The sequence below is a fragment of the Cryptomeria japonica genome, chromosome 3 (assembly GCF_030272615.1).
Source record: "Cryptomeria japonica chromosome 3, Sugi_1.0, whole genome shotgun sequence".
NCBI lineage: Eukaryota > Viridiplantae > Streptophyta > Pinopsida > Cupressales > Cupressaceae > Cryptomeria > Cryptomeria japonica.
The window spans coordinates 410,933,097-411,059,540 of NC_081407.1; the positions used below are offsets into that span (position 1 = coordinate 410,933,097).

At 36.7% G+C, this 126,444-nt stretch overlaps 2 protein-coding genes across 4 annotated transcripts; one reads left to right on the plus strand and one right to left on the minus strand.

Moving 5' to 3' along the window:
• The first annotated feature begins 26,907 nt into the window (after positions 1 to 26,907).
• Positions 26,908 to 29,158, plus strand: LOC131069518 (probable LRR receptor-like serine/threonine-protein kinase RKF3). The gene has a single exon (XM_058004993.2). The coding sequence runs from the start codon at positions 27,013 to 27,015 to the stop codon at positions 28,969 to 28,971; it is 1,959 nt and encodes a 652-aa protein (XP_057860976.1). The 5' UTR covers positions 26,908 to 27,012; the 3' UTR covers positions 28,972 to 29,158.
• Positions 29,159 to 42,934: 13,776 nt separating this feature from the next.
• Positions 42,935 to 121,281, minus strand: LOC131069517 (uncharacterized). 3 transcript variants are annotated; one of them, XM_058004991.2, is made up of 7 exons: positions 120,644 to 121,281; positions 113,421 to 113,520; positions 112,932 to 113,000; positions 90,892 to 91,006; positions 72,706 to 72,788; positions 43,870 to 43,931; positions 42,935 to 43,604 (listed from the first exon to the last, which is right to left on the minus strand). In XM_058004991.2, exons 1-7 carry the CDS (start codon positions 120,862 to 120,864, stop codon positions 43,484 to 43,486), a joined length of 771 nt encoding a protein of 256 aa, XP_057860974.2. In that variant the 5' UTR covers positions 120,865 to 121,281; the 3' UTR covers positions 42,935 to 43,483. The 3 variants fall into 3 exon arrangements, with proteins under 3 accessions (XP_057860974.2, XP_057860973.2, XP_057860975.2); XM_058004990.2 differs by having other exon boundaries at positions 43,870 to 43,946; positions 120,644 to 121,273; XM_058004992.2 differs by lacking the exon at positions 43,870 to 43,931 and having other exon boundaries at positions 43,368 to 43,604.
• Between the last annotated feature and the right edge of the window lie 5,163 nt (positions 121,282 to 126,444).

Sequence of the window (126,444 nt, forward strand, 5' to 3'; positions counted from 1 at the left end):
GATTTTTGGAGCAAATTAGCAATTTTTTTGGATTTTCTTACATTTATGAAAATGTATTGAAATTTTACAAGTTATTTGTTTTTTTTATGATACAAAACAACTCAAAGAAAATCAGATCTTTGAATTTGTCAAAAAACGCATTGTTGAAGGCCCCTATTTCACAAAATCTTTTGGATCTAAAATTTACCTAACTTGTGTGCTTGTAGGAGGGTATTATTGCAAAACTACTAACAAATCTTTGTTGCAAAATTTTGGCAAAGGTTTTTGATCTTTATTTGTGTGCCTTGTTTTAATAGATTACCAAACACTTCAATTGGTGCACTAAAATTGAACCAATGTCTTGTGTGTCTTGGGCAATAGGCTCTTTGTTTTTAATCTCTAGAGGGCCTGTCTCCCCGTGTGGTCATTAGGACTACTAGTGAGGAGAGAATGACCCAAGTGGTAGCGAGGAAAAACCATCCTCTTCCAAACCACTATAAATAACTGTATCCATGGTGAAAGCCATGGGTAACATGTGCTGATTAGTTCATATCAACACTATGTCTCCCCATAAACCCATTTGATCAAATTTATTTGATCAGTTATAGGGCATAACCCCTACCGGCTAGGAGCCTTCTGTATTTACAGAGCTGAAAGTGTCGCATGTTTGGCCACATGAGCAGATGCCCTTACTAGCACCTTTTTGTTTTAGAAAGCCAAAATCCTTCTAGTTGTTGGGGTAGGAGGTCGGACCTCTGGAGCGGCCCACACACATACGGTTCTTAGTAGAGATACAAAGTTCACCACGGGGAGTTTTCATGGGGATTGATGCTTGGCTGCCCCAAAGAAGTGAGTGTCAAGGGTGGAGCCAGTGGGGTCAAGCATCTAAGTATCCGCTCTGAATAGCGTAGCCTCGGGGGAAACCCTATGTGGGATCAACAATTATTGTCTTGGCCAGCCATAAGAATTGTGCTTGTCTTTTTTTGAACATTCAAACATTCAAGACCAAACATTATAAAATTGTGTCTTTTGTGTCTTCAAGTGTGTGCAAGACATTTTTACATCAAACAACACACTTTCTTTTGAGTCATTTTGAGTCTAAACAACTACAAACATAGAGTCCTCATCAACATTGTGTCATCTTGTCATGAAAAATAGTCAAAAATTTCTGATTTGGTCACAACAAACAACTTCACAAATTGGAAAAATTTACAGTCCAATAAATAAGAGCAAACAGTTTCAGAATTCTTGAGCTTCCTAAGTTATTTCTCTAGATTTTCATCTAGCATTCAACCTACCTTTGGGTCTCACAAAGTTCATCATTGCTTTACACCTTGCATTACATTCACATTTGTCTAAACTTGAGTCAAAAGGTCACTTGGTTTTCCTCATCATACTTTGTCAACACACTACATACAACAACATTTTGCTAAGTGGTCCCTCATCAAGGTCTATCACCTTTGGGTCTCATTTGGTCTTACTTAGAGTCAAGGTCAACTTACCTCATCAAGAGAAACTATCATCTCTTTGGAAGCCACACCTACTCTACTACATACATATTTTGTCTTACACTTTGGACATTGCAAGTAAACCTTAGATTCATTTCCATTCCATCCAACTCTTGGTCTTCCATACTTTTTCCATTTTCATCTAGTCTCACACAACTTGGTCAAGACCTAGTTCATGGTTGAAACCCATTCCCAAAAATCTAGGAGAGAAGCTAAAGAGGCTCAAGAGTCCGCAAACATGAGTGCCTATGAGTATGACAACGATGTCTTTTTCAATTATGATCATACCACATTACCTGACATGGATGCTTATAAAGACATTCAAAATGTTGAGAACATGGATAACACAAACAACAATAATACACACAATGACAATATGGACAACTTTTCCATACATTCAGCAGAAGTGGAAGACTCCATTATGGATCCCCGTTTTAATTGATTGGTTGAGGAAATAATAAGGAGAGATAGATGAAATTTCTTACAAGTAATGGCACAAAGTGGAGCCAAGATCCCTCATGATTTTGACATGTCTCAAATAATGGAAAATCAACCTTTGCAACAACCTCACCTCAACATGGATCAAAGGAGGACTAATAGTGGAGGCAATAGAGGACCACATATGGTGCCTAAATCACCATCATCTTTGTTTCAAAAACTTGAGGTCCCACATACACATGGTCAAGCATATGGCACTCACCTTCGCAGACCATTATGGAAATCTTATGCAGAAAAATATACTCAATCACATGCCAATGCTAAGGACCAGCCACCAAAGTAATTGGATATCCAAAGGCATAGTCAAAATTTGGACACAAGGAAACCCCGCATCAAATTTGGCAGCAACACACTAGAAAAAACTCATGACATGCCTGTAGAGTATGGTATACATGGACAAAATAGATATTCCATTCCTCATCATGACTCTATACCAAGTGGTCCATATACGCAACATAATTATAGACCTCCTCCATATGAACATGTGTATGATCAATACCATCCATACATGCAACATGCTCCTCCTGCACCCGGTGGTTCAGGCATGGGATATGGTCTAAGAAGTCGATCTCCACCTAAGAACAATTTGGAGCAGCAAATTAAGGACTTACAAAAGAAAATGGAGGACATAAATACACTGAAGCCAGCTTACACAATGAGAGACATATGTCCCTATCCATTTGACAAAAGCATTCCAATGCCTCCATTTCCTACACACTTTGTGACACCTAAGTTTGATAAGTACAGAGGAAAAGGAGATCCTAAGGCACATGTAAGATAGTTTTTCACAACTTGCATTGAGGTAGCGACAGAAGAGACATATTTGATGAGATTATTTTCACAAAGCTTAGGTGATCAAGCTATGGAATGGTTCTCTCAACTTCCACTTGAAATTAAGTCATGGGGTGACTTAGCAGAGGCATTTATCCAATATTTCTCATACAACATAGAGACAAACATATCAATCACTACTATGTGCAACACGAAACAAAGGGATGGAGAATCTTTTTCATCATTTTTAAAAAGATGGAGAAATCTAGCCAACAAATGCTCTTGTGAAATTCCACAAAAACAAATGGTAGAGACATTCACCCAAAATGTTAACAAAGACATTGGTTATGATCTAAGGAAAGCTTGTTTTTCCACCTTCAAGGACGTCATTGAGAGAGGCTTAGCGACATAAAAGGTCCTAATTGAGCAAGGCATCGTCAAAATATTCAAAGAAAACAAAGAGGACTTTAAAGTAAAAGACAAGCCAAGATTTTGGAATAAAAACAAGAACACAGTCAATGATGGTGTTGTTGATACCAATACAGTACGACCCAAAATCATTTTTTTTGGATCAAGCTCTACAAACAATCAAGTGAATACTCAAACAACTTCCAAACCATGAAGGAAATACACCCCATTGGGAGAACCACTTGAGTCAGCTTTAAAGAAGCTAGTGGCAAACAAAATAATAACAATTCCAAATATGCCTCCATATGAGCCAAAGGTCAAACCAAATTGGTGGAATGATGATGAGTACTATGAATTTCACAAGAGCAAAGGACATAAAACAAGAAATTGTCATCAGCTGAAGAACATTATACAAGACCTTATTGATAGAGGTGACATTGAGATTGAAGGGCATTCATCCAATCAAGAACATGAGATGTTTAAGGAACCATTCCTAAAACATGACAAGGGAAAAACTAAAGCCACAGATGAGCAGACCAACTATACCAGAGCATCCTATAACTATGATTCAACTATCAATCACATTTCGATGGACAATTATGTCTCTACCATTATCATCAAGGACATAACGCTGAAAAATTCTACCCAAAGACCCAAAATTGTCCTAAAAGGAATTGGATCTTCTTCTGAACATACCTCTGAATGTAATGTTACAACTCGTTGAGGTAAATTCACTTTGCAAGGTGCTCCAACTAAAAACATCGCTTCCTCATCAACCAAACTTGAGTATGACCTTGTAGAACAGTTAGGGAAGACACCCACGCTTATCTCAATCCTTGAGCTTTTACGCATATCCCCTACACATAAAGCCATTCTTGACAAAACTTTGAGAGACACTTTTGTCTCCACTGATCTAAATGTGGACTAGTTTCAAGCCATGGTGGGATACCTTTCCGTTCCACATTCTCTCACATTCACTGAAGTTGACGACACCTCCATGAGCCAACCACATAATGCACCTTTACACATTGAATCCTTCCTACACAAACATCGAATAAAATGAGTCCTGGTAGATGGAGAAGCTGGTCTCAATATTTGTACATTGAGCACTATTAAACAATTGTGATATTCTGAAAAGGTTGTAAATTCTACACATGCAATCACCATCAAGGCATATGATAATGAAGAACATTCATCCAAGGGCACAATCACCTTACCTCTTAGAGTTGGGCCAATTACGAAAGATGTGGTTTGTCAGGTCCTAGACCTTGATCTCACATACAACATATTGCTAGGACATCCATGGATTCATGAGATGAGCACAGTCCCATCTACATATCATCGATGTATCAAGTTTCACACAATGGAGTTGAAGTGACCATCAAAGCTGATCCTAAGACATTCATATATTGCAAGAATATGCGACCTAGATCAAAAATAACAATCCCAGTCAATCGACAAGATATTCCTTCATCATCATATGTGGATCTAGAATCATTAAAAGCTTCTACATCCAAACAAATAGAGCTAAAAGAAAAATTCAAGATTAAAGACATGGGATGTGATGAGTATATCTTTCATGTTGATCAACCCCCACTATCTCCTAAGATATTCAGTTGACATGAACAACCTACAAGCAGTATGAAATATCAAGGAATTGGGTGTGAACCACCTAGTGTTGTGGCTACTAAGTCTGAATGCAAATCTCCTCTAGTGGTGCAGGCATCTCTTGATATCAATATTTCTAAGAGTGGGTCCAGCGAATAATCTATTGAGAATATCGCCAACCCTTTTGAGAACTCACATAGCCTTACAATTTCATCCACTCATTCCATTTCCACTTCTCTCCCAGACTTGGATCAACAAGAATTACAAAATCCCTTACTAATTGGGGATCACAAATCAAGCTTTGAAAAGAAAAATCTAAAAGTCAAAAATAAAGAGAAGTCCTTCAGTCCAAATCAAAATCAAAAGCTATTGGACTCTGAAAAAATAAAGGTCAAAGATAAAAATCCTATGAAAGAAAAAGAGCAAGAGATGATCTCTCCTAATATCAAAATAACTGGGGGCAAAAGTTCTAAAATTTCAAGTAAAAAAGAATACTTGTTGATCCTAAGTCTCCATCATGCCATCCTACTTTCACTTCTTTTTGCAATCATAAGCCTTCATTCCTCATCCACTTGTTCCACACATCTATTCACTTTTGGCGATACATCATGGAGCTTTAATGGAGCTTCCTTGAGGGACTTTGTTATTAGGGATGCCCAAACTTCTTTAGGTGACACACATACGGGCCTATGTAGTCTACACGCTAGTAATTCTATCTCAGTTCCTTTGTCAAGGAAGACAGTCACTCAAGTTACACATCATTCAGTCAAGGAATGACACAACTACAACCATAAGGTAAAGCCTCATACATTTGAGGTGGGTGACTTAGTTCTCAAGGAGAATCCTAAAATTCAGCAAGATAGAGAGAAGAAGGGCAAGTTCCGACCAAATTGGCTTGGTCCTTACATCATTACAATAGTCTGTGGATCAGGTGCATATCATCTCTCAACACCAGATGGAGAACCTTTGGAAGATCCAATCAATAGCATGCACCTCCACAGGTTTTACACATAGCTCTTCAAAATATCCTAATTTAAAAATATATAAATTTTTTTTTTTTCAAAAATACAAAAAAAAATCATAAAAATAAAAAATCGTTACTTGGTGAAAACTTGGCAAACAGGCACCTTGTGACACAAAAAAATTGAAGAAATCGACAAAAGTAAAGAGAAATAAATTCGTCCAACGGTGAAAACCACTTCGGTGGCGCCTTGGGCAAGTACCATGGTGAAAATCGGGTCACTGGCGCCATGCATAGAGACATTGATCCTCCCTCCTTCAGGATTCCATTTCATCCTTCACTTTTGCACACACTCACAACCTATCCATCCATAATAAACACCCATTCCCATCATGGCTTGTTATTGATCTACCTAAGATTGGTTAGCCATTCACAATAATCCTTTTCACCCCTTTCCATCCATAATAAATCAGCTCCTATCCATGGCTAAGGAAAATCCTAAGTCTAGTGATGGGTGTGGAACTGAGAGCATCACATGTTCTGAGGAGTACAGTTTCTTCTAGCTTTCTTCAGTCTATTCGCGAACAATCCACAATAAAGCAACATTTGCATCGCAGATCCGCAATAAAGTTCCATCTTCTCCGCAATAAAGTATCAGTTTCATGGATTCAGTTAGTTCAGATGAGACACAGGCAACAACAATGGGCTTCAATAAATCAAATCTTTCAACAGACTCAGACAACATTATGGTTCAGTGCTATCTATCCTTTTGTGAAAGTAAACATTGCGACCACAATCAAATAGACGTATACAAGTGACAAGAGACACTAAACTTGAGGGCTACAGTGGATGTTGGTGTCGAGTCTTGGTTTTCTTTTGATTTTATCTTTTTGGTGACATGTCTTTTAGCTTTTCCGGGATGTCTCTGACTAGACATTCTATCTCCAGGATGTCTTTGACTAGAAAGGCGAGGATGGGGTATCGTCACCTATTTTTCTTTGTTGTCTGTGGATTGTCTCTTAGTAATGCTATGACTTGTCCAAGGATATGAGGACATTGCGAGTCTAGTGTGCACTGGGGCATTCCTTGTTTGTGACTATCTGATCTCCATGCAAATGGGTTCAATGACTTTCTGGGTCGAACATATACCTGGATTGTCATAAATTATTTTGCCATAATAAAGCTCAATGATGATAATAGCACAAGAAGTTCTTTCACTTCCATATCTTCTATCTTTCATCCCCCTTTCTTGATTGACTTCCATTGTCCTTCTTGAGTCCGTATAGCCCACTATCACATGACTAAGTATAATGACGCACCAAAAACATTTGCATTTCATGTAGTTTTCACCTGCATTGCCACATATTAGCATTTAATACATACATATAGATATCACAATTACATCACATCCTGCACAAAACACATGTTAGCACATTCTACAATCTCATCATATTCATCTGTATTTCATACATTCACACTTGCATTTGCATAAACATAAAAAACATAAAAGAACAAAAATATTGCATTTCATCTTATACATATTTGCATCCATATCATAAGCATCACATAGAAGCAACATCACATAGGTACACATGCATATAGTTGCTGCAAGGATGAATCATCTCATATATATATATCAAAATCACAAGCATCACATAGAAGCAACATCACATAGGTACACATGCATATAGCTGTCGCAAGGATGAATCATCTCATATATATATATATATATATATATATATATATATATATATATATATATATATATATATATCTCAAAATCATAAGTGTCATGATATAATGATGTCAAAATCATATGGCTACAATCACCCGAAGGTGTCATCATACAAAATGGTACAAAACTGATACATAGGGAGCCCTCTAAGGCTATGATGAACTCCCTCCCTCGGAGCCGACTGGCCTCGACGAAGTCTGAGCCCTAGAAGGACCCACCCCAGGATCATCTCTCATGTCCCCTCTTTTGGGTGTTGATGGAGGACCCATAACCCCACCGCTAGATGTCTGTCTCCTGTCTCTCCCTCCAAAGGTCGTCGCAGTCCGTGATGGTCTCCGGAAGCTCCTAGCCCATTGAGCTGGTGGTACCACTCCATAGTGTAGGTCTCTCCAGTAGGCTATCTCCTCCCCTACCTACAGAACATAGGCGTATCCAGCCCCTGTGTCCTCTGCTTCCTGCCCCCTTGCCCTTAGTGCTGTCTCAGCCTCTGTATAGTGCTAAATAGCTTGATCCCTCTCCTGCTCAGCATCCCTCAGCTATCTCCTGAGCCTAGCTGTCTCTCTCTCTAGATCTTGGATCTCATTTACCTGTCCCTAGCAGATCTCCCTCAAGGATAGTAATTCATCCTCCTCCTCGCCCCCCTCACCTTGTCCCTGTGGTTGCTCTTGTCCATGTCCTCATCCTTGTATCTGTCTGGGAACCTGTGTTGCTGGCACCTGTAACGACAATCCACCTCTACCCCTCACTACATGCACCTGATCCCTCACTATCCATGCATACATACCTGACCCCCGTGGCATCCATTGTATCCTGTCGAACTGCTTGCATACCCTTTCTATCAACAACGTCTCAATAATATATGATGTCCTCCCTATCAGATACCTACTCTTGAATACATATGGCAACTCCACTACGTCATCCTCCCACTCCTCACAGTTTAAGTAAGGCCTCCATATCACACTGTCTATCTCATCAATAACCTGACGCCAATACTCCAGTCTCCTAATCTGTGGTTGTGACGTAATCATATCATACAAATAAACATAGCTGCACCCATTTCCTCTGCCCCTGAAGTATATCGGACGTGTAACCGACAGATGCTCATTGCCCATACCTGCAACAAGGTCACTCCACATCCCAATCTTGCTGACCCATGATACACAAACTGATGCATCTCATAATACAGGTGTGCCAGCAGACACGATCCCCATGCAAACCTGGTGTTCTCTGTCACCAATGTCTCCAGTGTACTCCCCCATCCCACGGCCAAACATCGTGTCGCCCTATCCGAACAGAGGAATCCACTAATCACTCCTACCAACACTGTTGGTAGCACTAATCCTGTTCGTGTCATGGTATCCCAAGCCACGTGTGCAACCCTCATCTCCAGTCCCGGATCCTGAAACACTCATCTCAGTGCATCCCTGTCTCCGTCTCGATCGTAAGGAACCAACTCCCCATCAATTGGTATCCTCAATATCCTATATACATCCTCTAAGGTGACTGTCATCTCACCCATCGACAAATGAAAAGTACAAGTCTCTGAGTGCCATCTCTTAGATAGTGCAGTCAACAATCCCATGTTCGCCTGAAACTCAAGCACATACAGAATATGTCACAGGCCCATAGCCTCAACTGATGCTCTATCCTCGAGTGTCAGCTCTGGTCGTAAACTTTGAGTCGACAGGAATCTCTCTCGTGACTCTAGCATAGGTAGGTCCTCTTGCAATCAAGCAAATCAATTGTGTCAATCCTAGTGGTACTCCCTATTCATCACAAAGTGCTGCTCTTTTTAGTACTCCCTGTTCATCACAAAGTACTACATTTTGGCATTCCCTGTTCATCACAAAGTGCTTCTCTTTTTAGTACTCCCTGTTCATCACAAAGTACTACATTTCGGCATTCCCTGTTCATCACAAAGTACTACATTTTGACATTCCCTGTTCATCACAAAGTACTACATTTTGGCATTCCATGTTCATCACAAAGTGCTACTCTCTTTTTTAGTACTCCCTATTCATCACAAAGTACTACTTTTTTATCCTAGTAGCATTCCCTGTTCATCACAAAGTGTTGCTTTGATCCTATCCTAGTGCCTCTACTTGAGTGTATCCTCTTGAGTAGTTTCCTGATTGGCAACTTATGTTCTATCACAGAATTGTCAATCCTAGCTCTATCTGCTATTCTAGTCTTCCTTAGAGGACCTGCTTGAGTGTATCCTCTCAGCAGCTTATCCAATCGACAGCGTATGTTCATCACAGAACTACTGATTTGGCCTTGAAGACATAAACAAGCATTCATGACATAAACACGCTTACATACTGCACATACACGCCTGTCCTGCACAGACGCACCTATCCTACCTAGACGTGCCTAGCACCAACGCAGACGCGCCTTAGCATTTTTCCCCGCCGCTTGACATACTTAAAGTGCATTTATTACTTACCTAGCATGCATTTATGACAACATTTAATGCGACAAAGTACAAGGAGGTTTTGCAGTACTCACCAGCTCTCCTGCATCTGCCGGCCTCTGATATCGGCGAACGTGATCGAATCTATGAACCAATGCCATCGTTGTTGACTGCTCTCTGCTCTCTATGCACTCTGATCTCTTGGATGTGTGGATGACAATGAAGATTTTTTCCGTCGTAGTCTATCTTATAGACTACCCTAGCCATAGTCTCCCGAGCCAGTCTTCTTTATCTCGTGACTCTGTCACTCTATCCTATCTGGTCAGTCCATTCTACCCTTTCTTTCTTATCGAGAGATTGTCTATGATCTTTTCAGATATTTCCATCCAATCTCTCGAGGGGGCATATCATTCCCATCTTGGGGCAACTTTGTATCAGTTCATCTTATCTTCTTTGAAACAACACGACAAGCTGTATTGTCTCAAAGAGGGACAAAATGTAGACACCTAAAATTGTCCTGTCTAATTAAAAAATATTTTTATTTATTAATTATTTAAGCCTAATTCTTCTATTAATTAAATAAATTTTATTTATTTATTTAATTCATTTATCCTCTTCTAGCCTTATTTCTCATTTAAATAAATACATTTATTTATTTAAATTATCCTTTTCCTAAATTAAATAAATATTTTATTTATTTAATTGATCCCACTTCTTCTATTAATGAAATAAATCTTTTTTTATTTAATTAATTCATTAGCCTTTTCTACCCATGACACATGTCATTCATCTCTTAATTCCTACACTACCTATCCTCTCATTATTTTCTTATTTCTTCTACCTACCCTCTAATCTTAGCCGACCATTTATCTTTTACACCTCTCAATCTTATCCCTCCATTTCTTATAGTGTCTTCTATATAAGAGGATACTCTCCTTCATTATCGACCCTAATCATTCTAATAAGCTAATCATTCTATTCAACTACTAGCACTTCTAAGCATTCTAGCATTCAAACTTTCATATATGATCAAGCTATCAACCACATTTCGGTTCTTTGTTGAGCTCTTGTGCACACATAAAACATGAGAGCAAATATATCAAGCAAGATCAATGGAGATAGGAAGAATGGAGATACAAACCCTATTGGACATCTGATGGTATAATCTTTGTGATTTCATTTGATTTGCATTGTCATAGGTAATCTTCATATGTTATGGTGGATCTTTGTTGTTGTTAGGCTAGGGTTTTATGGTTGAATCTATTTAGTCTTTCAATGTTGTTGTTTCCACTTTCACCATAAACAGTATACATGTTTGTGACAGTTTTTTACAAGTTATCAAAACATAAAATGATATATGTTTTTACAAGCAATGTAGAACTATAATTCATTGCCCTCATGAATATTTAAAAAAAAAAACGCACATATATATGTAAACACTTAAATTTGGCTAATTAATTTAATCTAAATCCTATTTTTCCAATTAATTAATTTTCCTATCCCTTTCTTCTAATTAATTAATTCCCCAACCTATTTCCTCCTAATTAATTAGTTATCCTTGTTGTCCATCCCTTTTTGATTAATTACTTTAATTAATTAAATATCCCCTTTCCTAGCTCACGAATTAATTCATTCAATTAATTAATTTGGCTCAAATTCTTATTTGAGCACATGGCTCCTAACTTTTTTCCCTAACCTCCTTCCAATCCCGTTCTAACCAACCCTATCCTTCCAACCCACTTCCCTAGCCTAGTCATCCCTCCAACCAACCTTATCCTATCCCTTCTAACCTCCCACACATGTGTAAACATCCTAACTAATTCCTAATTTTGGGAAAAATATCCTATTTTGGGTGGCCTTCACTCTTCCTATTTTTGGGTGGCTTTGCCCAAAATAGACATCTTTCCTCATGGACACATGTCATTCCTTTTCCACCTAATTGAGCCACTTGTCCTTTTTTGAAGTACAAGTGTCTCCTCTTCACCTCCCCTTCCCTTCCTCATCTTGCCTATTTAATCCCTCCATTTTTAGACCAAATCCTCTCTGATCCAGTTTTCATACATCATACTCTTACTCTACTAGAATTATCACTTAACCCATCCTTTATCATTTACATCCATCAATTCATTATCATTATCATTTGTTATCATGGAGCAATATCGAACATTCGAAGCTATGTCATGAGCACACACCCAATTGCGGAATAATCAAATCGAAGCGGGCATTTGGTTTGCATTTGTGTTATTGTTTTCATGCTTGTTTTGATTTTATCATTCTAATCTTGAGGTGTATGATGCATTGTATTTGTTCGGTTAATTAGCTTTCTTTTTAGCCCTTAGTTTAGCACACACATTTTTCATCGCACATATGTATATACATATATACATATACACATACATATACATATGTATATGTATATGTATATGTACACACACACGCACACACACACACACACACACGTGTGTGTGTGTGTGTGTGTGTGTGTGTGTGTGTGTGTGTGTGTGTGTGTGTGTGCATATCTACATATACATATACACATACATGCATACATACATACACAAACATATATGTACACGTACAAGTAAACGTACACATACACATGCGCATGCGCATGCACATACATATACATATACATATACATACATATACTTATATGCATTTGTGTATATTTGAAAATGTACACATGTGCATACATACATATATTAATTATTGACTTATTATCATAAAAGAAGCAATTAGAAATCTGAAACTACTTATTATTGTAGGGGTTTCTTGTAAATTTAAATTTTTTGTCTAATGAAAGCATGAGAATATGATTTAGAATTGTGACTATGTATATACATATAAATTTGAGATTATTTATTATTGCAGTAGATGTTTACAAAATCTAAATTTATTGTTTAATGAGAGCATGAGAATATGATTTAGAATTGTGATTGTGCATATACATATCTATATGCACATATGTGTATATGTACACAAGAAATCACCAAGAGAATGTTATACCTAATTTGATAGATATTTTTACAGAATGGTTTCAAGAGGAAGAAAAGTGGGCCTGCTCTTTACTATACAAAAATATAATGGTATTTGTACACTTAAAATGACTAATATATTTTTGCTTCATTTATTCTTCTAACATTAATTAATAAATAATTTTATTATTTAATTAAGCTGACATCATTTCTTCCTTCATCATTCAATTTAAATTTTTTCCTCCATTTCCACTTTAAATAAATAATTTTTAATTATTTAATTATTTTGAACTAATTATTCATTTCTTCCATATTAATTAAATTTTTTTTTTTATCGGTGATTGCTTTTGACTAGAGCTTGAAGGTCAACACACCAACACACATGGTCAACTAGCAAGTCAATGAGCATCGAGCGATACTTGCCAGCGGAAACACCAAACCATGGGCCATCAACTGCTAAATTGGTCCAAGGATTCTAACCAAAGAGGTCTTTGTATAAACACGGTGTTGCAACAACCATTGCACTATGGGGTCAACCACTATTAATTAAATAATTTTGATTATTTAATTAATTTATTAATTTTTCATCTTTGCACATTACTTAAATAATTTTAAATTATTTAATTAATTCATTTCCACTTATTCTCCTAGTTTATAATAATCAAATAATTATTTTTAACTATTTAATTAGCTAATTGTTCCTCCATAATTAAATAAGTTATTTTAACTTATTTAATTATTCCTTTTCTAGGGTTGGATGTCTACCTTGATTGGTGAGAGCTTCTTGTGGTAGTCACAAGGTCATGAGTTCCAATCTCCCCCAAGCGTGCCATGCTAGTGTCATCAATCACATTAAAAAGTTTACCAAGTGTACTATAGTTTATAGGGGGAGACTACTCGATTCTTGCATTCTAAAAGAAAAAAAAATTCCTTTTCTAAATATATTTCCACTAAAAAATTAATAATATCATTATTTTATTTATTTTTTCATGTGCACATGAATTAAATAATTTATTTATTTAATTCTTTTATTAATTAGTCTCATGCATTTTCCACCTCACCACTTAACTAACATTCACTTTCAGTCTTCTTTTTAATCTAACCAGTCTACTCACAATCACACTCACTTCTTGAACAATCAAACTCACTTCATTAAATCGTGCAATCAATTAATTCATATTTTAATCCTTGAACTCCTCTCATAAATTCTCAATTGTTGATCTTCCAATGTGTCTTTGATACAGCCAAGGAAATGAGATCCAATGAAGGACAACCCCGTCTTTCATGGTGTTTGTGTTATAGGCTACAAGGCAGGGTTATCCTTCATTGGATCCCCCTTCCTTGGCTGCATCAGGTGGTATCAAAGTAGTTTTGAACTGGTTGTTGGAGGAAGAGCAGGTTGCGAACCTTGAGGCAAAGTGAGTCCCATCACTTGATCTGGTTCGACGCTCTGTCAATAGGTACTTGCAACTGCCTCAGGGGTTCGGCGGTTTGACTATAAATTTTGGTTGCCTCTCCTCGGTGATCTACCGGACCAACCTGCAGCCTACCTCAGTTTGATGATTTGTTCAAGTCTCCACCTACTAATTGCCTCAAACTCAAACTCCCAGGTATGGTGATCTTCTTGCAAGCCTTGCACTACCTCACGTTCAACAACTTGAACAAGTCTACAAGCTGCCTCAACTTCTCTTCAACCAATCGGTTCACAACCCTCACTTTCTCCAACAACCGGTTCATAACCAGCTCATCCTGCATCTCTTCCTTTGCTCCAGTGAACTACCTCAGCTTGGCGATCTAACTACAGATTTTGGTTGCCTCTCCTAAGCGATCTACCAGACCAACCTCCAGCCTACCTCCAATCGACGATCTATCCACCCAAAGGAATGCCTCAAGGTTTGCAACCTACTCTTCCTCCAACAACCAGTTCAAAACCCACTTTGATACCACTTGATGTAGCCAAGGAAGGGAGATCCAATGAAGGACATCCTTGCCTTACAGCCTATAACACAAACACCATGAAAGGTACCGGTAACCAATTCACACAACACAAGATATAACCGGTTAAACAGAAAAGAGAAATCTTTATAATTAGTTTAATGAATTACATATGCCCTCAGGCTTTACACATATTGGACTGCAACCCAGGACTAGAAAACAAATCCTTACAACTTAAAACTATGATCCGCAGATCAGCTGCTCAACAATTCGGCCTCTAGTAATAGTCTACATTGTTTTGCACTGATCCAAATCTCAGTCCCTCCGGACTACAGTCCCCCCGGAATCAAAATCTCTCCAAAAACTACATCTTCTCAGGATCTCTTCTTCCTCCAACCTCTGTCTTACAAAATGAATCTCCAAACTTCCCTTTATACCATCCGCAAGCAATAACAACTCGATCAAGTCGGCCAAAGACCAACCGGTTCAAGATGAAACGTGCAAACAATAACACGTCGGCCCAAATTACCAAGAACATCTTCAAAATGCATGAAACTTCACACGGACCTTTGAGAACATCGGTTAAGGCCCAAAACAACATCGCTCAACGATCCGCAAGTTACAGAAACCACCCGCAACCCAATTTATCTTCGCTCCACACACTGCAAGACCAACCGATAAGAACACACCAATACCAAACCAATACTGGAATCGATATCTCACCGGGATCAAATCCAAATGCCATGAATCTCGAATATGATTAAGACAATGATCTCAAGGTGATAAATCCAAATCCACAATGCTAAATTCTCAAACATGAAGAAATTCAATGATTTTCAAGCAACACCACTGCTAATTGCTCCAACCGGTTGAACTACTTCAGTGCTCCTGCATCAGTCTTAATCGATCTCCATCATTGATTGATATCAAGAGTTATTTTATATAGAGAAGAGGGTGCTAAAAAAGGTGATGAGTTAGCTTATAGATGCATTGTTGAGAATGTAATGATTTTAACTTACACAAGACCAAATATTGGTTGTTCAAATTTTTTTTGAGCTATATGTGTGATGCATCCAAAATTCATTTGAAGGAAACCAAGAAAATATCGAGGTAGGTAAAAAGTACCATCACATTTAGTATTCATTATCATGCTTCTAAAAAGTTTAAACTTGGTTTTAGGTAGTTTGCATGATCAAAAGTCAACATTTGACAATTGTATTTCACTTGGTATAGGTTTGGTTACATGGATCTTGAACCAAAGAAGTGACATCAATTGTTCTATCATTTACATAACTAGAATACATTGTTGTCAATTTAGTAGGTGTACAAGCATTATGACTCTAAAAAACATAAAATAAATATGAGAAACAAATTCAACATACGATTCTCTTATCATGACAATACGAGTGCAATAAAACTAGCTAAGAATCTAGTTCATCATAGTAGCTCAAAGCATTTTGATTTGAAATATTTTTTTATTAAAAAATTGGTTCAAAAGAAACAAGTGGAATTAAATTATATAAATAACTTTCAGAATAACTTGTAAATTCATAGTTTACCTATTGTAAATATTTAGTTCTTGAAACTTAGCATCAAGGGGGAATATGCTTGATAAAAAATGTTAGCACTGTTAAATATACTATATATTTTGTGTTATATTTTCTTAATTTTGGTCTAGTTTTGAGTGACTTTAACAATAGTTCAAGTCTATTTTTAGAGACATTTAGTATCTAAATCTTAACAAATAAAAATCTTATACAAATGTAAAGGAAATTATTCCCTAAAATAGAAATAGAACACAAATATTTCCTAGATTAATCCTGTGACTGGAGAGTTGTAGATATAAGCTTTAAAACAATTTTAGCAACATAAAAAATAAAATTTTGAAATAAAACAAGATTAAAAGAAATATAACACCAAAAAATAGTGATACAGATATACCTTAGGAAGATTCTTTTGAAAAAATGTAACCTTCAAAGCATTGAATCAATATATTCTAAGTAACAATGTAATGTCCCCTTTTGGGATTTGCAATAATTTAGTCCTGAAACAATAATTCCAACTTAATATGAGAATTGTAATACATTTATAAATATAATTGTATTAATTTTGAATATATTTATTTCATTTTAACAACTAAATTTTTTTAGGCTAGTTTGGGAAAGTGGCATTTATCTTGATAGATTCTCTTCTTTGAAATATATGTTACTATATTGTAGACATCCCCTTAGATCATCTGATTGACATCTCACAATTAGTAAAGAATGGTGAAAAGAACACAAATAATTTTCCCAAACAAAAATCTTCAATCTTCGACATGTTGTTGACTCCTCTTCGATCATTGTTGATCTTTTGGTAATGCTGATTGTTCAAATCCCAAACAATAATCCGCAACCCATATTCAAAAGACTTTCAAGTGGTTCCCACTCCCTTTAGTGGAGCCTGTTGCTAAAACACAATAATAATCTCCAAATCTCCAAACCTTTTCTTATTGCTGCAAACATTGAATGAGAATTCTTTTATTGTAGGAATATGACTATAACCCTTGGCAAGCTTAATCTAATACTAATAAACCAAATGCTTTCGACCCTCATTCCTTGATAGAGATTGATGCTCTCTTAATCATATTTTGCTATTGATCACCGTGCCATCAATAAAATAAAGTATCCATAGTGATCATATTTATCGTTGTATGCTAATGTTCTTTTTCATTATAGATTGTTGCTTTGGTAGGATTCATATAAGTCATCATCCATTGGGAGCTTGTCATGTCGAATTTCATCCTATCTAATATATATTATTGCCTGTGTTCATATTCATTTATACTCTAGTTTAATGAGAATGGGGGCTTCTTCTTGGAGAATACTTAGTAAAGCTGATTCATGTTTGTCTACATAAATATAAAAGACTTGGTCCTTTCAAGAAAATTAAATAACATAACCTTGCAATACAATATCTCTACCTCTCCCTCACTCTCAATCTGAACCCAAACATCCAATATATTGGAGACAAAAAACTACAAATGGTTTTTGGAAACCATGTACCAACTCTTCAAATATGGCATCCAACTTCTCATGGGATGAATTACAATGCCTATGTCTCACAATGGTTATCTAGATTAATTTTAGATATTCCTCATATATCTATCATAGCAATTATGACTTGTTATAGCCAACCCATCACTTTGGGCATCTTATTTTGGCATTATTCTTCCATTCAAAGATGTTTAATGAGACGTGTCATTATTATTATAAACTTAGTCAAGATTCCAAGTCTACTTTATAACACTCTATAATCATGCTCTTACATGTATCATGGAACTTGTCATAAATAACTCTCAAATCTTAAAATGAATGTTCTAAGTTTATAGTATTAGTCAAGATTCCAAATTCACTTTGTAACTCCCTATAATCACTCTATTACATATGTCATAAAATTTGTCATAAGTAACTCCAACATCTTACAATGTTATAAGATGCTTGACACATCATGATGACACTAGATATTCTTACAACTTTGTACACATATTTGAAAATCATTGACACAGTGTCAAAAGTGCCACCTCAAAGTAGGACAACTAATTTTCCTAATGAACCATCTTTGAAGCAGGTATTTCTAAAAATCCATGAAAATCATCTCCTGGAATATTAGGGGACTTAATAGTCCTCACAAGCATAATTTAGTTAAAAATCTGATTAGAGATAAAAACCTTGATATTTTTTTGATTCAAGAAACTAAGATGGCAAAAGATAAAGTTGAAAGTTTGAATATGTTCAAAAATGGAGGAGTCAGCGAAGGTAGTTCAGAAGGTGCATCGGGAGGAATTGTTACCTTCTGGAACAAAAACAATGTAGAAGGAGAGATGTTGATTCAGGGCAACAATATGGCTTATATAAGATTTAAGCACATTAAGAATAGCACTACTTGGGTCCTAACTAATGTTTATGCTCCCAACACTAAGACTGGTAGAAGTGAGATGTGGAGATATCTTACTGGGTTGAGAAGTAGTTTTGCTGAGGACAGCTGGATAATTATGGGAGATTTCAACACTCCCTTGAAGGAAAATGAGAAAAAGGGAGGGAGTCAAGCTAATCTGGATAGCAGACTGAACCTAATGGACTTCATAAACAATAATGTCATTCATGATCTGGAGTTGCAAGGAGTCAAATACACTTGGACTAATAGAAGAAGTGGTGAGAATTTGATTCAGGTTAGACTTGATAGAGCTCTTCTTTCCTTAGATTGGTTTAATCTTCATAAATGTTCTTTATCTTCTCACATAAGGGCAGGATCAGATCATTACCCTATAACCTTCACGGCTGAAGTAAAGAATAGAAGGAGACATTTCCCTTATAGATTTGAAAAAATGTGGACTAGACACCCGGATCTGGAAAGTAAGATTAAGGACTGGTGGCAACTCAGTATTGAAGGTAATGCCATGTATAAAGTGGTCAAAAAGATGAAGAATGTTAAAGATAATGTTAAGAAGTGGAATAAGGATTGCTTTGGGAACATCTTTACCTCAAAAGCTACAACCCTCTTAGAGCTTAAGGAAATCTAGGATGAGATACAGAACAATGGTTACACTAATATGTCTAGAGATATTGAAGATGCTATTCTTATGAGATATCATGATATAATAGCCAAAGAGGAAACCTACTGGAAACAAAGATCGAGAAATGTCTGGTTAAAGGAGGGGGATAGGAACACTAAATACTTCCATATGTCCACCTTAAGACATAAGACCATAAATAGAATTGTTCAGATTAAAGTGAATGGCAGATGTGTTGTAGATGATGATTCCATGAGCAAGGTTGCTATGGATTTTTTCTCTAATTTACTTGCTAAGGATCAGAATTTGAATATATAGGCCCAAAGGGAACTATTGGACAGTATACCTACCATTTTGGGGGATGATCAGAATGATCATTTGACGGCCATCCCTTCCCATGATATAATTCTGATAGTTGTTAATTCCTTTGAGGGCAACAAGGCCCCAGGTCCAGACGACTTTCCCATGTTCTTCTTCCAAATGTACTGACATGTTATTGGAGAGGATGTTACCAGAGCTGTGAAAGAGTTTTTTGGTGCTAGAAAACTTTTGAAAGAAGTTAATGGTACTTTTATTGCTCTTATACCCAAAAAGATGGGGGCAATTCAATGGATCTTTTCAGACCTATAAGTTTATGCAACTCTCTATATAAGATAATCTCTAAGGTCCTTACCTCTAGAATTCTAAAGTTGCTTCCCTCCATCATCTCACCTTAGCAAAGTGGTTTTGTCTTGGGAAGGAAATTTTTTTATTCTATCATCTCTGTTCATGAAAATATCTACTCTCTAGCTTTTTCTAAAAAAGAAGGGTTTTTTTTTCTAAAGCTTGATCTCTCTAAAGCCTACGATAGAGTGGATTGGGATTTTATGATGGATGTTCTCTTTGCTTTTGGTTTTAGTCCCAGAAGTGTTAGCCTTATCAGACAACTTGTCTCTTCGGCTTCTTTCTCTGTTTTAATGAATGGTTCCCCCTCTCCTTTCTTTAAAGCCTCAAGAGGTCTTAGGCAGGGGGACACTCTATCTCCAGTGATCTTTATCATCATGGCGGAATGTTTGGGGAGATGTATTGGAAAGCCGGTTGAGAAAAGGGAGTTTTGTGGTTCGAATCCTTCTTCGGCAGATCAAATATGGTCTCATCAGCAGTTTGTTGATGATTCTATAATAATGAGAAAAGCCACTTTGAAAGATTTTAGAAGACTAAAAAAGGCTTTGGATAACTATGGAGAGGCTACTTGTCAGCTTATAAACTGGTCTAAAAGCTTTGTTTATTTTATCAATACCCCGGAGAGAAGGAGGATTAAAATTAGTAACATTCTGGGCGGCCAAATTGGTAGTCTGCCTACTTCTTATTTGGGGCTCCCCTTAGGCCAAGATCCTCCGGATACCTTTTGGGGAGCCTTGGTGGATAAATTCCATAAAATGTTGTCTGGATGGAAGGGAGCTCTTCTTAGTCAAGCAGGTAAGGTTCAATTGCTAAAAACCACTCTTCAAAGTATCCCTCTCTATGCCATCAGTCTGTTTAGGATTCCTACTAAGTATGCTGAGGCCATTGAAAAAATTCAGAGATCTTTTTTATGGACAGAGGTTGAGGAGAAGAAGAGAATGAACTTAATTGCTTGGGAGAAGGTCTGTAAGCCTATGAATAAAGGAGGTTTGGGCCTTAGAAGAATAAGAGACATAAATGATTACCTCATGGCCAAGTAGATTTGGAGAGGATATAGAAATCAAGGAGAGTGGAAAAAAATATGGGACAACAAATATAAAAGCCAATGTCCGAATCTTCAAAGTTTTCTCAAAGCGGAGATTATCCCAATTGGATCCAATATTTGGAAAAATGTCTCTAGGACTATAGACTTAATTATCAAAGGTACAAAATGAAAGTTGGGGAAAGGGAATCTTATTTAGTTCTGGGAGGACCCTTGGCTTCTGGAGTCCCCTTTGAATGAAAACCCTGAGTGGATTAGATACCAAAACCAATGCAAGGAAAGATTTAGAACCAAGGTGGAGGATTAGTGGAAAGATGGACAGTGGAAAGACTTATCTCAAGTGGATCAGTCTTTGGGTAGTTTGAATAAAGTCATGAACTCTATGGTGAGGATTGAAGAAGAAGACCATTTAATTTGAAAACTCACAGCTAGTGGTACTTTTACAGTGGCCTCTCTATATCATCAACAATTCAACAACATGGAAAGTCCTTGCTAGGCTAAAGCTTGGGTGAAAGGCCTCACCCCCAAGATCAACATTTTCTTTTGGATAGCTCTTCAAGACAAAATTCTTACTACTGAGAATATCAGAAAAAGAGGTATCAGCATGCCTAATTTCTGCATTCTTTTTAAGCGGAATGAAGAGACTATAAATCATATGCTCTTTTATTGCCCCTTCTCTGCTAATGTTTAGGGAAGTTGTCTGGATCAATTCAATATCAGTTGGAGCTTCCCCAACTCGATTCTGGAGATTTTCAAGTCATGGCATCATCCTTCAAAAAACAAAACCACAACCTTATTATGGAAAATTGCTTTACCTCACATGTGTTGGGGTTTATGGAAAGAGAGAAATGATAGAGTTTTCAGAGAAAAGACTACTAAGGCTAAAATTGTGTTTGAAAAAATAAGAAGAAGTATAGTGGAAAATATGAATATTATAGGTGGTATTGATAATCCTAACACTAAGGAGGATCAATTTATCTATAAAAAGTGGAGATTAAAGGCTCAAGAGAGCATCCAGAGCAATCCTAGAGAGGGAGTGGTATGGATTAGCCCGCCTAGGGGATGGATGAAAATCAATTTTGATGGGGCCTCTAAGGGAAACCCGGGGGTTGTAGGATGTGGAGTGGTCCTAAGGGATGAATGGGGAATATGTAAAATCATAAAATGTATTCCCATAGGAAATTAAACCAATCATGTTGCCGAAGCCATGGCGGCTTATCATGGGATGATCCTTGCTAAGGAAGCCAATTGCACTAAAGTTTGGTGTGAAGGAGACTCCTTAAACATTATCAATTGTTTAAACATGAAATTCCCGCCGTCTTGGTCAATTAGTAATGCTATTAAAGCTACTAGGAAAATCAGCGAAGAGTTTGATATGTGTGTTTTTACACATGTTTATAGGGAGGCCAACTCTTGCGCTAATTGGGAAGCCAACCTGGCTTGCCAATCGGGAGACATCATTACTAGTTATGGTGAAATGGAGATTGCAAGTGAAATGAAATCCTTGCTCAATCAAGACCGAAGCTATACAAGACAATGTGGTACTTTTAATCATTATTTCTAATGACCTTTCCGCCTTTTTCGATGCAGGGCTTGCTTGAAGATAATGAGCTTTTAAATAGGTGTCTTATCATTATTATTTGGAACGGATTCTAGGCGCTCTTACAGAATAACCACAGAAACCAGAGGAGAAGTTATCAAAACGAGAGAAGGCATTGCAAGGAAGGTGCTGGAAAAATGGGAGGCAACAAGAAAAGATTTGAACCTGCTTCTTGCTCTGACTGGAGAGAGAACAAAGAAGTCTGGGATATCCTTTAGCAGGGGGGTCTGAATGTTTTCATGGAATGACTAAGTGGGAAAGACCCCACAATCACTAGCTATTTCATCAAGAACTGGAAAAATGGAAAAATTCTGATTGGATCACAGATGATGAATGTTGACAAAGAGGTTATCGTTGAGGCCACGGGGATGACTACCGAGGGTATGAAATTTTACAGGGACAGAGGAATATTAGATAAAGCAGCAAACAAGTTTCCTGTTATGGATGGAGAGAGGAGAAAGATGATCAAAATTGACAACTCCTACCACTCCCCGAAGAGAATTTGCAGGCCATGGAGGTTTGTTTTATTCGCTTCTATTGAATACATTACCTTAGATGGTAGGTTTACCAGGGCTTACGGGCATCACTTCGTCCTACTCAACCATTTCCGTCATGGAGAAAGGGTTAGCCTTCCCTATTACCTCACCTGTTCTATGGATCATACTATAAAGGAGATCCAGAAGGATCCTAAAGGTGATCATGCCCTCCACCAGGGGCTTATGGTCCTGGTTTATAAAATGCTAAAGGGGAAGTGCATTGAAAAGCCTATTAAAGGCAAAAATGCAAGAGATGAGACTACGGAAAGTAAGGATAGTGGTTTTAACTTTGATTCGGAGACCGAGGGAGAGTCGGAAGAAACTAGCAAAAAAGGGAGGAATAGGGCCAAGAAGAGGAGGATTATTGTGGAATCTAAAATGTCGGATTCTGAAACTGAATCCCTTGAGGAAAAATCTGTTAAAAAGAGGAAAGGGAAAGCCACTGGGAAGAAGGCTCAGAAAAAGAATACTAAAAAGGGTAGCAATTCTGATTTCAATTATGTTCTGGTTGAATTTGAGGAGGAGGCTGAGGAAAACAAGAGGGTTGATAGTCAGGACAAAGAAGGGGATGGTAACCCGGTTAAGGACAATCTAGAGGCTGTGAATACCACAAGTCTGCATAAGGAGGAAAAAGGGGATAAAAGTGACAGTGGTGACAAAGATATTGTTAAGGCCTTCTGTGAGACCATCGCTACTATGGTGAAGGATATTAACAGTTTGAAAACCGATACACAGGCCATTGCAAGAATTACAGTTGGTGACAAGCCCTTGGCGGATCATGTTAAAGAGTTAGTGGCCATTCTGCATAATGCGGAAGCTATTGAATGTATGGGTGGAAAAATCATAGCAACGAAAAAAAAGGTCAATGAGATGGGAGATAGAAAGGAAATGAAAAACAAAATGAAAGATTTTGGCAGCAAAATTAACAGGCTGGAGCTCAACGTCAAGAAGATTGCTAATCAAAATTTCCAAATCCTCAAATCTTTGGTGGACAACATGAACATCCTTATCAACAGGTTCGAGAATAATGCAGAGAAGGATGGTGATAAAGAGCAGTTGAACAAGAAGGGTCATGAAAGGAGGACCAGAGCTAACACAAAGAATAAGGGCGACATCAAAGGTCGTGAGCTGGAGGATCTGAAGACCTTAGCGAACAACATGAAACAAATGGTTGTTCACGCTGAGGAAATTATGAATAGTATTTAGTTTCAGTTGTTGTCCTTGGTTCTATCTCTTTGTTGTCTTTGTGCTTTCCTTTTGCTATCTGTTCCGAGTTTTTAATATAATATTGTGTTAAGTTGATCCCTTTCGGTGGGTTCATTTTGTCTTTTTGAAGTGATCAGACACTTTTTTAGCAGTTCTGTTTTCCTGGCTTGTAAAAGGTTCATGTACCTTTCAAATACCTGCTTTTACTTAATCAAAACTAATTTTTCTAATGAGGACAAAATAATTAATAAATATTTATTATTAAGAGTTACAAGATGTACAACACAACTAATCTTGACATTTTTATCGGAGGGAATACCTTTAAATAATTACTTAGTTTCTATTATAAAAAAATATTTTTTTTATTATTTTTGGGATTGAAAACTTTACATAAACTGCTACATGTTTGTCATCTGCAACAGGTTGATTAAAGATTGTAAATTTTTATAATTTCATAAAATAATATATAGAATTTTGTGGACCAAGCTTTGGGTTGTGTATGGTGTTTCAAGGAAAGAGTGATCCACCAAACAAACATTGACAAATCAAATTTAACACTCTAATAGCTAAATAATTTAGAGACATCAGACTTCCATAGTTTGTAGTGACTTTCTTTCTTATAGCTCTCTCATCCCAATGATGGTTCATGGAGTGCAATCTGAAATGTTGATGCAAATAAAATTGACACAGTTGAATCCAAAAGCACAAAAAGACAATCAGCTAAATAAATGTCTATAATACCATTTATGAATTAAAGCACAAACATTTCCTTTTTATTTAACATATATAAAATACATGAGAGTGTTTTAAATTTAAAATAAAATGAATTAATTTTATAAGCTAGGGGAAGGGTACCAGTGGTGGACATAGTTCCAATAGTGGATAGTTTTTTGTCAACCCAACCCCTCGTTACTAGATTGTAAAGGAGCCCAAAAAATTGATAATGGAATTTTCTTTAATGAATATCACATGTACCAATAGTGGATAACTATGAACAAATGTCCCAATAGTGGTGCACAAGTGGGCTAATTATGGTAAAAAAAGGTCATCTACTGGAGCATTTGTCCACTACTATGGATATTTTGAGTTATCTACTATTGGGGCAAAGGTGATTATGTATCGGGCAACCACTTTAAAATGACATTTTTTTGACATTTGCGGACATAACGAATTCCACAGCGTGCATCGTTACTACCCAAAAGCCAAATGCTTAGTTATAAACAGTTGTCCTATACAAGACAACAACAAAAAAAATCAAAATCTGATATACAATATGAGAATTAAAAATGACCAAAGTTAACTATATCCACTACTGATACGCTTCCCCTATAATACAAGAGATGAAAATCTCCTCACTGTGGACTAAATAATATAATATGCTCACGACATGATCCAGTATGTTAACAAAGACAAAATTTTGATTTAAGAAATAAAGAAATTCATGAGCTGTAAACACGTACTCCAAGCTGATACATTGATCTTGCCGTGAGGAATTTAAACGCGGTGTTGTTGCAGTGGATGGTCAGTAATTTTTCCTGTGGACAACTGTACAATCAGTCGATACGTGCCGTGCATTTGGATCATGGATGTAACGTAGCTCCTACTCTGCGACGTGGGGTCACTGGTTACACTGATTTCTCGGCATGGGGCATACAATCCTCCGTCTTTTCGCATTTTTCTAACTGGAAATGTTGACAAACAAGCTTCATGTTGCTTTCTCTGATGGAAACATCGGCAAAAAGATGCCCATTATTGAGATTGGCTGGCAAATCACTCTGGTTTTATAGAGTAGGTCAACATTAGTTAGAACGTCCAATCTACCGCATCGTGCCAAAGAATTCCAGTACAATTTGATTAGCCAAAAAAAATGGAAATGGAAATGTATTTTTCATATGAAGTAATTTGTTTTTGGTTTTATATATGACTCATGAGATTATTCATCAATATAAGACATATATCCTACCTCTTTCAAGATTTTGTATTTATATTCTCTTTTAAAAAATGGAAAGAAAATAGATATTAAATTATTTAATTTTGGAGATGCTATGGGATGAATAATAATAATAATGTCCATAGTGTCAGCCATCTAACGAGGCGTACATACCTTACCTCCTTGTAGAATTTGAACTTGTCACCTCTCTTTCAAGAGCACAATTTCTCCACCACTAGACCAACTCATAATAGATATGTAGTTCTATAGTCCCATCACCAATGGCATGCCATGTACTTGTTTTTACTTGACATGTTGAGAGCTCCATAGACAAGACATTACTTGTTTTTGCTTAACAAGTTTAGAACTTCATAAATAAGGTGTTACTTGTTTTTGTTTAGTAGGTTTAGATTTCTATAAATAGAACATGTTCAATGAAATTTGTGACATACAAATAAGACATATTTATCTTATCTTTTTTAAAAGTTTTCCATCACTAAGTCAATTGAAAATGAAAATAAAAATGGATTTTTTTTTAATTGAAATATTTATGTTTCAAATATGAGGTATACCTACCGACCTTTCAAGAAATAGAAAGAAAATAGACACTAAACTATGCTATCATATGAATGAATAAGCAGTTCCATCACCAATGCCATGTACTAGGTTTTGCTTAGAACGTTCAGAGCTCCATGGACACGGCATATTCGTTGAAATTTGTGAGACAGAGGGTAGTGCTTTTGAAAATGGTGTCAGGGGGTCTTATACTCCTGCTTTTACTTGGGCTCTCAGCCGCTGCAACAGAGACGGGAACTGAAGTCTGTCCACTGAAACTAAAGGAGCTGAACTTGTTTCCATGGATGTTCAAACGATGCAACGGGCAGGGCGCGATCACGAGCCATTGTTGCGAGGCCATAAAGGATCTCATCAAAATCCTGCTTTTTTCATGGCTCCAGTCCAGCGGCCATTTCCTGCTGCCCGACAACCCCACGGCTGAACTGTGCTTGGCCGCTGTCTTTAATCACTTGTCAGAACAGGGGATCGACAAAGAGGAAGCCATGGGTTGCGGGATCAAAGCAGAGGTCTTGGTCACTACTTCGAATTCCTGCAACGGAATCGACAGCCTGAAGGCATTTGAAATGGTAGTCGACACGAACGCCATGCGGACAAACTGCAACGGGTCGCAGAGTGGAGTATTCAAGTGCAACAAGTGCATACAGTCCATGGCTCTGGCGCTGAACCAGTTGAACAAACAGCACCCGGGGGCCGGCAAATCGGACTGCGCGCTCTTTGTAACGATGTACGTCGGGGGGGCAGTGAACTCCTTTCAGGATTTGGGGCCCGATGCGCTGTATTGCCTGATGGGTGCGATCAATTTGCCGGCAATTGCACCGACGGCGTCCCTGTGGCCGGACACCCGGGGCGTTCAGCCCCGTAAACCCGACTGGTCCGAGACAAAAATAGGCGTACTGGTGGCCGTTCCAGTGGTTGCGACGGTTCTGTTGGGGCTGCTTTTCTACGGGTGTTTGCAGTGGAGTAAAGCGTACAGAGTGGGCATGCGGCGGATAAAGCTATGGCGGCAGCATCAGCTCCTGAGGGAAAGCGTGGACGCCGGAACGGGGCTCGTTGTTTTCGGGCTCGAGCAGATAAAGTCCGCCACCGGGAACTTCTCCTCCTCTAATGTTATCGGTGAAGGAGGGTTCAGCACGATTTACAGAGGCACCCTGCCCGACGGGTCCCAAATTGCCGTGAAGCGGTTCAAGGACTTCACGACCCGAGGCGATGCCGACCTGCGCCACGAAGTCCATGTGATCAGTAGTGTGAAGCACCGAAACTTGTTGCCCCTCAAGGGCTACTGCATTGGCAGCAGCAACGACCACGATGGTGGGTCACATGCCCAACTTCTGGTCTACGATTTCATGGCCAACGGTAGCCTGGCGGACTACCTTTTCCGGAACAAGCGTTGCTTGAGCTGGCCCGAGAGGCACAAAATAGCTGTGGGGATTGCGAGAGGTCTGGCCTATTTGCACGAGGATGCCAAGCCGGCTATTCTTCATAGGGATGTTAAGACGGCCAATGTTTTGCTTGACAAGGACCTGAACGCGCTCGTTGCTGATTTTGGATTGGCCAAGTTTAAGCCCGATGACCACGATGACAAGACGCACTACACCACGCGGGCCGTGGGCACCCTGGGCTACGTTGCCCCCGAATATGCGCTCTATGGGCACTTGACTGACAAGAGCGACGTTTTTAGTTTTGGGATTGTGGTGCTGGAGCTCATGAGTGGTCGAAGGGCTCTGGCGAATGTGAAGGCGGAGCACATTCATATTTCTGACTGGGCTTGTGATCTGGTGAATAAGGGCTTGTCGGAGGAGGTGATCGACAAGGGGATTTGGGGCTCTGGGCCGAGAGAGAGCATGGAGAGGGCCCTTTTGCTCGCGCTCCAGTGTGCGCATCCAAAAGTGTCTTGCAGGCCTTCCATTTCGCAGGCCCAGACTATTTTGGAAGAGATTGATCGCCCGCATTGTGTTGCGGGCGATAGTACGGAACAGCTCAAGTGGCTCCTCTCTCCTGATATTGAAGGGAGAGTTTCTTATGGAAATGCCACGCTTGGGGACATTTCCATGGATTCTTACTGCGAGGGAAGATAGAAGAGGATGAGGATTGTGTTATTTTATGATTGGATGTGTGATTTAGATGAGTCATTTGTGTATAATTCATAAAATTAATTTGAAATTGGTTTTGGATTAGACTATGTAATTTACTTAATACTGTTTCAAAACACGTTCCATGATCCATCATAATGAACATTTTTTTCCAAATTAGTTATGTTGTTCATTTTATGTCTTTACTTATTGCTAGAGAATTATTCTTTGTTTCTCACAAAAATTGGTGCATGTAAACACAACAACATAAGAAATTAAGTGCAATCATTCTTATTACTCAAAGTTCATTCTATTTTCTGATGGCACTCAATCACTTTAATAATGGATCATAGAGTGTGATCCAGAAAGTTAAAACTACTAAACAATCTTTTTCAGAAATAACTCTTTCAAATTTTAAAGATTGTAGAAACTTCACGTCTTTAAGCATTGCAAGTGTTCTAGTGACAATGTAATTCAATATTCATCTTAAATGTCCATATCATAACATTTTTACCTATCATCTAATCTTAACTGAGATCAAAATCTATAGTTTTTAGTTGACTTGATAGTGCTTCCTCAAGATTATTGTTTTCTCGTGTATTCTTTTCCTTCTAATTAATATATGCATTTTCCTAACAAAAAAAAAATCTTTAATAAATATTTTTTTTATTAAAAATTAAAATAATAAATAGTTAACAGTTGATTCCCTTATGTATAATATTCACATATATAGGTAGTTTGCTAAGTCTTTCTAGCATGTTGATAAGGCCCGACTTAATAAGTTCAATAGACTTTAAACTAGATGAAGTAAAGTCAAATTTGGTGATGGTTAATATGTACTATGGTTGAAGTAACATAGATTGCATAAATAATTAATTTTACTATAAATATTTGAGAACCAAGCCATAGGAGGCAATGTAGAAATGTTGCTCACGGTAAAACATTTTTCATGGGAAAATGCAATTGTGATCCATATTTCATTTATTTATTCAATCTATTTAAAATTCTAGTAGTTGCACCTTTTGCGAATTAAATTGCAATCACTTTTCGACAATTTCAGAGTTTGCTACAAAGGCAAACAGGATTCCACTTTAGCAGAAAGTAGGCGATGGGTTGGTAGAGAGATCACGTAACTGGTGGCAAGGTTGGTAGAATAACAAAGGGTTTAGAGGAAAGTAGGATGTCATGAAAGGGACAAAAAAAATGACGAGTTGTCAAGAACCAAAGGGGAAAATGTTGTGTGGCAAAAAGATACCCACCAGAATGGGAACATCTCATCCTCAGCCAAAGGAACTGCTAGGGCTACATTTGGCGAGAATGCATATGGGACATATAGAGTGTAGGGGAGAGGAGAAGGAAAACGATTAAGGAAAGGAGTTAACCCTAATCCACCAACACACCTTAATGCACAACATTGGAATGTTAGGCAGGCAAGAAAAGGCGAAGACATCAACAAAGGAGAATGGTTTGCACCACCTGGAAACACGAGCAAGACAATGGTCATCTCATCAAAAACCCTAAAACCAATATGGGATCACTTCAAAAGTTGTGTCTTCTTTGTGAAATGGATAGGCATGAGAAACCCGATGGAGAAGATTATGAACTGGTGGGTGGAGCAATTCAATGGTCGGGTAAGTGCCAGAGCCCTTCTTGTAGGTTACTGTATACACTGAAAATTGGTTTGGAGATAGTTAATTAATTGAAGTCTTTTATTTCTCTATTATATAAATGAATTTAATAATTTATTTATATAGTTCATTATTTCTAATTCCTCCCATCTTAATTAATTTCTTCTATTTTCCTAATTAAATAGATAAGTTTAATCAATTTGTTTTTTTATTATTCATCACCATTAAATTTGAATTTTTCAAATTTGAACACATTTTGTCCTACCCTTTAACCACCTTCTAGCCTAACCCATCCAACCTAACCATGGGTTTAATTAACCCTATCCCCTCCAACTTCCTCATTCTAACCTCCTTTGGAGTATCTATTCTCCCTTGAGGACATATGGCATCTTTGCCACCTGTCTTTTATTTCCTTGACACTTGCCTTCTTGTTGACAATTGTTGGAGATTCCTTGACACTTGTCCCTCTAGGGATGACAAGTGTCCTATCTTTCAACCTCCTCTAACTTTCTCATTTTTGACCGTTGATCTCTCCAGACCAACTCTTGACTGTTAAATCCTACCACCTCAGCTTTGGCTTTGGAAAATCTATAAATACCTCTCCTCTCAGCCATGAGAGGGCCCTTAGCATTTTTCTTAGCAATCTTAGCATCATTAGTAGCAATCTTAAAAGCATTCTAATAGTTTTAGCATCATAATATAACATATCAATAATATCATTGCATTTTGATAATGACACTCATTGCATTTTTAGCATAGCTACAATGATAATTTAGAATTGCACATCGTCATCTAGATCATAGAATTGCATCATTTCACTCTCGTTTCTCAAGTAGTCATCTAGTAATCATGCAATCGAGAGCCAACCCCTAGACCCGCAAGGTCCTTGAGAATAGAGAACAATGGGACGATTTGAGGGAGTTCTAATTTGTTTATTTGTTTTACTCTCTAATGTAATGCTTCATTGAATGTTGTGTTTAATACTTATTAAATAGATTGATACACATAATTTTGCACACATTTATTTTGGTGCCCATCATGGGGCCTAACCCCAAATTGTTGATATCTTTCTCATAGGTTTTTCTTAACAAGTGCATCCAGAGACCCAGTCTAGCATTTTGGTGACAAATTTTGGCGCATATTGACTGCATATTAGCACATTCATCCCTTGTTCTAGCATATTCGTCACCCAAAACAACACATCCATATCAAATTGCAGCACTTCTATAGGATTTGATTCTATCCCTTATTCTATCTTACTTCTTTAGTGCTTTACTTTAATAGAATAACATGTTGGTTTCACAGAAAAGTGTATTAATTGCACAGAATAACACGCTAATTTCACAAAATAGCATTTTCCTTCTACAAAATAGCACATTGGTCATTCAAAATAGCGCATAGATGTCATATTTTAGCGCATTGGTATCATAGGCTAGCGCATAGATGATTTGTTTTGGTGCTTTCATTCCTGATTGCAAAAATTTGATTTTCAAAGACTAATTTTCACCCTTATGTTTAACAAGTGCTTTTTACGCTGCCAAAGACTAAAATTGAAAAACATTATTGAGTCGAAGACCTCTAATTGAGACTAGTAATATTGTTTGTAGACGCTAGAGTATTGCATTTCTTTGTTAATTTAGGCACATAGTCTAATTAGAGGATCAATAAACACCATGTCTTATGTGTCTAAGATGATAGGTGAGTATGCTCTCCCCTTCAATGGGTGATCAGAAAACCTGACTCATTGAATCTTTCATTTCAAGTAGTGCAATAACTTTAGCGGGCCTGCCCTCCTGAGTAGCCCATAAGGTTGGGTGAGAGGGGAATGACCCAAGTGGTAATGACTAACACCAAGTTCATCTAACCCACTCTAAAATAAAAAAGTGATTTCAATGAAAATTAAAGTCAACAACAATGATTGGGAATAGATCTCCTAACATACCTTCGGGTATATCAAACCTTGGTTCTCAAGGCTGGGAGACCTCTTAATTGAATTTATACCTTGACGCATTGAATGGATGCCCTTACCTGTACCATTACTTTACAAGCCACCTTTTTAAGCCTTGGTGCGATAATCTCAGTGCAAGGGGATAGCTGGTTTTCCCCCCAAGACACTCACCATATGTATTTCCTTGAGATGAAATAGAACTTTCCGGCTTTGTATAGGCTATTTATAGCTTTCTGAAAAAAGGGTGGTCCAGTTATCCTTCCAGTCCTTGAGGCCCCTACCTATCCTCTCTTACAAAGCCCAGATTGTTAAACACTCCTTAAGGTGTTGGGCATTCAAGGTTAATAAATACCAAGATGTGGGTTGAATTATCACATTGTATCCACTCCTTAGGTTAGAACTGCTTCAAGTGTTTGTTATGTGCTCAACCCACAGAAACTTGGGCTTTATTTGAGCCTCGAACATACACTTTGTGTTTAGAATTTAGGACAAAACAATTGTTTGGACATTGGCTGTTGTGTTTTAAAATCACAAATCAGAATATCGCACATTAAAACACATAAGGATTCAACTTGTAGAAAACCTCAAACTGTAAAACAATTTCAAACTAGACATCATACTACATATTAGTGTATCACAGACACAGAGTAGCGTATCCCTTGGAAACAATAGTGTATTTGGCCGAGAACAATTTAGCACATTAAGACCACAAATTAGCGCTTTGATACAACAAAGAAGTGTATATGAAACACAGATTAACGCATTGGTATCCAGTGTAGCGCATAGCAGAGCATAGGTTAACACAAAGTAGAGTAACATATTAAAAACCTAGATTAGTGTATCAATATCACATATTAGCATACTAATAGGACAACGTAGCACATACATAGTGCATATTAGTGCATTAAGTGAACAAATTAGCGCTTTGATACCCTATTCTAGCACATCTGTGTATTTTCACCACAGACAGAGAGTAAATTGCAACTTTTTATAGAAAATTAAACATAGTTTTAGACACTCTTTTTAGAGTGCTTCTCGGGTCATTACCATCAGACCAATTCAAAACTAGACAAAACAGGGTTTTACAAGTACATACATTTTAACAAAGTTTATGATCCAACATCCCTAGTTTCTTTATCAGAATTTATCATCCTTCATCGCGAAACTAAACTTTAGAATATATTGACCTTGTCTTGTTACTAGGATAAGATCTTTCCTATTGGACTTGGTCAAATTACATCAAAACTTGCACTCTGACACTGATCAAAAGCTTTAAAATCTTAATTACTTGTATGATGGTTTTGATTAGGAATCGGGAAAAGAAACTGAGACAAGAAGAAGAACTTCCTTTTATATCACGCAATCAAGATGATGATGAAGAAGAAATAGCGGAAGAAACAATTAAGGAAGCACAACAACATCCCAGATTTGGAAAATTCATGGAAAAGGTGTTAGAGTCTGATAAGGAGAATTATTTTTTGATGTTGTGAATCTGGGTGTGAAATTGCCTCAAGACTTTGATGTAACACACTTAAAACAAATTGAAGAGACAAGTGAAGCTCAAAACAACACAACTCAAACCACTAAAACTCGAACATCTGGTGACAAAAACAAAGACGGTAGAAACAGTGAAACAAGAAATAATATGGACAATCCCCTCTTGGCACTCACACATCAAATACAAAACCTCCAACAACAAATCCAAGATATGCAAAGAGGGACAACCAAAAGGTATTCACTGGAGGATATTTGTCCATACCCATTCGATAGGAGTTTGAATATGATACCCTTTCCACCTAACTGAAATTCTGAAATACGACAAGTATAGTGGGAAAACTGACCCTCAATATCATGTAAGGGAATTTTGCACCATGAGCATGGAGTTTGCACATAACGAGACATATCTAATGCAGTTATTCCTAAGGAGTTTAAGTGGATAGGCTATGGAGTGATTTTCAAAACTACCACCGGGGATTAGATCATTTGAAGAACTTGTGAATAAATTTATCTCTCAATACTCATATAACATTCAACATGAGATCACCATGCTGGATTTGTGCAACATAAAACAGAAAAATGGAGAACCCTTCATGAAATTTTTGCAAAGATGGAAGCGATTTTTTGCTAGATACTCTCGCCGTGTACTTGATAACAAAAAGATTGGCATTTTCATTGAAAATTTGAATGGTGAAATGAGTTATAGACTCAAACTGCAATGTCAGTTCGAAAAAATGATTAAAAATGGAGTCAAGATTGAAGATGCTTTGGTTAAAAGAGGAGCATTAAAATTTTATAAAGAAGGAACCAATTCTTCCAACAACAACAATAACAATGATAAACCAAAGTTTTGGACCAGAAACAGAAACATCGTCAATGGTGGATGCTAACAACTTAACACCAAAGAAGCCCATCTTTAATCTATCAAGTCGTACATCAGTGGTTAACCAAGATAGCAATAAACCTAAACCGTCTTTTCCTAATTTTTGCAGAAAATTTACTTCCATTGGTGAACCACTAGAATTGGCCTTAAAAACACTCCTTGCAAATAAATTGATCACATTACCAGAAGTAAGAGATTTTGAACCTAAAATTAAACTAGCATGGTGGAATGATAACCATTATTGTGATTATCATCGAAGTAAAGGACATCAAATGAATGATTGTCAAAGATTGAAACATGTCATTCAAGACTTGATAGACAATGCGGTAATAATGGTAGATAGACATAAGATAAACGATCGCACACTGCATTTAAAAATCCACTCCCAAATTATGAGAAGGGTGAAGCATCAACAACACAAGATGGCAAAGGAAAAGAAAAAGTCAACTATGCTCATGCCTATGACAATGTGGTTAATGTTATTGTTGTTAAAGAGTAATCACAACTAGAACCATCACATGCCATCACTAGGAGTAAAGCTAAGGTAACCTTGTCGAGTCCAACAATTAACACATCATCCACTTCTAAGCAATATAATATAGTGGATCAATTGCAAAAGACCCCTGCACAAATATCAATACTAGAGCTTTTAAAACTTTCACCAACACAAAGAGATTTTGAAAATAACTCTAGTAGATACCACAATCTCCAAAGATTTGGATGTTGATCAATTCCAAGCCATGGTGGGATACCTAATAGCACCTCATTGCTTATCCTTCACATATAATGATGACATGTCCTTGCAACATCCTCATAATGATCCTCTACACATTAAAGCCCTTATCCATAAAACATGTTAAACGTGTCCTAATAGATGGAGGAGTTGGATTGAATATTTTTCTCATTAAGTCTAGTTCATGCTTTAGGCTTTTCTACAGAAACAGTTAATCTTAGGAAAAAGATCACCATAAAAACATATGACGAAGAGGAGCACTCTTCCAAAGGAATAGTGGTGTTACCCATTAGAGTAGGATCCATACAGAAAGATACATTTGGTCAAGTTTTGGACTTGAATTTATCTTATAATATACTTCTAGGCAAACCATGGATTCATGATATGTAGGCAGTTCCATCAACTTACCATCAATGTGTAAAGTTCCCATACAATAGACGAGAAATCACCATTTCAACAGATTCTAATCCATTTCAATATTGTAGCACTCTAAAACTAGTCCAGGAGGTCATTGTTCCACATAACAGAGAGGCATCTTCTTCTAATTCATCACCTAAGAGGAGTTCATACCAGTCAACTTTGGCATGATTTGAGAAAAAGCTACAATTGAACAACAAAGGAATAGGAGAATATTCTCTAAAAGATTTACCAACTCTCCTAGGTCTTATGGAAAACCATCAACTTCAAAGCAACAACTAGTGTCAAAACCACTCGTAATATTTGATGGAGCATTTGTCAAAGCAGGAACCATATTTGAAGAAACTGAAGACAAAGACATTTTACAGTGGCTATATAAAGATGACGAGTCTCAACAAGAAATCAATAATGTTAGCATACCAACGGAAAGATATGAAAAAAGATTTCACATCTTGCATAAAATGGGGTATAAGGGCAAGGGTCATGTAGGCAAAAGGAAAGAAGGTATTCTTGAACCCATACAACCTCCATCTCAACATGCTAAAGACAAGTCAGGATTAGGTTTTGGACAAGATACTCTTGTTCATGAACAGGAAGGAGCAGCTCGCAAGCAACAAGAAAAAGAAACAATTCACAAACAACGAGAAGATGAAGCAGCAAGAGGAGGAAAACGATAGAAGATAGGAAGACCTTGCCATAAAAAGAGAAGAAGCGACACATAATCTTTATGGACAAATCCTTAGATTACAAGCTTCTAGTGAGATTGAATCTAGTGAATGGGAGTGGGACTCATATCATTCTAAAGAATCCTCAGAAGGATCTTGCTATGCAAAAGATGTGGATATCGATATAGTTCACTCGTATGAAGGACAAACATCATAATACAAACCACTTGAATTAGAGTCACAATCTATCGATTCTAACTCTATCGAGGACAATTAGATATGGATCGAGATAGGTCCTCCCAAGGAGAGTGACATCGTGAACTTGGATATGACCACTGAAAACTTGGACAATTTCATCATGACTCTTAACGTCTGTGAGACTAACCAGTCAGCCGATCCTTTACCTTTGGTGCATCCGAAACTTTTTGATTGGGAAAAAATGGACCCATTGAGCCAAATAGTTTCCCGAATGAGCATGTCATAGCCCTATATCTCAATGTTGTAGAACCTACAACACCCAAAACGTCTTCCACTAGTGAGTTCGATAACGCTTCTTCAAGTCAGGGGGTGCCAAATCTCTCAATCACAAAAGTGAAATAAGTAAATCAATTAGAAGACTTAATGTTGAAAATTATTTAATGACAACATTAGATCGAGGAAAAGTAAAAAGAAAGGACGTATCCGCTAGTGAAAACCTCTTTGAGGCGCTAGAGGATGGGAGATTTGACACTCTTCCCGAATATTATCAAAAGAGGTCTTCTATATTGATTGAGCCAATTGAAGCAGTTAACATTGGTACCTTAGGCAATCCCAAGATTCTACATCTAGCAGCATCACTGTTAGAGCAGGAGAGGCAGGATTATAGTGAAATTTTCAAAAGAAGGCAAATAAAATTCGCCTGGTCATATGCGGACATGTCAGGGTTAGATCCAGATCTCATAATACGTCACTTAAATGTCAGTCTAGGAGCCAAACTAGTAAAACAAAAACTAAGAAAGATGCATCCTCACATAGCTCTCCTTGTCAAAGCAAAATTGAAGAAATTACTAGATGCGAGGTTCATAAGACCAATCACAATGGGTGTCAAACATTGTGCCTATTTCCAAGCCAAATTAGAGCATTAGGGTATGTATAGATTTCAAAGATCTAAATATAATGTGTCCAAAGGATGACTTTCCCTTACCAAGCATAGACATCATTGCAAACTTAACAACAAGACACAAAATGTTTTCTCTAATGGATGAATTTTCAGACTATAATCAAATCAAAATAGCACCTGAAGATCAGGAGAAGACAACTTTCACATGCCCGTGGGGTACTTTCTATTGGAACGTCATGCCTTTTGGACTGAAAAACACAAGTGCTACATACCAAAGAGCAATGATGACTATTTTCCATGATATGATGCATACATACCTAGAAGATTATGTAGATGACATATTAGCAAAATTATATACAAGAGAAGAAAATCTAGAGATTCTAGATAAAATCCTTCAAAGGTTAGCAAAATACAAGTTGCGGTTAACCAAAGAAATGTGCTTTTGGAGTTACATCAAGTAAACTTCTGGGATACATCATTTTAGCTCTAGGAATAAAAGTAGATCCGGTGAAGGTGAAGGCAATTATGGAAATGGAATCACCTAAGAATATCGGCCAGCTACGTGCTCATCAAGGAAGAATGCAGTCCATCAAAAGGTTCATTGCTCATTTGGCTGACAGGTGCCACCCATTCACTCATCTACTACATCAAAACGTTCCATTCAGGTGGGACAACAAGTGTGAACAAGGCTTCGACAAAATAAAAAAATATCTAACGAATCCTCCTATATTGATGTCACCAATAGAAGGCAAGCCATTGTTGCTCTACATATCAGCCACAGATGTATCATTGGGAGCTCTTCTAGCACAACAAGATCCCGAGGGATGAGAGTGAGCTATATATTATATCAGCAGAACCCTAGTTGGTTATGAGCTCAACTACACACCTATTGAGAAAACTTGTCTAGCTATGGTGTTTGCATCTCGAAAACTACGACATTATATGCTAACTCATTCAATCAAGTTGGTAGCTAAAATAGATCCATTGAAATATCTCCTTAGTAAAGCAACATTAATGGGCAGATTAGCAAAGTGGGTCATGATCCTGAGTGCATTTGACATTGAGTATGTTGACAGAAAGGATATTAAAGGTCAAGTGATTGCAGATCAACTGGCAAAAGCACCCTTGCATGAGATAATCCATTACACATTGAGTTTCCAGATGCAGATGTTCTTGCAGTCACCAAGAAAACCTAAGAATTATATTTTGATGGCTTTTATACACATTGTGTGTGCGAGCTCTTATGTCTACACATTGGCATTTTTTCCATGTTGTCATGTTATACTATGTTTGGTTGATCATGGTTTGCAATACCTATTTGTCATCTATATGATATGATAATTATTCACATTGTTTGGAATATGTGTGAGCTATATTTCCCTTTTTTTTGTGATTTTGTGCTTGTGTCCAAGTGACTATCCCCTAGAATAGTGGGGAGGAACTATGGGTATCACATGGTTGACTGACACTTAACCACTATCAAGCACTACTTGATCTATTTCAGTGGCATAGGATCACTTATAAAATGAAAATAACTTCATAGCTTTATTGATTATTTGTTGTAATACGATTGTAAAATGTATATTTTAGGATCTTTGAGTCCTCACATGTAATTGTATTATTATATTGGAGCCTTCTAATTTAATGGATTATAAACTGCCCACATAATTGGTAATGGTATTAACACTACTTTTATCATGTATCAACATTGGTGTTGAATGCACATTTCATTTCATATGCTTTTCTTCATTATTACTAACTAATAAAATAAACTTAGAGCACCTTTGTATTTGGGCTTAAAATGAATATAAGGTTTGCTAAATATTCAATTATTATATCAATAGAATGTTTGTTAGATTAATATTCCTAGTCTTAAGTTGTCTTATGAGGACCTACCATAGGGTGGTGTCATCATATTGTCCCAGTTCTCCTTGTGAAGAGAGGTAAGTGGGGTGTCTTAGGAACATTCCCCTACAACCCTCGCCTCCATGGATTCTCTTTGAAGTCTTTTGTAGGTCCCACAATCTTTGGGAAGCACCTATTTCATTTGCTTGTGTTCTAGAGATTAGTTGTGATCATCCACCTTGTTCTCCTAGTCATGTGTCTCAAAGTACAGGGCCTAGAAACAATCATTCGTTTAGCATCTAGTTAGTACTACAACACTCTAGTTAGTACAACAACATGACAAAGGACTATTAAGCAAAAATATGTCTATGTGCAATTTTTGGACTCCAACACAAAAGTAGGATTTTAACACCAAATTGGAGCACCATAGTAATGGAATAGTCCTTTCTAAGTGCTATCATCTTGTTTGGGTGCTAGCATCCCTTCTAGGCATTGTATTCCTTTGGCATGCTGTAGTCCTTCATTTCGTCAAATGGCATGCATTTCCTAAGGAAACTTTGTTTATAAAAGTTGTTCTCCTTGTACCTGTGAATCTTCCCATGTCATCATTTCATCGGAAGTGTCTTTATCAAAAATTTGTCATCTTCAACATTGCGAAGCATGCCTTGCACAAAATGACTCCTTATCATCCTAGTTGGAGATTTTGTAACCTCCTAGTGGTGCAACCTATTGTAAAGGTTTTTCCCTTGTGTTTGGGCACCTTTGATTGGGAAATCTTCAACTTTTACATTGGTAAGTGTGTTTTGAGTGCAGGAAACTCATGATCAATTCATCTAGTCGAGATGTTATATCTCCTAGTGGTTTTGCCTGTTGCCTAGGTTTCTCTTAGTGTTGTGTTTTGTCGTGTATTATGGAGTGGATTCAAGTTAGACGATTCCCTCATTCTACCCTTGTGTTGTGTTTGCAAGAGAACATGGTTGTGAAGTAAAACCCAATCATTGTCATGGCATAGTTTTCCTTTTTTGTAGGTTCATTGTGATGGCTCTAGCACATGATTGTAAGTCTTCCACTTGCACTACCTAACTTGGAGCTAATGATCTATCAAATGTTTATCAAATGTTGTGGATGTATATGTTGTGCATGACATGAAACCTTGCCACTGCCCTTGTCATGTCATGTGTCACTGTGCATGACACAACTCTTTCTGTGCATACTTGTGTATAATGCCACATGCCAATCTCATTCTTATTTGCTAAGAATCATTAATGTTTTGTTGTTTCATAAAAGTTGTTCACTTGGCTTATTATAGGGTTAGTTAGCCACTTCTCACAAGCCTTGTGGGAGAAGTTGAGTACATTACTAGATCAATCCATAGCATTCCATCTATAGACAAATGACTGTATGGTCTACAATTGCACACAATTACACACTTAGGGTGAATAAGCCATGCATCCAGTATGTCTACAACAATTCTATGCACAATTTGATGTGATACCCTTCTTTTGTCAAAACAATCTTCATTGCCAAGCCTTACTACCGATATATTGTCCATTATAACCTATTCATTTTTACATTGAATAGATGCAACACATATTTGCTAAAGTCTTCCAAACATGTATCCATGAACTTTTTGTTTTCCTTCGCATATTGTATAATTTTATCTTTTGTTAAGATAGGAATGCATCAATAACCTCTTAAGGTATGGTTCATAAACTTTCAAAAGTTTTTTGAAAATATGAAGATTGCATTATAACAATTAAAACCAAGGAAACAAATTGACTCCAAGAATAGATAAGTTATAGGGTTGTGTATCAAGACCTTATTCACCATATTACTTCTTTACAATCTAAAACAAAGTACATGTTAGGTAGATGAGATGAAATGCAACTATTAACTATTTTAAGTTATGTTAACTAAGGATGACATATTGCACTAGTACAAGTTGAAGTTCAAAAGGAAGAATGGATGATTCCAAATATGCACTAGAATTAAGGATAATATCGAAGCAAAAATTTGAAGTCGAGGCTCAAAAGGAAGTTTATTTGAGCGGTAAGGTTGAGAGAAATTGAGAAAAAATGATATTGATGAAAACTAAAAAGATCATTACCATATCCAAAGGAGTTTAAACACAACACCTCAAATGTTCATAATACAACTTTCATTACATTATGACATGCAAAAATGTTAATAACTTAGAGTGGTACATAACACAATAAGCATCATGGACCATTGCTTTGTTAAGCACACAACATATTTGGTTTTTGTCTATATAGAAAATTGCTTTGACTCACCAGTACTGATTTGAATGTGGCACATGGGGGTCACTATCATGAGAAATTTAAATGTTATAAGCCTACAAAGGAACTATCGTAGAACCTTTTTTAACACTAAAGTGGTAAAATTGTCCTACTAGTCAACATTATAGTAGCCATAGCAAAGAGTTCCATCAAAAACAAATTTCGTAGAACTTGGTAGAAGTTGTAGTGGTGTCATCGTTATAGAACTGGTCATGACAAGAGTTGATACATCCACAGTTTCGGGCATGTGGTCGGTGTAATCCTTACGCACAGCATTGGCATAGATGCGCTAGCCTATTGTCCTGAACTGTTTCAAAATAACTCCTAGCAATGAACTGGTTCAATTCAAAAAATTAAACATGTTTTCAAATTTTAATTGATTTAAGTGATTGCGATGTTGATGTCAATTAAGTAATATTGCTTAATATGTTCACAACACTCTTATTGCCTTTGAAAGAAGATTTGGGGAGTTCCTCTTATTGATTACAAATGTAAAGCACAAATGTTTTGTTTATGCTCCAGAATTTTAGTGGGAAGCATTTCATTCTTCATTGTTTGAGTTATATTGCAAAACATCTGTTTATTGTAGTCGCCACTGCTTCTTATTAATAATGATATTGAAAACCTAGTTTACTGCCCCTCTTTGTTTTCCCAATAGGAAATGATAGGTTATTTTATATGCACCAATCCAGTTTCATTTGAGAAGCTTTGTAGATTGGTGATTTTCCATACCATTTCTACTAATCCCAATTTTTTGTAGCCTTGTTTTATTCAAATGGTTTGTGTCTCTGCTTTGGTAGTTTAGTGTTAAATGTTACAATTCAAACAAACCCTTAGTGCCGAATGAAACTACTTGTTCGATTCTCTAAATTCTATCCACAAAAGGTGAGAAAACAAAAAATTAGAGCACTGCATTTTCATGCTAACTAATAAAATGAGACCACTACCCACACATCAGTCTATGAATTATAACTCTTGTAAAAATCCAAATCTCTCTCAACAATAAGGAGGACACAACTAGCATGCCAGTTGTCGATTTTCTACTCCTTTAAATTAAAGGAAATAAACATGTAAATATTTCATTGTGAACAATGAAGTATGCATACTTTACATATGGAAATTTGGACGAGCAAGTGAATGTTTCAGGTGGAAGGAAAAATTTACAGAAGGAATATATGCTATACCCACAAGTTCATAATTTGACGACATTCATGAATGTCAAAACTATCCAGTAGACAGCAGAAGTTGCTGAGGTACTTTTTTTTTGTTTGTGCTCTAGATTTAATACAAGTTAAGCTCAATACCAATTTGACCACTAAAATAAAATATAAATAAATGAAAGCATGTCAGAGTGAATGAATGGTCCTTGTTCCGAGTGGTGTACATTGCATCTTCCAGAAAGAAAGAAGTTATCCTCTTCGTCTGGAATGTCTACTGAGCATGAATCTTCCACTCAAAAGTAACCTAATTCTAGGAAAATTGAAGAGTACTTTTCATTTTCCCCATTTATGACTGCAATGAAGTAGACACTTGGGGCAGCTTTAGAAGAATTGTGTCTGCAAGCTCCTCATTTATCTTTACTGGAAGGGGTGGCATTTGACTCATTATGCCAGGCATATCATTCATCCTGCAGCTCCTCAAAATTAATGAAAGGTGAGTTGATAAAACACTAAAAGAAGTTGGTTTTGTAAATTTGGCATCTTCACATTCATAACAAGATACACATGGTGAACTGAAAGCACATGAAAAATAACTTCTGCATAGGCATATCAAGTGTTTGGTTTAGTATCCCATATTTAAATGATTTAAATGCAAAAAAAAATTAAAAAATGACTTCATGTAAAGAGCTCTTTCAGCAGGACAAAATATAACTGCAATGGGTTGATTCTTACTCGTTTAAAATGGTAGCAATATTGCTGCGTGCCCGACAAAAGAGATCAATGTTCTCTTGTATCTGTTGAGGCAAAATCTGGGTAACAAATTAAGAAACACTCTATCATCCTTTAACACATTTAGCAAAACTCTTAAGAGGTTCCAATCCTATATAATTTCCCAAAGTTAATCCATAGAATACATTCAGATGGTTCCTAAAATACCCCATGAATCACCATATATTAAAGAAAAAAAATCTTCCGATATTAACTCACATATGATGAAAGCTAATAAAATCTCACTAACAAAAAAAAGCTGAAATAGAGACAACATAAATTACAATAGAATTTATTCAAGACAAAAAATCATAACTAAAAAATTCATGTTCGGTGTCCAGAAGGCATTAACAAGATTAATATCTCAAGATAATTTGTGAGAATTACAAAGCTTTCACGCTTTAGCATGTTACAATTTTTGACAAGATATGGGAGGAAAATATTGTGCTTCATCATTCATGAGAACAAGCTGCAAGTTGCAAAACAACATCCTAAATCTATGATGTCTTTATCTTGTGCATTTAGACAGAAGTGAATATGGATAACACAATTCACAGACTAGAACAAGGAAAACGAACATTCAGTGGCAAATAATAAGCAAAACAAATTTCATTCACCAAAATAATTGAAATATGAAGAGAATATTATAGTATGTTATTCAAAACAAAGATCGTTATGGAAAGATCACTTTCAATGTTCACAAAGGTAATTTGTGGGAATTACAAAGCTTTCAATTATCAAGTCTCATGTTACCACTTATCAAATTACATGGCGCCCACATGTGTGAGCAGTCTGCTTACAAAATGTTGTATGTTTTTTCATAGCATGCTTCTTACAAGTGCCGCCACTTGTCCTTATGATCTCTCTTGTTATTGTTATTCATAATTTTCATGCAACTTCCACATATAGCCTTATTAAGGTTAGAATTAAACATACACAAGTTTTCACCAAGATTATCAAAGAAAAAGGGCAACCAATTTTCTCCTCCTTAACCAATGTTCTCTTCCTTAATAGCTATTCAAGATTCTTCAACAAATTAAGATTCATATTATATTACATTGCAATCTGAATTTAATTTGTTATTCCAACAGGATACTCTATATGATTTACGATCTACATACCTTGGTGATTATTGCGAAATTTGTTGGTTTAGTTAAACTGTGCTGACTGCTTATTGACGGGTTGTGGTTGTTTCTGAGTTGTAATACAGCAATTACTCACCTGTTGTTCAGTGTTAAAATATCACTCATATTCACTGTCAGTTCTTTATCACTTGAATCAATTGAAAGTCACTATTAAACCCAGTCACCTACCATTATTTTCAGTCAGCAAACCTATCGCGGACTTTCCGATCCTACAACCAATTTGTAGTTCTTATAAATTGCATCTCAACCTTCGCTACCTGCCTTCTTGGCTCTCTATGGACTTTCTGAGCTTGCATGTAACTTTGCAATTCTTGCAAATTGCAATGTAACCTCCTTCCCCACCTCCTTTGTTCTTTGTACACTTTTGGATCTAGCATACAATTTTGCAGTTCTATCAAATTGCATCAGGAGCCCAGCTTCCGGCCTCCTTTGTTCTTTGCAAAACTTCAAATTCACCATGCAACTTTGCAAGTCTTGCAAGTTGCATCCTAAGTTCTAATTCCTGCCTCCTTCATTCTTTGTAGAGCTTCACAGTCTCAATGCAACTTTGCTAGTCTTGCAAGTTAAATCTTGAGTTTCAGTTCTCACATCCTTCATTCCTCGTGGAACTACTGTTATCTTTTCATGCATATGCAAGAAAGTTTTAAATTTCTCTTGTAGAGCTCTTAAAGGTCTAGTTGCAGCTAGCTTTGACTTGAAATTTAGTGGCAAATTTTGGAGTTCATAGTGCATTGGGTATGGTTGTTAGGACTTGAGTTTATTCCTTCATTTCTCTTTATCTATCATATCTTGAAGACTTCACTAAACACCCCCCCTTGGCCTAGCAAAGCCTAACACAAGAGTTACCCATCCTTAATACTTAGCCAATTATTGTCCCTGCCCAGTCATAAGCTACAAGCTTTCGACCTTAAGTTGACATCCCTAGCAATTAGGTACAATTTGTCTTTAGGGATTTCTGGTTTCACAACTTTGAGAGCCAATAAGTGACATAATTGTTAAGAACTAAGAACCTGAATGTTTAATTTAAGACCCTACGGTTCAAGTTATTTGAAGTTGTAAATAGGGTAACTAGTCATTTTCCGTTGTGGTCATTTGCCTTGTGTGTAGTGTTGGCCTTTTGTCAACTTGCACTAAAAATTGCTGCTGTTGCCAAGGAGATCATTGTCAGTATTCTAAACATTTCCTAATATTTGAAATTAAGCGTGAATCAAGTAGTTTTTTCAATTGTATCATTTTATTGTGTATAGTAGACAACCTGTCAAGTAACACACCCACAAATGGCATCATTCCTAGAGAAGTATTAATCAGGAGTTCACTATGCAGTTTTGTTGCTCATCCAGTTGTGTCACTTTGTTGATTCCTACAAGATTTTCTTTCTCTTCTTTAGTGAAGAGTGGTGGCTCTATCATCTGAGCTTGGTGGGACAAAAAGGATCAATACCTATATACGTCTGATGATTTTGCCATATGCATAGAGGTAGGTCATATGATAGACATGATCAAGAGCTTGGTATGCCTAGTCCACATACAAGAACCCCATGCTTCCCCTCATACCTGACCAGCATGATATTGATTCCCATGATGTCAATCAACCAAATCAATCAAATCAAGGGAATAACTTGCTTGACTACCTTTGAGAAAGAACCCAAGCCTTCAAGCAGAGATCCAAATGAATGAACCTCTGACCTAGTTAGATCAATTTTCTCAGCAGTTAAATGAAAACAAAGATTAGTATTTTATAATCAACCAGGGCATCCACATTAGTAGCATAACCAGTAAGTCAGTAATCCCCATAATGTGAGAACTCCAGTTAAGAGACAAGCTCAAAGGCTCCGACCAATAAGGCACCACTTGGATTAGATAGATATAGAGTCTAGACATCTAGACTTCTTTGAAATCCTAAACTATCCTAATCAAATTCCTAATCCAATTAGAGGAAAAAATCCTAGTTTGAAGGGAACAATGCAATCTCAAGGGAGGAACACCTCAAGCAGTTTATTACTGTCATTGATGGCTATGAGATTGACCATGAGGATGGCATAATGAACCTATTTGTGTAGTCCCAGTGTAAGAGAGTGGTATAGAAGTATATCTGATAGCAACATAGGCTCATGGGAAAAAATTTATGATGGTCTTTAGGCTGCAATATGGAGATAGGATAGACCCAAAATTTTCCATGCATGAGATGACAACCATAAGATAAGGGATCAGCGAGACAATGGTGGATTTCAATAAGTTCATTATGACTAATGAGGAAGGTGACAATTACTTAAGGCACAATGAGCCTGTGTCTAGTGTTGTACCTTTGTGCTTTTGAAGCAAATTTGGAGTATTGCCTAAGGATCAAAAATCCTTGAACTCTATGGGAGGCCTATGCTATAGTATCAACAATGAAAGCAACATGAGGATTTTCGCTAAGCACATCAAAAGAGCTGATGTTAAGATTTCCCAACCAAATAAAGGTGCCCTGAACAAACCTCTTTTAGTTAATGAGAAGCTTGATAGGCTTGTGGGTGTAATGAAAAATATCTCTTACATGGTTGCAAGAAATGAGAAAGGGCTACCTCCAAATAATGTTGCCACTCATTACAATGAAGATCAAAGATTGTATAACAGGCCATATAACAAAGATTGGTCTAAAATGCCAAGGTAGAATGATAGATAAGTATCTCCTCATCGAGGGAATCAAAACATAAAGACAATGAAACCCCCGACCCTTTAAGGAAAGATCATGTGAACCTTCTAGAAGATCCACTATGGTGTGAGGTATGCTATTTGCCCCTTCATCCCATACACTATGGTGTGAGGTATGCTAAATATCATGAAGACCATGATATAGATTATGACACATTTGAATATGACCACATGGATGGAGAAATAGTGTATGCATCTCACTCTAATGATCAATTTTTTAAATATGATCAACAAAATACTTCAAGCTGATATAAATTGCCAACTCATGATCTACTCATGATCTAAAGCATCTCAAAGAAAACATGCAGTAGAGGTACACAAGGGCAAGGCCTTCAAATAAAGACATTAAGGCTCTTACTGATGTAGATGTCATGCAAACAAAAAGTTGATATCTTCTACGCAATAGGCATGTTGTTACTAGGAATGAGGTTGTTACTCTTGCCAAACCAAATGTATCTACCCTACAAGAAAATAGAGGGAAAAAAAAGAAAAACTTGAGGTTAGGAAAAGTGGTCCAGCAGAAATGGTGGTTGAGAAGAAAAGTATCATGTCATAGTCGAGGAGCCTGTTGATGTGTTTTTTACGCACATGCGAACACAGAATAAAATACCCAAGGGTACCTTATCCTCTCTTGAGTAAACACTCTGAATGCTGAAGATATCGCGAAAAGGATCAATCAAGGTGACTTCAAGGTTCTTCGTTGTAGGATCTCTACGTGTGGATAAGCTCTCTGTGGTATGATGTGATTTGCTAGAATCACAAGGGGACTTACACTTGCTGACTGAATGTCTGATTTGCTGGAATCACAAGTCTTACTAACTTTGATTTGAAAAAAAGGAAAAAATATGAGGGCAAGGAAAGGATCTAATCCTAATACTAAGAATGTAAGAGCAATGAATGATCTCTGATGAAATTCTAACTAAGTCTTGTTTTGACGTCCCAGGACCATCTCCACAAGGTTAGTGCGATCTTCGAAGGAAAGCTTTATGATGTTCAAATCATCACTGCAGGCATAGACACCATCAGGCTGATGCATATCAATGAAGAAGCAACAATTGAAGTTAAGCTTAAGCTGAATGATTCCAGTTGACTACACAAGGCAAGTCTGCAATCAACAAACTACTAGTAGTATGGATGTACGAATTTCACCATCAATCAAACACATTTCTTCCACTCATCTAATAACATGAAATCAAATATGAGAAGTATAGAGACCATGCAAATTGTTGAATCGACCCATAAATTTCACCATTTCTTCAATGAAGTTTTACAAGCATTTTACAACAACATCTTGGCAACAATCTTTGCCTTCTCTCTCTACTCTACTCTAATTGCTAGACTAATTCGCTATTCTAACTACTGACTCTAATCACTCTTCTTTCTAACTGCTTTCTATCTGCCTTTACAAATGAAGAGTCGGGGCTTATATAGTGCCCTTGATACAATTCGATGGCTGAGATCAATGGCCAAGATTCAACAATGAAAACCCTAATTAGGGTTGGTTACAGCCATTACATAAAATTTAATGCTCGACCAATGAAATAATTGTATTAATTGGACACATGTCTTCTCTGGAAAAATCGACCAATGGATAGCTTGGGTAGGTACATCGGAGTTAGGTACATTGAATCTGGACATGTGGAGGTGGACCAATCCGACTGGAGAAGTGATGACTGGGATGCCACCTCGTCCGACACTTGCAACTTGGTAGATATTCAACTTGATGTTGCTGAGAAGCTCGCTTTAATTAACTCTTCTGAAACTATCTGCTTCTTCAACGAACCCTTTGCTCTGACTTCTTGTGTCCTTGATTTGCAGGATGATGATGTACCTCGCCTTGGAATGCTGGATTGGAGAAGTCATTTCTGATGATGCTTGATCTTCTTGGAGGAGACCGTCCTTGATCTGGCTTGACTGGAGGAGGTTGCCCTTAATACTTGCTTGATCTTCCAACTCCAGGATCTCCATTTGATGCCTACACAAAATATTAAAGTTAGTCTTTTGAGCATCAAACCTTAAAGCATGAAATTTAAGACCTTTCAAAGGTAAAACTTAAGATATTAATTTGAAAAAAAGTCATGATAAATCAAGAATTACACATTTTCAAATTAATAATGAATGGAATTTGGATCTTCAAGACTTAGACTTTACAAAATTGCAATGGGATCACAATAAGTCTTGAATGAGATCTTCAAAAAAGTAATTCTTCATACCTTCCCTTGAGTACTTAAGTACAAAACCTTGAAAAATGAAGGAAGAAGACCGGATTTTGTTGGGCAAGATTTATAGCCATCCCTTGGATGAAGTACGCCTCCTTTAGCCTTCAAAAGAGCTTCACCTTCCACTAGCTTCTCCAAAATCTGGAAATTCGCCTTCAAATACCTTCAAAAAATCTGGAAATTATCCTCCAATCTAGCAAGAAATTCGCCTCTCCAATAGCCTTCAAGATGAATTTTGCCCTCCTTAGTCTCCACACTTAGTAGAAATTCACTCCACTCTAGCTAGATTTCGCACCTTCAATTAGCTCTCCAAATTCGCACTTGAAAGGATGATTGAATGATTTGAATTGTGAAACAACACCTCCAATATATAGAGCGCTCACCCCTTTGCTCCCTCTAGGCCGACTTGGCAAAAAGAGGTTAAAAATAAATAAATTTCCAAAAAAAAAGGGGGGCCGACTTGGCAAATAAAAGGTGAAATAATAAATAAAACTTCAAAAGGAGTAGGCCGACTTGTCAAATAAAGGCAAAATAATGCCTTGTGCGCTCAACTTTTAATTTTTTTTTTCAAAATTAATTTTAGATGCCTCCAAGGGAATTTTTTTATTAATTTCAAGGCTTAAAAATTAATTTATTAAATTCAAAATGCCTTAATTTAATGTGAATTTGATTCAAAATCTCCAAAGGGCTCAAAATTAGCAAATTTGGTGAATTCGTTAAGAATTTCAACGCTCAAGCAATGTAGAAAATGAAGGATATCACAAATTTCGCCCTGGGCCCTTGGTGAAGGCCAGAAGCAATTTTTCAATTTTTTCTCAAGATTAGCATTTTTCAACGTCCAAAACCTCTTCAAGACATTCCAACTAGGTCCTCTCATTGACTCGCAAACTTGGTTTTATCAAATTTTGAGGAAAAAGTATGATTTTGAAGTTTCTCGCCCTGGACCCTTAGCAAAGGTCAGAAGCGATTTTTTATTTTGTGACTAAAATCCTCCATTTTCAAAGGCAACATAATATTCATCAAGTTTCTTGGGGTCCTTTTGCCTTATCTCATCCTTGCCTTAGCACAATTTTGAAGAAAAGTTGTAATTTTTTGCAAAAATCGCTCTGGGCCTTCAGTGAGGGTCAAGAGCGCTTTTGCAAATTTAAGCTATTTTCTCTCACCTTTCCCTTTGAAATCACCTTGATAAGGAAGAACTTTCCTTTTTCATGCTATGAATAAATCTTTAAGCCCAACAAGTGATAAAATAATGTGTCTTTCAAGAAAATCGCTTTGGACCTTCAGTGAGGGTCAGGAGCGCTTTTTTTGCTTCTTGGTATATTTCTTTATTCTTTAGATTCCCAATCGCTTCTAAGGTATAAAACATCATCTCTTCCTCCTATCCAAGTTAGGTTTTGTCTCAAAATTTCAAACAAAGAGGAGAATCTTGAAAAATCGCCATGGGCCTTCAGTAAGGGTCAGGAGCGCCTTTTGTTTTTTGGGTTGATTTCCTCCTTTGTTGACCACTCAAATTATATTCAACAGATAGAACATGCTTTCCTTGATCTCTTCCAATCATAAAATCACTTTGATCCTACAAGAACAGTGCAAATTTGAAAATCAAGCTCCGGACCTTCAATGAGGGTCAGGAGTGCTTTTTGCCATCATGATCAAATTGTTTCACTTTTCATCTCGAAATTTCTTGGCTAAGGAAGATGTTATCTTGTTTCATGCTATGAATGAATTCTCATGTCCAAAAAAGGATAAAATAGTGTGTCCACAAGAAATTCACCCTGGGCCCTCAGAGATGGTCAGGAGCAATTTTGATTTGTTGCCCAAAATTCATCATCTTTAATGCCTTCCAACCTTCAATTTGCATCAAGTGATGTCTAATCTTCTCTCCGAGAGACCCTACACAAAACAAGTTAGCCAAAATTAGTGCTAAAATAAACTTAAATAAGATTTTCGCCCTGGACCCTCAGAGAGAGTCAGGAGCGAAATTTACAATCTAGGCTAAATTGTTCAATCTTTTAGTTTCAAACTACTTCACAGGGCGAGGTAAGATCATTTTCAAAGCCACGAACAAGATTTCAAATTCAAGCGAGTTGGCAAACGAAATCTACAATGAATTTCGCTCTGGACCCTCAGCAAGGGTCAGGAGCAAAATTTCTAATCTTGGCCAAAATTCTTCATTTACTCATTTTTCATCCAAACAAGTGTTTTGTCCTCAAAGATGCCTTGCAAGTCAAAATTTGGTAGAATAAGGCCAGGAATGAGTCCTAGGTTGATTTTCGCCTTGGACCCTCTAGAAGGGTTAGGGGCGAGATTCGCTTTGGACCTCCTGAGAGGGTCAGGAGCGAAATTTGACTTTTTGAACTCTCTATCAGGAAAATTTTATGGAATATAACATTTAAGTATAAGTCACATTCTTATACTTTAAGTTATAATCCATATATACTTTCAGGATGTTTGAGAGTGGTTTCAGACCTCCAGGAGCTATACTGCAAAATCTTTTTTTTGGAGGTTTTTTCAGTTTCCAGACTTAGTCAAATTTCAGGATCAGGACATTCTAGACTTAGCCAAATTTCAGAATCAGGACATCACTCAAGCAGGACCTGCTATCCAGGTGATCCCCTTGGCGACACTCAAAATGCAAAGGCCAACTGACAAAACCCTAGAAAACCTAAAAACAAACCCTAGAAAGCAAAAAAGCAGGGGTCCCCATTCGCAATGGGGCGATTTGTGAAATGGTCACAACGGAGCCCAAAGGTAGCATGTCCCAAAAACAAAGAGGGATGATATGCGAATAATTTGCACTGTGTCATTGAGGTCCCTAAAGCCAAGATGCAAATGTAAAAACAAGTGAAAACAAGAAGGCACCACAGCGAAGAAAACATACCATCCATGGGGGTGGTAATGTTACTAATACAAGAATGTGAGCACTTGCAGCAGTATCCTACTATTCATTCCCAACACTAATACTATAACCATAGCTCAATCCACCCCTTTGCCTACCTATGTTCTCATGCCATGAATCAGCTTAGAAATTCTATGCCTCGAAGTGAGCTACTTCAGATTCCTAAGCATAAAGAGAGAGCCTTGTCCTACTTGACTGCCCCATCTATGTTTGATCTGCCTATTAAGCCCCTAGTTGATACTAATGCTCGTACAAATGTCCAAGGTGCTCCTAAGGTTTATCTTAGCACATCACTTGGTGTAGACCTAGTTTACACCTCATTGCTGACAAGGGGATAACTGGTACATAATTATATGTTGGATTTCAGGGATTTCAAATAATGTCATGCCACTTGAAGTTATGAATGAAGAGGGCTTGAAGGTTTCTTGGTCCTGTGGCAAATGCTATGGAATTGACTCCTTGGAACTTCTTAGGATACAAAGGATGACAAGTTCGGCATTAATATCAATGATGGACAACTTCTTAGGGTATAACCTACTAGAATATCTAATTCTATGTTAGTCACCTATTTTTAGTTCCTTGGTTAATGGTCATTTACTTTTTTTATGTAATTAGCTTTCACACTTAATTTAGCGTTTAGCTCTTTAGTTTTTTACTTTAACGTTATGTTCTAATTATAGAACATTGTCTTGTAACCTCTATATATATGTGTGTATATCGTTCAATGTAATTATCCGATTATTGAATCATTCATTCAATTTATTTTTCATGGTATCAGAGCATGGAAATTAAAAATTTCGAAAGTTTTTGTTATTAAAAATTTTCGAAGTTTTTATTGAAGAGATTATTTTTTAGAACTGTTTTTTTTTTTTTTTTAAAAAAGAGCAGGTTCTTTTTCTCTTCTTGGGCGAATTTTTTTTTTGCAGGTTGAAAATTTTCCTAGGGTTTCTGCAATTTTCGACTAGGGTTTTGACCCTTCAGTTCAAGTCAAAATTTTATTCTGGTTGTAGATTCTTGGTGGGTTTTTCAAGACCTCAAATGGGTCGTCGTCAGATTTTTTTGGGTGCATCGTTTTCCGTGTCTCGATTTATGAGTTGTTGGATCTGCATTTTGTTTTCAGATTCTTGGTGGGTTTTTCAAGAGCTTTTTTGGGTTGGTCTCAAATTTTATGGGTGCCTCGTTTTGGGTGCCTCGAATTTTGTGCCAACGAATTTGCCTTGGAATTTAAAAACAATTTGCAATTTCTACTAATTCTGTGGACGTCGAGAATTTTGCTATCTTCTAGGCACCATTTATGTTGTTTTAAGTTTGCAGAAAATTTTAATTTTTGGGTTTCTTCCAAACCTCAAAATTCATGCCAGAATTCTCCTATAGGGTTTCAGTTTTATCAGCAGCTGCTTCTATTCTGATTTTTTTTTTAATCAGATGCTTTTGTCTCTTGCTTTCACTCAGTTGACCTCGATCAACCTCGATTTCCGTGATGGCATCATTAACCAACATCATGTTGGAACACAGTCAAAAGTTCAACGGCCGCAACTACAACACCTGGAAACAGCGTATGCTTACCATCTTTGAGTATCGTTGCCTTGATCAACTTGTTTTGGGCAAGGAATCTCGTCCTACAACAACAGGTGATGATAAAGACAAACATGATGTGAAGAATCGAGAGGCTGTCATGCTTATCAAACTCTCTGTCACAGATGATCAACTCCCACAGGCGCCTTCAGGTAAAACAACAAAAGAGATCTGGGATCTTTTGAAGGATCTTCATGAAACGTCCGACAAGAGCCCAGGTTTCTTTCTAAAGAATATGTTGTTTTCTATCATGATGGATGAGAAGTCATCTATCCAGGCACATCTTACGAAGATCAAGGACATCCGTGATCAGTTGGAAGGTATAGGCAGAACCATGGTGGAAGAGGATATGGTAGTGATCAAGCTAAAAGCCTTCCCAAATCCTACGAGCATTTCATTGATACGCTCAATATCTCCTCTACTAGTGTTGATTTAAAGTTTCCTGATCTTTGCAACAAGTTGTTACAGCAGGATCGATGGAAGCAGCGCTAGTTCATCCACTGAACAGGCTTTCACAACCTCAGCTTTGCATAAGTACAAGGGTAAAGCTCCGTCCTTCCAGCATAAAGGACAAGGTCAAGGTCAACCTTAACAGTCTTCCAAAAAGAAGAGCTTACAGTGTTCCTACTGTCACATATATGGCCATTTGGTGAAAGATTGCCGGAAATTGATAGCATCCCAGCAATCCAAACAAGGAGGGTCCAAGCAGAAAGCCAATTCTGCCACGCATCCTAATCAGAAGGAATCTGCCTTCTATGTGTTCATGGCCCAAACCTGCTCTGATGATGTTCAATCATCAACCTGGTACATTGACTCTGAAGCCTCTCGGCATTTCACACATCATCGGGATTGGTTTACAGAGTACATGCCTTTCACTGATTCAGTGATCTTTGGTGGAGGCTAAGAGTATACTATTGTCGGCAAGGGCAACGTTCAAATTTCATCTGGTGGGAGGGATTTAATATTCCTCAATGTATACTTTGTACCTGGTATGAAGCTCAATCTACTGTCAGTTAGTCGAATTATGCAGCATTCACCACAACTAGATGTCGTCTTCGAGTTGCACAAGTGCAGTATTGTTGACAAGGAGACTCGCACTACAGTTGCAGTTAGTATTGAGGATCATGGTCTTTATAGACTTGTTGACTATCGATTCTCAGGAGCTCGCCATGGCAGCTAGGAGTACTTCCATCAGCACTCTTTGGCATTAGCGATATGGGCATCTCAATGTCCACTATCTCTCTCAGTTGGTTCGAGAGGATCTAGTCGTAGGATTACCTGAAATTCAAACTCAGAATCATGGAGTTTGCGGAGCGTGTCAAGCTGGAAAGCAGCATAGGACTCCCTTTTTAGATGGAGACGCTTGGAGAGCATCCAAGGTCTTGCAGCTAGTTCATGCGGACATCTGTGGTCCCATGAACACTCCATCAGTCACTAGATGTAGGTATTTTCTATTATTTGTTGATGATTTCAGCAGACACATGTGGGTTTATTTTCTTAAGCAGAAATCAAAGGTGTTCAACATGTTTCAAACATTTAAGGCCTTAGTGGAAAGAGTCTAGCTGTCAGATAGTCACTCTTTGGTCCGACAATGGAGGGGAATTTTGTTCTACAGAGTTCACCAACTTTTGTGCATCACATGGCATTAAGCATCAACTTACCACACCTTACACCCCACAGCAGAACAGTGTTGTTGAGCACAGGAACCGTACAGTCACTGAGATGGCTCGGTCTATGTTGGAGCATAGAAATGTTCCAAAACACTTTTGGGCGGAAGCGATCTTCACTGCAGTCTATCTTCTGAACCGGTCTCCCACAAAGGTCGTTAAGAAGAGGACTCCAAAGGAAGCTCGGTCTGACAAGAAGCCCAAAATCAGTCATTTGAAAGTTTTTGGCTCTACAGCTTATGTTTGGATTCTAGATGCCAAGCGCACCAAATTGGATCCAAAGAGTCAAAAATTGATGTTCACCGGCTACAGTGACAACCACAAGGCATATCGGCTGATTGATATAGACACTAATCACCTCATATTCAGTTGAGATGTAGTATTTGATGAAGAAAGAGGGCCTTTTCAGCCTTCCTCTTCTGATTTGAGCACTGAGGATCACCCTCCAAAGGCTGCAAGTATGGGTGTTCGTCTTCCCTTAGCTCCACCTAATGGGAGGGATTCCATTGACTCTAAAGTTGTGGGGTCTCCCACGCATGACATTGCACCCCCTGACTTTCCTCAGGATCTTCTAGATCCACATCCAGAGGAGCTTGCTCCAAATAGTCCAGGTAATCTTCATCCTGCAGTAGATGTTGGTACTTCTACTCTTCAGCCTAAGTGGTGGGCCAAGACCATTGGTGATCTTCATGATGATGAGCTCATTGAGGGTAGATCAGTTAGAGGTAAGAGCAAGCAACACAGTTAATTTTTCTCTTATGGCCAACATTCACAGTATTTATGAGCCTCAAACATATACAGAGGCTAAAGGTGTACCTGAATGGGAAAAGGCTATGGTAGCAGAGCAACATAGTCTTCTGAAAAACAACACATGGGTATTGTCCGATCTTCCTCCAAGAAAGAAGCCCATTGGCTGCAAATGGGTGTTTAAAGTCAAGTATAAAGCTGATGGAAGCCTTGATAAGTACAAGGCTCGGTTGGTGGCAAAAGGGTTTTCACAGAAGGAGGGCATCGACCATGAGGAGACATTTGCTCCCACAACCAAGATGAGTACCATTAGGCTTGTCCTTGCTCTCTTAGCTCAATTTGGATGGAAAGTTCATCAAATGGACGTCAAGAGTGCCTTTCTCAATGGTGATTTGCAGGAAGAAGTCTACATGACGTAGCCTCCAGGTTTCAAGGTTATTGGTAAGGAACACCAGGTATGTAGACTAGTCAAAGCACTCTATGGCCTCAAACAGGCTCCTCGTGCATGGTACATCAATATTGATAAGTACTTGATTGATCAAGGCTTTCAGAGGAGTCCTTCAGATCCCAATTTGTATGTCAAACATACTAGTGATGATATTCTATTTCTAGTAGTCTATGTTGATGATCTCATCATTACTAGCAATGCAACACATCTGATCATGCAGGTCAAACAGAATGTGTCAGCATTTTGATATGACAGTTTTGGGACTTCTCCATTATTGTCTCGGTGTAGAGGTTTGGTAGACTGATAGCCACATATTCATTTCTCAGTCAAAGTATGCCAAGAGCCTACTGGATAAGTTTCGAATGCAAGATTGTAAACTTGCATCTACACCTATTATCAGCCAAATCAGATTCACCTGTAGTGGATGAGTCTTCATTTAGGCAACTAGTGGGCAGTCTCATCTATCTCACCGCCACTAGACCTGACATTAGTTATGTTGTGAGCTATATTTCTCACTTCATGTCAGCCCCAAAAGTTGAACATTGGGTTGCAGCGAAGCGTGTGCTTAGATATGTGAAGGGCACTCCTGATTTTGGCATTCTATACAACACAAGCAAAGATCCTAGGCTGGTTGGTTGCACAGGCTCAAATTGGGCAGGTTGTGTTGATGACAAAAAGTCAACTTCTGGGTATGTTTTCAGCTTGGGTACAGGTGCAGTCACATGGACTAGCAAGAAGCAACATGCAATAGCTCTTTCCTTGACCGAAGCAGGTATCAAGGAACTGTTAAGGCAGCATGTGAGGCAATTTGGTTACATAGGATGCTTGCAGATATGCAAATGTCTCAACCAAGACCTACTCCCTTGTTTTGTGATAATCAAGGGGTTCTCAAATTAGCCAAAAATCCAGTCTTCCATGAATGGACAAAGCATGTGGAGGTTCATTGTCATTTCATCCACCAGCATGTTGAAGATGGATCAGTGATACTGCAGTACATTCCTACAAAAGATTAGACTGCAGATATCGTCACCAAGTCCTTGAGCCTGGCAAAGTTTCTCAAATTTAGAGGGCAACTTGGTGTGATAGATAGCATGACCATTAAGGGAGGGTATTAGAATATCTAATTCTATGTTAGTCACCTATTTTTAGTTCCTTGGTTAATGGTCATTTACTTTTTTATGTAATTAGCTTTTAAGCTTAATTTAACTTTCACGCTTAATTTAGTGTTTAGCTCTTTAGTTTTTTACTTTAACGTTATGTTCTAATTATAGAACATCGTCTTGTAACCTCTATATATACGTGTGTATATCGTTCAATGTAATTATCCGATTATTGAATCATTCATTCAATTTATTTTTCATAGCCAAGAGATCATCTAGGAGTCTAAGCAACACGAAATAGTTTTCACAACTCCTTTGGGCATGCATGTTTATGTAAGAATGCCTTTTGGGTCAAAGAATGGAGGAGCTACCATTCAAAGTACAATGGATGTTGCCTTTGCAAGTTTAATAGATGATATTGTGATTAGTTGCTGCTTTTAAATTCATTCATAAACAGATTTTAGTGGTTTGTTTTCATAACCCATTCCATTTATTCCTTCCTTACTTGGTGGAGAGAATAGGGGGGGTCGATGATTATGGGGAAAACTTTATTTTATTTTAAAGACAAACTTTGATTAATTCTTTTGCTAACATTCTCTTTTGGAAGAGAAAGAAGTTGATGCCTTCATATGAGGGGAGTAGTTAAGCATTCAAAAACTTTTTCTTCTTCCTTGCTTTTGAATTTGTGGATTGAGAGGAGGTGGGCAATTTAAGAATTTTGGGGAGAGTAGAGTTAGTTTTGGGTTGGAGGGGAAGATATATTTGTTTTATGTTCTCATATGTGGTGAGAGAATAGAGAAAGAAAAGGGTGTGTTGTTTTAGAGAGTTTTCATGTGCTCGTTGGAGACGAAGTGTAAAGAGGACATTTCATATTGTTACGAGGGTAGAGATTGCAAGAATTCAAAATTTAATCGAGGCATGTTTGATCTTCCATATTTCACTTCCTCTTTTGAATGTTTGTTCTTTCTTCTAGAGACAACAAAATTCTTGAGCTAGCTTTACTTGTAGGAATAAGAGTATTTTGCTTTTAAAAGAAATCATTACGAAAACCTATAGACTGAAGTTGCTAAACTGAAATATGTAAGATTTGTGTGTAAAAGTATCAAATTGTTCTTTATACAAGATTATATTGTATGGTAGTATATAAACTTTAAAAACATATTCGAACCAATAAATGGAATCGTAATTTTACATGATAACCTAATTAAGGTAATATACATAATGGTTTTCTTTGGAGATATGAATAAAACTTGGCTTGAGTTAGTTTTGGAAAAGCACGTTTGTTTAAACCTGTTCAGTGATGGAATTTAAATTCATTTATAGAATCATTTTGAATCTTTTTATTTGCTTTCTATTTTAGTACTTGGACTAGGGGTAGCAACCCAGACCCTGAATTGTAATTATTAAAAGGAGTTCAAGATTGGACAAGTGTCTCATTTTAAGTTTTAGAGTCATAGTATTAAAACAGAATTTGACAATTGAGTCAGAATTTTCTAAACTATATGATGTTTGTTTAGAGGTGTGTGAACACTAGACTGTTTTTGTTTTAAAAACCTTTCTCCAACGTGACGCATAAGTCACTGCATGCATCAAGTTGGTTCACATGTGTTTCCAGTCCATATGCATAAGTCACTGCATGCGTCAAGTTGGTTCACATGTGTTTCCAATCCATAATTCCTCCAATATGGTCATACTTTATTAGAAGTGGAATCGTCATTTTATATGATAACCTAGTTAAAGGTAATCTACAATGTACATAATGGTCTTCTTTGGAGGTGAGTAAAACTTGGCTTGAGTTAGTTTTGGAAAAGTACGTTTGTTTAAACCTATCCAATGATGGAATTTAAATTCATTTAGAGAATCATGTTGAATTTTTTTATTTGCCTTCTATTTTGAGTACTTGGACTGGGGGTAGCAACACAGACCTTGAATTGCAATTATGCAAAGGAGTTCAAGATTGGACAAGTGTCTCATTTTAAGTTTTAAAGTCACAGTGTTAAAACACAATTTGACATGTGAGTTAGAATTTCCTAAACCGTATGATGTTTGTAGTTTCCAAATCGAGTCAGCGATGTGTGAACACTTGATTGTTTTTGTTTTAAAAACCTTTTGTCCAAAGTGACGCATAAGTCATTGCATGCATCAAGTAGTTCACATGTGTTTACAGTCCATAATTCCTCCAATATGGTCATAATTAGAAGTCTATCTATAATAGTATGGTCGATTGAGTCATGTGGAACGCGGCACCAAGGCTTAGATGGTTCAATGTAGGTTCCTATTGTCTATACTCTTTTTTGAAAGGTAGGGTCATTTCTAGTAGGAAGGTGTGCTAAGGACCGTCCGTTTGTGGTTGGAGGAAAAGCACTTAGATGATGCTCTCCCTCTTGTAGTTGACTAGCTAAGGCTTGCGAGACAATTACAAATTCCAAATGCGTGTAACACTAGCATTTCTTATTTATGCTTTGTAATCTTTTAAATTCAATGAAAAAAGAAAATATTTTATTTCCTTATTGATGTTTTATATGGTGTATATGTATACAATCATGTTATTGAAATGTGTATTTAAAAGTTGAAATTTTTCCATGATTTTTTTTTTTTTTGGTGTTTACCATGTTAAAAGTAAATTACTTTACTTTCTTAAGTGAATAGGATTTAGCCTATTACATGTGGAATCAGAGCACTGGGTTCAACTCGTGGACCTATGAGCTCAATGCGTAAAAAGTTAGCTAATGTTTGGGTGTTATTGTATTAGAATGGTAAAGACAAAGAAAACTGCTAGGAAATCTATAGATGGCAATGAGAGGTACCTCAAACCTAAGAAAGAGTAGGAAGCTCTAGTTAAAATTGTAGAAGGAAACAATACCAAGGGGGAGGAATGACTTGGCAACAATGAAAATCTCAAAGAAGCTTTAAAACGCATTAACCAAGAGAAAAAGGAGCTAAAGAGGCAGCTAAAGCCATAAATCACATACCTCTAGTCGTGTCTGAAAAACCATCTCCTACCAAGAACATGCCCAATGAATGTAGCTTCACTAAAACTCAAAACAAACCTGTAGGGTTGGGGAACACCTGCTAGTGCAACCATCCCCCGAGATTGTAGTAATAAGTGTTGATGAACCCAAGGGATATACCCCTCTTGACCATGACAAATAGCCGTTCTATGTCAAAACCTTACAATAAATAAGGATGGAATTTATACATCATAATAATTATAATAAAGATTTGAAATTTTTTGCAAATGTCCTTTTCCTAAATTATGTTGGAATGTTTGAATTTTTTTATTTGTTCTAGTTAAGGGGTTTAAGCTAGATAGTCTAATTATCTTTTATTAATCATAATCCAAGTCTAGAAGGAAATGAACATGGTGCATACATGAACCGATCCTCAAGGAAGTTAGGAGGTGTCCCACCATTCCGACAACCTAAATGATAAATTAGACCAAATTTTGACAAGGCTTAAACAAGCCACTTAAAGAATAGGCACCCTACAACAACAAATTGAGGGTCATAGTCAATCTGAGCGAGAAGCATTTCATGAGGAAGAAGATGAGTCCATACATGATCAAACTAACCAAACTGAGCACACTAACTAGAGTGGGAATAATGATAACTCTGAAGTTGGTGGTAAAAATATAATGAGAGATCAACTAGCTCAGGAATTGTCTAGGGATATTAAAAGTGACTTCGCCCAAGTTTGATGGAACGGTTAGTGGGGATGTGGCAAAAACCCGATTCTCGAAGATGGAGAGATATTTTGAGATAAGGAACTATTTTGAAATTGCTAAGGCAACTCGGGGAGCTTTCCAATTATCAAGAGAGGCATCCTCTTGGTGGATGAATAAAAAGGCAAAGTTAAATCTAAATCCCTTAAACCTAACTTGAGATCAATTTGTAGTCATATTCAGACATAGATAGCTACGTCGACTATGCTTTGATCAAAAAGCTTTCTAATTTTCAATACTTGACACAAGCTAGCACGTCTGTGATTGAGTATTGGGAAAAATTTACCTGCCTCTTGAAGTATGTGTACCAATACTAGATGGATGAAAGAATAGTTCCTTATCTCAAGAGGCACGAGCTGGGTAAATTTCTCCCAATACTCAATCGCAAACATGCTACCTTGTGTCAAGTTCTAAAAATCAGAAAGATTTTGATCAAAGAATAGTCAAGCCTTTATTGCATCCCCACTAACCATTCCATCAAACTTGAGTAGAGTCACCTTTTTTATATCCCTAGACAATTCCCGAGCTAGTTGATCTCTCATTATATTTTCACCGCCAGCTTCAAAGTTCATATCATTATTCCCACTCTGGTTAGTGTGCTCAGTTTGGTTAGTTTGATCATGTCAAGACTCGTCTTCTTCCTCATGAGATGCTTCTCACTCAAACTGATCACAACGCTCAATCTATTGCTCAAAGGTGCCTATTCTTTCAATGGCCTAGTTAAGCCTTGTCAAAATTTGGTATAATTTATCTTCAGGTTGTCAGAATGGTGGGACATCTCCTACTTCCTCTAGGATTGATTCATTTACAAACCATTACACCATGTTTATTTCCTTCTAGACCTAGATTACCATTAATAAAAGATAATTAGACAATCTAGTTTAGACCCCTTAATTAGAACATTTAAAAAGATTCAAACATTCCCACACTTCTAGACCTAGATTGCCATTAATAAAAGCTAATTAGACAATCTAGCTTAGACCCCTTAATTAGAACATTTAAAAAGATTCAAACATTCCCACATAATTAGAAAAATAATATTTGCAAAAAAAATCAAATCTTTATTATAAATATTACGATGGATAAATTATATCCTTATATATAGTAAGATTTTTGTATAAAATAACTATTCATTGTGGTCAAGAGGGGTATATCCCTTGGATTCATCAGAACTTATTACTATGATCTCGGAGGTAGTTGCACTTGCAGGTGCTCTCCCAACCCTACAGGTTTGTTTTGAGTTATAGTGAAGCTACATTCATTGGGCAAGTTTCTAGTAGGAAATGGTTCTTTAGACACGGTTGGAAGTATGTAAGCTATGGCTTTGGTTGCCTCTTTCGGCTCTTCTTTCTCTTTCTTAATGCATTTTAAAGTTTCATTGTCGCCAAGATATTCCTCCCCCTTGGTATTGTTTCCTTCTATGGTTTTAACTACAACTTCTCGCTCTTCTTAGCTTTCAGGTACCTCTCATTACTAGCTACAAACTTTCTAGCAGTTTGCTTTGTCCTTACCATCCCAGTACAGGAACACTCAAACATTAGCTAACTTTTTCTACAATGAGCTCATAGATCCATGAGTTGAACCCAATGCTTTGATATCACATGTAACAGGCTAAAGCCTATTCACTTAAAAAAGTAAAGTAATGTACTCTTAACATGGTAAAAACTTGACAAAAAGTAAATAATTTCATGTAAAAATTTCAACTTTTAAATAAACATTTCAATAACATGATCGTAGACATATACACCATATAAAACATAAATAAGGAAATAAAATATTTTCTTTTCTCATTGAATTCAAAAGCTTACAAAAGCATAAATGAGAAATATCAGTGTTACCTGCATTTGAAATTTGTAACTGTCTCGCAAGCCTCGGCTAGTCAATGACTCAATTGCAAGAGGGAGAGCATCATTCCAGTGTTTTTCCTCCAACCACACAATGACGATCCCCCATACACCTTCCTACTCGAAGTGACCCTACCCTTCACGAAGAGTATAGACAATAGGAATCTACAGTGAGTCATCTGAGCCTTGGTGTTGTGTTCCACAATGCCCAACCGACCATGCTACTATAAACAAACTTCTAACTAAGCATGACCATACTGAAAGAATTAAGGACTGGAAACACATGTGAACCAACTTGACGTATTCATTGACTTATGCATCACTTTGGCCAAAGGTTTTTAAAACAAAAAGAATCGAGTGTTCACACCACTCGACTTGGAAATTACAAACATCCTATGGTTTAGAAAATTTTGATTCACTTGCCAAATTGTGTTTTAACACTATGACTTTAAAACTTAAAATGACACATTTTTGCAATCTTAAACTCCTCCTTTGCATAACTGCAATTCAAGCTCATGGATGTTGCCCCTAGTCCAAGTGCTCAAAACAAAAGGAAAATAAAAAGATTCAACATGATAATCTACATGAATTTAAATTTCATCACTAGACATGATTAAACAAATGTACTTTTCCAGAACTAATCAAGCCAAGTTTTACTCACTCTCCAAAAAAAACCATAAAGTATATAACCTTTAACTAAGTTTCATATAAAATGACGATTCCATTTACTGGTTCGAATATGTTTATGAAGTTCATGTACTACCATACAATATAATCTTGCATAAAGAACAGTTTGATACTTTTACGCATTACACATAAAATCTACATGAATCTATATTCCTACATGAAGGTATACATATATATATATATACACAAATGCATGTACAAATATCTTCTTATTGATATAGTGTACGAATTTCTGTATTTAAACAATTATATTTAAGCTCAAAGGAAATCATCCAAAATCTTACATATTTCAGCTTAGCAACCGTTGTCATTTTATGACACCCTTGGCCCATCAATGAGAACCGATCAAAGATATGTTCCATGGACCAGCACTGCCCCAATTGATCAAGGAGAAAAGTAGTGGAATTAGGAATTGTGAAGTGTTGTCTTGCCTGGAGGAAGTTCTTTCCTTAACTTCTCTTTCTTTTTCTTCGGAACTCCGGAACCCCGAGGTTCCGAGGTTGTCTTCTTCCCTTCCCCGGAACCCTGGAATCCTGAGGTTCTGAGGTTCCTTCCTTTCTTAGTCTTCTTTACAGTTCCCCAGAACCCCGAGGTTTTGAGGTTCCTTCCTTTCCTTGTCTCCTTTTCTGTTCCCCGGAACCCCGAGGTTCCAGAGTTCCTTCCCTTTGCCTTCTCTTCTTTCCCGAAACTTCGGAACCCCGAGGTTCCGAAGTTCCTTCTCTTTGTCTTTCCCTCTTCTCCAGAACCCCGAGGTTCTGAGGTTCCCTCCTCGACTTCTTCCCTTCCTCGGAACCCCGAGGTTCCAAAGTTCCTCCCTTTCCTTCCCCCTCCTCTTCAGTTCTCCGGAACCTCGAGGTTCCAAAGTTCCCTTTCCTTTCCTTCTTCGGAACTTCAAGGTTCCGAAGTTCCTTTCCCTTAGCCCCTTTCTTTTCCCGAAACTCCAGAACCCCAAGGTTTTGAAGTTCCTTCCTTCCTTAGCCTTTTTTCAGTTCCCCGGAACTCTGGAACCCCGAGGTTCCAAAGTTCCTTTGCTAGGTCTCCCCTTTTCCTTTCGCTTAGTCTCTTCTTCCCTTTCCCGGAACCCCGAGGTTCTGAAGTTCTCCTTCCCCTTCCCCAAAACTCCGGAACCCCAAAGTTTTGAAGTTCCTTCCTTGTCTTCCCCACTTCGAGAACCCGAGTTTGTGAAGTCCTCGGACTTCTTTCCGGCTTGCAACACTTCTAGATGGCATGATCAACACTCAAAGCTTTAAATGCTTCAACAACTTGTGTGACTTGTGCACCTTCTTTTGTGGAGCCACAGGGGTGCATTTAATGTTTTTGGCAGGACTTCCATCAAGAGAGGTACAAGGCCCATGCTTGTTGTGGTAACTTATGTCATGTCTGCATGCTCTGACTTTGGAAGGTCAATCAATCCACCCTTCTCAGGGTTGCATTTTCAGGGTATGGCTAGGTTGCTTGCATGTACAAAAGTCAAGTGCATGCACTTCCCTGCACTCCCAGATTGACATTTCCCTGCACACACAGGGGTCATGATCACTCTTGTTACCAATTTTCTATATAAAGGTTGTTAAGCCTCATTGTAAAGGGTTCTCTCCCTGCTGGCTTGAGCTATTCTAAATTTCTATGCTATTTCACTTCTCTTGTATTTATGCAACTGTAAGTTTGGCCACTGGCCTTACAATGAATTGAAATCACCATTCTTGCCTTCCTTCAACTTATGTATGCTTAGGAGTAAGTTTTGAAGTGTTGAGTTGGTTCAACACCTGCACTTGGATTGAGAAGGAAGTCGGCCTTCTCCGAAGACTCAACCCCCTTGCGCAAGGTCCCACACTTCGGGGTTGTTTCCATGTTTCACGAGGTTGCTGAGTTGATAGCTCAGCATTGTGATAACATCAACTTCAGTCTATAGATTTCCATAATGATTTCTTTTAAAAGAAAAACACTCTTATTCCTACAAGCAAAACTAGCTCAAGAATTTTGTTGTCTAAAAGAGAAAGAACAAACAATTAGAAGAAGGAAGTGAAATATAGAAGATAAAACATGCTTGGATTAAATTTTGGATCCTTGCAATCTCTACCCTCGTAACAATATGAAATGTCCTCTTGCCACTTTGTCTCCAACGAGCACAGGAAAACTCTTTAAAACAACACTCCCTCTTCTTTCTCTATTCTCTCCCCATGTATGAGAACATAAAACAAATATATCTTCCCCTCCAAACCAAAACTAACTTTGCTCTCCCCAAAATTCCAAAACTACTCACCTCCTCTCAATCCACAATTTAAAAACAAGGAAGAAGAAATATAAATTTTTGAATGCTTAACCACTCCCCTCATATGAAGGCATCGACCTCTTTCTCTTCCAAAAAGAAAAAAAGTGGGCAAAAGAATTAATCAAAGTTTGTTTTTAAAACAAAATAAAGCTTTTCCCATAATCATCGACCCCCACTATTCTCTCCAACAAGCAAGGAACAAATGGAATTGGTTTTGGAAACAAACCACTATCTATTTATCTATCTATCTATGCCCATTCTTTTTGTTTTAAAACCTTTGGCCAAAGTGACTTATGCCCATTCTCCCTTAAGAGAAAGGTGTACCACCTTTCATGGTGATCGCCCCTCTTCTTAATTAATGCCGCCACTAAAAGCAAGATTAATAAAGCTATGATTCCATTTTAAATAAATGAATATATATACATATTCATATCATATTAAAAAATCCGATTCATTCAAAAACAATTAAGATATCTATCTGTCTGCCTACCCGCCCTAGGATTCCATTTTAAATAAATGAATATATATACATATTTATATCACATTAAAAAACCCAATTCATTCGAAAAGAATTAAAATATCTATCTGTCTGTCTATATATATATATAAAGTCTCTATAGTTATATGTAATAATGAAGGAAAGATTTTATACCAAGCAAATGATCAACACAAGGTCAAATACTAAGGTTTTACGATGACGACATACACTTACTAAAGCAAATGCAACGTGTCTGTGTGTGTTTGTGTGAAGGTCTCAAGACAGCATTGACATAGTTTCCTTTTGTCTATACTCCTCTCCTAGATAATACTCTCCCCCCTCTTTCAATAGGGTGAACCCGAAAGGTTCCTTCCTTTATAACACTTAGACAACCATTTACATAGTTAGTCTACTTTCATTCGAAACATCATAATCCATAATAAGAACTTTTAATAATCAAGTTTTGCATTTCAATTACAATACATAATGAACTTCTTAATTCATATATTTCAATGCAAGCATCTAAATCACATTTCATAATATACTAACACCATAATACATCATAAACGATGAGTCATCCATCTTCATAGTAATTCTTTCTCATTAACATAAAAGTTAAAAGTAAATACTTATCAATTATCAAAATTGGAATGAAATACTAAACAAAATTGGGATGTAACAGTATCCCTTCCAAATTTTGCATTTCATACTTGCAAGTGTAACCCAATATGAATCTTAGTCAAATCATGTTCAATATTGTGACTTACATCCATTTGAATCTATGTTGTTCCCATCTATTAAAATTTTTGAGTTTTGGGGGATTTTGATGTAATTTTCATGCTCTAGTGAAACTTCAAAATTTCCATGCATGCTTGCTATTCTTGCAAATTGCATCCCATCGTCCTCATCCCAACTCCCTTGTTCGCTGTGGACTTTCAAACAATATGTGTAACCTTGCAATTCTTGGAAATTGCCTCCCAACCTTTGCTTCTCATCCTCCTTTGTTCTCTATGGAATTTTGGAGTCTACATGCAACTCTTGCAAGTTGCAACTTAACTTTTGGTTATTGACTCTTCATTCTTTGTGGACCTTTAAAGTTGCAATTTTGCAAATCTTGCAAGTTGTATCCCCAATTTCTAGTCATGCCTCCTTTGTTCTTAGCAGAACTTCAAAGTCTCCATGTAACTTTGAAAGTCATGCAAGTTGCATCCTAAATTTTAGTTCCCACTTCATTCCTTGAATAACTTTGAAGTCTCCATGCAACTTTGCAACTCTTGCAAATTGCATCCCACGTTTTTCTTTACAAGAGCTTGTCTTTGTGGACATTTCACCCGTTTCTAAAAATTACATCTCTACTTATCGACTCTACCTTTCCACTATTAACCATACATTTTCCTAAAAACATTTGAACCTTCCCTAAAGTTACAAATTTCATGTCAACTTCCAATTCCTACCAACCTTACACTGTCTCAACCTTCCGTGCAAAATGCAAAACCCAATTGTAACTCCGCCTCAAAGTTTCATTGTTTGTATAATGTTGCTCATCTACTTTCTTGCACACCCTAGTGCACCATTAATGCCCTTAAATGTATGCATGGGAGACTTAACAACATCCAAATCAAGTCCAAGTCTCGTTGAACTCCTCAAGGGCACAGATTCAAGTGCAAAGCCATGTGCTACTAACAAAAAGAGCATGGGCAGCCTAGAGATGATTAAATGAATGCCCTCTTTTGCAAGCCTACAAATTAGTACTTGGTGACCTATCTAGGCATGAAGAGAATGTTTTACCTATTGGTACCTATCAACAAATCCAAGAATGTAATATTTAACAAGGGTTGGTCATTGAGCTAACTTTCTGATGGCAAGTGTCTCAATTGTTTTCGGGAAACAATTTGTACAAGTCAAGCCTATAAGGGAAAAGAAGATGCTTTGTAAATCATGGGAAGGGTATTCAATTGAAGCTATGTCTGTAATTGAATATCTCCATAGCCGAGTGTAGCAACTCAAGGGAAACTTTGAACCTACTTGTGGGGTTTTGTCTTTCACATTTGTTGGCATGATTGTAATAGGAGTTAAATAAATGTGTGACAACATTCTAATGCATTGGAAATATTTCATGATGGTTTTTGTAACATTGAGATGGATTATTAAGCATGCTTATTTGCAAAAGGGATTTATCAATGATTTTTGTGTTTATCAATGTTCCATGGAGTTTCCTGGCAAGGGGACAGGGAGATGCGAGGACGAGTTTCGGGGATGGGGGGACCAAGGGCCTAAAGTTTGGGATGGTGAGGGGATGGCAGGGGGACGACGACGGAGCAGTGGGGGGGGAGCGGCGCTGATACAAAAATAGAGGTCAATTGAGGTCTTCAAGGCAAAATCTGTAGTATAACATCTTTTTGAGTGCCCCATAAATGGCCAACTAATTTTCACGAAGTTAAAATTTGCAATCAGTATTTAATGGCATGTGCCATATAGCAAGCATCACGGCGGCATCCTCGACAAAGGTGGCAGAGGTGGTGGAAGTGGTGTTGTTGTTGGGGGGCGTTTCCCCCAAGTCCCCAAGTCTTGGAAACGTCTTCCTATGGGGAAGGTGGGTTTTTCTGGGGGGGACGCATCTCCGTGGAACATTGATGTTTATGCAAGCCTGGTTCCATTTATGATTTGTAGGTGTGCTCTCTTCTTCCTTGCAGGTTATGAATCTATTGCCCAATGGAGTGGGCACTAGTCTAGGAGGTGAATGACCAAACATACTCCAACCATACTCTCTCTTGTCCTCATTAGCTTAGAAGTATAGTTATGTTCCACCATGCTTGTATGATCTAGTAATGCAATTCACAATGTATCATATGTTGTCTTAAAACTGATAGATCCCTTGTGGATCAAGCATGTTGTATTTCTTGCACATGTATGTGAAGTTAGGTGGATTCATTTACTCGAGAATAGTACTACTGTTATCTTTGGATACAAATGCAAGAAAGTTCTCATCTGCTCATTTAAAGGTCTTAGAGGTCTAGCTGCAGCAAGCAATCACATGAAACTTAGTGACCTGTTTGGAGTTCATAATGCCATAGGGCATGGTTGTTAGGACCTTGGGTTTATGTCTTCATTTTTCTTTCATTTTCATATTTTGAGAGATTAGGACACCCCCTTGGCCTAGCAAAGCCAGAAAGCAAGAACCATTTCTCCTTATTACTTGGCTAATTATTGTCCCTACCTAATCATAAGCTACAAGCTTTCTATCTTAAGTTGGCATCACTAGCACTTCGGTATAGTTTGTCTTTAGGGATTCGGGGTTTCACAACTTTGAGAGCCAACAAACTCTTCTAATTTTTCCAAAGTTTTCTTTAACCTAACCCAAACCGCTGCAACTGTTCCTTGCAAGATTTTCACAGTTTACCCTATACCAATCATTTTATGACATATAAATTTTCCTCATCTTGGCCAGCTTAAATGATATAATAACAAAGGCATTGTGGTATTGGATGATATAATTAAGAATTGATTATTAAAATATGGATAAGAAGAAGGAATTTTAATGAGGTCCACAAGACCAAGCAGTGTAAGAGACCCAGAGGCAATATTAACACATTTTCAATTTTCCTTCAATGACTACTCTTCTATTATGAATCTTGATCAAGGAACCTGTTGATTTTGTGAAGCCTTGCCTCCTCAAATAGCTCATTCACACTGACCACCTACAAAATGTTTTCAAACTGAGAAAAATATCCTCATACAATACATACTCTATGATAAAGTGCCATTCAGTTTCAACAACCCCTTTGTTGCAGAAAATACAAGTTCGCTCTTCCCAATCTTCCTTGGGGACCATCCATTAGCCATCTCACATCTATGATGATGAGAACCAGTCCTCAACCATGAGAATAAAATTTTAGGCTTTCCCTCAATTGCTGCCTCCAAATAGGCTTTTTCAACATGTTCCCACATGGGTTGAACTCTTTGATATAGTGCACTTTTTTTTTTACCAATCTATTTTGTCCACATGGTAGTCTTGAATTTTTCTAATACGAACCTTTTTATCTTTACATTAAAGTTAGGACATTCTTACAAACTAACGTCCTATTTGCTCATCCACTTCTTGTTCCACTTTATCCAAGTCTTCTTCCTATGATGTAATTCCTCCTCAACAACCATTTTGGGTCAGCAATGCTTATCCATGTTTTCAACCTTTTTTTAGTAGATCATTAAACAAACTACCATTGATGCTTCCATCAAAAATATTCACGCTTCAGCCAAAAAGATCTCATAGGGGATTGCTGATTTGACTTTAAGACTACTAGTGATAGGATGTTTTTGGATTCTTTCTAATTGTCTCCACTTGAGGTTTGACATGCTATTCCCCCAAGCCTCACAACCATAGAAGATAACCGGCACAACCAATAGACCAAAAAGTGTTTTCTTGGTTTTCTAGTCCCAAAACTCTGCTTTCCTACAAATCTCCCAGTTGAACCTATAGCAAAAATCAATTCCTAAATACTTGTATTATTCCACTATCTCCAAAAAGTTTCCCCCAAAGATAAAGTTAACCTGCTGGTTCTTTCTTTTCAAAGAAAAAATAATGACTTTGGTCTTCTTGGTGTTCACTTGCATCCCAACCTCTTGGCAAAAGAGTTGTAAAGCCTTCAAATGTTTTATCAAACCATGGGCAGATTTTGCAATTAAAATTACAAAAGTAACTTTACCACAAAACCTACCAGCTGGATACCCTCTCCAACAGTTTTGTTTAGCCATTCTTCTAGCTTAACAAAATATAAGCCAAACAAAGTGGAGGATAAAGAACACCCCTATTTGACTCCAATGAACTAGCATAATGTGTATATCCCTTAAAAGAAAAGGAATTGAAAAATCAGTATGCTCAGAATACAGGAGCACATGAAAGAGAAAACTCTAGAACAATAGTCATTTCACTTTAACATGGCAGAAAAGCACAATATAATCCTATGGAGCAGGTGCTTTTCAGGTAAAATAGGAATTAAAACAACCTGCAAAGTTGTAACATGTGGAATTCTTATAATGGCTTACGAATTAGAAAACCAGTGCACTAACCAAGGGCATAAGCACCTGCAAATTAGAACAATTTTATCTAAGAATCCATAAATGCAATGCATTTGTCTAGAAGCACAAAGATGAAATATGTAACTTACCATATCCTTAAGCAATTTGATAAATTTTGTAGGTTCAAAAAGGAAGAATGGATGACATTGGAGGAGTCTAAGAGATGCTACAGCAAGGATCTTCTTTCTTGACTTTCATTTTATATTTGTCAAGATACTAAATCAATAGAACTTACATGATAGGCTTGAAGATTCGCTGTGATTTGAGAAAAGACATGAGCATTTTGCTGGAGCAGTTGACCAGTTGTACCACCAATTGCTGGGAGTCAAATGAAAGAATTAAGCTATAATTCTATATAAAAATAATACATATATTTTAGAGAACAAAAAAAAACTCATGCAAAATATTATAATGTAGATAATCAATATTTCATTTTTGCATCAAAATTTAAACATAAATTGAATAGAACATGCAACTAATAATGCAAAGAAAAATCTATGCTCAACACTTAACAATGAACTTACCCACAAATTAGTGTACATATGTTGACAAGCACATGTATAGCATAAATTGAATTTTTTATGATTTCATCATGCTTCCTTGGGCCTAGAAATCTATTTCTAGGTGAAAGATAATAAGCACTACATAGAGAGAAAAGCACAAACAACATGGAAGACAAATGCTGGAGGTTATAGTTCTGAATAACCTACAGGTAATTGGTTTCACATGAATTTGTATTACACTATGAACAATACATACATTACAATACCTGTGTAACAAACAACATTTTTCCTGATATATAGATGATTTGGCAAAATGCTTCAAGGAACGATAGCATAAGGAATTACCTTGAAGACACACTCAAACAGGTTCAAATTCGGAAGAGACGATAAAATGTTGAGATTAAAATACCAAATTCATCTCAGTTGGTAGAGACTATACCTTGATTGATGAAACAAGGGGCAAACCCTGGGTGCATTAGATAGAAGAAAATAACCTCATAAGTGCAACAAACAAAGCAATGGATTATAATAATTATTCCTCACCCTTATTAACAAATGCTTAGAGATGCTTTTGTGTTTTGTGTCTCCTTGTCTTGTGATTAATAGCAAATATACATGAAAAAAGGTCATCAAGGTAATGACTAATCATTAAAAATAGTAGTGATGAGTGTAGTGATAAACACTCCATGTAGTGGAAAAAAACAAACAAACACAATATCTAAATAATATTGTACTTTGGAAGCTCCCATTACTAACAACTAGCACGCCCAAAAATCCAAAAATGATAATAATTGTGAGATAAGACTTTATAGCACGCCCACACTCAAAATCTTTGCCAATGGAGATTTGCCTACAGGGTGAAAAGTCCAAGTGTGGGACTATATTTTCCATTCTTCTCTCATTCTAAGAAATGGTTGCAATAGTCCAAAAATGATAATAATTGTGAGAAAAGACTTTATAGCACGCCCATACTCAAAATCTTTGCCGGAGATATATCCTAGAGGGTGAAAAGTCCAAGTGGTGGGACTATATCTGTCATTCTTCTACCATTCTAAGAAATTCGTGGTTGTTGTTAATTTTAAGCAATCAGTTGTTGATTTAAGCAATTAGATTATAATCAGACTGTGAATGAACATTAACAGCAATAAAACACAAGACAAAGACACCAATACCCTGGGAAAACCTCCCTCTTGGAGGTGAAAAACCCAGCCTCAAATACAATATGTATTATCTCAAATGTAGGCAATTACAAGGCAATACACTTATCTCAGATTGCTGCTCAATACATCAATGAAGCTTGCAGCCCTTATCAACAGTGGATGGATAGGAGGATCAGCAGCAGATGTATAAGGTCAAATTCGCACAAATAGAAGTCCTTCTCAAGTTCGTATGAGGGTCTTTGACTACTTCGCCACAATCAACCTTGAAGATTTCGCACAATAGACTTGTATGAGTTCGCTTGAGTGAAGGAGAGATTGCTGCTTGGAGAGCAGATAACATTTGCATGAGATAATGTGATTGTGTAATGACTTTGTTTGCTGTTATATTTATATCCCATCTTTGGCGCCAACCCTCAAGTCGGCTTGCATCTAATTTATTGATTTATTTCATTTATTGCCTTTCACGTTACAAATTTGGGTCCAGCCCAAAGCTACAATTAAGTGTCTCCACGTTACAAGTTTGGGTCCAGCCCAAAGTTACAATTACTTGCCTCCCCGTTACATGATTGGGTCCAGCCCGAGATAATTCGATTTACATAAGAGATAATACATTTGTATTTATAATGCAATAATCAAGTATCCGAGCTAGCTATTATTTTCAACACTCCCTCTTAGCTAGAGAGGATATCTACCACTTGTCATGACCCATTCATGACTTTCATCTTGCATTGCCCACAAGGATGAATGTATAAGCTCCATAGAGTATACCTGCAATAAAACACATAAATATCATGAACTCATTTCATGATGTCCATCTTGCATTGCCCGCAGAGGGTGGAAGAGGTCTTACACCTCAGCCTTCTCCCAGAGAAGGATACAATGTCACCTTGCATTGCCCGCAGAGGGTGGAGGATGCAAACTAAATTGTATCACTGAGATTGAGACTCCCTCTCAATCAATGTTGTGTTCTCCACAATTTCAAGCTTCTCTCTGAAGTACTCAAACCTCACTCGAGCTAGAGGCTTGGTGAGAACATCTGAAATCTGTTCATCAGTGCTGATATATTTCAGCTGGATGGCACCTCTTTGTGCCATATCACGAACATAGTGATAATGAGTTTCCCCACATGTTTTAACCCGTCATGAAACACGAGATTATTAGACATTTTAATACAACTCTGATTATCATAGTAAATAACAGTGGATTCCCAAGGTTGTCCAAAGTTCAAACAACCCAACAAGAAGCTTGCGAAGCCAAACTGCTTCTCTAGTTGCTACACTTGAAGCAATGTATTCACCTTCTGCAGTACTCAGTGCAACTGAGGACTGTTTCCTACTGGCCCAAGAGATCATAGTGGAACCCAAGCTGAAGCAGATTCCTGAAGTACTTTTTCTGTCAGTAACACTTCCAGCCCAATCAAAATCAGAGTAGCCATCCAAATTGATTACTGTGTTGGTTGAATACTTTAGTCCATAGCCAACTGTTCCATGCAAGTATCTCAGGATTTGCTTGGCTGCCACCAAGTGAACATGCTTTGGCTGGTTCATGAAGTGGCTAAGTGCACTCACTGCATAGCAGATATCTGATCTAGTGTTGACTAGATACATCAAGGATCCAATCAACTGCCTGTACTCTGAAGGATCTGCAAAATCAGAGTTAGCTGCAGAATTACTCAACTTCTTCAAGTTAGTTTCCATAGGAGTAGACATAGGTTTACAATCCATCATACCAAATCTTTTCAATATATCAATAGTATATTTACCTTGACTTAAAATAATTTCATTAGGTCTTTGCCACACTTCTAACCCTAGAAAGTAATGCATTAGACCTAGATCCTTCATTTCAAATTCAGTAGCTAATTCTTTCTTACACCTAATGATGAGACTATCTTCACCAGTTAGAAATAAATCATCTACATATAGAACCAGAATTAGCATTTCACCATTAAATACTTTAAAGTAAATGTTAGGATCAGCATCATTCTTATAAAATCCTAAACTAAGTACTTATCAATTCTTTCATACCAAGCTCTAGGAGCTTGCTTGAGGCCGTAGAGATCTTTCTTCAATCTGCACATGAGTTTCTCTATTATGAATCTCATAACCTTCAGGTTGTTCAATATAGACTTCTTCCTCAATAACACCATTAAAGAAGGCAGTCTTTACATCCATCTGATGTAATTTCCAACCTTTGGCTACAACACTAGCTATAATAGTTCTAATGGAAGTATATCTAGCAACAGGAGCAAATGTTTCTTCATAATCTATGCCTTCCTTTTGAGAAAAAACACGAGCTACAAATCTAGCTTTATATTTCTCTATACTACCATCAGCAGCATGTTTAATTTTAAACAACCATTTGGAAGAAACAACAGACTTACCTTTAGGTCTAAGCACAATATTCCAGACATCATTCTTGATTATGGATTGATACTCTTCGTCCATAGCTAACTTCCATGCTTGCAGGTTCATGGCTTCTTCTATGTTGGAGGGTTCAGTCTCAATGATGTTGCACATCATTGCAACATAGTTGGAGAGCTTCTGAAGTCTCTTACTTTCTCTGAAAGTGCCACTAGGAGCTGCAAACTTTTCTACATCTTGAATTGTGCTTCTAACCCAAAGTGGTCTTTTCTTGTTAACTGCAATGTCTCTAGGTGCATCAGTTGGAACCAGAGGCTTAGGAGGATCATCATGCTCAATAGGTTCAGAAGGTTCAATAAACTCCCTCTGAATCTCAGGGTTAGTATCAATATCCATATTTTGATTATCATTGACTTCTTTATCATTATCAATAAGAGGACCTTTAGATTTCTTGAAAGCAATATTTTCTTCAAAGGTGACATCCCTACTTACCTCAGTGTACCTTTGACCAGGAATGTAGATGCGAAATGCCTTGGAAGATTCACTATATCCAACAAGGATACCCTTCTTCCCGGAAGGCTCTAACTTAGTCCTTTTTTCCTTTGGCACATGAACATAGACAGGACTTCCAAAGATCCTTAGGTGGTTGATATTTGGTTTGACTCCGGTGAAAGCTTCCTCAAGAGTTATGTTCTTCAGGACAAGGTGAGGGCATCTATTCTAAATGTACACTGCAGTCTTGGATGCTTTAGCCCATAAGAAGGTCTACAGGTCCTGATCGTGAATCATAGCTTTGGCAGCTTCAACAATGGCTCTATTCTTTCGTTCAGCTATACCATTTTGCTGAGGATTATAGGGAACGCAGAACTCCCTCTTAATTCCTGTTTCTACACAAAAGTCATTGAAGCCACTTGAGGTGTGTATTCACCTCCATTGTCAAATCTTAACACTTTAATCCTTTTACCAAACATATTTTCAGCTAGAGCTTTAAATTCTTTAAACCGACTTAACACTTTATCAGATTCTTTAGATTTTAGAAAGTAAATCCAAGTCTTTCTAGAAAAATCATCTATAAATGTAACATAGTATAGAAATCCGCTAGGTGAAGGAACAGACATGGGTCCACATAGATCAGAATGAACAAGTGCTAATTTTTCCTTATCTCTACTTTCACTTTTATGAAATGGACTTTCAGTGTTCTTACCTAATGCACAATCTTTGCAAGCATCATCATGAAATTGATTAAGTTTAGGCATACCTTTAACCATCTTTTCAAGTGAAGGAAGTGCCTGATAGTGAAGATGACCGAGCCTTCTATGCCATAGCTCACTAGATTCAAGAGCTTCATGAATGAGTGCTTGAATGGGGTTAGCTGAAAGCTTATACAAACTATCATATCTATTTCCAATAACACGAGCAGATTTAATACTAGATTTCTTAGGCCATGCAAGTACTTTACCCTCAGAAAATGCTATTTGATAACCTTTATCTTCTAGGGCAGAAATAGAAATTAAATTCCTTTTAATTCCAAGGACAAATAAAATATCACTAAGATGCAAGGACATGCCAAATTCTAAATTTAAAGAAGTGCTACCAAAACCTCTTACCGAATACTGAGCATCATCACCAATTACCACATGAAGGTTGGACTCTTTCTCCATCAAGTCTGAGAGATGCTCTCGATATCCCGTGATGTGTCTAGATGCACCACTGTCTATCAACCAAGAGTTGCTATCGATTGGCACATTGCTAGACAAGGCAGAAATGAAGAGATAGTCATCATTATCCTCTGAGTTTGCAACTTCATTCAGGTTGGGCTCTCCTTGCATGGGCGGATTCTGACATTCTTTGGCATAATGTCAAACTTGTCGTATCTGAAGCAACGAACACGTGAAAGATCCCTTGGTTGCTTCCTTGAATTGAAAGCAGGAGGTTTGAAGTCTCTATCTCTTTTGAAGTTGTTCTTCTTCCAATGGCCTCCCTTTCTTCTAACATGTTGAGATGCAAGCACATGTTGATCTCGTCCATGAGAGCCTTTATGCATTTCTCTGGTAGCAAGGCGTGACTCCTCTTGAATCCAATCTGACCGAAGGCGATTGAAGGAAGGGAATTCAGCTCTTCCACTTATGCTTTGAATGAAAGGATCCCAAGAGTCAGGAATACCATTCAAAGCAATCATGACAATATCCTTGTCCACAACCTCGCTTCCAATGGCGCTGAGTTGGTCCTTCAATTCTGAAATCTTCATGAAAAAGGACAAGACTGAATCTCCTTTGCTCATTTTGACTTGAAGAAGTTACTTCCTCAATGTAAGTGTCTGGCTAATGTTGTTGATCTCATATATCCCTTCAAGATGTTTAAACATCTCTTGGGCTGTCTTCAATTTAGAGACAACTGGAACAAGATGATCCTTCACAGAATCAATAAGGAACTTATTTGCCTTGGGAGCATTCTTCTTGAATTGCTTTAGTTTTTCCGAATCCGAAGGTTCAGTCAGATCCTTGTCTTCCACAAACTGTAACAACTCCAGTTCTTCAAGAGCAAGGAGGACACGAACCTTCCATGATGTAAAATTGAGGGCACCTTCAAGTCTGTCCTCTACTTTCAGACCTGTAACCATCTTGCAAAACTAAAACAACAAACTGAAAGTGAAGTACAACTAAAAATCTGATTATTTTGAATGAACCTAAAGTTCTAATACCATGTTAATTTTAAGCAATCAGTTGTTGATTTAAGCAATTAGATTATAATGAGACTGTGAATGAACAGTAACAGCAATAATACACAAGACAAAAGACACCAATACTCTGGGAAAACCTCCCTCTTGGAGGTGAAAAACCCAAATACAATATGTATTATCTCAAATGTAGGCAATTACAAGGCAATACACTTATCTCAGATTGCTGTTCAATATATCAATGAAGCTTGCAGCCCTTATCAACAGCGGATGGATAGGAGGATCAGCAAAAGATGTATAAGGTCAGATTCGCACAAATAGAAGTCCTTCTCAAGTTCGTATGAGGGTCTTTGACTTCTTTGCCACAATCAACCTTGAAGATTTCGCACAATAGACTTGTATGAGTTCACTTGAGTGAAGGAGAGATCGCTGCTTGGAGAGCAGATAACATTTGCATTAGATAATGTGATTGTGTAATGACTTTGTTTGCTGTTATATTTATATCCCATCTTTGGCGCCAACCCTCAAGTCGGCTTGCATCTAATTTATTGATTTATTTTATTTATTGCCTTTCACGTTACAAATTTGGGTCCAGCCCAAAGCTACAATTAAGTGTCTCCACGTTACAAGTTTGGGTCCAGCCCAAAGTTACAATTGCTTGCCTCCACGTTACATGATTGGGTCCAGCAAAAGATAATTCAATTTACATAAGAGATAATACATTTGTATTTATAATGCAATAATCAGGTATCTGAGCTAGCTATTATTTTCAACAGTTGTGTGCTTCGTGGGTCCCCTTGTATTGTAATTATTGGTAATAAAGATGAGTGAAAACCATTCAGGTAATAACTGCTGATGTAAAATAGCTATCTTGGTAATGATTTGATTATTAAAATATTGCAAGCAGTGTAAAATCTTGAAAATTATACAATACATTGTCAATATGTAAAAGGAAAGTAAATAACTATTTAACCTTTTGAGGACCAAATAAACAATATGAAAAGGACTGTCCCATAATCTTGCATTCTCATGGCATTGATAATAATATTTGAGTTTGCAAAAGAATGTTAAGAATAAATATACACCTTTGTGGAAAATTGAGACTTGGATTTGGTAACTTGGCTTAGAAAGAGAGCTCAAGTGAGAGAAACACCTTTTTTTATCTTTCAATCTATTAATAGAGCAGATCCCTTGGTTTGGGGGCTTCCACCTATACCAGCACAGATAGCATTTTTTTACCAAGTGCATGATGAACACCTAGAAATGGTTTTAGCCACACTCGACCATTTTTTATCGAGAAGAGAGAGGGAAAAGTTCTTTGTTCATCTCAATCTATTAGAACAGCACCAGTTAGGCACACCCATAGGAGGCCAATGGGCAGAAGGTGGAGAGACAAGACCTAAATACTACATTGGGGGGATAGAGAAAGAGATTCATTCCCATGAATTGATGAGGATAAATGCTATAAATCAACTTGAGGAAAATGAATTCAGCTCCAACTGACCTGTGACCATTAAGGCTTTGTCAGCAAAGAAGAGGTGTGCATCATTACACTACATAGACGTAGGTCTATTTCATGCAGGTGCCAAACTGACAGTCAAGACTTGCATTTCTTGGCTACAAACTTAACAAAGCTAACTCGGACTCATATCTGCAAGTCCTCATCAGACTTGCTAAGGCTCAACACACTGTGTTAAAAATATGCATCTTCACCAACATAAAATTTTCTCTTTGATTCTACAATGGATAAATTGTTCTCAAAGGTACTAAGATCCACAACACTATCCCCATTGGATTGGCACTTACAAATCATGTTGTAAAGAGAATCAACAATATAGTCCACAATGGAAGGAGGTGTCACAGGCACCTTGAAAGATCAAGCACATGCTAAATTAAGATGTTATAGCCCACTCTAAAATAGAAAATTAGCAAACGTGAGAAATTTATGAAACAGGCTCAAAACTACGAGAAACATCTTTCAGATTTTAAATTGCTGAAGAAAAATCCAAAGCTCCACAAATCAAGAATCATGTTATGGGATCTCCACCTTTGGAATTTCTCACACCAGAATGGATTTCTTCAATAATAGCTTAGGATAAAGGCATCAAGGTTTGAAGTCATTAAGTCAGCCGTCTTACGTTGTTTGAGATCTTCATTTATCTTATAGAATAATATACAATAATGTTTTAAGTATGAAGAATTGTCATGGTTGTCCCACACTATCCTGATCCTCAATATCTAGAGACACACAGTCTTTTTCTTCTCCTCCATTGTTGTCAGTCCCCGGGCCTTAACTCTCTTCAAGGGCACAAAGTGTGATAGTAAAGTTGTCCTCCAATTTACAATCAGAAGTTTGTAGTTACCTTGTGTCCACTTTTGCAATGTTTGTTTGTTTATGAACATGATCAGATTAAGTCAAGGAGGTAGCCTTTCCAATTGGAGAAGATCAACAAGGTTGGATTCCAATGATGAGGTCTCTTTGTCAATCCATTGTCCTTTCAAGTGTTTAAATCGTACTAACATGCATGTGTGGCCATAAGCACATGTTGTTGGCAAAAGAGCATTTAGGCACATATGTACCAATCGATGGTTAATTTTCTAGCAAGTTGTCTATTATATTACTTGGCTGTCATTATAATGAGTATGTATTCATAACCCTTGTAGCATCATGGTTGTGGATATCACCTTGACACTTGATTCTCAGCTGCCTTCTATTTGTGATCTTATTGTTTCGGATATGCCATTTTGCTAAGAACTTTTTGGCTCGAGTTAAAGCTGTGTAATTATTTGAAGCAGATCTTAACCAACATTAAAATTAAAACAGAATATAATTTTACATCTTAGTGAGCCTAAGTTGCAAAGCCCCATCCTGGCAAAGCTATTGCAAGCAGATAATCATTGCACTTCAGTTCTAAGCCAGCAGATATTGAAGATCAAAATAAAAAATCAGTGTTCCATGGGGATGTGTCCCTAAGGATCTAAGTAACATCCCAGACCTCGCAGAGATTTGAAGACTTGGAGGGTGCATCTTTTTCAGGACTGAACAGCCTGCACCTTTTGGTACTTAAAAATAGAAAAGTTTAACTTTTCAAGGGAAAAGTATGCTAGAAACCCTAAAAAGTAGAAAGCTAAAAGGGGGAGAACTGTTGTTGCACATTCAGTACATTGTATTTATGTTTCACAGTTTCAGTTTCTTCTAGTTTGTTTAGCAGTCCCCAAAAATTAGGAAAACGTTGTGTTCTTGAAATCATATTCCCCTGTCCCAGAAACTCAGAGAAACACTGGAAAGTATTGTTAGAATACGGCAAACTACACTATGCTAACATTCGGTGACTGTTGAAAGGAACATAAACTAAATGATTATGGCAACAGCTACATATGAACTGGCATAGGTCCCTACGGGTCCAAGTGACATCCCAGACCTCCCAGAGACTAACAGACCTGAAGGATACATCATTTTTTCGGGATAGGACAGCCTGCACCATCTAGTGCATAAAAATAAATAAGTTAATGTTTCAAGGGAAAAAATACTAGAAACCTTAAAAAGCTAAAATTCAACACATTGTATTTATGTCTCACAATTTCAGTTTCTTTTAGTTCGTTTAAGTGATTTTAATGGCATTCCCCAAGCCTTTTGTTCCCAAAACCATGTTCCCCTGCCCTGGAAACTTAGAGAAACACTGGAAAGTATCCTTAAAATATAACAAACTGCATTACAATAAAGTCCACCAACTGTTGCAAGAAATATAAAAAATAAACTGATATGCAAACACCTAAAGAAAACACCTAAAGATTGATTGGCATGGGCTACCCATTTTATGCAGAAAAAAGTCCTTGTTTATATAGGCTCTCAATGCTGGACACACTCTGATTGTTTAGAGAAAGTTACTTTAATATGGTGATAACAGACCTTGATAATTTTAAGCATCCAATTCCAGGCAATAATGAGGCTTTGAGGATTAAATTACTTGGAAGGATAAACCCTTGGTTCAAACTAAAGCGACCATCTAAGAAAGGGATGGCAACAGTGGAGATCAGTGATGTATTTTCTTACCATGTGACCATTAACACAAAGCTACTGCTGTTGTTGAAAACCCTAAATCTCCCCAGATCCATAGTGATGCAGCTGCTGATAAGATGACTCTGAATGGGAATGAAATAAATGCTGTTCTGGAATTTGACCCTCCAATTGAGGATAGCAATAAATAATTCCTGCATTGGAATGCTATGGCCATGGATTAATTGAAAGCATAAATGCCGATTGGAAGCAGAGAAAATAAACAATGCATGTCACCTAATTTCGTTCCACTGTTTACAAATGAGGAGTGAATGAATGGGGTAGGGTGAGAACAAGTTGGGAAGAGGGGCATATAAACCTGAATATTTTCTTAATACAAAACAATGCATGTGGCAAAAATTCATTCCAATATTTACTACTGGGGAGTGGGTGGATGGAGTAAGGTGAGAAAGAGTTAGGTAAAGGAGAGATATACATGAACATTTTCTTGACACTGACCATTGCATGCGGTCTGTAATATCCCTACATTAATAATATCATTATAACCATTTATTTCCCCTTGCACTTAATATATGTATTAATGATTCAATAGATTATAAATGAATTATTACTATTAACGTATATGAAATGATTATAACATTAGGTATTCATATCAATACTAATATTAATATTTATTAATCTTAATATTAACATTAATGTATGTGAACTAATAATATTAATAATATTACTATGTCTACATTGAACTAAGAAATGATATTAAAATAATTATCATTCAACATATATAAACCTTATATAAGAAATAACATAGAAAAATAAAAAGAGAAAGAAATATTAATAATGGTCATACATGAATCGGCACATTAGTATCTATTTTAAGATGTGTTCCTTCCTAAAAGAAGTCACACCCATATACGTAAAGGAAGGTGTGACTTTTCAACACCGACAGGTATATTAAGATGGGCCAATTTCCACCCAAGGGAGGTATACGGGAAAAAGACAAGAAGATCGCAGGACTGGGCACAAAGGGTGACAGGCTGGAGCGATCTTACTGGTGACTATACCTTCCTCAGTTGCTGACTGTATTCAACAGCAACTTAACCCAGTATTTTATTAAATACGATTATATTCTTTGTGAAGATTTTCTTATTAATAATATTAATAATAAAAAAAACAAAATAATAATAATAATATACAAATATTTATATATAAAGAATATGGGAAGAACAATGAAAATCTGAGCAAATATATGTTCTGAGCAAATATATGTTCTGAGCAAATATATGTATATGTAAAAGAATTAGAGATCTGTTCTGCACAGAAAATAAACAGAATTAAAATCTAATAAATACAATGGATTAAAATACCTGAATGTGACTACAATAATTAACTATAAAAATCTGAAATAAGACTGAAATGTCAGTCAATGAAGTCTTGTAATAGAATTTCTTAAAACTAATCTAATCTTCAAACTAACTCCGTATTTCTCCACATCCCCAAGGGAGATGGGGGCTGCTAGGGAGGGGCGGAGTAATTCCATCCGATAGGATGCCCCAAGGGTGAAAGACTCCTCCTGAAATCTGGGCTGCATGCCCCAAGGGTGAATGGACTGAGTTCAATAATCTGGGCTAACTTGAGAGTTGGTTTCAAGCGCCCTAGACAGCCAAACTTTCTTCTGGGAATAGGGACGGAACAGTAGGAAATTAGAGGATGATTTTTAAGAAGTTTTGTTATAAGGTGTGGATAACTATGCCTAATTAAGGTAGTAACATAGATATTGTTTGGATAATTGGCAGAGTATAAGTAGGGGACATTACACGGTCTAAATTCATTTAAATGTTTATTAGTCGGGAGTAGGCAAATGGCATAAATATTAACATAAATATTTTCTTAAGACTAAAAGAGTCATGTAATTGAGGGGAAAAGTGTGTACCATGGATAATGGAGTGATAAAATCTCAAAGGTGGGCAGCAATTAAATGGTTATTTAATATGCAACGAAACAATAAAAGCTGTGACGGGATCTATTTTAATACCATCAAAAGAAAAATATGCTAGTGTGGTTGAGCAATGTTTGCACATTCTTAATGTGAATCAGGTACATGTTTAAAAGGCCTTGGATGTTTTTGCTAAAAGCTAGCCATTGAAATTGCCAACGTGAATGGAGTGAGGATGAGTACTAGGTATAATCAAGGTTGATATTCATTTGATGACATTAAAAAGCATCCATTTTACACTGGTGCATCTCAAGGACAAAGGAGTTGAAATAAAGCACCATGTCCAAGCCATATTTGTGTATTTTTAATCATGGTTACAATGAATGGGGTTGATCACTCACTCAAACTAGACCATATGTTTAATCCTGACCGGAAGTTCACCAAAGCCCTTGAATATCTCCATTTTCCTATTGCCTCTGTTGATGGCTTCATTGAGCACCAAATATTAGCATTTTGTTGGTTTGTCTCCTTTGGTTTCAAAATTGAGTACTCATATATGTAATGAACCTCTAGCTTGGTGAGCGCCTTTGTTTAAACACGTTTGGATGATTAGAAAAAAAAAATGAAAAAACTTCAACCACACAATTCGATTGACTTCTATTAGATTCTTGTGGAAGTCAAGGTGTAAACATTTTATGAGGACCCCCCAATTCTCAACTTAGGGGAACTCGTACCTTTTAAAAGTCTTAAAATTTTCTTGTCAAAGTTGAATTCCAATGTTTTTGCGAAGATGTTGAGTTGGAGGGTGAGGCTAGTTTTGGCAATGTTCCAATAGGTCCATAAAAGGGAAGGAAATTAATACTTCAGGTATCAGATAAATGGTATTGAGAGATGTGAGACTGTATTGGATGAAAACATAAGATTATAGATCAATAATTGATGTACTCTATCTGAAAGCTTATCCATAGTAAAACTTTCAATTTAATGTTACTGAAAAAAACAAATAAAGATGTTCAAAGTCTTTCTCTTGATGCCCAGGCTCATATGTTATCTTGTTGGCTTACTTAAGGAGAGACTTTTCTTGTAATCCTATGTTATCAGATTGATGTAATTTCTTCTGTTCCATGAAGGCTGAAGCAATACGAGATGTATTTCTCCAAAAAAATATTAACAATACCATTTCTGTATGAATATGGTAAATAGCACAACAAGAAATGATCTTTTATGCACCCAAGGAGGGTGGTGAGGGAAGGGCCAGCAAAGGTTTGGTCATTGACCAAGGATTGAGCAACGATGCTTTCTTGCCAAGGAGGCACATAGTTTTCAGGATGGAGTTTAAAAAGAACAGTAGAAAGTTTTGGCAGGAAATCAAATTGTTCAACACCATTAGCTACTCGAGCAAATGCCAATATAGACTGTCTCAAGAACTTCACGTTGAGCACCAAGGTCTTGGAAGTCAATATTAATTTTGCAGGCATTAAAATTAGGACCAAAACCATTTCCTTCAAACAGACAAAGCTCATTGGTAAATTTCAAAATCTTTGGCCGACTCAACCTGGGTTGGAAAAATGGATAGAAAAAAGTTGTGGACTTGATATCCATTTCAAATCCCTACCAAAAAAAAAATTCTGCTCTCTTACCTAGATGAGTAGTAAAAGCTTGCAATTCTCAAAGTGGGGCTTTGGTTGATTGATGACGTGAGCCTTTTTTGCAAGAATGGCAAGTCAACTTCAACACAACTTCCTATGGATTAGGAAAAATCCCTAGGTGGCTAAGACTATATAATACACCAACAAAGTATTGAAAGTACTCAGCTCTAGCAAAACTGGAAACCTCTAAGTGATTATTTGAGCACCGATGATAATGTGCAAAATGAACTTCTGGGAGTTTACGCTTGAATATATATTAAAATGGGTATTTTTAAACTCCTACAAGGGGTTTGGAAGCAAAAACTAGAATTTGAAGGGCCAAAATATAAAATGTTTCCTATGTCATAGCTTAGACCACATCCAAATTTTTTGTCCTAATAATAATGTGAAGCAGGAATGAAGGTGGGAAAAGAAAATTCAATTTGAAGTTGTCATGAGGCAAGACACAGATGAATCCTCCAAGGAGGAAGGGGAGCCTGCGGTATACTCCAATTGAGGAAGATCATACAAGGGTTGAGCAACCAGGAGACATACCTAATGAGGACCTTCCTCTAGATAGTATCTTGCAAAAGTTGCTTCAAGAAACCAATCTCGCAATAGTTGAATCCTAGATGATTGTCGCTCCTCAAGAAAACAAATTATGATTGCTATAGAAGATGATCCTTTTGTTCGTCAAGGAGGTGTTTCCCTTGTCAAGAGGGTTTTTTTGGGGGGACAACTTGGAAACTGAATCTGATCTTTTGTCAACAGAGATTTAACAATCTCCCAATTCAAATCCCTCATAATTCAAGGCTAATGGTATATATTATGCCAAAAAAGGTAGAAAATTAGAAAAGAAGGAAACCCCAGCTGAAATGATGGTTGGGAAGCAAAAATATTTAAGCTACTCTCTCTCGACGACTTAGGAGGGTGAAACTCCCTCCATGGCCATGAAAGTCTTTTCATAGAATGTCATTTAGGGGCTTGAATGCTCCTAACAAAAGGAGATTTGTTAAGAACAAATTGAATGTCAAAAGGTGGATATTTTCTTGCTTCAAGAGACTAAGCTAAGTGAAGATGATGCTTCACTTTTATCAATAAAATGAGAGAGATGAAAAGGGGAGTTTGTGAATGTTGAAGAAGCCTCTAGAGGGTTGAGTATTCTTTGGTCTCCTCTCTTAGTTGAGGTAACAGCCCTAAGAAAATTTTATAGAATCAAAAGATTTTCCTCTTCTATAACTTTCTTTCTGTTCAATGATTATGGACGCATTGATCACTTACTGAAAAAAAGGAGTCTGGTATCAACTTGCTATTATCCAAGCCTCCTTAAGAGATGATTTGGTAGTTATGGGATGAGAATTCAATGCAACTCTTTCATCAAAAGACAAAAATGAAAAAAGGAGGCATTTTGCAAGCTACTCAATCTCACTTGGATTTTGCTACCTTTGGGGTTTTGGGATATTGAGTCTAAAAATGGCTCTTCACCTGGACTAATATAAGAATGGGTTTTGGCTACATAGAAAAAAGATTGGTCAGATTATTGGATAGTGGAGAGTAGGATTCTTCTAGTCTTTGGCTTTTACCATTTTCTAATTTCTTTGGATGTGGATGGAGATCTTCTACCTCACAAATGCCCCTTCAAATTTTGAGTTGTGTGGTTTAGGGAGCCCAACTTCTTGGATTTGATTAGAGTAGTGGTCGAGTGGGACAAGCTCAAATGCTCTAAAATGATTGTTTTGGCCAAGAAGCTAATCAATTCAGTCAGCTTGGATTAATAAAGAATTGGTGTGCTGACTGAATTGATTCAAGCTTTAAGCATGGATCAAATCTCTTGTTTCCAGAAAAATGCATCTTGTAGCAGAGCTCAGTAAAATTCAAAAGACAAAAGAGATTTTCTGGAAACAAAAATCTAGGGAGTATTGGCTTAAAGGATATTGAAATACAAAAGTTTCCATATGTTCACAAGGGCTCAGTGCAGTATTAATCACATCACTTCTACCCCCTTAAGAGATAGAATAGTGCTAAAAGATTTTTCAAATATCAGAAAGGAAACAATTGGATTTTTTTAGGATCTCTTGGGCTACAAGAATGTTTCCAATTTGAAAGATCAAAATCTTTTGCTAAGAAATAGTCCCCCTTTGGCATCAAAACCTTAAAAGACTGTGCTCATAGTGGTGTTGTATAATTCTTGAACATATCATCAAATTAGGTTTGAAATTCCACTGACAAAATTACCACAAGAAGATTGGAATCAAACCTAAGGGTTTAATTTATATTTCCATGTTTTCCATTATGATCCTCTCTTCATTGGCTGCAATATATATATCATATAGAGAGTTGTTTGTGTTGAATAAAAACCTCACAAAAGAAACCTATAAAATAACTTGAACTGTATGTACAGTCCCCTTTACTACCACCAATCTCTCTTCAAAAGAAACGTCGTTGTTAATTGACACAGGACTAGATTGGAAGGTCTAATTAAGGACAGTCTAACCATGCAGCTTAATGCAAACACACACAACTCTTGATGCAGAAATCTAGCTTTCAAACTCCATGCACATGAAATAACAGAAATGCACACAATAGACTAATTTGTTGATTCAGTAACAACAATTATGAAGAAACATCAATGAGCTTGCAACGTGCTAGGCCTCGACTATTTGATTACAAAATGGGTCAAAATAGATGTTTCAGAATGCAGAAAAGTAGATCTATGTCTGATCATCTATATTTGTTATAGCCTTGTCCAAATTTTCTTATGATTTCCTTACTAAGTCATAGTTCATGTGCTGTTGTCCTTGAGTGATATCAGACTCTCCTTTATATAGTGAATGTAAAATGATATGCAACTCATGAAGAAGTTGTAAACCAGCCTAGGAAAAATAATAAGGATCAACAACCCAATGTTAAAATATTTGGTCTTCGCTCAGCCTGGGAAAGGCACACATCACCTTCGATAACATGTAGTTCCTAAGGTAACATGCAAATTTATCTTCAACGATGCACCTCAAGATAGGAGCCTTCAAATGCAATGCAGTTTCATACATAACCCCTGTTAAGACCCTAGTAACCTTAGGAATTGGCATGAGATTTAAAAGTTTGTCACCAGTCCAAAACAAAGTTTTGTTATACAATACAAGGTTCAGTTTAGGTAACATGGATGCAGTGATCAAATCTTCATTGGCAATTGGTTGGAACGTGTAGAGTTCTCTTTAATGTTTGTGTTCCAGAATCCAAACCATAACTCAAAATATGCAACTGAGAAGAAACATGGCTTGAAAAACATATGACTATGCCTATGGTGACAAATATGAAGCTTCAACAAACAGATGCACGTGCAGCGCGATGCAGCACCACATAATTTTCACACTTTATTGCAAAACAACTAGGAAACATTGAAAAGACCTGCAAAACATACAAACATCAAAAGAGAATATTTTTTGATTGATTTAGACAAGGGATACTCTTATATCATTAATTATATGGAAAATAAACTACATGTCAATGTTTTATGGCACGCAGTGGATTCTTAGAGAGGTCCAACTTATTTTACATAATCTTTTATTTAAATTCCAGAGTAAAAATTATATAGAAAAAAAGTTGGAGGCTTCAAACAACTATCTATTGTTAATGTAACAACTATGAACAAATAGTTACTCTAACAATCATAATATTACTTTTGAATACATAAGTAGCTGTTTTCTTATTTGTTAACATTAGAAATATTGTCCACTCAGAAAAATACCATGCAGAAAAAATTATAAATAAAACCTGTATGACTTCCGAAGGTCAAATTAGGATCCTAGAAAACCATTTGAAAGAATACACAGAAAAGGAAAAAAGCTAGGGGAACATTTCCTGTATATTATTATAATTTTCACGAGCATGCTTCCAAGCAAGTTTCCTCGTCAAAAATAAAGGTTCAAAGAAAGCACGCTTCTTGACAATCATGAATAGCAGAAAATAATGAAAAAATGAAGCAGTGATAATTATTTGATGTTGTAAGAAAATTAAACAGTCAATTGTGTGTAGAGAAAAATGATGAATGAAAATGGAATCCCAAGCACAAATCTCAATGCAAATAACAACCATTAGCTGGACTAATTATAAAACTCATGCATCCATTTAAATAATATACTGACCTTCACATGAAATGCCATCATCAGTTTCCACTGGAATAACTTGGGTATACATTGGCATTGCAGACCGTGGCACAGAAGAAACAACTGGTTTTGCAGAAGGGTCTACAGTCTTCTCCTGAACCATCAGTTGGCAAAAGGTTGGCCAGTCAATCTCATGAACTTATGCCATTTAACATCCAACAATGTCAATCAAGGTTATATCCTCCACAAAGTACCCAGAACGGTGAAGTTCTTTGATCCCCCTTAAACATGAGTCTATTGAGTGTCCAACAAGTACAATTTATGTACAACGTCTATGGTAAGTACCCAAAAAAGAAAAGATTTGATTCTTTTCTTTGAACCAAACAACTGCCTTGCACATAAAACAAACCCTTTGGAAACATAAAATACATCATTTGCAAACAAATTGCATAATTACGAACATTTTTTAACTCCTTTCTGGGCACATACTATGAATAAGACAGGTTCTCATAAAAAAATCCCATTTCCACAAAATGAAACAATAGCCCCCAAATGAAGAGAAAAAAATAATTGACATAGAAAAGCATTAAGAATTTAAGAGCATTGGAAAGTAATTTTTCCAGTATCAGTAAGCTAAATATAAATCTGTGTATGCTCAAATGGAATAAGAAAGTGATCAAAACCAATGGTCTTGAAAAGTGTTGCCCTAGGTTCAACCCCCAAGATAGATGATAAAGTATTGAAATTGCATAAAACAGCATATCCAGCGTGAGCAACCCCAATGAAACAGATCAGGTACAGCTCTGATGTGACTTTGATTGAAGAGATACACCTTGTTTGTCAAATCTAGGACAAAGGCTGGTCATAAAATGGGAAATTTACTAAAGCAAAAAATAAAAATTGCATGGGTTTTTTTCTAAGCATATTTGTGAAGGTGCATAGAGGGTACTAGCATTCCATATTCATGAATTCCTTGTGTATGTTACATGAGCTCACACATATATGTGAATAAATGATAAGAAAGATAAGGATAATGAATGACAATTGCCATTAACATCATATATCGACATTATAATCATAATATGTTAGTAATTAGCATTTCAACTTAGTCACTATGAATCTCTCTCATAACAGTGCTAACATATTGTAAGTTCATTCATAAGTATTCATTTATCAGTTATATATGAGGTTGTAACATTATGAGTTGGATTAGCAGACATATATTTCAGATTTATCCCACACCCTATGATGGGTCCTAATATTTGGCAGCTTTATTGCACAAATCACTTGTGTCCTAGAATTTTCACTTTGAGATCCTATTACGCCCTTGTCAATTAAGTGATTTTGCAACTTATCTGAGGTTTATCACTCCTCTTTATAAATTTCATAGTTGGGTTTGAGCCTTTCCACTCAGTAAACAACACTTCATAAATTAGTCCTACTTGCGGCAAACCTCTATGCCACACTTCAAATTATGAAAAGACTTTCCCATTCATTATTTTATGTCTAAACTTCACTGTTTGTACCTCATGCTACAAAATGAAATAGCCACTCACCACAATATTCAAGCACGCATTGGTGAGTCTACATGTATCTCCCGAAAGTTAAGAGAAGAACTAGAGGATCACACTCTCAGGTTCCAACAACTACTTGCACAGCAGCCCCACATCACCAACTTGGAAAAAACTAAGGTGGCAGACAAGGAAAAGGAACTTGCTCGGAAGAACAAAGAAATTGAGGATAAAGACAAACAGATGGCTGATAAAGGCAAGGAAATTGTTGAATTGAAACTTGCTAATGAGAAAGCAAAACCCAACTCACAGAAGTTGTACAAATGGTTAAAACTTTCTCAACAAAGAGAACTCATGGCATCTCATCATTTGAAACAAAGACTAGACGAGATCTACAAAGGGTATATTGCTGCTTCTCAACACTAAACACCTTCATCTTTAGTGTCTACACAACCAAGGACATCTTCTCACCTAGCCCCTCAAAAATGATGGTTTTGTCTACTTTTTTCGTCTGAAAGACTTTTTTTTTTCTTCTTTGGAGGGAGCGATGTGTTGTGACCTAATCACACATCACCCCATTCCAAATGGCGACCCCCAACATTTTTGGTCCTCTTGGTCTTTTGGTTGTGGTTCTTTGGGTCTTTTTGCAGCAATCCCTTCGGTCTCCTTAGGTTTGCAAATGTTTTGATAAATTTATATCAAGTCTGCAAGTGTTTTAAGCGAATTTGGCTAAGTCTAGAGCTTGTTTTGTCTATTTTAGGGTTTTTGCCCTTCAGACTTAGATTTGAGGTCATTTTTTACAGTTTTGGAAAGTCTGAATGTAGCAATGAAGTCAGAACCCTTCAAGGAAGCTACCAGTGAAATTTGAGCGAATTCTAAGAACTTATTGTTTTTAGTAAGTTTCACTGCGTCCTAGATTGGCTTAATTTTGCATTTAAACAAGCTTACTATTTTTAGTAAGTGTCACCCTATCTCGATTTGCCCTAATTTGATGTTTGGAAGTACTTACTATTTTTAGAAAGTCTATTTTTGGCAGGTCTATCTCAAGCAGTTGGCAGGATACTGACGGTAAAGCATTCCTGAAAATCCAAGTCCAATTCTGGAAAGTTGAAAAGGCAAGCAGTTGATCAGAAAAATGGCTAAGTTTGGAACTCCTTCCAAATTTGGCAAAGGCATGAAAATTTCCTCTAAGGCATGAGAAATCTTCCTCAATCCTAAGATGGCAGTCAAAACTGAAAAGATGAGATATTTCACAAGTCAGGGAGGAAAGTCAACATTTTTCAAAATTCCTTCACCTCTTAAAAATGGCACTCAAGGAAGGGATAGGGCACTAAATTCAAGACGAGAAATTCTTTCCTCCAACTAAAATTCCTTCCTTCCCACCAAGGAGTACTCTAGAAGAAGCATGGGTGCCAAAGTAGTATCAAGTAGGAATTTCCTCCTAAGTCAAAGTTTCCTTCACTACTAAAATGCACCCTGGTCAAGTGTTGGGCACCAAAACACGTAGAGGAGGATTTTCTTCCTCCAAGACAAATTCCTGCATACCCTTGGAAATGTGCTTTAAGTTGGACATGGGTGCCCAAAAAATGGAGAGGAGGAATTTCCTCCCAAACGACAAAATCCTCCTTCATGAAGAAAATGCACTCTAGTCAAGTCTTGGATGCTAAATAGAGGCCATAGAGGAATTTCCAAGCAAGACAAAAATTCCTCCCTTCCAAGCAAAATGCACTCCAAGCTACAATTGGGCGCCAAACTCCAGCCAAGAAGGAATTCACCAAATTTAAAAAATTTCCTTCTCTTAAGTTGAATTGCGCCCAAGGTCAGACAGAACGTGGAATTCAAGGCTAAGGTTTAAAAAATTCAAAATTCAAGAAAAATTCCTTCCTCAAGATGGAAACACGCCCAAAATGAAGAATTTCAAGGCACGGAAAAAATTGGTTAAGTGAGAATTTTCTCTCTCCAAAACTTCAAACAAGCTAAATTCCTTCATTATGGAAAAAGTGGTCAGTTGATGGAAAAATCTCGCTTCAGGACAAGATGTGAACAAGAACACAAAAAAATTTCCTTCTCGATAAAAATCTCTCTAGAAAGATTTTCTCTCTCCTAGAATTCCAAATGTACCAAATTCCTTCACAGGTGGGCAAAATTGTTAAAATTCTTCCAAGGAAAATGTTTCAAAGTATCTTTATGCGCCCAAAATGGAAAGATTTTCATAATTAATGAGTTGGTGACATGCAAAGGGAATATTCCTTATTTATGACACAACTTGAAAATTTTATAGAAATTTCCATTTTTTTTTTACTCAAAATGATGGCGAGGTCCATTTGCATGGTAAGTTGTCGAAGGAAACATGACACATTTTAATGCAACTGCCAATTTTAACAACTCGCCAATTTAGCAGCATAGTGGGAGACTTCTATTTAAACAGTGAATTTGAATTCATTTCTCACAACGGTTATTGGAGAAATTTGAAGCTAGAGAGAAGTGGAAAAAGGTCAGAAGCAAAATTTTATTATTTTTCAAAAGTTCTTGTTCTTGGAGGTTTTATTTTATTCTAAGTTTGGAATTTACAGCCTAAAATTCCTTCCTCAGCAGATTCATTGAATTTCTTTATTACGAATCTAATGTTTATTATTTTATTTTGCAGGAATGGCGGAATCCAGTAAGGCTGCAATACCTCCCGGTAGGCGCAAACCAAGAATGAACAAAGAGGATTCCTTCCAAAATCAAAGATTATTTCAAAGTGGAAAGAGCTCAGCAACACCAACTTGGGAACTTTCAAGTTGGGAGAATTCAAAAGAAGAGTTTATGGAACAAATGGACGTGCTCTGTCAATCATTGCTACAAAGTTTGTCAAGAGTGGAATTGTTGCAGCTATCAGTTTCCCTCCAACTATCCAATGTCTGGAGATGATCATGGAGTGTGCAAAGCACTACAATGCAGAAAGAAGGGCAATTTTGGCACCGGATGGCAAACTCTTAGCCAACCTTTCAGCTGAAGCAATTGGTGAAACATTCGAAATTCCAGCATACCAGTCCATGACATACAAGAGAAAGGAGAGAGCAACAATGATATACAATTTTGGAAATAATTATCAAAGTATGGATGCAAAAGCCAAAGCCACATATTTCCAAGCTACCTAAGCAAATCACCAGAATGGATTTTAGGCAAGAGTATACCAACCTTGTGCTGATGTTAAGCAAAATTATGGAATGTCCGCAGGCCTTCATGTTTGAACCTTGGCTATTTTACTTTGTGGGCGAAGTGATGGAAGGTGATGGAATGATAAATTGGGCAAAGATGATCAGCCACAACTTGGACCAGCAGCTAAAGAATTTAAAGCAATCCCAATCTTTTTATATGAGCTCATATGTTATTTATCTACTGGCAAGAATGGGCAAGTTCAATGGATTGCCAAGAAAAGGACCTATGGGATGTGGACCAGGGCAACTGAAAGTTCATGAGTGCTATCCACAGTTGCACTTGTATGAAACTATTTCTTTCAAGATGGTAAGCGACACCTTCACAATGTACATCACCAGATTATTGCAAGGAGGACTTCATACAAGGTTGTCGCGGGAGACTAGAAAGTTAGTAAAGAAGTACGGAGCCTGGTATATCCAATTCCCAAAATTCACTACATCCAGGTCCAAGGATTCTCTGACCAGCCATGCAAGCCACCAAGATATCCAATGGACAAGATGGTACTGCTAGAGGTTACCAAACAGTTGACCACCTATGACAAATCCAGAAGAAGAAGAGAAAATTGTCAATTAAATTCCCAATTGTCATAGGAGATTATGAGGAGATGTGTCCAACATTGGCATTAGCAGAAAGGTCAACTGATGAATTATTGTTCTATCTGTTAAAATAATAGCTAGTTCGGATCAAATATCAGTATTACTTGTATTGGGCTGGACCCAAACGCATTATGTAACTTGTAACCATTAAGGATGTTGATATTTGTAGCTAGGTCGGATCCCTTCTAGGGCCGACCTAGCACACTTAGCATGTGTATGGCCGTATCGGCCTTAGCCATATTTGCTATCACATTTTATTACATCAATTCTTGTTTAGGTCTAGCCCTATTTGGGCGGTGTATGTAACTTGCAAATATGAAATTGGGCGTGACCTATAATGTAACTTGTAGATAGGTCAAGTCCTATATTGAAAGTAACTTGTATTGAGGTAACTTGTAGCGTGTAGGGCTGACCCTATATTGGGCGCCTAATCTAAAGCATTATATTGCTCCTTGTTGTAAGCCGACCTATGATGAATTGGGAGGCTAAGTCTCATATATATACAAAGTGTGAATCATTGTATCAACACACAATTCAGCAAACAATATACACACAGCGAATATATTCTATATTCAGCAGCAGTGATCAGCGAACTATCTTTTGGAAGACAGCGAATCATACTTTTGTGATTGCGAACTCTTCTGACAGGCAGCGAACATCATCCTAAGGCCACTATATATCATTGAAGGTAGAGCAAACTTCATCTCAGAGTCTGCAGCCTTTCTTGTGACAGCAAATGTCATATCTATTGTAGATAAGTTCATCTTTGTATATTTGCCCTAGGTTGAAGACATTATACTATTGTGCATAGCTTGCTGATTGCTTCAAGTGTTGAAGCTTGTAAAGATACTGACTAATTATTGCATAACAAGATCTAAGATTTATAGCTGGGTTTTTCACCTCCATGAGGGAGGTTTTCCCAAGGTAGTTTGGTGTTCCTAGTGTTCATTATTTTGATTTTATGTCATTGTTGTCATCTGTGTGATCCTAATTTATCAGTCTGATCCTAAAATTAACATGGTATCAGAGCAGGTTCCTTCTATAAGGCCTAACAGCTTGAAGGAAGAACTTGTACTTCTTGTGCAAATTGGGGCTGAAGAAGTCCACAGTGAATCAGAAAGTTCAACAGCAATGTCTGCTTGACAAATTGAAGGCATCGATGGGACAATAACAAGAATAAGATTTCGGATGTTCTCATTCCTCTATTCTCAATTGTAGGGTCCACTTGGTTTGGAGATTTGCATCTAATTGCCTTATTGTTATTGGTGTCTTATCTAGTGCACAAGGTTCTCTTGCTTGTTAACTACTTCATCTGAGGGTGCTTTCATATGTCGGCTTGTGCACTTGTTTTCAGATCTTAGTATTCCTTTTATTCCTTTAAGGGTTGCATAACTATCTTTCTAGGGGTTGTAACCATCACCCTAGTTCTAGCTTTGTTCTTGTGTTAAGAATTTGTTCTAATCCAGTTTGAATTATTGAGGTTAGTATTTGGTTATGCCCTACTCTCTACTTTGAGTATGTTTATCTCTCAACCTATTTGATGTGGTTTGCTATGAATATGTAATTATCTAAATTGATGCATTGATCTAAATACATCCTTGGCACTTAAGATTTCAACATGTGTATTCAAATATAAAACTAGGAGTATTATGATGGATTTAACAGCAAGCACAAATAGGAAGATTGAAAGCTGAATAAAATTATAGGAGATTCAGAAACATGGAACCTTAGTTGAAAACATATAGTGTCCTCTAACCATTGGTGTGGTAGGCATGTAAAGGTAAGATTTCTTAGTCATCCTATTTAGTATCTATGCCCAATGATGACCTTACAATCTTCTTTTGATGATACTTGCGATGCATCATATTCTATCTTAATCTTGAAATGCTTAATCGTCTTGTTGGTGTGTCTTCTAACATCATACGAACTGTATTCTCTATTCTATAATAAGGTTGGCATGTAGGACAGGAACTGTGTAACACTTGGTTCTCTTAAGCTCTTCATAAAAAGGCTCTCATGTTCTTTGTTATACATTTATTATAACCTTGCTCTACTCTTCTTGTGTAAAGGATTGCCTTTAGCTCTAATGCATTTTCTGTCATGGCTTTCACTATCCTCACATAATATTCATTGTGATATTATCTCTTCAATTTGAGCATACTACCTATTACATTTTTTGAAGTATTCTCTTGATGATGAAACCTAAGATGAATGAGGTATCTAACTTATTGAAGTTGTCTTTTGATCATACGCTTGTGTTCAACTACAATGTGTATCCTTTTGAGTGGTTGATACTCTCATCTGATTTTACGCATTGGCTGGAAAGAAAATTTGGCTTATATACCTTGCTTATGGATTTTGTAAAATGTTAGATTGTAAAAGTTTTCTGAAGTCATACACTTGCCTTAGTTTTCTGATGTGATCAGGCACAGCTAACTCTCTGTTATTCAACTATGGAAAACAATTTTACATTTAAAAAATGTTGTGTAGCTTTACACTATGATTGAAGTTGATCATAGACTGACAATATCCTTTTGAGCAATCTTGGCATATGTTGTCAATGGTGGAAGTCTAGACAATAAAGAGATTTAATCATGTTGATGCTTCTCTTCAAGATATTCGTGAATTACCATGCCTTCAAGCTTAAGAGGGAGCTTGGTTTCTTCACTTGAAGATATGTCATGATCATAATGATTGTGTTATGGGTCCATTTCGTAAAAATAAAGTAAAGAAAAGATTGGCATTTCTCATCTTTGATTTATGGTAACTTATGTTGGCTGCCTTCCTTGATTGATTCTTATATTATGCAATCTTCATGAGACTTGGTTACCACAATTTTATATTAAGAATCAAGAGGGAGTTCCATATGAAAGTTTTTGAGAAAATATGAAGCTAGATGTGTAGCTCATAGTTAGAAGGAAACATTTGCTCTTGCTGCTAGATATGCTAATATTAGAACCATTATAGCTAATGTTGCAGGCTGGAAGTTGGATATAAAGACTGTTTTCTTAATGTTGTCTATATTGAATAACTAGAAGGTTATGAGAATCAAAATAGAGAATCTCATGTGTGCAGATTAAAGAAAAGCTCTTTACGGCCTCAAGCAAGCTTCTTGAGCTTGGTATGAGAAGATTGACAAGTATTTGATTAGTTTAGGATCTTGCAAGAATGATGTTGATTCTAACATTTACTTTAAAATTATTCAATAGTGAATTGCTAATTTTGTTTCTTATATATATGTGGATGATTTATTTCTAACTGTTGGAGATAGTCTCATCATTAGATGTAAGAAAGAATTAGCCACTGAATTTGGAATGAAGGATCTAGGCCTAATGCATTACTGTCTAGGACTGGAAGTATGGCAAAGATCTTATCCTTAGTCAGGAAAAATATGCCATTGATATGATGGATTATAAACCTATGTCTACTCCTATAAAAATTGAGTTTATCTGCAGCTAACTCTAATTTTGCAGATCCATCGGAGTACAGGTAGTTGATTGGATCCTCGATGCATCTAGTTAACACTAGACATAATATTTGTTATGCAGTGAGTGCCCTTCAGCCAGTTCATGAACAAACCTAAGCATGTTCATCTTGTTGCAACCAAGGATATCCTGAGATATTTGCGAGAAACAGTTGGCTACAGGCTGAAGTATCCAATCAACATTGTCATCACCCTAGAAGGCTACTCAAATTCTGAATGGGCAGGAAGTGTTAGAACACTTCAGGAATTTGCTTCAACTTGAGTTCTGCTCTAATCTCTTGGGTCAGAAGGAATCAGTCCTGAGTTGCATCGAGCACTGTTGAAGCTGAGTACATTGTGAAGCAGTGTGGCTTCACAAAGCTTCTTGCTAGGTTGTTTGGGCAACCTTGGAAACCCTCAGTCATTAATTGTAACAATTAGAATTGTATTGAGATGTTTGTGAATCTTGTGTTTCATGACAGGCCAAAAACATGTGAAAACTCATTATCACTATGTTCATGATATGGTACAGAAAAGTGTCATTCAGCTGAATATGTCAACACCAATGAGCAGATTGCAGTTGTTCTCACCAAGTCTTGTGTTCAAGTGAAGTTTGTGTGCTTCAAAGAGAGACTTGGAAATTGTGGAGAACACAGCCTTGGCTGAGAGGGAGTCTCAGTCCTAGTGATGCATTAAGTTGCATCTTCCACCCTCTGCGGGCAATGCAAGGTGGAGTCACCCTCTGCAGGCAATGCAAGGTGACATTAGATCCTTCTCTGGGAGAAGGTTGAGGTGAAAGACCTCCTCCACCCTTTGTGGGCAATGCAAGGTGGAACCACCCTCTGCGGAAAGCAAGGTGGCAGGTTATTCTTCTCAATAGAGACGTTTTGAGGTGTAAGACCTCTTCTCACCCTTTGCGGGCAATGCAAGATGGATATCATGAAAGAAGTTCATGATGTGTATTTATATATTTGTGTGTATGCATTTCTTGCAGGTGTGCATAATAAAGTTTTTGGATCCATCCTTTGTGGGAAATGCAAGATGGATATCATGGAAAGGTCCATGATGATTTGTTATTTGGCTAGAATCCTCCCTAGCTAAGAGGGAGTGTTGAAATAATAAATAGTTCGGATCAAATATAAGTATTACTTGTATTGGGCTGGACCCAAACGCATTATGTAACTTGTAACCATTAAAGATGTTGATATTTGTAGCTAGGTCGGATCCCTTCTAGGGCCGACCTAGCACACTTAGCATGTGTATGGCCCTGTCGGCCTTAGCCATGTTTGCTATCACATTTTGTTACATAAATTCTTGTTTAGGTCTGGCCCTATTTGGGCGGTGTATGTAACTTGCAAATATGAAATTGGGCATGACCTATAATGTAACTTGTGGATAGGTCAAGTCCTATATTGAATGGAACTTGTATTGAGGTAACTTGTAGCATGTAGGGCTGACCCTATATTGGGTGCCTAATCTAAAGCATTATATTGCTCCTTGTTGTAAGCCGACCTATGATGAATTGGGAGGCTAAGTCTCATATATATACAAAGTGTGAGTCATTGTATCAACGCACAATTCAGCGAACAATATACACACAGCGAATACATTCTATAATCAGCAGCAGTGATCAGCGAACTATCTTTTGGAAGACAGTGAATCATCATAAGTCAGCGAACTGATCTTGAAGGCAGTGAATCATACTTTTGTGATTGCGAACTGTTCTTACAAGCAGCAAACATCATCATAAGGCTGCGATATATCATTGAAGGTAGAGCGAACTTCATCTCAGAGTCTGCAGCCCTTCTTGTGACAACGAATATCATATCTATTGCAGATAAGTTCATCTTTGTATATTTGCCCTAGGTTGAAGACATTATACTACTGTGCATAGCTTGATGATTGCTTCAAGTGTTGAAGCACATTGTAAAGATACTGACTAATTATTGCATAACAAGATCTGAGATTTATAGCTGGGTTTTTCACCTCCAAGAGGGAGGTTTTTCCAGGGTAGTTTGGTGTTCCTAGTGTTCATTATTTTGATTTTATGTCATTGCTGTCATCTGTGAGATCCTAATTTATCAGTCTGATCCTAAAATTAACACTATCACTTAGCACCTTATATTGCTAGGGCACTCTTTGCTCCATACAACAAAATCAGGATGGTTGTTGGAGTAAGACACAAACACGAGATTCAGTTGGAAGATTATCGAGCCAACGCCAAGGATGACTTTTAAGTCAAGAGGAGGATGTTTTTCATATTACCTCTCAATATGATAAGAATTTGTGGAGTTACAAGAAACCGGCCATAGGAAGATGACCTTGACACTGCGCAAGCAGTGGATATTCTTAGCATTAGTGCTTCACATAGACCTGTTCAGCAGAGGACTCAAGGACAGGAACTTCCTTCTAATCCAGAACAATAGGATCAAGATTGTTTCATGGAAACAAATCTTGGAGACTTAGGAACTTTCGAGGAAGTTTCACAGGAATAGGCACAATTAGAAGTTCAAGATCAGCCAGCAACCACTCCAAATTGGGTGAAGGAAAGAATGAGGAAGGAGTCAGAAGAAGAAGAGATAGATCCTATGCAAGAATTTGAAGAACTTTTAAGAAGGGTAGATAAGCCAATGGAGAAGAAAGCAACTAGGAAGTTTTCAAAGATCACAAGGGATGAGTCAAGATCTAGGACATTGCACCTAGCTATGCCCAGAGTTGACAAAGACACGAATGAGATTTCACCTGATGAATATGAAATCACAGAAGTCAACTTAGGGCGTGCTTCCAAAGCACAGGTGGTGGAAGACTTTGATGAATCTTCCTCAACACTAAAGGAGCAGATGAAAAAAATGGAAGAAAAGAATAAGTTAAAGAGTAAGAACAAAGCCTTGTGTGAATATCTACAACATTTGAAGCGTCCACTCAGAGAAGAAGATTCATCTTTTGTTCCTCCCTCTTCTCTTCCCAAGGAATCTTGATGGCATTGAAGAAATAAGGAAAAGGGCTCAATGCTCTAAGGAGTGGATAGAGGATGTCTTCACTTCAGCTAGCAAATTCATTGAAGACTTGGCTCACTCCCAATAGAGAATTCTAGCTATCCTGAACAAACTTGAGATTGTGGATAGCTCATGGGAGGATGCACATATTTATCAAGACTCAACAATTATGCGCCTGAAGGCACTAATGGGAATCCCCAGGAAGACTTTGATTGATGGGAAGGTTGTCTAGGAAAATGAAATATATGAATTCCCTCGATGGTTTTATACAGTCTGTGCAAGGAAGGAGTTATTTGAAAGATTCAGTAAGAATCAACATCATTGAAGAAATTATTCAGAAAGGTTCAGAAAGAAATCTTCAATGAAGTTGAAGCATTGTTTGCAAGAAGGTTGACTGAGGAAGAGTTGATGGTTGACCATATGAAGGATAGGTTGCACGAATTCTTCTTCATGGAATCCTTCTCAAAGGAACATTTGGAAAATGTTTCTTTATTCTCCAACACGATGCGCAGAACTCAAGAAGCAGTGACAGATTGCGAGAATTTTTTCTCCAAGTGTGAAGAGGATATTTCATTGCTGGAATTCAAGCTAGAGACTGTGCCAAGTGTCTCCGTAGGAGAATTGGAAGCCGTCATGGCCAAATTCATCGCATTCGCCATTAATGAACGAGATAATGGTCGTCCAATTTTGGACAAGAATCTATTAATTGCATGAGGACATGATGGTGCATTTATTGTTGAAGGACATTTTGACCAAGTGATGGCTTATTCAATGCATGGCAGCTGCTATATTCAAGGAAGTAGTGGCCCATTTAATGCATGATGGGCAATTTGAAAAATGATAAGCATTTAATGCATCATGGACGCCATTTTTAGAGCAAAGGGATAATTAATGTATAGTGGGCATGATTCCTCATTAATGATTATTCCCACTACTTGGCGTCATATTTGGGAATCTTTGGTCAAACCCTAATTAGGGTTTTGCATGTTAGATCTTGGCCGTTGATTTGATTGTAATCTGGGTCGTCCATTTTCCTCTTGGAGGCCTATAAAAGGTGGGGCACCCCTTCATTTGTAAGGGAAGGAGATTTGTATGAGATTGTTTCAATAAGTTTATGAAATAATAATAGTGAAGCATTGGCTTTTGGTGTTCACTCGTGTTGTTTAGAAAATTGCATGGTTTCAACTTCCTCACTTAGTTTAGATTTGCTTTAAGTATTTAGATGAATGAAATAGATTGCATTGCTTTGTGGTGAGAACTTATGCTGATATCTTTTGTTGGTAGATGATTTCTATCGGTAGTGCAAGGTTGGACTAAGCTATTATACATGCATTCTTAACTTAAATTATTGGATGAACGTTGTTCTTTGATGGTGTTCGTTGATGGTTTTAAATCTTACAAGCACAACCTCCGAAGATTGCACCTCCTTTATGTAGTTGTCTAATAGTGGCGAAATAAAATGTGGTTGATCTTGCCTGAGCTTTACTATCTGTTGAGTTCTTCGATTAGTTTAGTCTTTCTAAAACCCTTTCCCATTTTACTTTCTACATTATCTTACTGAAAAGTCCCAAAAAAGAGCTACTCATCGACAAATCATTTGCAAAAATCTCCTTGAAGTTTTAGAATTTGTTTAAGTCTTCTTCAGTGTGCATAAGTCCCCTTGGATTACCAGCAACATCAACCAAACGAGCCTATATCCATCATAAAGTTGCTAGTACGCAGTTGGAACCTTGGATTCAATGTATGATCTTCCTTCAATCTTAGCATACATATGATTTTGATCAAGAGAGGATAAAGTGACCGTTGGAACTTTATTCTGTGTTGGTGTGGCCATAAAACACCTATCAACAGAATTGGCGCAAGAGGGAGGACCAAGCAAAGCTTTCACTGAAGAAGAAATCAAGTTTTCAAGGAGTATCTAGATAAACCAAGATGGTGTTTCTGCCTAGAGGATCACCCCCTGTCTTGCAACCGGATTTGGGATTCGACAACCACCAAGAAGACATCATTTCAAGGCTGAACAATCTAGCCTAGAAATTGAAGAGGTGTGCACCTGAGTACATGCGTGTTTGCTTCGTATTGCGAGAAAAAGAGAAAGCCATAGAAACCGGAGTAGCAATTGAAAGAGAACTCCTCAACCAAAGGTTTCCACTCGCTCCATTTCCTCCACGTCCTCAATAGTTGAAGAAGCTGAATCTGAAGAGACACACTGGATTGTATCAACTCGTTCTCACCAAAAAGATATCAAAGAATTCTGAAATCCACTCTGGGAACAAAGGACTTACAAGAATTGAAATTTGCTCCTAAGTCAAGACGTGGGAAAAAGGAAGTCTCAACAAGTCAAGGTTCACCAAGTGTGGGAGATCTTACTCGTTTATTCCAGACTCCACCACCTCAGCAACCAGTACAAGGAGCCACTTGTGCAAGCAACCAGCAAGGACCAATTCAAGTAGCAGCACCAACAATTACCCAACAGCAACCAGTTCAAGCAATAGTTGCTTGGCGTCCTCAAAACGCTTCCCCACTCAAGGCATTCACTATCTATCGTGATATGCCCAAGAATCTGGAGCATTTCTATTACAAATTCCATGTCAATGACATCAACTGCACTGCAGACGAGCATATTAAGATATTTGAAGATACTCTCCAGAATAGAAATATCCAGAATGAGGATGTCGCCTACAAACTATTTCTATATTCACTAGGCGAGGAAGCATTCTATTGGTACATCAATCTTTCTGTGGATTCAATTGCAACATGGCAACAAATGAAAGACACATTTCTTGGAAAGTTCAGGTTGCCTATTTCTCCGGCAGAAATATACAAACAGTTCATCGAAGTAACAAGGCAAGAACATGAACCCATTGGATTTCCCAAATGCCTTTATACCCAAACAAGAATCAAAAGATACCAAGAATCAATCAGAGAACAAAACAAAAAATAGGTAATCCTTGAGGATCATAGAGCAAAAAGAATGAAGGAGAAAACTATGAGATGCAATCAAGGAAAACACAACCGTATAGTTCCCAAGTTGGAGCATGTCCTAAGAACAAAGTCGAAGTCAAAATGAGAATCGAATTTGAAGCCCCAACTAAGAAAATAAAAACACACCCACTACGTGAAACCATTCAAAAGTGGAAGGTGGAAAGAGATAGCAATACAATTGATGAAGTGTGGACCAATCTTTCCAACCAAGAGGAAAAGCCAAAATAACAACCAGTAAATGAAGAGAATGGGAGATGGAGTCTAAAAACTCGTTATCCAAAACCTACAAGAGTAACATTTGAGGTATTTGTTATTTAGAGCAGAGGTCCTTGAAGGATGCAAACCTAAAAATCTTGAGCCAAAGGTACATAAGCAAAAACCTTAGGCAACTGAAGTGTTCAAACTATCAAAGCATAATGAGATTGAGAACGCATGAGAAGCATTGGAGTGTCCAAATCAAAATTCCCTGTTAGGCCAATTCCAAGATTTGACATTGCACCAGAATAGGATGGTGACTCCCCCATCAAGCCCCAATATCAAAAGGCAAAAATTGCTCAAATTCACAAGCAATGGGTTGGAGGACCCAACGAGTCATTGCAAAACAAATGATACAATCTACATAGCAAATGGGTAGAAAATAGAGCTTATTAGTTATGATCCTTCCTAGCAAACTTAATAGGCATAGCTATTTAATGCTACACGAAAGTCATTCCAAACCTCCCAAACTACTTGGGAAATATTAAAGAAAGACTTTGAAGAAGAGTTCAAATTTACTATGAAATGACAATGAAATTGCAGCAAAGATTTATAATACAAAGCAAAGAAAGCATAAGAACGTCACTGCCTACAATTGAAGGCTCAAAGAACTCTTAGTAAAATTACAAAAGAAATCAGCGAACAATCTCAAGAAGAGATGATTCATTGAAGGCCTCATTCCCTCACTATGGAAGAAGATGGAAGTGGTACTGCCATCTTCTTATACAGAAGCATACAATCAGGCAATGGATATCATGTTTTCATAGCCCCACCATTCATAAAAAGCTCTTTCCTTTTCTTCATCCATATTTTGTTTATTGTGCAAAGAAATTCAGTGAATGCCCGATGGAATAAGAACCAGCCAAATGCAATGTTTTATATTTTTTAATTCTCTTACACATATTTCCACATATTTTAAATCATAGTTACCAAGAGATTGGTATGAGAGACTGGTACCAGTATCGATAGAACTATTTTTCAAAATAGGCGACGGGTGTACTTGGAGACACCATTTTTTTAATATAATTTAGTATATCCAATCAATCTACACTGAAAGACTTCCATGCCTATAGAAGGAGACCACATGATGGCAACAAAAATAAAATGCTTAGGAAAAAAATAAAATGTGTCCCGCGTCTAGATAAAAATTGTTCTTTTTTTTGCATCAAAACAACAACAATCGACCTTTTTGGGTTTAAATGACACGTTTTAGCAAAAAAAATTGTCTTTATTTCTTTTTTCAGCAGAAGACATCTCATTTTCCACAGGAGACATGAGGAGACATCGGGTTTCTTTTCGCTGAGTTTCCTGCATTTGGGTGTGTTTCTAGTACCGCAAACACATCCCAAAGGGATGGAAATGCATCTCCTAGTAACTATGTTTTAAATTCATATGATTCCTAGAAAAGCTTTTGTTGATCTTCATTAATAATCTTAAGAATTTTAAAGAGAGATGCCCACCTTGGATTCCTAACAAGACAAACTCTTGGTTCCTAAGGCTACCTTTCTAAGAATCTATGGTGATTGGTTTGATGATTGAGCAAGGGGAGTGATTTATTAGTTTACATGAGCCTCACTAACTTAATACTTTGAAGTTTTTCTTTCCATATCCATTACGTACCCGAGAAAATCCAAGGCCCAAATCTCACACCTAGAGTGAACTCTCTACGACCCATGGCCTTTTTTATTTTTGTTTTTGTTTTTCCTTCATAGTGTAATTTTTCTTTTCATCATCACATTTCACAAAATGAATAAATAAAGTATGTTAATGATGTTGAAAGTATAAAAATGGCACCACTACAGTTAGGAAGCCAAGACACGTGTTAGGAAGACCATCATTCCCTAAGGCCTCTTCTATTTACTTCTCTGTCTGTTGATGTCCAATGAGAATGTGCATAAAAATGATAATGTTTTGGAGTTGGTGCTGCTGCTATTTTAAGTTTTGATGGTGATCTTTCACTTTTTTCTTTTCATTTTTAGTTCCAAGGAGTTGTACAGTGTTGGAGACATTTATGGTTTGCCTTTTTATGACAAATCTTTAAGTATTACCTGTTGATTTCTCTATTAAAAAAATTACTGGTTTCACATTATCAAAAACAACACATGCTTTACTTTTTAGTGCCTTGAAGTGTCCACTGCATACATATCATGAGTTTACTTTTTTTTGCTTTCATAGTTCACTAGATGCTCCCACCTAAGAGCAACATGAAACAGAGCTCCCGGTGGGTTCCACGGAAAGAGGATGAAAGCTTTTGATATTGAGGTACATAAGATCTTATAAAAAAATTATTTTTGTTGTGTTTGTAATAAGTATGTTATTTGCTGTCTCAACTTAATTCCTATTTTAAGGCTAAAATATGCATATATTTATGATTTTATTGTTATATGTTTTTTGTATGGATGAACTTGAAACATACCCAAGCCCCTAAAAAAATGTCATACCAGCATACCCAAACCAGTAACTTAAGAGTCAAACCATATCAAGGACCTGTTGTGACGTATTCACACATCGCCCCATTGCAAATGGGGACCCCTACTTTTTTTGCTTTCTAGGTTTTTAGGGTTTTGTCTGTTAGCCTTTGCATTTTGAGTGTCGCCAGGGGGATCACTAGGATGGCAAGCTCTGCTTGAGCCAGGGGGAGTCAGCATGTGCTCCAGGTTAGGGTTTCTTTGAAAGTCTCCCTTAGGCCTAGTCTTGCTCTTGTTGCTAATAGTGTCTTGTTTGAGTTTCAGGAGGTCAATGAAGCTTGGTGAGTGACTATCATCTTTGAAGATCTAAGTTAGGTCCAATTGGTGAGTGATGAAGTCTGGAATGTCATCCTGATCTTCAAATGTCCTGAAATTTGGCTAAGTCTGGAATGTCATCCTGATCCTGAAATTTGACTAAAGTCTGGAAAATTGAAGAATCCTCCAAAAACTAGATTTTGCATTATAACTCCTAGAGGTCCGAAACCACTCTCAAACATCCTGACAGTATATATGGAATATAACTTAAAGTATAAGTGTCTTTCTTCTTTCTTATACTTAAATATTATATTCCATATATGAATCCTGACGGAGAGACCAAAATGTCAAATTTCGCTCTTGACCCTTCCAAAGGGTCCAAAGCGAATTTCAATTTCGCTCCTAACCCTTCCAAAGGGTCCAAAGCGAATTCCTCTATAGGACATTCTACTTTGATCCAAACTTAGAACTAACTCATTCCCAGACATTATTGAGGACAAAACACTTATTTGGAGTGAAGAAATATAAAAAATGAAGTCAAGATTTGAGCATAAGGAGGACTTTCGCTCCTGACCCTTCCAAAGGGTCCAGAGTGAAATTCATATGACACCCTTTTTTCTTCACAAAACCTTGAAGTGAATGTTAACTTGGACTGGAGGATGATCAGGAGGGGCCTAATAAGTTATATCCAAGCCAAAGAAGGGAGGAAAAAGGTGAAAATGAGCCTAAATGAGAATTTCGCTCCTAACCCTTCCAAAGGGTCTAGAGCGAAATTCACTTTTCCTCTATTTTGCTCTTTGATATGGCCAAGTTTTGGATTTTTGAGGCATGGTTGAGGAGGCTTTGATGCATATTTGCCTTTGAGAAGAGGTTTGAGGCAATGAAGTGGTAGAAATCAACCCAAAAGGAGAATTTCGCTCCTGACCCTTCCAAAGGGTCCAGAGCGAAATTCCCTATAGGTCCTGTCCTTGGCCTAGGTCCAGAGCGAAATCCTCAGTTTGACCCCCTATCTTGCCTAAAATGATGAAAACGACTTTGTTTTGAGCTAAAAGGATGGCAGATGGATTTGATTATTGTGAGGAGAGTGAGTTTGATCAAGCTTGAAGGCAAAGAGAAGCAATAGAGTGTGAAATCAACCTTAGTCAAGAAGTTCGGTCCTGACCCTTCCAAAGGTTCCAAAGCGAAATTCCAAGAACACACCCATTTCTTCCTTGTTTGGACCAAGATCTTAGTTCCTTGGGAGTATTTGGAAGTAAATCAACATGTTTTGCCTTAGGAAGTGAACGAGGGCAAAGGGAATGAAGAATCAAGCACCAATCTTGAATTTCACTCCTGACCCTTCCAAAGGGATCAGAGCGAAATTCTTGAAGGACACCTATTTCCCTTTCAAAACAAGTCAAGTTCTTGGTTTTTATGGCCTAGATAGGAATGGAGTAACGTTTCCTTGACCTTTGAGGTGAATTGAAGTGGAAGATTGAGGGAATGAGCTCAAGGGCAAGGATTTCGCTCCTAACCCTTCCAAAGGGTCCAGAGCGAAATTCCTAAAATCCACCTTTGCCTTTAATTTTTGTGTCAAGCTAAGTGTGGATCAAGGTAGATTGAGCTTGGATGGACCCCTAGGCATGCCTTGGAATGGATTGTGGCCACCAATGATGAAGATTTTAGGCTAGGACAAGGATTTCGCTCCTGACCCTTCCAAAGGGTCCAGAGCGAAATCCTAGATAGGACCTGTCCCTGGCCATGATTTTTAGCGAAATTCTCCTTTCTAGCCATTTTGAGGTCAAACAAAGTGTTGCAAGCATGAGAGAAGGATCCAAAGGGAGAGTCAATGGGGAACAAAGTGAGAAGAATGGAGCTAAGCAAGAGAAAACAAACAAGGAATGAATTTCGCTCCTGACCCTTCCAAAGGGTCCAGAGTGAAATTCTTCAAACCACCTATTTTCTCCTTGAGTGAAGCCAAACTTTGATCCATATGGCATGGTTGAAGGTGGAGTGAGGTATTCTTGCCTTGTAAGGTGAATTGAAGTGAAGGAAGTAAAGAAATAAGTCTAAAACTTGAATTTCGCTCCTGACCCTTCCAAAGGGTCCAGAAGGAAATTCTCAATTTCACCTAATTTGCTCATAATGAAGGTCAAGGGGTGGATTCCTAGGCTTTGATGGAGAAAAGGCTAGTGTAAGCTTGCCTTGGAAGGCATTTTGGAGTTGATAAATAATAGAATTTGAGCCAAGAATGCAATTTTCGCTCCTAAACCTTCCAAAGGTTCCAGAGCGAAATTCCTAAGTGGTCTAGTATTTTCCCTAGGTCCTTGAGCAAAACCTTGTCCTTGGCAATTTTGGAGGTGAATGACTTGATCTTGGTGGAGTAATGTTGAAAATGAGGTCTGATTGAGCAACTCTGTCAAAATTCGCTCCTAACCCTTCCAAAGGGTCTAGAGCGAAATTTTTATAGGGCCTGTCCTTGGAGAGGATATTGAGCAAAATTCCATTTTGATGTCTTCTCATTAATGATTTAAGGTGGAAAATGCTATGTTGAAATGAATATGTCATATGTGCTTAATCATCTTTTGGTTTGTTTTGCAGATGGGAGGAGACCAAGCCAGGACAAGGACGACCTATTCCAATCCATCGTCATCAAGGACATTCCAAAAGCACAAAGGTGGACTCAAGGTGTTTTGAAGCATTGAAAGACTACATGTGTTCAAGAAGTTGCCAAAACCTTCACTTCACCACGCTAAGGAACCACATGATGACAAAGAAAGGAGTTGCCAGCACTTCAGGGCGAGATATGCTACTGGAGAAGGAAGACTTAACAATAAGGAAGTCTCATCAAGCAAAGGAAGTACATCATTCATCACGTCAGAGGCAGAAATGGGTCAACCAAGTCACAAGCGTTATGAGGTGGCATCCCAATCATCATTCCTTTGGTCGGATTGGTCCACCTCAGCATGACCAAATTCAATGTACCTAATTTATCAGAGGCGGCACAAACTTCGGTGTACCTACCCCTGCTTCCTATTGGTCCTCACTCCGGGAATGTAATTTTCTAGTTGGCTAAGGAAGTATGTTTGTAAAGGGCTCCCTATATAAAGCCTTGGCTCCTCATTTGTAAAGGTTAATAGTTAGCTAATAGTGAATAGTCAGAGGGTAGGAAATAGTTAGTGTAGAGTAGAAAGAGAAGGCAAAGATTGTTGCCAAGATATTGTTGCAAAAGACTTGTAAACTTCATAGAAGAAATGGTGAATTCTATGGGTCGATTCAACAATTTGCATGGTCTCTATACTTCTCAAATTGATTTCATGTTATTAGGTGAATGGAAGAAATTTGTATGATCAACGGTGAAATTCGTATATCCATACTACTAGCGGTTTGTTGATTGCAAACTTGTCTTGCGTAGTCAACTAGAATCATTCAGCTTAAGCTTAACTTCAATTATCGCTTCTTCATTGATATGCATCAGCCTGACGGTGTCCATGCTTGTAGCGATGATCTAAACATCATAAAGCTTTCCTCAGAAGATTGCACTAATCTTGTGGAGATGATCCTAGGATGTCAAAGCAAGACTTAGTTAGAATTTCATCAAAGGTCATTCATTGCTCTTATGTTCTTAGTGTTAGAAATAGATCCTGTTCCAACCCTTATCCTTTTTCCTTTTTTCAAAATCAAGGGCCGGTGAAATTCCACGTTCCAGTAATATCCAAAGCAAATCAGACGTTCAGGTCGTCGAAAGTAAGTCCCCTTGTGATTCCAGCAAAATCACATCATACCGCGAGAAGCTTATCCACACGTAGAGAACCTACATATCAAAACCTTGGAGTTACTCTGACTGATCCTTCGGTGAGATCTTCAGCAGTCGGGAAACTTTGTTCAAGAGAGGATAAGATACCTTTAGGTATTTTATTCTGTGTTTGGTCGTGTATAGAAGACACATCAACAGGACCCAAGCCCATCCTCGAGTTCTCTAGGAGCTTTAGCACTAATGTTTAGCCTAAAATTAAGTTGAATGGGATGAGCTCAAATGGTAAAAGCAGAGAGAAGCTTCCAAAGCAGAGTCCTTGGTTCATATCCCTAGCTAATATTATATAGTGTTGCAAATGAGTAGCATTCCACATCCAACTCACTAGGTGTAGCATACCATAACAAACATGGCTGGGTGCAAGTCCCTGTGAATTTGAGAGGAGACAGCCCTCTATTGTTGCATCTATGCAGATGGTTATGCCACCAGGAGAATTTATCAAATCAAAAAAAAAGAGTAAAGGATTTCAAAAATAGCAACCATGTTCATAAACATTTATTGGTAGCTGGAAAATCATTTTAAGCGGCTGAAACCAAATCAATTGTTCTTTTACCTTTCTGTCTTTACTTTTCTTTGCTGGGTTTTGTTCTTCTGCTTTTCGCCGCTTGCCGCTCTCCTTTTTCTGTTCACAAAAGAATAAATGTGTTAGGAATGAACAATGTGTCAAATACATATAGATTCTACACAATGCAAAAATAACAGGATCTACTGTCTCATAGGCTTTCTTTGGCCTCGTGGACATTAAAACTCTTTTATATTATTCCATTCTACAATTAGCCATGCAGTCTTTTTTTAAAGACCAACATTGCCATGCTATAACAAATACTTAATGTAATTTCTATATTCTGTGTTGTCAAGAAGATCACAATCCGAAGGGTTGATTGAGATATATGAATTATTTAAATTGATTACAAATACATAAGGCATGACAAGGAAATCACAATATAGTGCAACAAGAAAATAGCCCTCCCTGATGTCAAATACACAGTTTTCTAAATACAATATTTATAATAAATTAAAAAAGGCAAAGGTGGGAACTCACTGACATCCATCTGTACCGTAATGCCACATCCCGTACAGTTTTTTCAGGCAGAAAAGTTGCAATTTTAACATAATTTAGTAGGTTCATTTCCCCAGAAAACCTGAACAAGTGCATAGGAAAACAACTTTATCATGCCTCATACGCAAGATGATTCTGCTTATAACAAAAAAAACACAAGAATAAAGTTTGTCCATCCAAAAATCATTTAATATCCTTGTCATTTCTAGTAGAGCTTCTGATCTATGTGCTTATGAGTAAAAAGCAGTGAACAGTACTTTAACTGACGAATGACTGACAATATATAAGGCATGAATGGAGTAAGAATGCTGGGTAGAGCCATTATATCTATAACAACAGAGAAATCAGAAGATCTGGGACATAAACCTAACAGAATGCATTCTATAAGAATAGGAAAGATTGTCCATGTTGCAAAAAAATGCAGAAACAAGAAGATGAGAGTAGTTTAGAAGCAATATCAAATGGCTAGCAAGAAGGCTGCCCAATTCCTCAAGAGTACACATCTCTTCAACTCTTTGGCATTGAATTTCCTGTCCTGAAGAAGCAAGTAGCTCCAATGATTGAGACATATATAACCTCCCTTACCAAGTGTGGGTGTCATCTCCTTGTGCATGGTTTTGCAGATCTCCTACCATGCTCAAGCAACTAATTATGGGATCAATTTCCACATAACTACCTTGCAAAGCAAATAAAAGTTCCTTTTCTTCCTCTGTTCTATCTTCAAATCATGTACACCCATTATTTTCCCTTGACCATAAGTTAAAAGTTCTGATATATGTATGCATCTGTAATAAGATTAACAAGACCAAGAAGTGCTTTGAAAACTCATCATCATACAGCTTGTCCTTGTTGGCCACATTTTACCCCTTACATAGCCTACATTTGAGATAAATGTGCCACATCGAGGAAACTCAAAGAGTCAGAACCTCAGACATCATCCTCTCAGCTAGTAATCGAAGTCTGACCTGAAGTACAGAAGAGAGCCAATCTCCCATCCAGTATCATGGCCAGAGGTACTTTAAGGTGCAAGTCTCCTTCAAATCCTAGGTACAAGTTCCATTAAGGGGATTTTATAAGAGATTACAGCAAATGGAAAACACATAACATGATGGAAGCTTCTCTATTCCTGTAGATCTACATTTTTACACTAACCCTTCATTGCCCAAGGCCCCAAACGGTCTCAAACACTATTTGGACAAGGAGGCAGCCACATAAACTTTGCTTGTACTCCAAGCTGCACAATATTCTATACTTCACCTACACATTCAACCAAGTGACTGCAACAATGAACCCAAAACTTCTATATAAAGGTCCACTCCAAGTGACATGTAACTTCTCTCCGCTACATGTTCCTTTTCCACACCTATTGGCACCCATCCTAGCAAAGATGTATTATTACACTCAACACTTTCTATTAGAAAGTGCACAGTCTAGTGCACATCCCAACCCATCCTAATACATGAATATTATAACCCATTAGACACTCATTTATTACAAATAGCCATTATATTTTCGGTGCCAACAGTCGTCTCCAAACCAGCATATACATTCAGAATAAACACATTTTTTATTTGGTTAATATTTAATCAGTTGAATCATATTCAGTTTTAATATGTTTCTTCAAAAATTCCACCCTTCTGTTCCACTTTACATGATCTTAATGTTCCATTAGACACAACATCGAATTTTCAATTATTCCTTTCATGAATAAACTGAATTAGAAGAAATGAGCAATGGCAAGTATTGTAATAGGAGACATATCCCTACATAATCATATTAAGTAAGCCATCTTATCTACCACTAAAGAATTCAACATACTTGTAGTAGGAGCCATAGTAAACAAGAGACACATTGCGTCAAGTTCCTGTCTGTAAGTGTTATAGTAGTTATTGTTAGGTAGAGTAGTTGATTATTGTAGTTATATTAGTGGAATCATAGAGCATTCATGTACATTGTTAGTCATCTAGCTATTTGCTCTTTTTCGATGCTATATATTTGTTGCATGGCTTATTAGATTCAAAATTGCATGCAAGTAGTCACATTAAAATTAAAAAACACTTCTTTACAATTCACAACCATGTATTTCTGCAGTTTCTCCATGGTTTGTGTCGGATTGGAGAATTTTGCTATTATATGTAGTGAGATTGAAGATCTATTTGTAAGTTTTTATGAAGTAATATAGGGAGCTATCCCCATTAAAGATAGCACTTACCTTAAAAAAAAAAAAACCATGTATTTCAATAAATAGCTAGTTAATTCCATATATGGAAGGAACTCTTCGACGTAAAAATAATTATTAAAGTAAATTAAGTATAATTTGCAAAAAAAAATTATAAATTAGAGTTATTATACATATATTTAAAATATTTGTTATCTATTTATTTTTATACAATACTAATGTATTGTATATTATACAAATAATAGATACATAAAAAATAACAAAGCATTAAAAAACAATCAAAACATTAAATATGATCAATTGTAAAAAAAATAAAAAAATATGATAATTATTGCATAGACAACATAAATAGGTATTTTATAAATTACCGTGTCTAAGATTTTCTAAAAATTGCATATTTAATTAGATAGATATGAATGACATCACAAATGTCATTCAAGGAGACAACATAATGTTAAAGTCATAAATGTACATTTATGATGATGTATAAAATATTTTATTTGTAATTCAAGTCATTAATTGAACACACAAAATCAAAAAAAAATTTTAAAAAAAAATTTGTAATGAATATTCCCAACATGAACCAATAGAAAGAAAGATAAATGACATTTTTGAAATTATTAAATGAAAAAAGTAATTATAGACCATAGAATTGTTGCTCAAAATTTTTAATTCTATACAATGATTGGTTGAACTAATTAAAAAGTTGGATGCAATGAATGCATTAGCAGGAACTAATAATGAAGTTATGCATGTGACAGAAACAAAAGGAATTCCCAAGGTAAATGAAGCTATTGCACCATGCAATTGTCAGGAAATTTGCCGACACCTGATGAATGTAAGATTCAGCTAACCCTATCACAAACGTTGATAGACATGCTTTCTCAGAGCTTCACCCACACCCATTATTTCTCCTTTTTATTCAGAACTTCATATGCATGGCAGTTCAATCACAAAACAGTTGCATGCAGGATTGGATATGAAATACAAGAAAAATTATCTTAATATTTAGTTTTAGATAGAACATAAATGTCATGATCATAAACTTTTGACTGATGCAAATAGTAATGTAATAATAAAATACTGACAAATGACTTCACAGAAAAGGGATTTGCTATTCAGTTAAACTACATATTTAGTTGACAACTTTCAGACTTTCCTTAACTTATCCTTGAACAAAACCATAGTTTACCTCTCTCCACATCAGCAACAAGTACTGACCTCAAATGCCAACTAAGATGCAGAACAAACATTAAAACCACAGGCACAATTGTCATCAAGAAGAGCAGTAAGAACGAATACGAATTGGAGTGAACAAGTAGGGCCTACATAAATAGGACTAGACCTTGGCTCTATTATGTTAGAAATTTGCCCATTGACTTGTAGCACAAAGCATATAGGGAGGAAACAACTGTGTATAGAGAGGCTGCTAAAAAGAACAATATATTTTGAATGAATGAGGGTTTTTGAATGGAACGTATATAGAGATATGAATGACATATCATGAATTCGTGACACTCATATTTCCAAAAAATAAGCATTACACACAATAAACTATTATTTTTCTAACATAATCTACAAGATTGCTTTGTGAGTCCAGCTTTATCTATAAGTCTTATGAATTATGGTGAATTGTTAGATGCTGTCTTATGCAAGCTTGCAGACTTTACCTGGTTAATAGGGTACTTAAAAAGGCAAAATTATATGACACACCTTGAAATGAGCTACAATACTGTGAAATATATGTAACATTAATAAAACTCCAATTGACGATGTGATAGCATATGAATTGAACATTTAATACACCTATCTCTATCCCCCAAAAACAAATCTTAGAGATGAAATTGTGACAATGGATCAATCCACAGCCTTTCCTTAGGTTGTGTAAGCTTTGACAAGCACAAACATAAATTTCCTTTATTTCCAAAAATACAATAGTAAGACATTGTATGTAAATTTCAAAATAGAAAACCTTAAAAATTATCATCAAGGCACTCCCAATGCCTTCAAAGCACATTTAATATGATGATGGCATACTAGTAGAGAGTACTAGAGACAACTCAGCGGTCACAAATGTAGCAATGTTTCATAAATGTTTATCGGAATGAAGATCCTTTACAAACAGCCCTTGGTGCCTCTAAGGGATTAAAAAGATATGAAAAATGGCCTTATAAAGCACATTCAGCCACTCGCCAGAGCTGATATTACCTCTGCTAGTATAAACTAAAGTAATATCAAAACCATAGTAATGGAAAACCAACCATGTCTACAGCTCTAAGACCATATGCATGCACTCTATTGTGTCATGAATGGCTGAAACTGACTTCTCCCAAACTAACCATAAATTGCTCTTACTTGACATACATATAAAACTTTCACTATTGCAAATAGCATCAGTTCTTCTCAGACATCCTTATTACCACAATCTTGGATCATGAAAAGGAAAAGGTTGAGGATTATTTATATCTTCTCTCTCACCATTAAAAAATAACCCATAGTAGTCACATTAGAAAAAAGAAAAATATTATATAAAGATTCAAAAAAATTGTAAAATATTTAAGCAAAGTAAATCAGCAAAAAAGAGAAAAAAAATAACAAGGAGAATCTTTTTCAAGCAAATATACCAAAGCATGTAGTCTTTATCTAAATGGAATTAGACAATAAAATTTGGGAGAAATAGAAGTTGATTAAAGTTAGAGATAAAGACTAAATTAGATTAATGTTGACTGTCTATATTCAAAGAAATCATAGAATGATAGGCGATTCCTTATTTATATTCTTTGATCAAAAGCTTCCCTTCTTGGGGTAAAATTGGGAGATAACACGAGTGATTTTCTTGAAGAAAAATTGATGAAAAATCACTTCACCACGTATTTATGGATTTCCAAAAGATAAATAAGTAATAGAAAGATCTGTCAAATTTTGGGTTTTCTCAAATCAGCTAGTTGCACTAAATTTTATCTTATAACATTTCAAAGGATTCTATTAACCTATTTTCTTTTAAAAATATTTCAAGGCAAACCAATTTTACCAAATTGAATTAAGTTGTTGCAATGTACAGTTGAAAAAGCTACTAGTAAAAACTTACACACCATATTTACATTGCAAAGATACAGCAATCAGATATCATAATAGTAAAAAAGAAGTGTGTGTATGATCAGCTTATACCTTTGAAATAGGAAACATTTAAAACATATGCACAAGAGGAACCCAAAATATATATGGTTAATAGTGGTCCAGCTTTGAATGTACCCAAATTACATGTTACTAGTTTCAAACCATAGTGTTCTGGAATAAGGAATTACATCTCTTTATATGAAACATGTAATCAATGTCAATCAGAAAATTGAGTGAATTGTCTCCAAAGGCATTTTATTCCATTCATAACTTAAGAGAAACATAGTGGTGTTTCACAAATTTTGAGAAAAATATCAGTGAGTTAACCCACAAAACTTTTTGAAGAAGATTGTCTAGGTTCAATACTGTAATGATATCATTTATTTATGAAATATTATGCTTCTTGAAATAACCGTTTAACATCTAATGATGATTGCAGAGTGCAATCTGAAATGTTGATGCTAAAAATGCTTACACCATTATTTCCAAAAGTATATAGCATAATACTTCATTTACAAGGACTGTGGAAACATCACACCTGCAAACCTTTATTTATGTCAAGACTCAAGAAGTTGCACAATAAAAGCACAGCCAAATTATAACATGATTGATAAAGAAGTAAAACTTCAAGACAAAGATGATCAAGGAACCCTCACCTTCACAGTCCACTAAACTGTGGTTTAGGACTATTCATGTCTTTTGGCTCAAAAACAGACATGGCTACAAGCTTTCTAATGTAAAGACACCACAGCGATCTTATCTAATCCTTGCAACTTGGAAATACACAATTTCGTGAATCCTAGTAATTTCTGATTGTATGCAGATAGATTTGTATACAAACAGATTTATGAATCATTATCTCTTCCTCCTAAATGAGAATACAGATCTCATCTTTTTAAAAATTGACTCTCTTAGAGACCTAGATGCAAATTTAAAACATCTTATCCCCTTTTGAAGGCTGAATGGTTTTTATTGTCAGGAACCATAATAGGTTTTACCAGCTAAATTTATCAAAGGTTTGTTGAAGGGAAAGAAGCAATAAAGAACCAAGAACATAGACAAATATTTCAAGAGGAAAAAGTTATCCTTAACTTCTTCACTCAGTTCTCAAGTTTGTACCCCAAGTAATGTCTGTTAGCATTATAAAATCTCCTACCCTCATATAGATTTTACTATATCATCTTATAAGATAAATACATATCTTATAAGATAAATACATACATAAAAATTCAAAGAAATTCTTCTTCCTTCTCTTTCCTTATTTGTCTCTCTGGTTTTGTAATCTAACAAAACCCCTTTTCTTGCATTACTAAATTTAAGATGTACAATATTTTTTTCTTAAAAATTCCCCAGCAATGTTTTTTCTCGACAATTCCCCAACTTTCTTTAACATTTAAAATCATAACAAAATTGAAATATACCTTTTAATGACATTAATAAAATAAAAAGCAGAGAGAATCTCACAATAAAATAAAATTAAAAACTGTCAAGCTTCGTAAAATTCTAGAAATGTATGGTTAGCTCAAACTTTAGGTCAATTTAATTTGGTAAATTTTATGCGAATTATTGAACAATAATGTCTCAGCAAACGACAATTGGTCGTGGATAAAGCACACCAACAGCAAATAAAGAGATTAGGTTTCGTTTCTAACTGGTATGCGAAAAATTAGCATGGTATCAAAGTCGGACTAGAATATCTCAGCACAGAGGAGTGGGTATTGAAAACAATCTCCACTTCCGACCACATAGAGAACGAGTGTGTCAGTTGAAGAGTATTATGGGGGGTATTAGACTCAAGTTCTCGTTGGCTCATGACTGTTCAAAGGAAATTTAATATTTTTTTAAAAGGAAAAGAGAATTAAAATCAACAAAAAAATTTCTAGCAAGAAATAAAATTAATAAGCCATACTTGGAAAGATTCTCTTCGAGAATTTGTTGTTCGTCACTAGTCCAGTCGATAGCGATGCCAGGATCGTGTTTGAGAGACTGCAAACCAATAGAATTATCGGCTCCGTTACCTGTTGCTACCGAATTATTATTATTATTGTTGCTGCTACCATTGCTAGGGTTTACTTGTGCAACGCCCTCCTGATTGCTCTTGCCACCGCCCGGTGTCGAACTCGCGGCCATTTAAACACCTTTTTCACTTTACAGATTCCTTCTCGTCTTCACGCACCGCAATTCTAACGCCATGAAAGATCCGCTATAACTGCAACCAATTAAATCATTGGTAGGATTGAAGGGAGGTTTTTGCTGCTGCTACACAATCCACCTGCTGCCTTTGTAGCAGAATTTCTTGCCAATATTTTTTAATTCATCAATAAAAACAAACTAGTGTCTTTACCGAGGCAAACTGAACATCTTTTTCGCACAAGAATTCGGTAAGAAGTAAGACCTGGCGCATAGAATTTACTTATTTTGTATGGCACATAGAATTGCTCACTCAATATTAATTTATACAGCCAAGATTCGAAAGAAAAGGGGGATTTTGCATTCGACTGGTGGTATCTTATCAAAGATTCCAAACAACTTTAATGTTGGATGAATGGCGTGGCCATTAACTACACAGTATTAGGATCCCATTGGTCAGGAACACGTACCAGGGGCCCTTTAAAGGTGAATGTGACACGACTTTCCGCAAATATCCCCACAGAATCAATTTTTAAATTGACTTTCTAGGCCACTCTTTTTGAACATTTGGCCATTGGATATTGGACAGGAATTCTATGAAGAACTATCCTCTTTTATTTTGTATTTTTTAAATGTTCAAAAAGGATGAAAAATGAGCACCTAGCAGTTTTCTCTTTGGTTTTTTTAAATTAATATGTATTTATTATTGTGAGTGGTATGTTTTGGGGGGTTAAAGTTATTGATTTCACTTTTTAATGTACATGCTTTCTTTTTATTTTATTTTTTATTTTGTTGGATCTTTCGTTACCTAAATATTGAGAGACAAATTTGATTCTAGCTAGGTATATAGCTGTAGTTTTCATTCTTAAGCTTTTAAAAATAATTTTAAGTGTGAGAGAAATTAAGTAATCTATTATTATTTATTGATTTGAGTATGAGATATTCAAGTTTGAGCAATAGGGATTCATACAAAAAATAAATCTTAAATTCATTTTATATTTCATAGAGAAGAAAGGAATCATATTTTGACATCATGATTTAGGATCACATTGTCATTACATAAATATTAACAAATTATGCATCGTGAAGGTTACTTGAAGCATCTTCAAACTTGTCCAAAATATTAAATTGGCTTGAGCCCCATTTGACTAAGACAATGAGTGGGAGCAAGTTGCTTCTTGCATCTAGCATGACAAACTCTATCTGTATGCAACTAAAAATTGGGGGAAATCATAATGTAATGGATTATTAAGAAACCACAAGCTATCACTAATCCAAGTGCAACATAATAAAAAGTTTGCAAATAAATTTGGCAATCAAATAAACAAATCAAATCAATAAGTTAAACTCCATGTTGAATTGCAACACAAGACTTAGGTTGCTCTCTTCCTCCTTGATACATATGATGGTAGTGGCTCTAAGAGTTGCACAGTACATGCAAAGTATTGGCACAAGAATTCAAAGAATGTGGTTATCCATGATTGAGAATTGATACGGATTTTATAGATTTTCAGGATTTGAATTGATGGTCTAGATTAATTTGACAATAGAGTCGACCAATGGTTGACAATTGATGAGACAAGTTGGTGGGAGATAATCACTCAATGTGACTAAATTTGATTGATTTGATGACTGATTTGATTGACCAGCTAAGAGAATTGATTAATTATTCAGAAAAGGGTGATTTCGAAAATAGTGGGCTACTTGATTAGTTAGAAAAAGTGATTCTAACTCACTAGTGGGAACTAAGAGTAGTGGTAGTTACTCATTTTCAACATGTGATGTAGGAAATTGAGATGAAATTGAATTTGGAGGAAATTTTGGTTTTCGAAAATATGAAATTAAATTAGAATGAGAGGGAAATTAGATTAATTTGAATTCAAAGTGAAATGAAATTTATTTGAAATGCAAGATAAATGAAACTAAATAAATTTAGAAATTTATATAATCCGAGAGGACATTAGTAGCTAATTAAATAACTTGGCATAAATATGTAATTATGGGAACATAGAAGAAATTGATTTAATTAAGCAATAAAGATCATTTAGTTAAAGTAAATAATTGAGATTAATCAAATAATAAAAAAATTAATTAATATTAGAAGGGAAATGATTAAAGATTAAAATTATGAACTTGAAATTGAGGATCAATGTTAATTGGAAGAATAAAGTTAAATAAATTAAATAATAAAAATTATTATTAATAAAGGGGAATAATTAGCAAAAATAGTGCTTGCAAGTGGGGGACAATTTTAGGTGTCTACATTTTGCCCCTCTTTGAGATAATGTGTTTTCAAGCATTGTTTTAAAGATCAATTGAGAAAAATTTGCCCTAGTATGCCCCAATGGCAATAAGGTAATATGGTGCATCCTCGGGAAATTCATTGAATTTTTTTTATTTGAAGACCAATTTGACGATAATATGACTAGGAGTCCAAATATGTAACTTGTGGATAAAGAAGGACTCATATGACCAACCTACAAGGTTTAGAAGGTAAAAAGGATCACAACCAACATAGTAGGAAACCCTAATTAGGATACAAGTTGGCTATAAATAGGAGGTTGGATGTTCATTTGGGTTCAATTGTGCATCGCAAGCTTAGGGGATTTTGTAAGGACCTTCATAGTTTCAAAATAACATAATACACATAATTTACAAAATTACACATAAACAAGCATATAACAATACCATGTGTTCAAATATACAAGATTAGAAATGAGAAATTACATTTCAACATAAAGACAAATACATAAGGATTGGTACTTAAGCTAATATCAAGGCAGAACATAAGGAACGTGTTCATTTATACTTGACCACAAGATCAATTACAAAAAATATATAAAGGAAAAATCACGAAGGCCACCATAATAGGAACTCTTGACATCTATCTCCCTTGAGCACCTCACAAGCGAGAACATTGTTGGAGTGCATATCCGCCCTACCACGAAGTAGTTACACTTTGTTGGGATCTTTCATGACACGAAAGATTTCCATCCCAGCACGAGGGAGACTAACCATGCAAATCTGATGGGAGTAATGGAATTGTGCAATATAGTGTATCTGCATTCTAACACTAGTGTAATGATTTCATGGAAAATGAGATAAATATAATACACATATGAAGATAAAAGAAGCATCTTTTGCTTTTCTATCTTAATTCATTTCAAGATCCCAGTTTCATCTCTCATGGAGAAAATGCAAGAATGCATCCATGCATCTATTCTTGAAAGCCAAATGAATATTTTAGTCAAACACTTTATTCCATAGACAACGATTGTGAAATTATTAAAAGAGAACCCTTCATATTTAGTAACTCCAAAAAAAAGCTTATTCAATGTCTTTAATCAAACAATTATAATCTCACAAAGACCACACATATGCATATAACATTTTCATGCTCAATACAAACTGAATATTATGAAAAATACGTGAACAAAGGCACATAAATGCATACAAATGTATCAATCTATGCTATTCACAAATCTAGTTATAAGATTTGGCTACATTTTTTTTCAATCTCATTTCAAGAAGATATGCGAAGCAATTGAAGTCACAGAATAATGATAATCCTTAACAAGAATTGATAATGAGTAGTCAACATCCTTTCAAGACCTATGAAAGCTCAAGCTTTGATAATCATATTCAAACTATGTATTACCAACATTCAAATAACCAAGAAATAGCCTTAATTTACTGACATGTCATCAATATGCTATATAATTTGTTGGTTATAAGTACCTTTGAACATTAATATAAGGAACCCAACCAATCAAGTACTTTATATTGAATTGAGTTTAAGATATATTTATAGTTTCTATCCCTAAGATATATTTATAGTTTCTATCCCTATATATTTAATATATAAGGAGTCTATCTATTGACTCTTAATTTTACCTTAAACTTGAACGGTCTTATGGGAAATTTAGTGATGGGGGACCGATTGCGCGAAACTCACTGAATGACCTCCGGGTTTGAGAAGCCAGCTCTTCATATAGTTGGGGGAGAAAAGGGGAAGGAGGAAACTTTAAAGAAAATGATCTACACTACTTAGGCGATACGCCAGAGCATTTCAGAATAGTATTAATAGCATATAAAACTCAGAGGTATGCAGTTTTAAAGCACATTCAACAATCTACATGCCCAGAAACGTTTGAGAGAGTAACTCAACAAGAACTCATTTAACATAAAATGGCATTTAACCATTCATTTAATAGATAACAAGTCTCATGACATAGTTTAATCTGCAAAGTCTCATAGTAAACATCACAGAAGTTAATGGATTAGAAAACAACACAGAAGTTAATATATTAAGCTTCAAATAAAATCATCACAAAGGCGACAGGCACAATCTGACACAATTATCATTCACCAAATTTCATTAACATAAAGGCTTCTTAATGAGCCGAAGTTTTAGAAAAAACTCTCTAAAAGTCTGAACCCCAAAAATGAGGAAAACATAAGCATAAATAAAGCCTCCAACTCACTAACAACTTGTAGCATCAACATCCTTCCAGCAACCGCCTCAGACTAGAAAACCTATCATGGCACACCATGAGGTCATACCCAGTAAAACCACCCTTGAAGTTGTTATTTCCACTATGTCGTGGTGACCCCTGCACCTGCCCAACAAGAAAATCGCAATCCAAATTGCGGCCTGATTCGTGAACCATCATGGACGACACATGGCAGCTCGGGGAAGAACCAAAAACTGGGCGTTGAGATACCATCCAATTGCGCAACGCGGGGAGACCAAGTGTCTTTCCCTTTACGCAATGGATGGTGGGGCCAAGAGGAGTGCCATGTCATAAAAACCCATGCCATGCGGCAACTTCGCGCTCCTCCAAACTCTGAATGAGAAAGGCAAGTGATCACACGCCATGCCAAAATGACACCTGGCTTGCATGTTTTGTATGGGGAGCATAGCAGGAAAATCATAAAGGAAGGGCGCCACCCAATAAAAATACCGCCTACGGACAACTTCAAAATAATGTTAACACTATCTATTACCAAGAGTCTTTTCTTAATTTTACCTTAAACGTACCATTTCATATTTGACTCAAGCATTAGGGACTTATAGTGTTTATTGACATGAGGATCCAACTACTCTCAATTTCAAAGAAATATAAGTATTTAATAAAATATTTACTTGTTTATTCAAGCTACTTAACCCTTAACTATAAATTGAATATTGCATACTAACATGCCAACCTACTAAAAAAAGGAAAGTTGATCCAAAGTTATTTATTTTGAAAGCAAATAATAGACTATCTCCTAGCCCTTCCAAGAGACAACTCTATATAGTGCCCTTCATGGAATGCATGATAATTCATTAAACACGTGCATGAAATACTAAACATGTGCATGAATCCTTCGTAAGCATAACACACATAAATGTATATAGATTATTTCATCATCTACATACAACCATGTATGTGAAGATTACTCACTTACAATCATATTGAAAATAGCAGTGAGAATAATACAAAAATGCAGATTCTAGAGAGTAACAATAAAGATATCTGTCATTAAAGAAAGTAAAAAAACTAAATATAGGTCTTGATTGTGATAATTCTATATTCC

Excerpts from the sequence above, each read along its gene's own strand:
- LOC131069518 (XM_058004993.2), top strand. The coding sequence starts at position 27,013 with ATGGACACGGCATATTCGTTGAAATTTGTGAGACAGAGGGTAGTGCTT.
- LOC131069517 (XM_058004990.2), bottom strand. The coding sequence starts at position 120,864 with ATGGCCGCGAGTTCGACACCGGGCGGTGGCAAGAGCAATCAGGAGGGC. Across the intron at positions 43,947-72,705 it reads CGAATCTTCAAGCCTATCAT|ATTTTGCCTCAACAGATACA; the intron begins GTAAGTTCTATT and ends TTTGTTACCCAG. Across the intron at positions 43,605-43,869 it reads ATTGCTACCATTTTAAACGA|GATGAATGATATGCCTGGCA; the intron begins GTAAGAATCAAC and ends GAGGAGCTGCAG.